Genomic DNA, 144,179 nt, shown 5'->3' on the forward strand with positions numbered 1-144,179 from the left:
CAGGCCCCAGCACCAGTGTTCTTTCACCTAAAATGTACCGTTGTCTCCACAATTGGCACAACCCTGGCACCCAGGTAAGTCCCTTGTAACTGGTACCCCTGATACCAAGGGCCCTTATGCCAGGGAAGGTCTCTAAGGGCTGCAGCATGTCTTATGCCACCCTAGGGACCCCTCACTCAGCACAGACACACTGCTTGCCAGCTTGTGTGTGCTGGTGGGGAGAAAATGACTGTCGACATGGCACTCCCCTCAGGGTGCCATGCCAACCTCACACTGCCTACGGCATAGGTAAGTCACCCCTCTAGCAGGCCTTACAGCCCTTAGGCAGGGTTCACTATACCACAGGTGAGGGCATAGGTGCATGAGCACTATGCCCCTACAGTGTCTAAGCAAAACCTTAGATATTGTAAGTGCAGGGTAGCCATAAGAGTATATGGTCTGGGAGTCTGTCAAAAACGAACTCCACAGCTCCATAATGGCTACACTGAATACTGGGAAGTTTGGTATCAAACTTCTCAGGATAATAAACCCACACTGATGCCAGTGTTGGATTTATTAAAAAATGCACACAGAGGGCATCTTAGAGATACCCCCTGTATTTTACCCAATTGTTCAGTGCAGGACTGACTGGTCTGTGCCAGCCTGCTGCTGACAGACGAGTTTCTGACCCCATGTGGTGAGGGCCTTTGTGCTCTCTGAGGACAGAAACAAAAGCCTGCTCTGGGTGGAGGTGCTTCACACCTCCCCCTGCAGGAACTGTAACACCTAACAGTGAGGCTCAAAGGCTCAGGCTTCGTGTTACAATGCCCCAGGGCACTCCAGCTAGTGAAGATGCCCGCCCCCTGGACACAGCCCCCACTTTTGGCGGCAAGTCCAGGAGAGATAATGAGAAAAACAAGGAGGAGTCACTGGCCAGTCAGGACAGCCCCTAAGGTGTCCTGAGCTGAGGTGACTCTGACTTTTAGAAATCCTCCATCTTGCAGATGGAGGATTCCCCCAATAGGAATAGGGATGTGCCCCCCTCTCCTCAGGGAGGAGGCACAAAGAGGGTGTAGCCACTCTCAAGGACAGTAGCCATTGGCTACTGCCCTCCCAGACCTAAACACACCCCTAAATTCAGTATTTAGGGGCTCCCCAGAACCTAGGAAATCAGATTCCTGCAACCTAAGAAGAAGAGGACTGCTAAGCTGAAAAACCCTGCAGAGAAGACGGAGACACCAACTGCTTTGGCCCCAGCTCTACCGGCCTGTCTCCCCCCCTTCTAAAGACACTGCTCCAGCGACGCTTTCCCCAGGGACCAGCGACCTCTGAATCCTCAGAGGACTGCCCTGCTCTAGAAGGACCAAGAACTCCCGAGGACAGCGGCCCTGTTCACCAAAGACTGCAACTTTGAAACAAAGCAGCAACTTTGAAACAACTTGCGTTTCCCGCCGGAAGCGTGAGACTTGCTACTCTGCACCCGACGCCCCCGGCTCGACTTGTGGAGAACAATTACTTCAGGGAGGACTCCCTGGCGACTGCGAGACCGTGAGTAGCCAGAGTTGCCCCCCCTGAGCCCCCACAGCGACGCCTGCAGAGGGAATCCCAAGGCTCCCCCTGACCGCGACTGCCTGCTCCTCAGATCCCAATGCCTGGTAAAGACTCTCCACCCGCAGCCCCCAGGACCTGAAGGATCCGAACTCCAATGCAGGAGTGACCCCCAGGAGGCCCTCTCCCTTGCCAAGGTGGTGGCTACCCCGAGGAGCCCCCCCCTTGCCTGCCTGCATCGCTGAAGAGACCCCTTGGTCTCCCATTGAAACCTATTGGAAACCCAACGCGTGTTTGCATACTGCACCCGGCCGCCCCCGTGCTGCTGAGGGTGTACTTTCTGTGCTGACTTGTGTCCCCCCCCGGTGCCCTACAAAACGCCCCTGGTCTGCCCTCCGAAGACGCGGGTACTTGCCTGCTGGCAGACTGGAACCGGGGCACCCCCTTCTCCATTGAAGCCTATTCGATTTGGGCACCACTTTGACCTCTGCACCTGACCGGCCCTGAGCTGCTGGTGTGGTAACTTTGGGGTTGCTCTGAACCCCCAACGGTGGGCTACCTTGGACCGGAACTTGAACCCCGTAGGTGGTTTACTTACCTGCAAAAACTAACTAACTCTTACTCCCCCCAGGAACTGTTGAAAATTGCACTGTGTCTAGTTTTAAAATAGCTATATGTGATTTATGTGAAGACTGTATATGCTATTTTGATTATTCAAAGTTCCTAAAGTACCTACCTGCAATACCTTTCATTTAAAGTATTACATGTAAAATTTGAACCTGTGGTTCTTAAAATAAACTAAGAAAAGATATTTTTCTATACAAAAACCTGTTGGCCTGGAATTTTCTCTGAGTGTGTGTTCCTCATTTATTGCCTGTGTGTGTACAACAAATGCTTAACACTACTCCTTTGATAAGCCTACTGCTCGACCACACTACCACAAAATAGAGCATTAGTATTATCTCTTTTTGCCACTATCTTACCTCTAAGGGGAACCCTTGGACTCTGTGCATACTATTCCTTACTTTGAAAGAGTGCATACAGAGCCAACTTCCTACAGGGCTCCATATCAACTTGGAGCTTTGGGCGATCTGCCTAGCATTGAAAGCATTTCTTCCTGTTGTGAAAGGGAAGGTAGTGCAGGTGTTCACGGACAACACTACTGCGATGTGGTACTGCAACAAGCAGGGGGGTGCGGGGTCATGGACCCCTTGTTAAGAGGGTCTGCGTCTCTGGACATGGCTGGAACAGCAGGGCATAACTCTGGTGGTTCAACACCTGGCAGGTTCTCTGAACACCAGGGCGGGCGAACTCAGCCGGCGAGGCTTAGCGGATCACAAATGGTATCTCCATCCGGAGGTGGCGCAAGGACTCTTTCAGCAGTGGGGAAAGCCTTGGTTAGATCTGTTCGCCTCTGCAGAGAACGCGCAATGTCAGTAGTTTTGCGCATTGGAGTTTCCAAGGGGGCTATCGCTAGGTGACGCATTTTGTCGCAAGTGGAGTTCAGGCCTCCTGTACCCCTTTCCACCCATACTGCTTCTGCCCAGAGTTCTCAAGAAAATCAAGAACGACCAGGCCCAAGTAATCCTAGTGGCTCCGGATTGGGCACGAAGAGTCTGGTATCCAGAGCTTCTCAAAATGAGCATCAATCCTCCAATCAGGTTGCCTCTTGGAGAGGATCTTCTGTCGCAGCAGCAGGGGAAGGTTCTCCACCCGAACCTGTGAACTTTGCGGCTTCATGCATGGAGGTTGAGCGGCAACAGTTTATGGTTTATGACCTCCCTCCTGAAGTGATGTCATTCTGTCAGCCAGGCGTCATTCTGGCAGCCAGGCGTCCCTCTACTAAGTCGATTTACGCCTGCCGGTGGAAATGTTTCGTATCATATTGTACAGAGGTCTATTGATCCTCTTTCTTCTTCTCTGTCTAATGTACTTTTGTTCATTCTATCACTTGCCCAACAGGGTACTCTTAAGGGCTATCTTTCTGCCTTATCGGCTTTTCTTTGCCTGCCCGATCAACCATCTCTGTTTAAGTCTCCCATTGTACTGAGATTCTTAAAAGGGCTTGTACATATGTTTCCACCTACGCCTTTTGTTATGCCCCAGTGGGACCTTAATCTAGTCCTTACTTTTCTAATATGTGCTCCTTTTGAGCCTTTACATAACTGTCCTCTCCGGCTGCTCACTATCAAAACAGCTTTCTTAGTGGCGATCACATCTGACAGGAGAGTGAGTGAGATGCAGGCTTTATTATCGAAACCGCGGTATCTCACTATACATCCTAATAAAGTAGTCCTGAGAACTCGTGCCTCTTTCCTCCTCAAGGTAGGGACCCCTTTCCATCTGGGTCAAAATATCACCCTGCCCACCTTCTTTGTTCCACCGCATCCCTCTAAAGAAGAGGAGTATCTCCATCGGCTGGACCCAAAAAGACTGTTATCGTTCTACCCTGACCGCACAAAAGAGTTCCGGGTAGACGGACAATTCTTTGTGGGGTTCATTGGTGCAAAGAAGGGTCGGGCAGTCTAGAAACTATCCATTTCGCGCTGGGTCGTTCTCTGTATAAACATTTGCTGCGCTTTGGCTAAGAAGCAGCCTCCAGAGGGCTTGAGGGCTCAGTCTACCAGAGGGAAAGCTGCTACCACTGCATTGGCTTGAGGCGTGCCAGTACTTGATGTTTGCCAAACGGCAACGTGGGCTTCTTTGCACATGTTTGCAAGCCACTACTGCCTGTATGGTCAGGTGAGAAGAGAGGGGCATTTTGCCCGCTCTGTCCTACAGGACTTCTTGGTGTGAAGTATATTCTCACAACCCACCACCAGGGTTATAGCTTGGGTATCTATTCTAAGGTAAGGAATCTGCAGCTAGAATTCTCTATCAGATGAACAAGTTACTTACTTTCTGTAACAAATTATCTGGTAGAGACTCTATCTAGCTGCAGATTCCTTACACCCATCCAGGCCTCCCTGCTCTGCGGATATATACATTATGTGTTTCATGATTTTTCCTTTCTCAAGGGCATGTTTTGTACTGAAGCAATCAAGAAAGAAAAGTAAATAATTGTTGGTTCTTCCATGACTCTGGGCTTCTAGCGTGGGAAGTTGTGGAAAAGAATTGACGTACGCGCGCTGGGACGGTGCCTATATAGAAGACCGTGATGTCACAGACGGCGCCAATGACACTGACGATGCCACACGTAGCCAGACGACGCACGCGGATCCACCTGACGGCGTGCGCAGGGTACTGCTCAGCAGAAAAATTCCAGATTCAAAGCTGACGCCAGAGAATTCTAAGGTAAGGAATCTGCAGATAGATAGAGTCTCTACCAGATAATTTGTTACGGAAGGTAAGTAACTTGTTTATTTGTGCTACATTTTCTGACCACAGGTTCATTCCAAGTGACAGTGGGCGTGGCAGCTGGTGTATCTCAGCCAGCGTTCAGCCATATCCTGTCCAAATTTCTGGATTCCTTCGTGCAACACCTGCAGAATTAAGTCCAGTTTCCCCAAAGGGCTGATCTCACCTCCATCAAATTTGGATTTTATGCTTTTGTAAATGTTCCCCATGTGATAGGTGCTATGCATGGTACCCACATAGCCCTCATACCCCCAAGAGTAAATGAACAGGTGTTCAAAAATCATAAAAGCTTTCACTCCATGAATGTCTAATTGGTGTGTACTGCTGATCAGTCCATTACTCATGTCAATGCAAGGTTCCCAGGATCAGTCCATGACTCCTTTGTCCTGAGAAACAGCAGTGTGCCACACATGATGGGACAACTACAGGGGGGCAGAGCTTGGCTCATAGGTGAGTGTGTATGACACTGGATCAGTGACATAGCTGACAGGTAGGCTGTATGCTAGTAGATTTTGTGTGTTTTAACCCTTGTTCACCCACTTTTGAAGGCAATTCTGGCTACCTAAACATGCATTGGCTCCTGACACCTGTGAGGAATCCCAGGACAGATGCAGAAATCCATTAAAATGAGGCACATGGTCGCACTAGGAGGGTTATTGAGAGAACAATAGGACTCCTGAAGGCATGATTTGCTGCCTCCATCTCTCTGGAGGGTCCCTGTGCTATGTCCCTGGCAAGGTGTGTCAGATAGTGGTGGACTGCTGCAAGCTGCACAACTTGGCTCTGAGGACAGCTATTCCACTACTGGATGAGGTAGATGCTGTCCAACCACCCCTGCCACCTCTGAGGATAGATGAGAGTGATGGGGAAGAGGAGGGGAAAGACATCAACTCCAGGACCCAGCTAATCAGGCTATACTTCCAGCGACTCTCAGGTAGTGTTCTATGTTACCATTGGGTTTACTGCATTGTTTCAGGGTGACTTATGTGCAAAGTTCTGTGGTGTTCCTTACCAGTGATGTGTAGACTTAATGTGTGAAGAAGGAGATGCTTGTTACAGCATAGGAACAGTGTGACATACTTCGAACATTGCAGTCTGTTAGACTCCTTCATGCAATAAAACAGCATTATGATGGAAACTGGCTACGATATTCATATTTACATTTGTTTGCTCATATTAATGAAGGACAGATATTTTAAGTGCCCAGGTGTATTTATTTAAATAAAAAACATCCAAGAGTGATGGGACAGTGTAAGGGAGTGGGCACATGGCAAACAATATACTCAGGTACATTTCCACAGCTCTTGGTTCCACAGGGGCATAGTCCATGGGCCATTGGAAGATGGTGAAATGGCAGTGGCATGTCAACGGGGTAGCTCAGTGGCACACAAGGGAGACCTTTCAAGGATTGTACAACAAAACAACGACTTCAAAAACAACTACTGCCTTAACAATGAGGTCGGAACACTGACCTCGTTGCTACTACTAATGATTTTACCACGAATGCCTTAACAACGATATTTCGTTGTAAAGGCATTCCTGATAAAATCATTAGCAATAGGCACCATTCACCATTCACCCTACATCCCTCACCCCACCCCCCCAACCCCACCCCAAAACCTAAAACCCCCTGACCCCCCACCCACTCCCCAAAACCAAAAACACCCCACCCCCAACCCCACCCTAAAACCTAAAACCCCCTGACCCGCCACCCACTCCCCAAAACCAAAAACACCCCACCCCCCCAACCCCACCCCAAAACCTAAAACCCCCTGACCCCCCACCCACTCCCCAAAACCTAAAACCCCCTGACCCCCCACCCACTCCCCAAAACCAAAAACGCCCCATCCCCCAACCCCACCCTAAAACCTAAAACCCCCTGACCCCCACCCACTCCCCAAAATCAAAAACGCCCCACCCCCCCAACCCCACCCCAAAACCTAAAACCCCCTGACCCCCCACCCACTCCCCAAAACCAAAAACGCCCCACCCCCCCAACCCACCCTAAAACCTAAAACCCAAAACCCCCTGACCCCCACCTACTCCCCAAAACTAAAAACACCCCAACCCCACCCTAAAACCTAAAACCCCCTGACCCCCCACCCACTCCCCAAAACCAAAAACGCCCCACCCCCCAACCCCACCCTAAAACCTAAAACCCCCTGACCCCCCACCCACACCCCAAAACCAAAAACGCCCCACCCCCCCAACCCCACCCCAAAACCTAAAACCCCCTGACCCCCCACCCCCTCCCCAAAACCTAAACCCACCACTTACCTTCGCAAACTCCCTTCTTTGTACCTTAACCACGCATGTTCGTTGTTCAGAACATACGTAGTTAAGGCACAAAAAAACGGAGTTGTGGTTAAAAAAAGCGTTGTTGCGCTTTCGTTAACCACGACTTTCGGAAAAAAAAAGTCGTAAAAAAGGATGTTTCCCCCTTTCAAGGCAGAGTTAGTTCCTGGCGGTGGGCTTGGCTTGTGTTTCAGAGGGATGTCTGGGTCTGAGGGCACATTTACGAGGGGGAAGCTGGGCTGCAGGGGAAGAGGTGCTGGTGTCCTGTGAGTCCTCTGGCAGTGCCCCCAGTCCATTAGCAGTTGCAGATCTGGATGGCAGGGCATTGTCCTGGCTAGTGGAAGGGGCCTGCAGGTGGATGGAGGACTCAGGCTGGCTGTTGTACTGGCGCTGCAGCACCCCTGCAATGGAGGCCATGGTAGCATAGAGCTGTTTCCATTGCTGCATGGCCTTATGATGGTGTGCTACCTGCAGCCTCTAATTCTCCTCCAGGGTGGCCGGGATCTGGCCCATCCTGTCCTGGGAATGGTGGTATGCTCACAGGCCCTCAGCAATGGCCTCCTGGGCAGCAGTATCCCTCCTTCGGCCACCCCCCTGACCCACTGCTCCCATCCCAATGGCCCTAGCCCCCTGTACCTATGTCCCCTGCACAGGTCTGGCAGTCCCACTTGCACTGGGCGCTTCATCATCCTGCCTGGTGGTGGGTGGAGCCTCGGGACTCTGTACTTGTGAGCAGCCAGTCCGTGACCTGGAGACACTGGTGTGGGGCGTTGGACCAGAGCTGATGGTGGTGGCTGAGTGGTAGGGGTGTCAGTGGTGTCCTGGTTGGGGCTACTGGAGGGAGACTGTCAAGGGCTATGGGATGGGTCAGGGATCTCCTCTGTGTCCAGACATCCCTCTGCACTCTCCTGAGTGGGGAGACGTCTCCGTCCGGGTGGCATGGGTGGTGGTGCCTGTGTCTGTGAGAACAGAGATGTGGTGTCCTGCACTTTCTTGTCCCCTGCAGCATTCCTTAGGAGTTATTGGTGGTTCCATTCCCATGTGTTCGCATGCAGGGTCCCTTGGTGTTCTTTTGATGCATTTGTTGCGGGGGAAGTGGTGCATTCTGGGTGTTGTGGTGCTCCTTTCATTTCTTGCATGGGTTGGTGACTGTGCACGGGGGCTGGATAGTGATTTGTATGTGGGTTATGGGCATGCAGGGGACATGGGTAGGAGTGTGTGGGTGTTGTGGGCTGGGTAGGGGATGGGTGCATGGTGGTAGTGAGAGGGATGGGGTGATACATGCATTGCAGGTGTAGTTGACTTACCTGAGTCCAGTCCTCCAGGGAGTCCAGTGAGGCCCTCTGGGAGCAGGATAGGCATGACCCTCTCCTCCCAGTCAGTGTATTCAGGGGGAGGAGGTGAGGGACCACCGCCAGCCTTCTGTACGGCGATATTGTGTCGTGTTGCCATGGAACGCACCTTCCTCCAGAGGTCGCTCCATCTCTTCCTGATGTCATCACCTGCGCGTGGATGGATTCCTACCTTTTTGACCTTGTTGACAATCCTCTGCCATAGCTCCATCTTCTTGACCAAGGCCATCTGCTGCACCTATGTCCCAAATTAGCTGCGGCTCGGCCCTGGGTATTTCGGCCACCATGGTCCTCAGCTTCCTGTCGATGAAGCGGGGGTGCTTAAAGGGTGCCATGGTGTGTGTTGTGGGTGGTGTGTTGTCTGTGTGATTTGTGTGGTGGTTGTTTGTATGTGTGTTGTGGTGTGGTTTTCTGTGGTGCTGTTGGTGTTGCAAAGGATTGTGGGTTGTATATGAGTATGTTTTATAGTGGTGTGGATGTGTGTTAACTGTGTGGTTTCCAAATTTGCCAATGTGTGCGTCTGTTGTTGGCAGTTCCCATTTCTGAGCGCAGCGGTCATTACCGCTAACAGCCGTTCGACATCCACGATCCGCCACGCTGATTTGTGCATCAGTATTTGGTGGGCGGAGGGTTTGTAGGGATGGCGGTGGTGGGGTGCCTTTCCGCCGTTGTTGGCCCTGATGGTGAGTGGAGGTTGTCAATTTTTGGGCGGACTGTATTTTTGACATTTGTCATTTGGCGGTGTGCAGTCCACTGGCGGTCTTTTGTTCACCATCAGCACGGCGGTGATTACCGCCAAGTTCATATGAGGGCCCATGTTTCCATAAAAAAAAGCATTGTTTGATTTGCCTATATCTGTGGCAATGTTTGATGAATCTTCACAAAATTTTCCAAAAAAAGTGTGCCAGTGATTCTTGTTGCGCAGGTAAAGTTTTGGGTGATCTGTCAAGCGGGGGCCAATAAAAAGATGGTGGGGTCCAAAAAAGTTCCTTTTCCATGATAATTCCCAAAGGATCTTTAGACATGATTACAACCCGAACCACTAGACGAAATTACACCAAATTTGGCAGAAAGCTAGCTTTCAGTATGCAGATTGTGCTTTAGCTTATTTGGTGTAAATCAGTTCAGTAGTTTTGGAAATATTAAAGGGAAAACATGTATATTTCTGGCAACGATGACTTCGCAAAAAAAGACACTTTGTGCAGGAAAATCCACAGCTCTGATTGGCTGCCAACACTTCAAACTAGGAAGTTTTGGCAGTCATGTTGGGACTCAGATTCAGCTGAGTCCCCCCAAAAAGTTTTTTTTAAAAATGGGGCCAGGGTAGAGTCACCCTGACCCCTTAGCTCTGGTGCTGGGCTAAAAAGAATTTAGTTTTTCATTTTTGCTGCGATTTGCGATGGATCTGGGGAAAATGTAAAAAAAAGAATTAAGCATACGATCTTGCACATCTTTATACTGTAGCCCCTGGCTGGGCCAAGTCCCTGGTGCATCACTAATTTAATGCGGGGGACCCACAGACCACCACCTCCCCGGAGCATAACAAATATTTTGTGGGGCTGCGTGCCCCCTTTGGAGCGCTGGGGACCCCCACTAGGTAGTGGTGCATGCAAGACCCCTCCCACCTCCTTCCCATGCGGCCCCGGTACCCCTACCTCCTCGGGGTATAACAGAAATAAGAAGCGGGTGCGCATGACCACTACATACCCAGTCAGACACACACAACCACTAACAGACTCACTGACACCTTCATTCACCCAGTCACAGACCTGCGCAGACACTGATGCACGCACTCACACACCCAGATAGAGACTCTCATAGCCACTCTCATCCCCAGATACACTCTCTAACATCTATTCTCACATCCAGAGACATGGGCTGTGGCCAACTCCCGCCACGCATGGCCAAGGGCCGTGCGCAGTACAGGGTTGGGTGGTTAGGATTATTGGCCACAGGGTGTGGCTGCAGACCAGGCCTTGTGGGCAACCCCTGCCGCGCACGGGCAAAGGCTGTGCACTGCGCAAGGTTGGAGGGGGTTTGTAGGAAGTTGGCTCTGTATATACTATCTCAAAGTGAGTGATAGTGTGCACAGAGTCCAAGGGTTCCCCTTAGAGGTTGATAGTGGCAAAATTAGATAATTCTAAATCTCTGTTTTGTGGTAGTGTGGTCGAGCAGTAGGCTTATCAGAGGGTAGTGTTAAACATTTGTTGTACACACACAGGCAATAAATGAGGAACACACACTCAAAGACTTAACTCCAGGCCAATAGTTTTTATATAGAAAAATATATTTTCTTAATTGATTTTAGAACGACAAGATTCAAGATTTGAAGTAAATACATGAAATGCAAGGTACTCCACACAGGTAAGTAAGGAACTTTGAATTAGAGCAGTAACAAACACAGTTCTAGTTAAAATGGCAATAAGCTATTTTAAAAGTGCAAAAAGGACACAGTGCAAAAATCAACAATTCCTGGGGGAGGTAAGTAAGGTTAAGTTTCTGAGGTAAGTAAAGCACTTACAAGTTCAGTTTCCTGGGTATAGGCAGCCCACTGTTGGGGGGTTCAAGGCAACCCCAAAGTCACTGCACCAGCAACACAGGGCCGGTCAGGTGCAGAGGTCAAAGGAGGGCCCAAAACACATAGGCACCTATGGAGAACAGGGGTGCTCCGGGTCCAGTCTGCCAACAGGTAAATACCTGCGTGTTCAGAGGGCAGACCAGGGGGGTTGTGTAGAGCACTGGGGGGGACACAAGTAGGCACACAAAACACACCCTCAGCGGCACAGGGGGGTCTGGGTGCAGTGTGCTTAGCAGGCGTCAGGTTTTCAATAGTAGCCAATGGAGGGACCCGGGGGGGTCACTCTAGCAGTGCAGGCAGGGCTCAGGGGGGCTTCTCGGGCCAGCCATCGACTAGGCTAGGCAGAGGGTCGCCTGATGGTCATCTTGCACTGGAGTTCCGTTCCTTTTTGTCCTGGGGGCTGCGGGTGCAGTGCTTGGTCCAGGCGCTGGGTTCTTTGTTCCAGGCAGTCGCGGTCAGGGGGAGCCTCTGGATCCTCTCTTCCTGCGTCGCTGTGGGGGTGCAGCGGGGTCGTCTCAGGTTACTCACGAGGTCGCAGTCGCCTGGGAGTCCTTTCTGCAGTGTTGGTTCTCTGGAGCTCGAGCCGGGGGCGTCGGGTGCAGAGTGTGAAGTCTCACGCTTCCAGCGGGAAGAGTGAGTTCTTTGGAAGTTGCTAAAAAGTTGCAAAGTTGTTGCTGTTTTTGAACAGTGCTTCTGTTCTCGGGAGTTTCGTGGTCCTTCGGTTCAGGGCAGTCCTCAGACTTCAGAGGTCGCTGGTCCCTGTCAGATGCGTCGCTGTGCAGGTTCTTTGAGTCTGGAGACAGGCCGGTAGGGCTGGGGCCAAGTCAGTTGTCATCTCCATCGTCTCTGCAGGGCTTTCAGGTGAGCAGTCCTTCTTCTTTGTGTAGGTTGCAGGAATCTGATTTCCTGGGTTCTAGTTCACCCCTAAATACTAAATCTAGGGTCTTGTTTAGGTCAGAAGGGCAGTAGCCAATGGCTACTGTCCTGGATGGTGGCTACACCCTCTTTGTGCCTCCTTCCTGAGGGGATGGGGGCACATTCCTAATCCTATTGGGGGAATCCTCCAATCTCAAGATGGAGGATTTCTAAAGGCAGTGGTCACCTCAGTTCAGGACACCTTAGGTGCTGTCCTGATTGGTGGGTGACTCCTCCTTGTTTTTCTCATTACCTCCTCCAGCCTTGCTGCCAAAAGTGGGGGCAGTGGCCAGAGGGGCGAGCATCTCCACTAGCTGTGATGCCCAGGGGTGCTGTAACAAAAGGCATGAGCCTTTGAGGCTCACCGCCAGGTGTTACGGTTCCTGCAGGGGGAGGTGAGAAGCACCTCCACCCAGTACAGGCTTTGTTCCTGGCCACAGAGTGACAAAGGCACTCTCCCCATGTGGCCAGAAACTCATCAGGTTGTGGCAGGCTGGCAGAAACTGGTCAGCCTACCACTAGGAGTTGGACTGGTATTCAGGGGGCATCTCTAAGATGCCCTTTGGGTGCAATTTACAATAAATTCCACACTGGCATCAGTGTGCATTTATTGTGCTGAGAAGTTTGATACCAAACTTCCCAGATTTCAGTGTAGCCATTATGGAACTGTGGAGTTCTTGTTTGACAAACTCCGAGACCATATACTCTTTATGGCTACCCTGCACTTACAATGTCTAAGGTTTTGCTTAGACACTGTAGGGGCATAGTGCTCATGCACATATGCCCTCACCTGTTGTGTAGTGCACCCTGCCTTAGGGCTGTAAGGCCTGCTAGAGGGGTGACTTACCTATGCCACAGGCAGTGTGAGGTGGACATGGCACTCTTAGGGGAGTGCCATGTCGACTTAGTCATTTTCTCCTTACCAGCACACACAAGCTGTGAGGCAGTGTGCATATACTGAGTGAGGGGTCTCCAGGGTGGCATAAGACATGCTGCAGCCCTTAGAGACCTTCCCTGCCATCAGGGCCCTTGGTACCAGGGGTACCATTTACAAGGGACTTATCTGGGTGCCAAGGCTGTGCCAATTGTGGGAACAAAGATACAGTTTAGGGAAAGAACACTGGTGCTGGGGCCTGGTTAGCAGAGTCCCAGCACACTTTCAGTCATAACTGGCATCAACAAAAGGCAAAGAGTCAGGGGGTAACCAGCCAAGGAGGTATTTTCTTACAGGGTTGGCATCAGGCCCTATGGCCAACCGCCGCCAGGCACGTTGGTTTTGATTAACATATAGTAATGTTTTTTTTCAGTGAATATATTTATATGTATATATAGATGAACATAAGTAAATACATAAAGTAACAGAGGCTCACCTTATTGAAATAGATGGTGTAGTGGTATCATTTCAGTTGATGTAGGTTCAGTTGGTGGTTCATAATAAAGCATTTGCAAATGTTGATATTGCAGCATCAAATTCGCTCATTGAAGCAGGGGCTTGGTATAAAGCTAGAGATACATTAGTCTCTGGAATGGGGCTAAGGAGTTCAACGTGGCTGTACACTTCTTGGGGTAGTTTCTCTAGAGTAGGGAGAGAATGTATTAATCTACTCTTAAGGAGCATTGGTGTTGATAGGGGTCTGCTGAACAAAATCAGCCACAAAATTATTTTTAGTACAATGAATCAACTCCTTCCTGTTCTTTTTTGCAGTGGTAGTGGGGGTAAGATTACTGCCTCAGTGCCTTTCACCCCAAGAACTATAAACAGGTGGTCGTTAAGACAGCCCATAGATTCGGGTGGCAGGGATTCCTTCCCGAATTAGCTCTCCCATTTTGTGGAGCCACATGTCAACAGCATACTTAACTTTTTGGTGGCAAAGTCAGAATTCTTCACGTTTCAAAATTTAGTTCTAGTTTCTCAAATAGGCTGCAGCAGATCTAAGCGGGACACTGCATCAGATGTTTTCAACTCTGCCACCTTTCCAGACACATCACGAGCAGACATATACAGTGGTATTCCCAAGAATAATGTTTTTATTGTGTGATCAACCAGTCCTCCCTTTGCCAAATTATTTAATGGTCTCTGAACTCTTGGTGATCAAGGCTTATTAAGCGTACTGATGGTGCGTTTTACAACCTTGTTTAATTCCAGACGTAAGGGGTATGATTAGAGCAGATATAGCATCCATAAACACCATAGTGGTGTATGCTAGGCAGTTGTATGAATAAAAGATATGAACTGCTCTGTTTGCCACTAGGCACTGCAAATCTTTTTTGACAGGTCGAGCAGAAGCAGTCTTTTGTGGCAATGTGGCCAAGCAAAAAATAATCCAGAGCACGAATTGACCGCAATCAATGTATATTTATATTGATTAACTTAAGAGTGGCCCGATAGGGTTGGGGAAAATTACACCAAAGGGTATATCAAAGATAGTAAGGGGAGTCTCTGCTGGTCTTACAACTGTTGAATGTAGTAAAGGGAGTCTGTGCTTAAATGTTTTATTTGTTGGCAAATATTCCATTGCTTTATATCAGTTTTGTAAGCTTTGGTAAGTATGGCCACTGGTATTGTTGCTATAGTATTGACTGTATAGCCCTAAAGCTATACCTTCATGAGCTGCCCTATTGAAGCGTAATCTATCTCAGTCATTAGGATATCTCTGACTTCTACCGCAGGTACAAAAACAAAGGACCTTTGGGGGTCATTATGAGTTTGGTGGATGGAAAAGGCCTCTCTTACTGCCAGTGCGGCTCCCTTCCCGCGGGCCCCATTAAGAGTTTCCCACTGGGTCAGCGTGCGGAAATCCCCTTTCAAATTTGCTTGTATCAATATCAGTATGCCTACGTCAGTCTTAGTTTGGAATCAGGTTATAGCTGTTTTTGCAGCCAAAGCTGCTGCACAGTTCCCCTTCACGTGATTTCTTTTTTAATGGGCCATGGTATTCTGAAACAAAGGAAGGATGTCCTGTAGAATAGATACGTTCCTACTTTTTATTTATTTCCCTTTTGAATTTCTGCGTCTGTGCGCCAGTGCACTAAATTTACATTGTATTCTTCCTTACAGAACACCAAATATGACAAAGCAAGTGTTGGAACTGACTGATCAGCTTTCTGGAAGGCAACTAACACAGCATATATTTCTGATAACTGTGCAGTACAATCACCTAAAGGTTTAGTGTGTGTGCTTAGTGTCTTGAAGTCACCTTCCACAAGCTATCCCTCCCGGGGCAGCAGAAGCCTCCGAGTATTTTTGAGTAGAGTCAACCACAGGTTGTGTAGAGCTGTCCATGTAGAACAGCCCCTTATATTCATGTATTGGTAAAGCGTTCGGAGTTTGTGGAATGTTTAGTGTGTATTGCAAACATTCTTTAGTGCAAGGTGTAGGGCAGAAGTCTTCAAACTTTTTGATGCCAGGACCCGCTCTTAAAACCTTTTAGGCAAAAGGACCCCACTCCTGGCAAAAAGTTCTAGAACCTGGTACTCCTCATCGTCGACAATGATAAACATCACCAATTCCCACTGCAAATCATTTTTACGTTGAGGTAATAATATGAAACAGTGTTTAGCAAACCAAAGGTCAGTGAGGGTTGGGACGTGGTCAAGGGTGTGGCTAAAAACAAAGGTCCTCATTTATGAGGAATTGGCATGGGCCAGCGCTGCAAGTCTTCTTGCCACACTGCCCTATCCAAAAATAAAAGGGCAAGAATGCACTGTATTTCTGAAATACAGTGCATTCCTGTCCGTACCCCCTGCACTGGCGCACAAATTGCGGCTTTGCGCCAACGTAGGCAGGATTGTTTTTGTGCAGAAAGGGGCACCTTCCTGTACAAAAACATCCTGAGAGGTGTTTTCCTCTTTCCATGTGTGGAGCAGAGTTCAACACACATGGAAAGAGGAAAAAAGTAGGAGAAAGGAAGACATTTCTCCTCATTATGTCTGTGTAAGGTTTTGGCACTGCTCCAGTTTACGTTGTTTTGTAAAACCAGGACAGCGTCAAAATCCACGGGTGTTGCATAGGAACGCCCATGGAACGCCTCCTTGACACAGAGTAAGACAACGCAGCGGCTTGCGCTGCTTTGACTTACTCAATATCTATGAGGCCATGCAACTTGGGGCGGCTGTGTGTCGCCTCATAGGAATGACTGAGAGGCTTGTTCTGACGGAGCACCAATAAAAGTGATGTTCTGGTGGCGCAAGCCTCTCATAAATATGTTCCAAAATATTCAGGAAGGTTTTTTTTTAGGTCTTTCACCGTCAGGTACCTACATATAAAATAACAAGCAGCTTAAAAGAAAAATAAATAAAAGAAAGTGGTTACTCGGGAAATGCACTGTAGTGCATTATGAAACCTCTATTAGTTAATGCACTGCAAAGGTCTATGTGTAACCAGAGAGCCACAGAATTAAATCTTGGTTGGTGCAGTGGTGAATAGTGACTTGTGCAATTTTAGTGCCACAAGTGTGACAGAAAGAACTGTGAAAATGTAAGTCATTATTTTATATTTGCATTACACACTGTATAAGATAGGCTACTACAAAATGCACAAAAAAGGTTTAAGATGAAATGGTGTTTCCAAAATGTAGATTTAAGTAATACCAGACCATCTGTAATACATTTTTTAATAGCTGTCCCGTCAACACCCCCTCAGGGGTATTAAGCACCATGCATATACAATTACAATTAAAAGCACACACTTCAAAGCCCAGTTGTTAACTCTTTGCACTATCACTCAAGACAAACAAATCTTTGTCATCATAAAGCTTTGAGTGATTGAATCATTTTGTATATTTTACCATTTGCAGATCAACTCGTAGCTCACATTTGCATTTCATTCAAGAAGCAGACGCCCTGTCAGAAAGGATTCTTTAGCTATCTGCGCAGCTTCATGTCACAGCACAGGGGACTCAATCAATAAAAGTTCAGCTGAAGCATTTTACAATCGACTGGGGGAATGCGCGACCCCCTTTCCAGGACTCCACGGCCCCCCTGGGGGTCACGACCCACAGATTGAAGACCTCTGGTGTAGGGTGATATTCAAATTTTATAGGATTTAAAGCAGCTGCCCACTGCACCCAGCAAACATTTAGACCACGCACACTAGGGATACTGGCTTTTTTGCTACTTCAAATATAGGTATGGGGGAAACTCTAATGATTTGGTTTTTTACCTGTACTAAAGGATGCCTCTTCAATGTCGTTGCTAGTACTGCAGCAACAGTTTTCTTAGTAGGACTAATGCATTCGTCACCAGCGGAAATAAAATTGTGATCTGTATGCTATGTGAGTTGTCATTCTCTCATTGTTTACCACACATGTTGAACCTGAAGTGCTAGGAACAACCCTAATTACTAGGTTTATCTTGTTGTCCTGGGTCTGTAAATATTTAGGACCTGATGTAGATTTTGACAGTATTACCATCAGTCCACCATGGTGGCGGACACAAGTACACTGTCAAGAAGACAGTGTTCCGACCACTGTATTTAGATGTATTGCGGTTGAGCTGCCGACCACCACGACGATGTGCTCTTCCAAGCCATCAGGCTGGTGGGTTCCTGACGACCATATTCAGATGTTACAGTCCCACAGGCGGTGTACTAGCGGCGCAATGCTGATGGAGGGAGGCCATCACTGAACACAGTGGACATTGCACAATGGCAGTGGCTATGGAAGAGAGGTAAGTCTTACACACACACCATACCATAGCCATATGTGCCCCCTGTACTAAACACTACACACCACATACACACTATTATCCAGTGCCGTAACAACACATACATGCCGAAAACACACATTGCTTTACATTCATGACAAAACATATACAAACTGTTGACACCACACCCACACATGACACAACCACAACAACCAACACAACTACAAACTCATCTACTCAAACACACGCACACAAAGCGCAGCTACATGCATCACAATAACGACCACACACAGTGACGCCCAGCTGAATGTTACACAGAGAAACACAACATACAACCAAACATACACAACATATACAAACTACTGACACTACACCCACACATGACACAACAACAACCAACACAACTACAAACTCATCTACACAAACACACGCATCATAACGACTACACACAGTGACACTCACCTGAATGTTACACAGAGTAACACAACATACAACCAAACATACACAACATACTCAGACCCATAGGCAAGTGAAACACAACCTGACACAACCACTTCACCCTTTCCAGCTCCCTCTACCTCAACCAGCCAGTCGCACACAAACATACACGTACTGACTCACATAGACAACTGGAAGCAGAACATCACAGATACAGGTCCCCATGCCATGTGCACCTATGAACATAACTGACAAGTGTGAATGTTACATCATTGTATGGCCAGCTTTTCTTTGGCAGTCAATACTGACACCAAAATGACATCTGTCTGCGATATGTACCTTGTACCAGTGTGTCCCTGTCCATGTCCAACACAGTTGTGTCCCCGACATATGCATGTCACAGTCATTTTAAAAAATGACATGTATATGGCTGTGGTCTCAAGCTCATGTGCAGTGACCACACCACATAGACTGGCAGTGCGGATTCCTTACCTTCGAGTCCAACAATGGAGGGATCGTGTTTTTTCTGTGGTCCAGTGACATCAGCGACGGAAGGTCTTGTCCAGTCACAAACGGAGGTGGAATTGGGAAAAAAGTAGGTTTTTACCTCGTGTCTCCCCCTATCCACAAACTGAGTGGGGAGGTAGCATCGCCACAGTTGGCTTGGCGGGAAGGTACATCCAAATCTGCTCTGCAGGAAGGGTGGCTGGAGTCCTGCCGCCAGCCGCTTTCTCTTATGGCATCAAAATTGAGTGGGCGGCCCCCGCATAGTAGGCGGACCGGTTTTCCATTGAAACATCAACAGAGGGACCATTACAGCCAAGACCTAAATCAGACCCTTAGGGCCTGATTATGACCCTGGCGGACGGCGGAGGCCGTCCGCCAAGGTACCGCCGCTGAATGACCGCACCGCGGTCAAAAGACCGCGGCGGCCATTTAGACATTTCCTCTGGGCCGGCGGGCGCTCTCCAAAAGAGCGCCCGCCGGCCCAGAGGAAATGCCCCTGCAACGAGGACGCCGGCTCAGAATTGAGCCGGCGGAGTTGCAGGGGTGCGACGGGTGCAGTTGCACCCGTCGCGTATTTCAGTGTCTGCTTAGCAGACACTGAAATACTTTGCGGGGCCCCCAGGGGCCCCGCGGCACCCCCTACCGCCATCCTGTTCCTGGCGGGCGAACCGCCAGGAACAGGATGGCGGTAGGGGGTGTCAGAATCCCCCATGGCGGCGCAGCAAGCTGCGCCGCCATGGGGGATTCTAAGGGCAGCGGTAAACCGGCGGGAGACCGCCGGTTTGCCTCTTCTGACCGCGGCCGCGGCTGTATAATACATCAAGCTCTGCCAAAGTTAAGAAACCCTGTTAGGCCTGTCACTTGCTTAATGTGTTTGGAAGTTGTAAAGTAGGACACTTTTGCAAGTTCATTCGGGAGGACAGCCGGGGTAGGTTCAAGACGAGTGGACCTTTGCTTACCTTCAGCAACAGTCCTAGGCGTGTGCCTTCCCAAGGAGCCTTATTCCAGAGTTGGGGATGGGCGACCTGTTTGTTTAGTTTGACCGGACAGTATGCTTGAATGTAAGTTACTGTTCTCTAACATTTTTTCTAGAGAGACCTATCAGTGTCTTTGTTTACCTATTGTGCTTCAGGAGAAGTTACCCTTTTCTTTTTTTTGGTCCTGATGAAGCGTCATAGGATCCGTTTGGACCGCTGGACGCAAAACATGTTGACCTGTGTTTAGAGGTTATGTGATAATTTCCATTTCCTTACCTATTAGGAAAGTGATTGAGCATGATCTCTCAATTATCACTTTCATATTGTTTTTAATCTTGGTCTAATCCTTTCATTTACTGATTAATTAAAGGGTGATGCTCGCCGAGGTTTAGAACCAATTTTAGTTTTTCTTCTCCTGTTCAATTAGTGTCTGCTCGTAGGCATCACCCACTAGTACACTCTACCACGCAGTCACTAAAAGATCTCCAGCAAAGAGCCCCCTCGCTGGGAGCCCGTCAGACATTGCAGTGCTGGTCTGACGAGGGGCACCCCGATGATGAAGCATGACATCCAACAGGATGTGTGAGGGCTCTTGCTCCTAAACATGTAGGTTCCCTCTACCCTTTTTCTTGGAACAGTGTACCCATTGTTTTGTTAGTAATACTTTAGGGAGACTGTACACTGGACCATCAACCTCCCTGTCCCTCCTCTTTGATGTTGACACTTCTGCAAGTAGTCAGGTGCCAATCCTTTACTTTTAGAGGATAACTCATGTCTATGGAAAATCACATGAAGATATGTCATTTTAGACTTATTAAAATTAATTGTATGAGCATGTCAAGTCATCATCTGTAATATAGATGTCATCAATAATCAATCTTCTTGTAAGATCTCCAGAATTCTTGCTGCAAAAAGTTCGACACTAGGATTTTATTTTATTGAATATAGAATTACATATATCTAATGTCATTTTACATGTTTTCTAGAGTAAATTTTCCATTAATTCAGTACTATGAGCATTTTGTGCAGCATGTGTGTGTGTATGTGCCTTCAAATTTTTATGATCTAAAACTATTCTGTACAAACAGTCAGGTCATCATGGAATCACAAAGCACTATTGTACCCTGACATTATAGCTGATCTAGAAGAGGTTTTATATCTTGTTTAGCTTCTGGCTTCAAATGATATTTCAAAACCAAGAAGGTGATGGATACAATGCTTGAGTTCAGTTCAGCCACTTGCAATTGCTGGGCTGCATCCCAAGCCATAATTTGTTTGGCCTCCATGCAACCTCAGCCATATGGAAATCATTGTTGACCCTGCTCCTCAAGGTAACAGTCCTGCCCAAACTGGCCAGGTCAGCCTTAAACCGGAACACAAGGAACCTTGAACTGGCTTCGCCCTAGTTAGGGCTCTTCAGCCAGGTACAGCTTGGTTCCAATGGCACAGTAAGCCCAGGACCCACGTCTGGACACACTCTGCGCACTTAGGGCGGCAAATGCAAAAAACATGGTGATGGATGGAATGGTTGAATTAATTAATTCTAGCCACTGGCAGTCATTCGGCCCACACCCCAATACATTGCTTTTTGCCCACCACGCCACCTCAATTTGGACCCAGCCATATGCAAATCAATCTGCATCAAGCCCTGCCAAAGTTAAGAAACCCTGTTAGGCCTGTAACTTGTTTAAAGTGTTTAGAAGTTGCAAAGTCGGACAGTGGGCTTTTAGAGCATGTGCCAGGCTTGCCATTGCAGCCTGAATGCAGTTTTAAACTGCCAATTTGACATGACAACATAACCCACCCCCAAGCCTTAACCTCCCTTTTTATTGCATATATGGTATCCCTAGGTTAGGCCCAATGTAGCCATAGGGTACTGTGCATTGTAACTAAAAGCTTGGACGTGTATTTTTATGTCTTACATGTTCTGGTATTAAAAAACTCTCAAATTAATTTTTTACTACCGTAAGGCCTACCTCTTCCATAGGATAACATTAGGTTGCCTTATTACATTTAATAATTGCTAAATCTAACTTTTGATTGGAAAAGGAAAGCACTTCATGTTGGAGAAAATGTAATAAAAAATCCTCTTTAGGGGGCGTGGCCGAGGCGTCAAGATGGCGGACGCACTTTAGTAGTGCTCCTGACCCCTCCATCATCCGCCTCTAATTGACATACCATCCACCTCCATCGGATGACCCCCTTGGACCCTGTTGCCTCTCCGGCGCGGCGCCGCCGTTCCCCCTGTCGGGTCGGTGGGCTCTTCGGCCCGAATTTTGCAAGCCGCGAGACCGGAGCTGGTCGGGCTCCAAAATGGCGGAGGACAGCTGAGGCCACGTTCCTGGGCCTCCCGGGTAAGACGTGCGGCTGTGACTGCTCGCCGCGGATCAGTGGCGGAACCTGGAACTGGGGCCGGGGATCCGTGTGGCTGGAGGCGGCCTCCACGGCCCGCTGTGGGCCAGGCCCGAGGCGCCGTGGGTGACGGATCTTTCCTCCCCCCCCTTCTTCTTCCCGCCGCCCTCCTGATCTCCTGGGCGCGGGCCGGGCCTGGGATCACGGACGGCCAGCCCGGAGCTGGCCCTGGGGTGCTTCGTGGGACCGAGGTTCCCTTTGTCCCCCCCCTCTTCCGGGGACGTGGCATCGTGGAGAGGACGGCGAGTTTCTCCGTCCGGGGGCAGACGGTGAGTCCTTCGCTGGCCCGGCCGGCGGTGGGCGAGGTCGGGGGCCGCTTGTGAGATCGGCGCACACCCACCGGGTTCTAAGGTGGGGATCGGTGCGCGCGGCCTGCTGGCGTTCGGCCCCTGCCCATTGCCTGGAGCTACTCTGGGGCCGGGGTCTTCTGACGTGGGGCGAGCGGACAGAGATCGTGCCCCCCCCTCCTCCTCAACACGTGGCTAGAACTTGAGACTGACCCCCGAGGGATTCCTGGGAGCCGAGGACCCCCCTCCCTGGGGGGCGGCGGACAGGCCGGTGCCAGGAGCAAGGACAGCAGACAAGCCTGGGGTCGAAACCCCACGGAGTGCCAACCTTAGGTCCTGCCAATCCTTCACAGCAGGGCCCCACGGGATCACACTACGTCTCCAGACGCTGAGACCCTGACCCGGGATCGTGCCAGACCTGCCATGGGCAAAGACAAACAGGCGCGACAAACGGCAGCACAGACCCGCTTGGACCAATTCACCACGGGCGCTGCCGGGCCTCGATCGGATGACCGAACCCCGGGCGGGGGTAACAAACAGCAGGCAGCATCCGGGGAATTGGCAATGATACTCCAGGCAATTCAAGCTTCCCAGGCAGCCGTTGAATCTAAAATTGGGGAGGTTAGAGTGGATGTGGCCATAGTCAGACAAGACCTCCGCAACGCCACAGCCTGAATCACAGAGGCCGAGTCTAGGATCTCCACGGTAGAAGACGACGTATCCGCCCTCAGGGCCCAGGTCTCAGCGCTGACAGCTCGTACCTCAGAGTTGCACAGGAGAGCCGAAGACGCAGAGAACAGATCGAGACGCAACAACCTGCGCTTGGTAGGCCTTCCCGAAAACACAGCGGAGACATCTCTTGTCCAGTACCTGGAGGACTGGCTCCGCTCCTGGGTCCCCGCTGCCCGCCTCACACCATGGTTCGCTATCGAGCAAGCCCACAGGGCCTTACAGGCAAAACCCCCTCTGGGAACCTCACCCAGATCAGTGATACTACACCTCTTTAACTTCAAAGACAGAGATGCGATACTACAAGAGGCACGTGCAAAAGGAGACCTCCTTTGCAATGGAGTGGGGGTCCTTCTTTTTCCCGGACTACACGCGAGAAGTTCAACAACAACGCCGCTCATTCACTGAGGTGAAACAAAAACTTAAAGCCATGGATCTCCAATATCAACTTCTGTTTGCGGCGCGACTCCGTGTAGTCTACAAAAACCAAACCCAATTCTTTGACCACCCGACTACAGCCTGGACTTGGTTGACAGAAGAGATCCCCCTGGGCCTCTGCAAGGACAATGCCAGACCCCTTTAGGGTCCGTGACCGGATCGACCAGAGGGGCGGCGGCTTGACCGGCGCCGCCGCACGCGGTCTCGGCGGCACGGGGCGCCGACCGGATCCCCTGCACAATCACCTTCCGGAACCCACCGGGCAGAGCTGCGAAGCCCACGCGCAGACCGCAGCCCTGGGAGCTCCGAAGACGGCCCCGTTACGCTGGGTGGGGGATGGGCCCGGTCCGGGCCCCTGGAGGACACAGACTTATCACGCAGCCCAGTGCTGTGATGCCGCTGGTGCCATGGACCACTTGGGGAGAGGTCACTAAGGGACTAACAGGGTATATATGTCAAGACAATCACCAGTTCTAGAAGGGAGGTAATTATATAGGCGACAGATGCTTCTGGGGGGAAGTATGGGGTGGGATGGGAGTTGGGGGTAAGGGAGTTCAGGCCGAGTTCCAAGGGCCATTGGTACCGCGTTTAGATCACCAAAATGTTTAATTTTCAGGTCAAGCAGACAGAGCAGGAAATATAGGGATTCCACAGATCATGGGAAAACACACACCCCACAGAGTCAAAGACTAGATGACGGCTCCCCAATATCTCCGGGCCCATTAAGGAAAAGCCCGGGCGACTACGACAAACACCTTTTACGTACTCACCCCCCATGAGCCAAATACAGGTCATCTCATGGAACGTCAACGGTCTCCTTGATAAGATGAAACGCACTGCTGTATTCAGATACATACACAGACACAGGCCAGACGTACTCCTGTTACAGGAAACTCACCTTCTGGGAAGCAAATGTCCCTTCCTGCCTCGTAGGGGCTTTGATAGAGTCTACCACGCTGGGTTCACTCGTGGCTCAAGGGGAGTGGCTATACTACTTCATCGATCCTTCCCCATGACGAATATTCAGGTACAAAGAGATCAACACGGGTGATACATAGCCATTACAGGCAAAATTGAAGGGAATACGATTAATATGGTCAGCACCTATGTCCCCCCCCACATTAGTTCAGAAAACTTTAGACGACCTCTCCCAGCTACTTTTAAATCTGTCACCAGGGTTCACAATGATAGGTGGAGACTTTAACTCCACCCCAGACCCAACAATAGACGTGACAGGCCCAATCTCCGCACATAGACATGCAATGGCAACGGGACTCAGGGGTTGGTTTTCGGCGACAGGGCTCTGTGACGCCTGGCGAGTATGACACCCAAAACGGCGTCAATTTACCCACACATCAGCTGCTCATGGCTCACAATCCAGGATAGACCTGGCCCTTCTTCCAAGCACAGACTGCACAGCCCTCTCCCACATTGAAATATTGACAAGGGGAATCTCCAACCATGCTCCACTCCGATTCACTGTGGGTCACACCCAATCTCAGGTCCGCCCAATGTGGCGACTAAACGCATGGTATCTCCAGGACCAAGGTTATGTGGAACAGATGCGCAAGGAAATACAAGAATATTTTGAGCTGAACGAGGGGTCGGTGTCATCCACGGGTACTTTATGGGCGGCGACCAAGGCAGTACTGAGGGGTAGGGCCAAAAACCTGGTACGGATCCAGGAACGCACTCGAGCCCAACACATCGAAAAGTTAGAATTACGGGCCAAGGTCCTTGAAAATGAAATTGAAATAAGCCAGACCGACAAAACGACAAGACAACTATTCTTAATCCGAGAGGAAATAAAAGACCAAACCCTAGTGGCAGCCTAGTACTTATGGAGAGCTAGCACTGCAAAAATCTATGGCTGGGGGGACAAGACCAGTAAAATGCTACATTGGCTGGTGTCTCACCACCAGGCCTCCAGGATAGTCCCTGAAATTCGGGATGGGGAGGGTAACATTGTCGTAAACCATACAGAAATCGCAAATGCCTTCGCTACATACTACCAAACTCTTTATCAGGCGTTGGGACGGGTCAGTATGAGTGTAGCCAGACAGTTACTGGATGAAACCCCCCTCCCACGGTTGTCAGCACCAGAGGCAAAGGCCTTGGATGAGCCCGTTGACACAGAAGAAATCCAGGCAGCCATCTCGGCTTTGGGCACTGGGAAAACCCCAGGACCCGACGGACTCCCCTCAGAATATTACAAGGTCTTTAGAGAAGAATTAATACCACACCTGTTGAACCTCTTTACAGAAGTAGATAGCAGTGGTGTCTTCCCACAGAGAACTAGATACAGCTACCATTGTGGTGCTCCCCAAGACCCAACCCCCCTCAACACTTTGTGCTGATTACAGGCCGATCTCACTGATTAACACTGAGATTAAAGTCTTTGCAGCCATCCTTGCCACCCGTCTCAAAAACGTTCTGCCTCAACTAATAAACCCAGATCAATGTGGCTTCATGGCCACTCGCAGCACTCGGCATTGTATCCGTCGGCTGCACATAGCATTAGCTGAACGTGGCCGTTTGACCCGAGACCTTGCCCTTTTACTCATTGATTTCGAAAAGGCCTTTGACTCGGTCGACTGGGGATTTCTTCGTTTGGTACTCAGACGCTCTGGCCTCGGCCCTAGATTCTGCCACTTGGTTCAGGCATTATACATCAACCCCACTGCCCGGGTGCAAGTTAACGGTTCCCTGTCGTCGACCCTAGAGATTCACCGGGGCACACAACAAGGTTGTCCTCTGTCCCCCCTTCTATTCACCCTAGCCATTGAACCTCTGGCCCAGATGGTCAGATCCGACCCAATATATCGCGGCTGGCATTGGAACCACTCCCAGGAAGATAGAATAGCGCTTTATGCCGATGATGTCCTGCTATACATGGAAGAGCCTAGTGTGACAGGCCCGAGATGCCTCAAATTGCTAGATCGCTATGAGGTGGCATCGGGTCTGAAAATTAATCTCACGAGACTGCTTCGATTGGCAGGATCAGATACCACTGCGCAGACTAAGCTTTAAATATCTGGGTATCTGGGTGTCACTGCTGCCGGAACTGACCTGGGCAAAGAACTTGACTCCCTTATTGTCACGCATAAAAGCTGATCTTCAGAAATGGCAGACCCTACCGTTAAACGTAATGGGCCGAGTGGCTCTGTACAAGATGATGATTCTGCCGAGGCTCCTCTACACCTTTCAAAATTTCCCTTTACTCATCCCCCGCTCGTGGTTCAGAGCCCTTGAAAGAGCCACAGGGTTGTTCCTCTGGAAGGGTACCAGACACCGTGTAGCGACCCATCACTGCCGAAGAGGGGTTTATGATGGAGGCCTGGGTGCCTCCGACCCCTACCTTTATTACCTAGCCTCCCAACTAATAGTGATACACGACTGGTTTAACGGGGGATGGCGAGACCCAGCTTACCGGGTGGAATTGGAACTCCTGGGGTTCCCTCGCCTTCTAGACATAATGTATGGGAATCCCCTACCCCGAGGAATGGGAGAGGTTACCAAAGTGATTTTTCAGGCATGGCATGCTGCCCTGAGGTACACCCACTGGAACGCAACTGTTACCCACCAAACACCACTATGGCGAGGGAAATGGCTAAGCGCAACTGCAGCTCTGGAGGGATTTGGGGAGTGGGATCTGGTGGGCATCTCCCTGGTGGGAGACGTGTGGTCAGGGGACTCCATGAAATCTTTCCAAGACTTAAGGAGGGAGTTCCAGCTAGCCCAAACACAATTCTTCCGATATCTCCAGCTCAGACATGCTTTAAGAGCCCACATACTGACAATAGGCTCTCTACCAGACTTTAACCCGCTAGAAGCCAAACTACTCATGGGAAATTTAGGAGGGAAAGGTGTTTCCCAAATTTATAAAACGCTGATCAACAATGCTCCTGGGGACCTGAACCTCACTAGATCTAGATGGGAGATATGGCTGGGCGCTCTAGAAGACACAGAATGGAAAGAAGCCCTGATGACACCCAGGTCTTTAGCGGTTTCGGCCAAGCTCCGCACAGTGCAATTCTATTACTTGCATAGTGCATACTTATCTCCTGCTAGACTACACCGCGCAGGTCTTCGACCCTCGGCCCAATGCCCATGATGCTTGAGCGAACCTGCAGATTTTTTCCACTTGGTTTGGTCCTGTCGAGTTATTCTGCCCTACTGGGACTCGGTGCTCCGAGTGCTGGGGAAAGTCTTGGGTTATGAAATACAAAGATCTGCCAAACTGGTCCTACTGGGAGTGATGGAGGACATGAGAGGAACACGGGCCCATTGGGCTCTGGTGGCCACAGCCCTGTTGATAGCCAAGAGGGATATAGCGGCAGCCTGGATCTCCCCCGAGGGCCCAACGCTCCGAAAATGGAAGAAAGGGGTAGACTGGTGCGCGACCCAGGAGAAAGTGGTCTATGACTCTAGAGGGTGCCCTAGGAAATTTGAAAAGATATGGGGAAGATGGTTAGACTTACTGCCATAATAAAGGATGAGAGACTGGCCAGGATGGCTATATTGGAAATAAGGCAATGGCCCACCCCCACAGGTCTAGACTTTTACATCCCACATTGTATCTGTTTGGAATTCACTAATGTCCTTAATATTTACTGCAATGTCATATGGAATTGTAAGTGCTCTCTGCTTGACACATCATTGTCCTTTGTTCTTAACCTTCTTTTCATTTTCTTGTTGCTATTTTTTCCCAAAAACAATAAAATACGTTTATCAAAAAAAAAAAATCCTCTTTAATGGTAAAGTTGAATTTGAAGTATCAATTTTGCAAATGTCTCTTTTAGAAAATTGCCATTTTCCTGCCCTAAACTATTTGGTGTCTGCAGCCTATCCTGAGTCACATGACTGGGTGTAGTCGGCAACTAGATGTTTATTCCTCCCAGACAGACACACAATAGAGGGATCAGATGTGCCTAAATGGGCCATCAGCTGGCAGGATGGGGGCGGAACGGAGCACAGCCCCACATGAAACTGAATAGGCTGTGCTCTGCCTTCGCACAAAGGATTTGTCACCCCTGCATTGTTCATGCAACCAGCTTGCATCCACAGCAGGTGAGTCAAGAAGTTTCTAAAGAAGCTTTGTACTCCACAAGACTGCTCTGCTGCACCTGGACAGACTGGTTTGCAGCCTGGAGCCTGCCTTGAACCTTTAGAGGCCTGTCCTGATTCAACACTTAAATCAAGGACTACCAGAGTGACCGCAAGGGCTAGTTTGCTAACATCCTGTTCAGAGCCTCAAGGACAAGATAGTCTCCCTGTAGGAAAGTACCCTCTTTTTGCACGGTAACCCCCTCTTTTGCCTGCTATCAGTATGCTTTGACTGTTTTAACAGATCCTGCTAACCAGGACCCCAGTGATTGTGCTCTCTGCCTCTAAATTTGGTTGCCTAGAACTTTGAGCACCCCACAATTGGCATACTGGTGCCCCCACATAAGTCCCCAGTATATGGTACTTAGGTACCGAGGGCATTGGGGCACCATGGTTTCTCCAAGGGCTGCAGCATGTATTGTGCCACCCATGGGAGCCCATGCAAAATGTGTCTGCAGGCCTGCCATTGCAGCCTGTTAGAAAAGGTGCATGCACCCCTTCACTACAGGTCACTGCACCAGGTCACTGTAAGTCACCCCTATGTTAGGCCCTCCCAGCACAGAGGGCAAGGTGCAGGTACCTGTGTGTGAGGGCACCCCTACATGAGTAGAGGTGCCTCTACGAACTCCAGCTCCATTACACTGGACCTCGTAAGTCCAGGGAAGCTATTTTACTCATGTATTGGACACAGGTCACTTCTTATGTCCAGCTACATAATGGTAACTCCGAACCTGGGCATATTTGGTATCAAACATGTCAGAATCATACCCCATTACTGTTGCCGGTATTGGTTCTATGATTCTATGCACTCTGGGAGCTCCTTAGAGGACTCCCCTGCATTGCTCCTAACAGTCTTTTGGGGTTTTCCAGGCAACCCGTGTGGCTGCCACGCCTCAGACAGGTTTCTGCTCTCCTGCAACTTCAAAGAGTCCGATCTGCAAAATTGTTTCTCCGGCTCCTTCCAGCAACTGCAACATTTCCGCAGATGTGCATCCTTTGAGGGCAGTGAGTCTTCAGCCTGCACAAGAAGTGAGAAGCAATCTCCCTTGGAGTGAAGGAGTCACTTCCCTGCATCTGCAGGCACCAACTGCAACAAGGACTGGCTGCGTGGATCTTCTCTCTTCCGGAGCTGTGTGGATCCTGCATCACAGGTGGTGGTCTGAAGTGGTCCACTTGGTCCTCTCTGCCAGCTGTCCAACTTGGGAGACGGTAGGCCCGTGCCTCTCCTTGCAGGACAGTACCCCTGAGCACCACGACTCTTGCAGCTATCACGTCTTGTTTGTTCCTCCACCAAGGTATCTTTAGGCCGCGTGTAGCCCCGGCCCCCAGCACTTCTTCCTGCAAACCACAGTGTCCTGCCTGCTGCTCTAGGATGTAGGACTCTTCAAGTGTGCTTAATGGGCCTCACTGCGACCGCTGTTCCCGCTGCCAGTGAGTTGCCTGTGGGGGCTGCCTTCTCTTCTTGTGACTCTCCCGACTGCTGGGGGACTCCCCTCCCTGGGTCGAGTACCCTGGTCCTCATTGGTCCTCTTCAGCCTTGAACACTTCGTCTCCATCTCTTGCTTTTGCCAAGGCTTGTTGGTGGTTTTCCAGCAGCACTGACTGCATCTCGACCGCCGACGTGGGACACCACTTGCATCACTCCTGGGACTTCTATCCATTTCTGGTGCTGCACTGCTGGTCTTCTTCAGCCACCGTCGACCTAGTCCTGCATCCACAGAAGGGTGAGTAGTGGCTCCTGCTATCCCCGGACACTCCATCAGAAACTGGACTTGGTCCACTTCCTTTGTAGGTCCTCTTCTGTCAGGATCCACCCTTGGGTTCTTCCAGTCTTAGTTTGGGTCTTGCATAATCCTTTTCCAAAGGACTCCTGTTGGTTTTGCGGAAAACCAGGTACTTACCTCTGCTATCCTGGTCGCTGGGGGTCACTCTGGTATTCACCTCTTGGGGTTCCTAGTTTCTCTTGCTCCCTTCTACTGATTCCACTTCCTTGGGTGGGGGGCTGCCCTTCACATTACACTTTTTTAGTATATGGTTTTGCCCTTGCGTATTACTTTCTATGCTCTTTACTGATTGCTAATGTGTACATAATAATGTTTTTACTTACCTCCAGATAGGGGGCTGCTTATTCAGTATTCTAGTATTTGTGTTTCAATAATAAAGTACCTTTATTTTTGTAACACTGTGTGGTTCTTTCATGTGTGAGAGTGCTGTGTGACTATAGTGATATTGAATAAGCTTTGCATGTCTCCTAGATAAGTCTTAGCTGCTCATCCACAGCTACACTCACAGAGCCCTGGCTTCATAGACACTGCCTACATTTCACTAAAAGGGGATACATGGACCTGATATAAGGTGATAACATCATAGGTGCTCACTACACACCAGGCAAGCTTCCTACACTCCCTCCATCTTAAACCTGCACCTGGACATAGCCTGAGTGATCCCTAACCTCCCAAGTGGTGCCCTCCAGTCCAAGGCCCTTGGTGGTGGTGCAAAGGATGACAAGATACCCAAATTCCAAAACTTGGGACATTTTTAGATAACAACTGCTCTGAGAACTGAGAGAGGACCGGGACCAAACTGCTTGTCTATCCACCCAAGGTGCATCGCCAGTCTGCCTGACTTTGCAGCAGCTCCTGCTGCGTTCTTCTCTGCAGCAGCAATTCCAGTCCAGTGCTCCTTCGCCAATGGGATATCTAGCCTTGTGAATCTCTCATCTGCTACAGCCTCCTTTCTGATGGATACAAATAACTGTGGATTCCTCATCTTATAAATTCTCCCAATGTGCCAGCATTTGACAGAATTTATTTCCTAGCTGTCCATGTTGACAAGGACGTCATAATAGCACGGCCCCGCATGTGACTCCATCTGACGTCACTGGAGCTATAAGAAGTCCTCGCTGGCGTGCTGACGTTAGTTCCCTTTGTTCCACGCCTTTAACGCTAACGGTTTTGTTCCTCTCCGTTGTTTCTCAACTGTTTGGATGGATTCTTACAGTGCTACTATGTCTCCGCCGAGGAAATCCAGCCTTAAACCTACTAGTGAGTGCAAAGGTCACATGTTGGTGATGGATCCGCACGAGAACTGCCTTTGGTGTTTGAGCTCGGATCACGACGTGGCAGGTTGCTCGTCTTGTCAGAGCATGAATCCTGAAGCTCTGGAAGAAAGGGAGGCAAAGCTCTTTCAGCTAAAGTTAAGAAAGAGAAAAGAGGATGTCATAGATCCAGGACTCAGGACACTTCATCGTACAGATTATTGAGGTCCCACAAGAAGCGACATCGTCATAGATCGAGGCACAGTTTGGCCACAGATGACAGCCCTCGGTCGGTATCTCTGACTTCGAGATCACGGCACTGCATGGCTTGGGAAGTCAGTCCCACTTTATCTCCTCAGCCGAAATCACCTGAGGTGTCTCCTGCACCGTCTTTGGTAGATATTTCAGCATCGCCTGCGGGTCCTGTGGCTTAATTTTCCTCTTCATCCTCTCAAGGCCAGCAGTTCAGGGTTCGGGCTTCAGATCTTGCCCAACCTCCGCAAGGGGAACAGGAGTATCCTGCTTTTCCAGCTCCGGGAGTGGATCTGTCTGTGCTCCCAAATGTTATGTTTAGCATTTTTAATAAAGCAATGGTCTCCTCTGGTGTGCCTGCTGGCCGCACGGGTCCGTTGGACTTTACAGTGGGGATGCCGGTGCCGTACAAGCAGGCTCCGTTTATGCCTTTCCTACCAGCAAACCCTTTTGAATGTACTGGCTTGGTGCCGGCAATGACACCGCCTGTACCCAGATGTCGGCGCCGGTACCGGCGTCGGATGGACCTCGAGCGAGGTCAGCTCAGTCTACTCCGGCACGGAGCGTGGATTCAGCTCCTCCTCCTCCAGTTTCGCCTTCTCCATTAGGGGCGTCGTCAACATCAGTGAACTCGTTATCGATGCCACTTTTGGAGTCTAGGCTAAAATCTAGAAGGAAAGCCTTCAGACTGCTAGAAGAGCAGCAGTATCTGGAAGAACAGCAGCAGCTGGAAGAAGGGGATATACCCAACTCCCAACACCAGAAAGCATGATAGTGCAAGCTTCTTGTTCCTCAAAGTCAGCTCCAGGTTCGTTCCCTACAACTCCTGCAGATAGGGAATCGAAGCGTATGGAGCAGTCAGGAAAGAAGAAACTCTCCACAGGGAGCATGGCTTTAAAATAATTGAATGCAACCTGTGTACTGGGGAGATACATCTATGTGTTAATGGATACGGCAAAAGAGGCGGTCCCTAAATTTCCGCAAGATGTACAGGGCCATTCTGCTGAACTGTTACATGACGGTGAAGCGACAGCCAAACAAGTGATCCAGTTAGGCCTGGACACTGCGGACTTTGTTGCTAGAGCTGTGGGAACTTCGATTGCTAGTAGGAGACATGCTTGGCTCAGAGGTTCTGGCTTTTCCTCGGATGTGCAGGCTACATAGATGGACCTTCCTTTTGATGGTGCCAGGCTGTTTGGTGCAAAGGCGGACTTGCCCTTGAAAGATTCAAGGATAACAGAGCCACTGCAAAATCTTTGGGCCTTCAGTCATAATGTACGACCTACAGACCATTCCATAGATTCGGAGGGTTTGGACATGGTTCATCCCTTCGTAGGAGGCGCAGCTCCACATCCAGCAGCCTCCAACCCCCTCTACAGGTCCTACCGAGGCCGTGGAAGAATTAGAATGCAAGGTGCCACCCAGCAGTCTTCCTCCTCCTCTTCATCCTCTGTGGGAAAACAGACAGGGAAGAAGCCCTAGTTCTCGCCCCTTTCACCAGCATGTGCTGCCTGTAGGGGGGAAGGTTGTTACATTTTCTCTAGGAGTGGTAGTTAATAATATCAGACTCACGGGTGTTGATCATGGTGGGAAATAGTTATGCCCTTCCCTTTTGGGACCCATCCCCCGACATTCTTCCGAAGAGCATCTTCTGTTGCTTCAACAGGAGGTGCAAATTATACTATTAAAGAGTGCAGTAGAGTTGGTTCTGGAGCAGGAAAAGGGTTAGGGATGTTATTCAAGGTATTTCCTGACTCCCAGGGAGGATGGTCGTTTGAGGCTCATTCTAGACCTAAGGATTTTGAATTGGTTCCTCAAACAGGAGAAATTACAAATTGCGACCCTAGCACAGGTGCTTCTTGCACTGGACAAAGAAGACTGGAGGATTTCTATCGACTTTCAGGATGCATATTTTCACATTTCTATTCTGAAGTTGCACAGGAAGTATCTCCTTTTCATGGTAGGGTCACAGCACTACCAGTTTGAGATCCTTCCATTTGGTCTTACTTCTGCACCTTGGGCCTTCACAAAGGGGATGCCTGTGGTTGCAACGCACCCCAGATGGAAGGGAAAAGCAGTATTCCCTTACATGGATGATTGGCTGATCAAATCCAAGTCCACAGAGTTGGTGCTGCACCATTTGCAGGTGACAATCCAGTTGTTGTTCAACATGGGCTTTTTGGTAAATGTGCCCAAGTCTCACCTGGAGCCCTCTCAGCGCCTCCCGTTCATAGGGACAGTACTGGACACACCATTGAATCAGGCCTACCCTCCTCCCCAGAGGATTCAGGACATTCAGGTTATGATTCCAGTGTTTCAAAAGGGAGCGGCTGTTCCAGTCCTAGAGGTCCTATGCCTGCTCGTTCTGTTCACTTCCTGCATTCTGTTGGACACTCACGCACATTGAATATGAGGGCTCTCCAGTAGTCCCTACGCAAGCAGTGGTTTCAACACAGAAGAGGATCTTGAGGAGTCAATAACGATCTCCAGAGACACTGCAGTGGATCTGCAATGGTGGAGTGTAGACAGCAACCTGTGTCAAGGAAGACCGTTTTGTCTTTCGCCTCCAGTGACCACAGTCATAACGAATGCTTCCACTCTAGGGTCAGGAGCTCATCTGGGGGACCTGGAGATCAAAGGCCTTTGGTCTGCAGTGGAACAGATGTTTCACATCAATCTGTTGAGTTGTGAATGATACATCTGGCTCTCAAGGCCTTCCTACCTTCCAATCGTGGTCAGTCAGTACAAGTCTTGACAAACAACACCACTGTGATGTGGTACATCAACAAACAGGCATGAGTAGGGTCATACCTTCTCTGCTGAGAGGATCTGCGGCTCTGGTCTCAGGAATGTTGGATTAGCGTAGTAGCAAACCATTTGGCCAGAGTTCTAAACGTATGTGCGGACAGTCTCAGCCGGCACTGTCCGGACGATCACGAGTGGCGTCTCCATCCAAAGGTAATTCTTCACATCTTCCAGTCGAAGGGATCGCCTCAGATAGACCTGTTTGCCACTGTTCTGCAGCCTCTAGTATCCAATGCAGGGTGCATTGGAGGACACGTTTCAGCTGAGCTGGCGCAACCAACTGTTTTGCGTGTTTCCTCCCGTACCCTTGATTCTTTGAGTTCTGAGGAAGATTCCTCAAGACCGGGCCCAGGTCATATTAATAGCCCTGGATTGGCCAAGAAGAGTGTGGTATACAGACCTTCTTCAGCTGTCGCTGTGCCCTCCGCTCTGTCTCCCTCACAGGGCAGACCTACTCACGCAGTTGCAGGGTCAGGTTCTACACTCCCACATCCAGAGCCTTCACCTTCATGCCTGGAGCTTGAACGGGGCAGTCTGAGTTCCTTTTCTCTCCCTCCAGAAGTGGTGGATGTTATTTTTTCGGCCAGGCAACACTCCACCAAGGCTATCTACGCCGACAGATGGGCAACATTTGTTAATTGGTGTGGGGAGAGACACATTGATCCTTTAAGGGCCCATCTGTTGAATGTGTTATAGTTTGCTCTTTTATTAGCAGAACAAGGTTGCACAGTTGCGACAGTGAAAGGGTATTGATTGGCACTGTCTGCTTTTATTTGTTTACCTGATCAACCCTCTTTATTTAAGTAGGTTCCTTAAAGGTTTAACTAATACATTTCCTCCCACTCCATTCACAATGTCTCAGTGGGATTTGAATTTAGTTTTTTCTTTTTTGATGGGTTCACCATTTGAACCAATGCATATTTGCCAGTTGAGGCTCGTAACTTTTAAGAAAACTTTTCTGATAGCCATCACGTCAGCTAGGCGTGTTAGTGAGCTTCAGGTTCTTAGTGTAAAATCCCTTTATACTACCTTCCATGCTAGTAAGGTGGTTTCGAGAACAAGGGCGGCTTTCCTGCCTAAGGTAGCCACGCCATTCCATCTAGGACAATCTGTAACCCTTTTGGCCTTTTACCCTTCTCCCCATCTATCAAAGGAAGAGGAAAGGCTGCATAGCCTGGATCCGAAGAGGGTTCTGAGCTTCTACATAGAAAGGCGGAGGACTGATGATTAGATCTTCATTGGCTACGTGGGCAAAATGAAGAGCAAAGCCGTCCGCAAGAGGACTTTATCAAGGTGGGTCATTCTTTGCACAAAGATATGTTAATCGCTAGCAAAGAAGGTTCCTCCTGAGAGCATTAGGGCTCATTCCACCAGAGCTAAGTCTGCCACTTCGGCTTTTGCAAGAGGCGGACCTGTTGCTGACATGTGTAAAGCAGCAACTCCCTCCAACTTTCGCAAAACATTATTGTTTAGACTCGGAAGTGAGGACGGATGGTCATTTTGCCTGTTCTGTTTTGCTGGACATCTTGGTTGGACCACCCCCTTCCGAGTGTGGGACTGCTTTAGGATTCTGTTCATAAGGGGAGGATGAGTTGTATCCAACAGAAGAACAAGTTACTTAACTTCAGTAATGCTTTTTCAGGTGGATATGTAGCTACCTGTGGATTCCTCACAGTGCCACCCACTTCCCCGTTGCTTGTCTCGTCATACCAAGAATAGTATTGATGTTTATTAAATCGTATGTGTGTGTGTATGTATGTATAAATAAAATAAATAATTTGACAGCAGAGTTTACTTCTTTTTAAATTCTTCTTAGTTTTCTATTTACGGTTTTACCACTTTTCTAAATGTAAGTGCCCTACCTTCTATTTAGGAGCAGGGAAGGCCTGTCACGTTTAAGGATTATGGGGGTCATTCTGACCCCGGCGGTCAGAGACCGCCGGGGCCAGGGTCGGCGGGAGCACCGCCGACAGACCGGCGGTGCCCCGCAGGGCATTCTGACCGCGGCGGTTCGGCCGCGGTCAGACAAGGAAAACCGGCGGTCTCCCGCCGGTTTTCCGCTGCCCCTGTGAATCCTCCATGGCGGCGGAGCGCGCTCCGCCGCCATGGGGATTCTGACACCCCCTACCGCCATCCTGTTCCTGGCGGGTCTCCCGCCAGGAACAGGATGGCGGTAGGGGGTGCCGCAGGGGCCCCCGTAAGAGGGCCCCACTTTGTATTTCAGTGTCTGCTTTGCAGACACTGAAATACGCGACGGGTGCCACTGCACCCGTCGCACCTTCCCACTACGCCGGCTCAATTCTGAGCCGGCGTCATCGTGGGAAGGTTGATTTGCCCTGGGCTGGCGGGCAGCCTTTTGGCGGTCGCCCGCCAGCCCAGGGCAAATCCCAAAATACCCTCAGCGGTCTTTCGACCGCGGAGCGGTATTTTGGTGGGGGAAGTCTGACTTAGAATCACCCCCTATGTTTGTTATTGAATATTACTTATTGATTGTCTCTTACTGTTCTCATTGTATGAGGAATGGTGTTGTAATGTATCATTCATTGTATGTTACAGAGTTATAGAAGATTTAAGAGTGTTGCCTCTGCACGAGGTGCACGCATTTCACCTGCTTACAAAATAGGCGAAGTTCTACGATTCCAGGGAACGTTGTTTTTTGTATGAGGAAAGGTGTTGTAATGTATCATTCATTGTATGTTACACAGTTATAGAAAATGTAAGAGTGTTGCCTCTGCACGAGGTGCACGCATTTCACCTGTTTACAGAATAGGCGAAGTTCTACGATTCCTGGAGTAGTGGAAGGATTGCGTCATCTGAGTCCCGTGTTTCTGTATGCTTCCACTAATTCAATTCCTACAAAATAAAATTCCGCGCATACCTTCGGTCATACTTAAAACACCTATTGCAGCGTTTATTCTCTGTAGCGTGGTTTCTACCCTCAGACTGAGAATTGGAGAGAGCTGCGTATGTAGAAGTGGGAAAATAAATTCATGGTGGGTGTTACTCCTGATCTGTAGGTCCTGTCTGTTTTTTTCCGAACACAGATTATTGTTTTTTCTGTTCCATTGGATCGCCCCTCAAGGAACGGAGTGTTACTGTATGCCCTCTGTCATTATCAAATCCTTCTGGCAATCCTTTCAGTCATGGGCCTAAAACAAACACTGAATATTTCCTATTTTAAAATGAAAATATCCTAATTTGTGCTACGGTTTACCAACGGTTGTGCAAATGTCGATTGGACAACTGGAAGAGAGTCTACTACAAATAAAACTCACAGGGGGTTCTTTCATGAACAAAAATAGATCTGGATAGTATAATTTTTAATGAAATATTTTATTCTTTTGCATTACAATATTCTGAAATGTATAACTGAAACAGAGGGTTATTACTTTGAAATCCTTTTTTAGTGAGTCACGATGTTTTTTTATTGTCCAAATGTTCACATCATACTATGTTTTTCATGAACAAAAATAGATATGGATAATATAGTTTTTGAATGAAATATTATTTTACTATACAATATTATGAAATGTATAACTGAAGCAGAAGGTTTTTGCTTTGAAATCCTTTTTTCTCTGGGCCATGATGTCTGTTTCAAGTCCAGATGTTCACTGGAAGTCACCATAGGTTTTTTTCATGAAAAAAATAGATCTGGGTAGTATAATGTTTGAATGAAATACTTTACTATTTTACATTAGTGAAATTAATAACTGAAGGAGATGTTTATTGCATTGAGAACTTTTCTTTCGCTGGGTCATGGTGTCTGGTTCAAGTCCAAATGTTCACTGTAAAAGTAGTCCAACTTACTCGGTTCTATAAAAAATAAATGTGAGAAAGTAGTTAATATACACCACCAAAGCATGCATGCCTTATCGTTCAACAGATACATCAGAGATTATTCATGGGGCTATTTAATCTTGATCTCGTATTCAATGCGACATGTTTTCTTTACAATTTCAATTTGGATCTTGACTCACTATCAAACTATTCTTTTGTCCAATATGCAATGCGTTAAAACTTTGAAGAATATGTCTCTGATTATATTGTGTGAGGTTAAATGTGTATTGCTTATAAACACTAAGAGCGCTGCTTTGTGTATTTAAACAGTGGTAGGTAAGAGTTTTATGTCTGATTACACTGTAGGCAATTAAATGCTTTGTAGCTGTCAGTAATGAAGCGTTTTGTGGTTGTGAGGTTACGTTTCATTTAGATTCGATTTGTTTTTACTGTAAGGAGTGATATGTTTTTAACCTGCGTTACTGTCCTGGAAGGTGTCAGTTTGCTTTCTTAGTCTGCAGTGCTTCCTAATCATGCATGGACTGTGTAATGTAGTGAGAGTTTCATAACTGTACGTAGTAATCTTGTATTTCATAAGTCCTTTATTCTAGTTAATATTGTGTTACAATGGTAATGATGACTTCTCTGCTCCTGCCCCTATTTCCATTGAACTGTATGCATTAGAACATCCTCATCCATACGACCCTCTTTACACATTTTATGGTCGCCTAGAAAGACCTGCAGAGACAAGGCATGTTGAGACACCTAGCAGTGGTTTCAACACAAAGAGGATCTTGAGGAGTCAATTACGATCTGCAGAGACGCTGCAGTGGATCTACAATAGTGGGCTGTGGACTGCAGCCTTTCCCAAGGAAGGCCGTTTTGTCTACCATCTCCGGTGACCAAAGTCATAATGGATGCTTCCACCCTAGGGTGGGGAGCTCATCTGGGGGACCTGGAGATCAAAGGCAATTGGTCTCCAGTGGAAAAGATGTTTCACATCAGTCTGTTAGAATTGCGGGTGATACGTCTGGCTCCTATCCGTTTGTGGTCAGTCAGTTCAAGTCTTGATGGACAACTCTACCGTGTTGTGGTACATCAATAAGCAGGGAGGAGTAGAGTCATACCTTCTCTACAGAGAGGCTCTGCAACTCTGGTCCTAGGCACAGGACCATCGGAATTGCATAGTAGCAAACCATCTGGCCAGAGTTCTCAACGTACGTGCAGACAGTCTTAGTCGGCACCTCTCAACCGATCACGAGTGGCATCTCCACCCCGACGTTGTTCTTCAAGTCTTCCAGATGTGAGGAGTTCCTCAGATAGACCTATTTGCCACTCAAGAGAATGCACACTGCCCATCGTTCTGCAGCCTCGAGTATCCGGTGCAGAGGGTGTTGGGGGATGCATTTCAGATGTCTTGGTGTGACCAACTGCTTTACGCGTTTCCTCCCATACCCTTGATTCCACGAGTTCTGAGGAAGATTCGCCAAGATCGGGCTCAAGTCATTTTAATAGACCCGAATTGGCCAAGAAGGGTGTGGTACACACACCTTCTTGAACTCTCACTGGGCCTTACGCTCTGTCTTCCTCACAGGGCAGACCTCCTTTTGCAGTTGCAGGGGTGGGTTTTACACCTTCACCTCCAGAGCCTGCACCTACATACCTGGAGATTGAACGGGCAATCTGAGTTCCTTTTCTCTCTGTCCAGAAGTGGTGGATGTTATCTTATCAGCCAGGTGACACTCCACCAAGACTGTCCATGCCGGCAGATGGGCAAAATCTGTTACTTGGTGTGGAGAGAGACAAATTGATCCCTTAAAGGCCAATTTGTCTGATAATTTGCTTTTTGCCCTTTCCTTGGTACAGAAGGGTTGTGCAGTTGCGACAGTGAAAGGCTATTTGTCAGCACTATTGGCTTATCTTTGCCTTCCTGATCAGCCTTCCTTATTTAAGTCCCCGATAGTTCTTAGATTCCTTAAAGGCTTAACTAATAAGTTTCCTCCCACTTCGTTTGTAATGCCTCAGTGGGATTTGAATTTAGTTCTGACTTTTTTAATGGCTTCACCGTTTGAGCCTATCCATTGTTGTCCGTTTAGACTTAGTTTTAAAAACAGTTTACCTCACAGCTATCACGTCAGCTAGACGTGTGAGTGAGCTTCAGACTCTTAGTGTGAAACCACCTTTTACATTCTTTCATGCTGAGAAGGTGGTACTGAGAACGGGGGCGTCTTTCCTTCCTAAAGTAGTCACTCCCTTTCATATGGGACAATGTATAACACTCTTGTCCTTTTACCCTCCTCCCCACCCAACAAAGGAGGAGGAAAGACTGCACCATTTGGATCCAAGAAGGGCTCTGAGTTTCTACATTGAAAGGCCAAGAGACTTTAGAAATGATGATCAACTCTTCGTTGGATTTGTGGGCAAAATGAAGGGCAAAGCTGTCCTCAAGAGAACCCTTTCAAGGTGGGTCATTCTTTGCATAAACATTTGTTAAACCCTAGCAAAGTAGGTTCCTCCTGAAGGTATTAGTGTCCATTCCACCAGGGCTAAGTCTGCCAGTTCGGCTTTAGCTAGAGGTGTACCAGTTGTTGATATTTGTAAGGGAGCAACTTGGGCTTCCCTTCACACTTCCGCAAATAATTATTGCTTAGACTCGGAAGGTAGGAGCGATGGCCATTCTGCACTGTCAGTTTTGCAGGACTTCTTGATTGGACCAGTCGGGCATCCACTTCTGAGTGCGGGACTGCTTTGGGATTCTATTCATAAGGTGAGGAATCCACAGGTAGATGTATCCATCAGACGAACAAGTTACTTACCTTCGGTTACGCTTTTTCTGGTGGATACAGTAGCTACCTGTGGAATCCTCAAAGTCCCTCCTCCCTCCCTCCTCCCTCCCTGGTCATGCCAAGACTTTGTTTATTATAAAGTGTATATATTTTTGTTCTTATATAAACAGATAGTGTGATATATATATATATATATATATATATATATATATATATATATATATTATGTTGGATTGGCACATGTTGTGCTTGTGAGGTCGGTATTCACCTGTTCGCCTCGAAGGCATGTAAAAAATGGTGAAACTGACGTCAGCATGCCAGTGAGAACTTCTCATGGCTCCAATGACGTCAGATGGAGCCGTGTGCGGAGCCGTGCAGTTGTGACATCCTCATCGATGTGAGGAGCTAGGAAGAAAATTTCCATTGCATGCTGGCGCATTGGGAGAATTCATAGGGTGAGGAATCCACAGGTAGCTACTTTATCCACCAGAAAAAGCGTTACCGAAGGTAAGTAACTTGTTCTTCACTCCCTCTGTCCACCCTTTTGTGATGTGTACGGTGGCTCCATCATTGAACATGACCTGTGAAATATATGGCAGATCTGAGTATGCTTGAGGGCCACATACAGGCCAAATTAATTGGTCTTTTGATGTGGGTGCTTGTGGGCTCTAATCCACCATGCTGACTTGCTATAGAATGTCTCCACTGCTTGTAGAGATCACTCATAGAGGGACTGGGCTATTCTTAGCCAGGTCCAGCAGAGGTCCTGCACCCACTCCATCTTTGACAGAATTTGGATGACTTCCTTACAGCCTGGTACAGAAAGAATGACATACACTGGTACAAACTGAACTGTGGGGAGTTCTGACAAGTGAATATCCTTCTAGCAACTGGCTCTGGTTTACTTCAAATAGAAGCCAGGCCATGTCCTGCTCCATCATGACTAAAGACAAAACAAACCACATCTCTCTCCAAGCAAACTTAGATAAATTCACTAAGGGCAGACCTATGATCAGCAACAAAGTGAATATGATGCATCTACTGACATCTACTAAAAGCAATCCGGTCCTCTTGCACAGCACTCACTAAGACCTCCACAATGCTGTAGACAGTTACTGAAGATGAGGTATGAATTTGAGAACTGGAAGATACAGTGAAGCAGCTACACATGCCCTTTACCTGTTTTTCTAATGCATCAAAGGTCCCAGAAGAGCATTCTGGAGATGCCGAAGGAATGGTACTTTACTGTTTTGAACTCTTCCTGGTGTTTTACTGATAGAGAGTAATTTTGACAGGGTTATGCATTGGGAGTGGGAGCTTCTTTGACCACTACATTGCCACACATTGTAACCATGTCCGTGACGTGCACTTCACCTCACAAGAGCGTAGACATTCTTCTTTGGTGCCCATGGCTCATTTTCCAGACTAAATTCCTTTTTCATGGTAATGTTGGATGCCCATTTCACTTCTGATACTAAAATCTTACCCAGAGATATCGCAGATCCTGATCAATTACATCTTACTTAGGCAAGGGAACCTGGAGACTTAATGCTTGGTGGCTTACAAGTGAAACCATAATAGTGCATCTTGCTGAAGAAACAATCCTACATCCAGTAAAACTGGGGTTCCCTTGACTCCCAGGCCACATTACAGGAGGCTTTCAAACTGGTTATCTGCAACTGTACTATAACATACAAATCCCGAACTAAGGAAGAGTGGCAGGATCTTGAGCTTCAATTCATACTAACACTGCAAGTGTTCCAAATCGCTCTGAAGCAGCATCTAACAGAGGACTCTGAAAACATGTGATTTGCATCCCAGTTTTGAATATATAAACTTTGTGATAAAGTGTGAATACCCCTCGGGGCACATTAGTAAGACAAGTACTGACTCAGTGTGGTAGTGGCAAGAGAGATGGTTGTGTTCACCTCTTGTGCGTCTTTATAATGGTGATAGACAGCAGCTGCTGAGCAATATTGAACCTCTCCGAGCAGATGCTCCTATTATGGAGCTCACCACATTTGATACAGATAAACTGAACCATGAAATTGTGACAAACACAAATGCTAATTTCCAATTAAGCTCTTGGAAACCCCTGGGTTCAATTGTGTTCCGTACTTAATTCTTCAAATGTCACTCTTATAAATTGTCACTACACCTCATTAATATGTTTCTTGGGGCTTTAGAAACTGGAGAGTTGGCTTCGGGCCTTTGTGAAGCCCTCATAACCGTCCTGTTTAAACCTGGCCTGCATCACTACTCAGCTCTGAAATTAAAATACTGAAGCAGGTTCTAGCTGCCTGTATCAAATCCCCGTAGTCACCCCCTCTTTCAGGCGAACCCACTAGAACATTAGATGGATACAAAAGGCAGATGCTCTTTTGTCCTGTCCGGATTGGCCTCTGGTCCTCCTGATAGATTATGAAAAAGTATTCCATTCCATTCTATTAGTGACCAAAGACCATGGCTCCAAATCCTAGCCTATGCTTGTTTATTATACACTTATTCATCAGTCCAGGTTCAAGTATACGGCGTCCTGCCCATGACCTTCCCAGTTTGGAGGTGACCCTACTGTATGCCTTCTCTTTCTCCCATGCTGTTAGCTTTAGCATTTTAGTTCCAAGATTACTTTCTGAGGGTAGGACAAACTCCATAGGGCTTACACTAGGGGGGCCTAGATGGAGACTGGTTTCCTTTTATGCTCTCAACCTGTTTATTAAGCTGGGCAATCGCAAGGACTCAGATTCACAGCTCCTTAGATTCCTCAATAGCTTCAGACATATATCTGGCATTAAAATTAACCATCAAAGTCCATTCTGTACCCATGACGCGACCCTAAGGAGGTGACAGGTGACAGTAGCTCTAGAAGGTCTCCAATATTTGGGAGTTTGTTTCATCACTAATGTTAAGTGGATGGCAGTGTAGCAGCCTGCTTCTTTTGGGGACTTTGAAAGAGACCTGGGCCAAAGGGTAGTCTCTTATCTAAAAAAAAGGAATGACTATCACTAAGATAGTATCTCTGCCAAAACTACTTTACGCACTACTAAACTATTTCCGCCGTCTTTCTTTGCGAAGTGAAGACCCTTGTTTCTGAACTTTCTATGGGAGAATAAGGCCCAAGATATTATGGCATAATGCTACAAGAGCCAGTTTAATTGGGTTTTAAAAAACATGGACATCTTCTCCTACTATAGGGCCCCCCTTTATCGTTACCTACTGGCTCAGATGCCCACAGTCTGCATCACTGAAAGATGGGCAATGGGCAAATGCACCCACTTGTGCCATCTCTATAGAGGTTGCACCCCCTCAACCATATCACCTGCCACTAAACTGGTATTAATCATGTGGCTCAACTTCCTACGTGCCATCTTATGACACTAATTGGGAGAATTATCCTCTTCTTGACAAGAGAGTTTTAGTGGATGGACCGACAGTTGTCTAAGCTCAGAAATGTGAGATCCCAATTACACCTACATTTGTTTTTAGATCTCCAGGTGAAATTCAGTATTTATAGGTCCCAATTCTTCCATTGTGTCCAACTTCAGCATGCTGGCACCCACCTCCTCAAAGGCTTAGCCAAATAGGCAGACTTTGGGCCGATAGATGCCAAGTTCACATAGAACCCCCTCTTTCAGCACTGTATCAAACTCTGGTCATTAATTCATCTGCTGTTTTTCAGAACCTGTGTGATGCCTGGTAGGATGATGTTGGACATCTAATTAACAAAATTAGAGAGACATCTGTGCCCCAGGGAAGTGGCTGTCTCCTCATGTTATTGCCTCATTCAGTTTAAATACCTCGATGTGCCTTACATATAAAAATGGAATGGGGCACTTCTAACAAACTGTCTAGGTTTGTCCATCCATCCAGGCCTTTTGGTCTGGAGTATTTGTTTCACTCTTCAGGGCACTCCGTTGGTCCCCCAAGTTGGCCCTGCTTCACATACTTAAAGGTGAAGAAGCCAGCCAGTAGTAAACTTGGGATTGATACAAGCCTGAAGAGACATAGCCTAACTCTGGGCTGTGCTGACCTTCATGAACCCTAAACGGGCGGTTTTGTGGCTTGAACAAACACATGCTCCTCGAACATCTGATTTATAAGGCAAAGGGATGCCCTCAGAAGGACCATAAGATTTTAGTCACAGCAGGAACACAGTGCAACAGTCTACTCCTCCTTGTAGCTTCATGTTAAATGACAATACTTACCATGTGATTTCTATTTTATCAATGTATTTATTGACAAACTGTTCAATAGATGCTTCCCTCCTACCTCAAGTCTATTTGTTTTTACTCTATTTAGGATGTTATTTTGCAACATACCAAGTTATGAGTGATTTGTTCATTAACAGTCTTGATATCTCTATTGATATACAAATAAAAAGATTTATTAAAAAAAAAGAAAAAAAGCACTGTTGTATGGTTTTGAAAAGTAAGACACTTCTGTTGCAATAATTCTGATGGATGCATCTACCTGTGGATTCCTCACCTTTTGAATACTTCCATTGTGCCAGCAATCCATGGAAATTTATGTCACAGTGGAAGGGCTCAGTACGCAACTCCGTCAGACGTCATCGGAGCCATACGAAGTCCTCGCTGGTGTGCTGACGTCAGTTCCCTTTTTTCCATGCCTTCCGCTAACGGTTTTGCTACCTCTCCAGGTGGATACACTGTATCGTAGAGCTTCGTGGTCGAGTTTTTTGTTTGTGCAACAATGTCTTTGCCAAAGAACTCTGGTTTTAAGCCTTGCAAAGAGTGTGAGGGTCACATGTCGGTTACTAACCCTCACGAATACTGTCTCTGGTGCTCAGGTTCTGACCATGACGTCGGAGGATGCTCTTCATGCAAAAGCATGAACCGGAAGGTACTTAAGAAAATAGAGATGAAGCTGTTCTTAGTGAAAGCTAAAAAAGAGAATCAGGCTGTCAAAGATCCAGGCCTTGAGAAGAGTCATCATCCCACAGGTCTTCGAGCTCTTGGTCTTTGTCTCCAGCTTCAAAGTCTCTGCGCCGTGCGACATGGGAAGTGAGTCCCACTCTATCACTCCTCAACCGAAGTCGCCAGAGATGTCACCGTCGCCTTCTGTGGTGGAAATCTCTGCGTTTTCATAGAGTCCTGTGGCGCAGTTTTCTCCTGTAACTCCATCAGCTCTGGAGATGGAAGAACATGTGTCAGGTCAGGCCCAGCTCCCACAACAGGAGCAGGAGTATCTGACCTTTCTGGCCCTGGGGACCGACCCATCCAACTTCCTAATGCTATGTATAGCATTTTCAGTAGAGCATTGGTCCCCTCTTGTGCACCTGCAGGCTCAACGGGTCCTTTGGCCATTAACCTTGGATGTTTCCCAGTGCCATATAGGCAAACTCCCTTTATGCCTTTCCTGCCCATGACTCCCTGTCAATGGTCGGGGACAGCGAAGAGAAAGGTACCATCTCCTTCGGGGTTCTCAGAACCAGTGGCGTCGATACCGACGTCGGATTTCTCATCCGGCTGCAGGTCAATCTGCACCTGCCTGGAGCAAGCTGCTGGCGCCTGTCCTGGCTTCACCGCCACCGCAAAAGGCTTCCTTGAAGTTGGCGCATTCACTGTTGACTCTGCGGCTAGAATCCAGGTTAAGGTCAAGGAGGGAAGCCTTGAGGCTCTTGGAGGACCAGCAGTTCTTGGCAGAGCAGCAGGACCTGGAGGAAGGAGAGATTCTTTTGTCTTCCCACAGGTCTGAAAGTATGGAGGTTGTGAGTGGGTTGGACACTTCTCCTGAGTGGAAACTGTTTTCCCTGAGGGTATACCACCTGCGGAGGTTACCTCATATCATGGGGTAATCAGGAAGGCAGCAGAACTTCTGGACTTACCTCTGCCACCTACGGAACTAAAATCGTTCTGACTGAGGTGCTTCACTCTTCCTCTTCTACATTGGAACCTCTCCTGCCATTTAATGAAGCTTTGTCAGAGCCCGTAGTGGATCTGTGGCAGAAGCCTGTTTCTACTCCTGCAGTTTCCAAGTCTATTGCCAGGAGATATAGAGCTGCACCAGGTGACCCACAGTTTCTGAGTCCTCATCCAACACCTGAAAGCCTACTGGTGCAGGCTTCATGTTCATACAAAGCTGCACCTGTTTCCTTCCCCATGACTCCTGTAGACAAGGAGTCAAAACGCATGGAACAGTCATCTGGAAGTATGGTATTAAAATTGATGAATGCTACATAAATGTTGGCCAGGTATATACATACTTGGATGGATTCAGCCAAGGAGGTTATTCTCAAACTGCTGTGGATGTGCAGGGTCATTTTACAGAGCTGCTGCAGGACAGTCAGGCAGCAGCGAAACAGGTTATTCAATCGGGCCTGTATACTGCTGCCAGAGCCATGGGGACTTCAATTGCAAACAGAAGACGCATGAGGTTCGGGGTTCTCTCCTGATGTACAGTCTACTCTAATGGATCTTCCATTTGATGGAACCAGATTATTTGGAACCAAGGCAGCTTCTGCTTAGATAGGCTTCAGGAGAGTAAGGCTACTGCTAAGTCTCTAGGACTTCAATCTCCCTCCTTGACCTGCAGGCCTTTCCGTAGGTTTAAGGGATTTGGCCGCAGCTCCTTGTTTTGCAGGAGGCATCCATCCCAAAGTCAGCAGTCTGCTAGCCCCCTTTAAAAATCCTACAGAGGTGGTGGTAGACTTAGGTAGCGTGGTATCATCCATCAGCCTTCCTCCTCCTCCACTTCATCATCTGCTGGGAACTTTTCAGGGAAGCAACCCTAGCTCTCCCTCTTTTCAAGAACATGTGTTACCCGTAGGGGGGAGGTTAATTCATTTCCTCCAAAAGTGGGAGTCAATAACAGCAGACAGTTGGGTATTAGACACTGTAGGAAATGGATATGTCCTTCCATTTGGGAGTTTCACACTCCTTTGCCTCCCCTGCAAACTTGGTGTTTGGAAGAACATCTGCTGCTGCTTCCGCAGGAGGTAAAAATTTGCTTTTAAAGGGTGCTGTGGAGCTAGTTCCAGAGCAGAAAAGGGGTTAGGGCTGTTATTCAAGATATTTTTGATCCCCAAAAAGGATGGTCGTTTGTGCCTCATCCTGGACCTGAGGATTTTGAATTGGTTCCTCAAACAGGGGAAATTCAAAATGCTGACCCTAGCGCATGTGCTTCTTGCGCTGGACAAGGAAGACTGGATGGTTTCTATTGACTTGCAGAATGTGTATTTTCACACCCCGTTCTGCAGTCACACAGGAAGTATCTCCGCTTCACGGTAGGAACGCAACACTACCAGTTTGTGGTCCTTCCTTTTGGTCTTACTTCCGCACCTTGAGTCTTCACAAAGGTGCTGGCAGTGGCTGCAGCACATCTCAGAAGGTGGGGAATACCAGTATTTCCTTACCTAGGTCATTGGTTGCTGAGGTGGTGCAGCATCACTTGCAATTGGCAACGCATCTGTTGTTCAATCTGGGGTTTTCAATTAGTGTCCCCAAATCTCACCTGGAGCCCTCTCAGTGCATCCTGTTCATTGAGGCGGTACTGGACACCGCAGCAAATCATGCCTTTCCTTCTCCACAGTGGATTCAGGACATTCAGGCTGTGATTCTAATGTTTCAGAATGGAGTGCTCATTCTTATCCCAAAGGTCTTATGTCTGTTCTGTTCGCTTCCTGCATTCTGTTGGTCACTCATGCGTGCTGGCACATGAGGGCCCTCCAGTCTATAAGGATCTCCAGAAGACCGGGATGGGTCTTCGATGATGGTCTGAGGACAGCAACCTAACTCAAGGGAGGCCGTTTTCCCTACCACCTCTGGTGGCCACAGTGATAACGGATGCTCCCACTCTAGGGTGGGGAGCTCATCTGGGAGATCTGATCTCCAGAAGAACAGATGTTTCATATCAATCTGTTGGAGTTGCGGACAATATGTCTGACTCTTAAAGCCTTCCTTCCTTCCATTTGCGGTCAGTCAGTACAGGTCTTAACAGACAACACTACTGCAATGTGGTACATCAACAAACAGGGAGGAGTAGGGTTGCATCTTCTCTGCAGAAAGGCTCTACAACTCTGGTCCTGGGCTCAGGACCATCAGATAGATTTGTATAGTAGCAAACCATTTGGCTGCTTCTCTCAACGTGCATGCGGACAGCCTTAATCAGTACTTTTCAGCCGACCACGAGTGGTTACTTAATCCGGAGGTGGTTCTTCACATCTTCCACTTATGGGGACGCCTCAGATAGACCTGTTTGCCACTCGCAATAATGTGCACTGCCCATTGTTCTGCAGCCTCCAGTATCCGATGCAGGGAACACTGGGAGATGCATTTCAGTTGAGCTGGGACAACCGGCTGCTTTACGTGTTCCCCCCATACCCTTGATTCCTCGATTTCTAAGGAAGATTCACCAAGACCAGGCCCAAGTCATATTGATAGCTCCGGACTGGCCAAGAAAGGTGTGGTACACAGACCCTCTTCAACTCTCTATGTGCCCTCCACTCCATCTCCAGGGCAGACCACCTTTTTCCGTCGAGGTAGCAGGTTCTACATCCCTTACCTCAAGAACCTGCATCTACATTCCTGGAGAATGAACGGGCCAACCTGATTTCCTTTTCTCTTCCCCCTGAAGTGGTGGATGTTATTTTATTGGCCAGTCGACACTCCACCAAGACTGTCTATGCTAGTAGATGGGCCAAGTTTGTCAAATGGTGTGGGGGACAGGCAAGTGGATCTTTTAAAGGCCCACCTATCCAGTGTTTTGCAATTTGCCCTTTCCTTGGTGCAGCAAGGTTGTGCAGTTGCAACAGTAAAGAGCTATCTCTCTGCATTGTTGGCACATATTTGTTTACCTGACCAACCCTCTTTAAGTCCCCTATAGTTATAAGGTTTCTTAAGGGTTTGACTAATATGTTTCCTCCCTCTCCTTTCATAATGCCTCAGTGAGATTTAAATTTAGTTTTAACGTGCCTGATGGGTACACCGTTTGAACCGTTACATAGTTGCCCATTGAGGCTCCTAACGTTTAAAGCTGTTTTTGACATAGCAATCACGTCGGCTAGACATGTTAGTGAGCTGCAAGTTCTGAGTGTAAAACCCACGTTTACCACTTTCCATGCCAACAAGGTGGTTTTGAGAACCAGGGCAGCTTTCCTGTCAAAGATAGTGACTCCTTTCTAAATGGGGCAGTCCATCACCCCTCTGTCCTCTCCCTCTCCCTCTAAGGAGGAGAAAAGGCTGCATCGTATGGATCCAAAGAGAGTGTTGAGCTTCTACATGGACAGGACGAGCAAACTAAGGCCGGACAATCAGCTGTTTGTCGGTTTTGTGGCCAAAATGAAGTGCAAAGTCATCCAGAAAATAACTTTGTCAAGATGGGTCATTGTTTGCATTAAGATATGTTATGTGCTGGCAAAGAAAGATCCTCATGAGGGTATTAGGGCTCATTCGACCAGAGCTAAGGCTACTACTTTGGCTTTAGCTAGAGGTGTACCAGTTGTTGACATTTGTAAGGCAGCAACCTGGGCTTGCCTCTGCACGTTTGCAAAGCATTTCTTTTTGGACTCTGAGGTGAGGAGGGATGGCCATTTTGCCCGTTCAGTACTTCAGGGTTTGTTGGTACAGGCAGACAGACACCCACCTCCAAGTGTGGGACTGCTTTGGGGCTCTATTCAGAAGGTGAGGAATTCACAGGTAACAATCAGAAGAACAAGTTTTTTCTGGTGGATACAATATCTAACTGTGGATTCCTCAGCGACCCGCCCGCTTCCCCATTGACTCTCTGAATATACCAAGAAAAAATTAGTTGTGTATATTTGGTATATATTGAAGATTGTATATTCAGAATGTGTTTTTGTATATAAATGTACATAAATTCTTGAATTGAGTTTGGAAATGCTGTGTTTTTTGGTGTTCACCCATTCGCCTCAAAGGTACGGAAAAAAATGGGTGAAACTGATGTCAGCACGCCGGCAAGGACTTCTTATGGCTCAGATTACATGAGACGGAGTCGCGTGCGGAGCCGTTCCATCTTGACGTCCTCGTCGACATGGAGAGCTAGAAAGGAAACATTTCTGTTGATTGCTGGCGCAATCGGAGTATTCAAAAAGTGAGGAATCCACAGGTAGATACTGTATCCACAAGAAAAAGCACTACCAAAGGTAAGTAACTTGTTCTTCAAGGTCATAGAAGCAAAGAAGGAGAATTTATGTGACATTTACATTATTGTGCCTAGGTTTGGCAAGTCACAACTGAGTTCACCATTTAAAAATTACTATACTCCACTCTCTGCAGAGAAATTAATAGGATGAAGAAGAGTAAAAGACTGCTTGCTTGAAGGTATCTCCAACTTCCTGGTGAAGGATGCACCTTGGAGAGGGGTCTGTAACTTTGCCTTGAATCTTGGGTTTGGAAGCTACTTTGAGGGCTAAGAAATCTAGTCTCTTACTGCCCCCTTAAGAACAAAACAAGGTCCAGGTGCTGACCATCAGAACCTCTGTGGTATTAAAACCTCTTTATTGAGATTGGGAATGTATGGAGAGTCCTGAGGATGACCCTGATGTGTCCATCTGTCACAAACTAAGACCCTGAAGATGGAAATGTTACTTAAATGTAATATTAGTTCTCCAACTAGTGTTTTTTTTTTTTTCAGAGTCAAAAATCGGTTGACCTAAAATTGGATAAGTATATCAATGGAAGACAGTACAGCAGTTCCATACATATATGGAGTCTTATGTGGCAGTAATGAAGATGGTCAGCTACATGTTCATATCTCTATTTAGCTTCCATGGACCGCACAACATCTTAAACAGAGGTAATATCCTGAAACAACGCAAGGTTTTATCTATTATATCCATCATGATAAGTAAATATGTATGTATGGGGTATTTGGTTATAGCATATCTAGCCGAAAAGACAGTGGAGAGCTGTGCAGGGTGAAAGGTAAGTATACAGATAAACGAAGTTGCTGGTTACTTTATTGTTACTGTATTCAGTGGCATAATGAAACTTGAGGGAGCCCCCTGCAAAGCACATGGATGGGCCCCCTAACCTGGACCCAGTCAGGCGTTCTCATGTCAGGAGCCCGCCACCCATGCACAGCCGGCTGTGCTGACGGGGCCCCCTGGAGACGCTGGGGCTACTGCTACATCACTGACAATTGTGATTTAGAGTTCTCTAGAGAGGTGTGTCTTCAACTATTTCATAAATTGGAGCAGCTTTGAGTAGGTCTTTATGGATACAGGGATTTTACAGATCCTGTGTGCATAGATGAAAAAGGACTGCTGCCTTGTTTCTTTTCTTTTTACACTTTGTACACTCCAATCTGAAAGTGACCAGGCTGCAGGTGTGCAGAGAACCACCAGATGAAGTGACCTTGACCATAAGATCGGCAGGGGTGGTGTCATAATGGGTTAGTAAATGGTGCAGCTGATTTTGAAGATGGTGCTGGCCAGCTTGTTGATCTTTACTTTCGGTCCTAGATGAGATGTGCTGTCGCATGTAAGATGTCCTTAAGGAGTGCCAGTGTGAAGTCTGGGATGCCACTGAGCAGGGTGTTATCATCATCCAGATCCAAGAGTTTGAGGGCTTGAACAGCAGTATATGCGATGTGGGGGAACTGATTAAGTTCACTTGGGGTTCAACATTCGTAGCAAGCCAGGTAATAAATAGTCAGGCCACTTTTTTTGAATGGGAGATAAAGATATCACTCTAATATAAGAAACTGTATCAACCTATCAGTTCAAAGGGAAGTACAATAAAAATAGTCCATATTTGGTACAGACAGGATAGTTTAGAAGTAACCATGGGGACCAAGCCGCATCTTTAAACCTCAGGGAGAGCTGGAGATCCATAGTAAAACCAGATTGCAAAAATGGGCAAAAAAATTCAAATTCATGACACCATAAGAGTAAGCAATAGCTAGAATTGGGCCTCACAGGCTGCCATCTAAAGTTCTTCACAGGTATCAAAATCTGCTACTAATCAACTGTGGAAGCAGATTAAATTCTGGTGCACCTCAACCACTCCAGCAGCCACCTGTTCGATCTTTTGTTGGAAAACTGCAGGCTTAGCTGAAAAAATGGAAGATTACAACTCACTGTTATACCAGAACATGACATCTGCTGTTTCCAGGAAACACGGGCGACAAAAAATCATCTCAGATGGATTAACTTCTTATTTGAGCCTATCTCTAAATGCACGCAAAGGAGGCTGAGTGGTGGCTTAGCAATATGAATTAGTAGAGAATACAATAAAAGCATCTGGAGAATCATTGAAGGATCTGCTGCAACCTGTGGTGGTCTACACTATTAAAACAGATGGAAGCCAGAAAACTTTCCAAAGTTAGCCACTCAAATAAACAGCATTAATGAGCTACAGCTTGGGGATCTGATTAAGTGAAAATGTAACATCAATTCAATTCACACCTTTATTCAGATGTAAAAAAAACACCCATAAAAGTACAACCAAGACAGGTAAAGCCTGCATTCACAGGTATTCAACTGAAGTAAAAAAGATGGCAAGACATCAGTAGAAGTACGGTAAAAACATAACATTGTAATATTTAAATATAAAAGCATAGCTGCCATAGGAATAATAACCCAATGCCTCATAGGATATCAGTCAAACTGCAAAGTGCGTTCAGAATGAACCTCTAGCTTCACGAAATATCTACATAAAAATAACAGTCTATATCCACCAGTGGTTGAAAGAAATTTAGAGCTAGACTACACAGCTGTGAGTTGTGTTTCCTAATCAATGGGATCAAAAAATGTTTGGTGTATTTTATAGAACATGTTTACAGAACAAAAAGAAATGCAACAGTGTCTGAGAGGAAAAACCATGGCACAGGCAGCAGCAGGCAGAAACAGCTCTGAAGTGACCCAGTTGGAAGCAAAATAATGGTTTCTGCCCTGAATCAAAACTTTAGGGATCTTTTCCATTGTCTTTCTGTCAAAACTGGGTATTGCTTCTAGTCACAGGAAGGCTTCAGATACAAATAAGCTAAAATGGAAGCTTTCTCACATTCCGCAATGATGCTTTGCGAGCGTGCACATTCTAAAACAAGCATTTGCAATGCAATGGGTCTCGCGTTTGCTCATGTTAGAGCTGATCGCGTTGTAAACTCCTAACCCGACTTTTCACCTATCGGGCAAAAGTGCATTTATGTACATAACCCGAAAAAGTGAAATTAACTATGTAAAGCGCTCGACTTCTGCCAAGCGAGATAGCGCTGGTAATTAGAGAAAAAGAAGTCCACGAGCCCGATGGAAAACAGCGAGCCTCGCTTGTTTTCTGTACTTGGTCACTGCGCTCTAGGAGGGCTAGCCACCGGAAAAGGCATGACGTATGCGTACCTTCGACTAATGAAAGCAAGCAGATTTCATTAGGCAAGCCCACGAACCAATAAAAAACACTGACGTGACGTTGACAGGGCTCTGAGCCCTTTTCTAAACACTAAAGCGTCTCGCTGCGATACGCATGCGTGAGCGCGTGCAACGCAGGCTCGACCCTAAAAAGGCCTTTTAGAATCTTTTTGTCGGACCTGCGACTAGACCTAGGCTCATCAAAAAGGGAGGACTTCCCTAGCTCATTATGGGTTTTCTTTACATAGGGGATACTGAGACACTTATCGCATGCAAGACACTCTTTGATGATGAGCTAATTCAGGACTGCTTCCTTACTTTGCCATAGGGAAATCTGGAGAAGTGAGGGGCTCACTTTAATATGATCCACTATATAACTAAGTCCAAGTTCCTTGTGGCATATAAAATGTGAAGAGGTCGAGGGGACAGTCAAGACCCTTCTGCAGATTTTCCTCCAACTAAATAGCAGCACAATTTTCAGTACCCCAAGTCTCTGCTACAGGCACACACTGAGTTTTGTAAATGTGTAATAGCTGTAATAACGAGGCTACCCTTCCCCTCCACCCAGGGGCTGGGAATGTTAAAAAGGGTCCCCACCGCTCGGGACAGCTTCAATTGGTGGTAAATAAATTGGGTGCCCATGAATCAAATGTGATCCCGAAATAGTAAAACAATTAGTCATTTCTAAACGCTTGTTACTTGTTGGCACAGGGGCTCTACCAACCCTGGGAACATCTGCGCAAACATTGCATAAAGAAGGGCTTATTGTATTAATATAAAGTATCAGTAGAAGTGGTGCCAAAACACACCCCTGCCTTTCGCTGTGAGAAATTGGAAATTTGTAGGCGAATGCTCCGTTAATCCCATGTCTGATTATCGCGCTCTTGTTCTCGTGAAGAACTGCTAAAAAAAACACAAGGGCCACAACCACACCCATTGTTTGAAGGATTATCTAGAGCAAAAATCGAATTATACAAACAAAATCTGTGCATAGGTCCATAAATGCAAAATAGAGTGGATAGTGTTGACCAATCGTGTACCTGCCAATTATTACATTCAAATTTAGGCTCTGTTCTATGGGCCCCACACATTTCCTAAAACCCTACTGGCCTCTATTAACGATGAAATTCTGTGTAGCCCTATCACAGATGCTGTTGTAAATAACCAGCCCAAGAATTTTAACAGAGGTGTCAATAAGAGAACTTGTGCAATAGCATCTCAGATCTGAGCGATCACCTTTTTTTAAAGATCACAATAATGGCCGAAGAAGACCACGAACTAGGTTGAAGTAAATGAGGTTGGCTGTTAAAAACATTCATCAGCAAAGGCTCCCAAATATCTGGATTGCATTTAACCAAGTCTATTGGAACTCTGTCGGGGCCAGGTGCTTTCCCTTTAGGGCTCTGCTGAATAGCCTTGATAATCTCACAAAGAGGAAAGGACAGTTGCAGCTGAGATTTGTAAGAGAAAAAAAGTTCCTGAAACAGCTGTGTCAGGAATTTCAGAACAGTAGGTTTGAGAGCAGTGAGCCACCCACGCTGCATTAGAGCTATGACAACTAACTGAGGATTCAGAGCTACTTAGGGTTCTGGTGGTAGTTAGAGTAGCTCAAAAGGCGTTCAGATTTTTTGTTTAAACCTCATGGCCCAGATTTTTCCAGTTCAAGATGTTAATCTCAATTTGCCTGTTTTGATTGTTGTTTTATAAAACCTGCATAAAACAGTTACTTCAGTGGAGTTCCAGGGGATGGCATTGAGAGCTTTACACAACTGCCTATTGGCTACAGAGAAAGCATTATTGAGTCATCTAAGTCTGGTGTAGTGGTTCCTGAGGGTTTTTAACATAGCGTATTAAATGCAGTTACAGATATCGACAAAGGAGAGAACAGCTAACTATATCCTTCATCATCCATACAACTTAAGAAAGCCTGCCTATTTCTTTTATAGATTCAAGAAAGTGGGAGGCCTTCAGCTTTCCCAAGACGGGCATAAGCCCGTCTCAGAAAGGTTGTGGTCTATGGATCACAACCTCTAAATTCTTCACCTTTATTATTGGTAATAACAGAGCTGCTTCTAGGGAGCTGTGACCCCCAAAACTCCATGGTCCAAAAAGTTAACAAGCCACTAAAGATAAAAATACAATCAATAATTGATGCAGAGCATCTACCCATGAAGATTGGTAGAAAATGTTCACTGGTTCCCATTAGATCCATGACATTGCACAGATCATGTGATGCTGTGTAACCCCCAAGTCCTCTTCCAGGGGAACCTCATCAATAGTCATAAGTACTGAATAGTCCAGCCCGCCTGCAGGGACCTGGGAGCACATATTAAATATTACATATAAATATAATAATATATATATCTATATGCAGCATTTAATAAAGCACTAAAATGTCTAAAGCATTTTGAATTTGAATTTTAAATCAGTTGTTTATCAGCAACTTATTTCTGTCAACCACAGAAGAAAAAGCTCAGACCTGTTTCACAACCATTATTTAAAAGGAAAATGAAAGGGTATAAGAGGCATTTTAGCCAATAGGCACCACTGAAAACACAAGAGAGAAAACTGGCACCGTGCCTTGAAGACCCCCAAGACCCCATGTATCCCATCATGCCTCACAGGTGACAGGTCAGTTATTTTTTCCAGTTCCTACTGATAGGATCCTGGAGCACTGAACTCTCTTTTTTTTGACAATTTTGTCAGAAAACCTATTTGAAACCTTTCAGATACCATTTGTTTTTGAAAGATTTAAGTACCTATTGTACAAACAACTGTTTTCCTGGCAGAAAAATATATCTTTTTCTGCCAAACATGCCTTCACTCTTTGTGAAGTGCCCTTCCTGTGGTAAAAAAAAAAAAGGCTCAGACTGACACCCACTCTTGTGGTCATTATGACTTTGGCGGTCTTCCACAGGTGCCAGAAGATCACGAGTGCCCACCATATTACGGATACTGCTGGATTTCCGCCACACTTCGGGCGGAAATCCAGCAGTAGTCGTGGTGGCGGGCGGAGGCGCTAGGCGGTTCCATCATCGGCCCGCCCCACCAGAAGAACTCCGCCCGCCGTATTATGTGCAATAATATGGCGTGGTGGTGGCTTGCTGGTGGGGTGCTGCCGGAGCTGGAAGCACCTGTTCCCATACCCTGTCAGACAACCTCCTCCCCGGACTAGGTAAGTTGATCGTCCAACAAGGGAGGGGTGTGTTGTGTGTGTGAGTGTGTGTTGTCTGCGTGTGTGCATGAATGTGTGTATGCGTGGTTGTATGCGTCTGAATGTAGAAGCGAGTGTGTGTATGCATGTTAAGAGTGTATGCGTGTGTGTATGCGAGAATGAGTGTTGTGGTGAATGCGTGTTTGTCTGCATGAGTATGCGTGTTTGGGTGGGTATGCTTGGGTGAATGCATGTATGAGTGCTGAGGTGAATGTGAGTATGGATGCGTGTGAGTGAATGCGTGTATGTAAGTGTAGGTGAATGAATATATGCGTGGTGCGTGTGGGTGTCTGTGTGCATGTGCATGTATGCGGGGAGGGGGTGCTGTGTCTGGAGGGAGGGTGGGGGTCTGTGTCTAGAGAGGGGTGAGGGAGGGGGCGCTATGTGGAGGGGAGTCGGGGGAGCTGTGTCTGGAGGTGGGGTGGGGGTCCCGTGTGTGGAGGGGGCTGGGGAGGGTTAGTTCTTTTGGGGGGGGTAGTCGTCTACCGGTGACAGGGAAGAAATTCCCTGTCACCTGTAGCCTTTCCCCCAGAGTTTTTGTGGCATTGCTACCGCCTTGGAAACCCTAGTGGAAAGGCGGCTCCTAATAAAGCCGGCGGTCTTCTGTGAACCGCTGGGTTTGAGAGGCACATCTCCGGCCCAGCAGCTCCAACCGCCATGGCGGTATGAGTGGAGATGTGGCGGGTTGGCCTCTGCCAACCTGCCACACTCATAATGAGGCTGTCTTCACCGCCACCTTTGCCCCGGCAGTCAGGAGACTGTCTGTATTGTGTGTCAACCAGAGTCCCATTGACCGTACTGTCAAAAGCTTGATCACTATTACTCACTGGTGCAAACGAGCTCTCTGGGGGCTTCACCATTGCACAATGTCCCTAACTGGCGTTAAAATCACCTGCAAGAATCAGGTGTAGCTCCTGACCCAGGGTACGATACTTAGTATTGATAAAATCAGTAAATGCAAACAGTGTTGGAACTTAGTATTTGGTGAGTTTGAAAGGTAATTTTTATAATCGTTAATCAAATAAACACAGAAACCAAAATTTCCCTTAGCAGTCTCAGTTTGAAAATCATAGCTTGTCATTTCCATGACCTGCGCTTTAGCTTTCAGGGACAGATTGATCCATATAGACAAGCCCCCAGAAGCACACCCGTGCTTGGAAAGTGTAGCTAGAATGCTAAAGCATTTGTAACCATCATAGTCCACCAATTGGGTGTGCCATGTCTCTTGAAAAAATAAGATATAATAGTCCCTTGTAAACAGTTGCCAATCCGGCTGACTCATCTTAGAACGAAGGCCCACTATGTTCCAACCAAGTATTCCTAGATTGGTGGGATGTGAGGTAGATTCCGTTTTGGGTACCAAGCACTGGGGAGAGTAAACAGATTGCATGAATTCTGCTCCCTGGTTCACAGCCTCGGTATGTAGGACTAAATTGTTTAAGGCTAAATCGGACAGAATTGCAAATCTTTTCCTGTCATCCAAAGCCAAAAGTTGCCCTTGGATTGAAAGTATCATAGGGGGCTTGTAAAAAAACCCGAGGGGCAGGGTAACATCCTCGCTACAACTGAGTTCCAGACTTCCCTTCTAAGAAAACAGGTTCCTCACGTATAGAGAATTTTGAAAATTGACCACAATGTTGTACCCGGCTCTTTTTTTCTTTGAGGACTGCAACCATCCCACTCTACGGGCCGTCAGAATCTTGTTGCAACTAACCATATTGAATCCTCTATTCATACACAGCCATTGGATAACTTTATTCCGGGGTTGGCTCCAAGATTCATTCTGACTCTGCCTTACAGGCGGGACTACAGCCAGCACCACCACATAAGGGCTAGACGATGATGGCAAGTCTATGACCATTGTTAGCAGCTGCCCCTTCTCTGCCTACACCATTACCTACTGAGGTTTCATTATCGATACATGATATGTTACAATGTGCAGGCCTCTGCTCAGTCGAGAGTCTGTGCTCAGTTAGTGATTTTATTTGATATAACCCCAACCACCACTCCAGCATGCTATCAGTCAAATTAATTCTTCGATGCAATGTGGATTCCACAACCACCTTGCGCTTACCCATGGTGGATCAGGAATCTTTCTAAATAGCTTGAGAACACAGGACCTAAGGACCTCCTGATGTAAGCAATAGGGGTCCAGCTCAGCCTTGGTGAACTGCGGTAGAAGACAAAGTGCTAAAGGCGCTGAGGCTGTGGTGCTCCTCCTCCTGCCCCCTGCACTAGCAGCAGAGACTTGTGGGCCTTGGAGTCCTTAGCCCTGTGTTTTCGTGTCCCAGGAGAAGATAAAGCTCTATAAGTGCTGGGGCTGTAATGCTCCTCCCCCTGGCACCACCACCAGCAAAGAGATGTAAGAACAGCAGCTCCTAATACAGGCATTTGAAAATGTGTTCAAGAAAATGTCAAGTTACTTTTTTTTTTTTTTACAAATTGGCTGCCTAGAACAAAGAGGTGGAATAAAAACAAATTTGAATGGTATAGTAGAGAATACATGGAGAAAAGGGAGAGTTGACTAGAGCGCTGCGGTTATGGCATTGCAGAACTCTGGGTGATCTTGTTTTTATATCCTAAAAGTAAGAATACGAAACTCTTGTAGGACCCAAGAAAAGATGAGACACAGGTGATTTTGGAAGGCACTAAAATGCCTGTGCATGATAACCACCTCAGAAAATCTGGGAGATTCTAGCATGGGCTGCACTGGCAATCTACAGTGGCTTACTAATGAAGTAAGTGCAGAAGACAAGGTCACACATTTTAGAAACTCGTCCTGTGTACTAGAAATGTATGCTTGGCAGCCATGAGACCAATCATTTACACTCAAGCATGAAAACGCTCTGTGATAGCAGAAGGAATTGCACCAGCAGAGGTAAAAGCTGCCACCAGCAGTCAGAAACCTAATAAAACGCCTTGTCCAGATATTGTTTCAGGTGACCTATTCCCTGCAAATCCAAAATTGTAGATACCAACCTCACTGCTATGTACAACCACGTTATCAAGAGCAGCTATCCCCTTGATTCCTAGAGATTGTCAATTATTGTGTCAATATTCAAGAAAGACGTGCAACATGGCCTGGCAAACTATCAACGGATCTCCCTGCGGAACTAGGAAAATCTATGGTAGTCATGCTAAACCATACCAAATAGTGGACCAATAGTCATAGTATTAGCAGTTTGGGCAGCCTCCAAGCTGGATTCAGGAGACGAGTAGGCCCGATAGAGCAGGTATTTTGGGTATATTTGATAAGCACAAACTATGGCCAGGGCAAACATGTCCCCTTGTTTGCTACCTTTATTAATCTGAAAACGCATGGGATCCCATGAATTGTGCAGGGCTATGGCAAGGGCAACCTCAAGAAGGCGTGCCGGAGTATCTGCTTACTACTTTACATAATTTGCAAGAACAATCAAAAGCAAGATCAGGTATTGAAGCCACGGAGAGTCCAGAAATCTAGATCACAACTGGGGTTAGGCAGGGTTGTGTACTACCTCCCCCAACCCTCATCAGTCTGTAGACAAGCAATATATGTGGCTACAGTCCTAATCTCAAACTAGAAACAACGAACCTGGGTAGCGAAAACACTGTAATCCTTTTGTTTACATGCTATGCAGTGGTATTGGCACTAACTGAGACAACAAGATGTCATCAGAAGCTCAGCTTTTCTATCAAGATTATTCCCTGAGAAATAATTTTTCACTTTAACTATACAGGTCTCTGAATCGACAATAGGCTGCTCTGGATACCACAAGTAGAAACAATCTGATCCCACAGTGCGAAAATGCATGTGGGCAGTCATAACTTGTAAGAGCAAAATAGAAACTGACCCCATAAGTGATTTAATTCAGGTGTTTAAATGAAAGCAGTAGCTGCAGCGATATACGGAGATGAACTTTCGGTTTCCACATCAGTATTATGTATAGCACCCAGTCATGAGAGGAGTAACCTGCGTTTATTGTTTGATATTATAGTTTCCGTAGCCTATTTTGTTTACTTCCTATGACTGGTACCGAGGCCTTAAAGTACTGGTCACCTGCATGGTCTAGTCCGCGCTAACGAACACTCCTAACGAATAAATAAATAACTAATCCTGATGGGTAAATATCTTTTGTATGAAAATCTCCAGCGTGAAAGTGTATGCAATTTGTATAGAACTAACTCACCTCCGGGGGCAAAGATCTTCAGAAACCATAAAATCCAATATCTTCTGGCTTAAAGTGGCCTTCACGTCTGCTGGAAAGCTAAGAAATGAGTAATGTAAATTGATATTGGAACAATAAAGGAGTATTCATGCCATGTTAGCTTTGATGTTGCTCTAAGTAGATCGAATACATAATATACATTTCCATTATAATAACATAAATCCATGTCGGTCCTCCAAATGATTCAAAATAAATGTATATACTAATATGCTCTAATTTGCATTTCCAATCCCGTTTCACTTAGAACATATGGACAGATTGTTAATGCTGCATCTAGGATTAGCTAGTTTTCTTGTCCCTACCTCCTTCCCAGATCATAGTGCATGCTAGAACTGCAAGCAGAATCGAGAAAAAGCTTCTCCAAAACATGGCGTGTCCTTAAAGGTCTTGTAGACGTATCTAGTCTGAGCATTCTAATCTTGCACACCACCCCGGACAACTAGAAGTAGCTTCCTGATGATGCTTGCTCATCTTTTGTTTTTTCTGCACATGAGCAGGCCTAAAGGGAGTTTTTTTGGGGTGAAATCTAAATTGTTTTTACTTCTCTTCCCGGAGATGGCATTTTTGGAATTGATGTATTAACTTTGATTTAACTCAGGGGAAAAAATACTTAGATAAATGACCCCTTCCGCTCATGCTGCTGAGGCGCAGAAGTGCATTTGGTGCAGCAGTTTCCTCTCTGTGGCTACTTCTCACAAAACTTGCATGGGGCGCTAACATCTCTGTGCAAGAATTCAGTTATGGTGGCTGAGGATAAGACTTCTTTTGCTGTTGAAACTGTGTTCAGAACCTCAGGAGACCACCGGCTTTGTAACAAAGCACAGCAGATTATATTTTAGTAAGAGAGAACTTCGAAAGGTTGTAGTGCCCTTTTCACCATTGCCTGAAGATTGCATTGCCCAGTTCTTGGACCCTCAGTGTCTATTCAAGAGGTAATTCCAGCTGCAACACCATTTGAAAGTACCCTTTGGTTGGAAAGTATCTAGTAAGACATAGTCAAACTTATTGAAACCACATAAGGTCTATGAAGTACTGCAGAGGAGTGCTCCTGCATTGGAACACAACCCAAAAGGCCCAGAAAACTATGGGGTAGATGAGGCTCCCAAATACTCCATGAGGGCCAAAATCCCCACTCTTGAATTCCAACACTTGAGCACCTGTGTACTGTCTTCTGGTGCCATTATTCTGGGGAGCATGAAAAATACAAATCCATTTGCCACCACCCTTAGGTTGTACTATATATGTTTACAGTCTCTGGTACAGGGTACAAGGGTCTTCTAAAGATGCTCCTCCATGTGTTCATTGCACGTACCACAATAGTAGAGGGTAAATGAAGAGAAAAAGAAAAAAGTGCAACAGTTCAGCACCAGTACCATTGTGGTGTGTCCTGCTTTAGGGAATTTGAGGTTTATACCCAGGCTGAAAGTATTAAGACACTGAGTACACCTGTAGGTGACTTGGGAACAAGGATGGCGTTTTAATCTTCACACTTTTTATGTTCCATCTGGGAAAACTTCTCATCTAAATTGCTAGACACAATTGAAGCACCTTTTTCTGTTGCCGAAGCTGCCACAAGTAAGGGCAATACCTTCCCGTAGCCCATTTGTTGATTAACACCACTGATTATCACATGCAAGCAACAAGTGTCACTTCGTAGGGTGACTAACTGGACAGTTTAGTTACATAAAAAAAACTCCAGGCAGAGAGGTAATATCCAAGGTTAATAATTATAGAGGAGCCTTGCACTCAGAAACCCGGAATTGTAGTAGATGAGGACAAGATCCCACAGGAGCAGAATACCAGATGGACCAGAAGAGATCAAGATTCTGGGAAAGATCTCTGAAGAAATAAATTGGGGACAGAAATCGGTAAAAAGGCAAATAACCTGCCTACAAAAGAAATTCCAGAACGTTTGTGCAGCTCAGTACTGATGGTTGCAACTTCTCATATAGGGAGAAGCAGGAAGTGGCATACAGGAACTTAAATCGCCATAAAGATAGATATAGACATAATATAGATATAGACATAATAGCACATGTAACACAGGTAGTGGAAGAGATGTCGGTTTGGTCAAAACTAATATGTCACTGCCCTTTTTGGAAGAAGGAGAAACAGAAGAGACCAGGAAGGGTGCCATCTTGTCTAGAGCCTAAGAGCTATTATAAGAATTGGGAATTTACTCAGAGCGTGAGATTAGTGAAAAAACATTCCCCACAGGCTAGCATCAGAAATAATTCATTGAATGTGAAGGCCCGAATTTAAAGAAGACAGTACTCATCGGCATCCTACTATAGCAGGGCAGTGAGGAACCCAGAGCCTTCTCTCCGGAAAGATAGTGCAGGCAAGGAACTAACGCACAGCCCACAACCCAGATGAGGAAGACACGCACAGAGGATAAACTTCAGTCTGCCACAGACTCAGCAGTACACCTGGGTTCCCACAAACTTGTTCACCTTCCTTTTCAACAGATAACCTCAAAGGTTAAACAGAACTAACCTTCCATCATAATGAGTAGTGAAACTGACCAATAAATAGTGATGTTACTTCCTGTCCCTACAGGTTTCTGTTTCCTGTTCCCCCCATCCCAACTGCCCCTGCACCGCCTGCCTCCAAAAAATGGAACACAATTAGTTCTCTTCTGAGTCGCAGTGCAGTTGGATTCACTTCAGTGGTTCAATGCCTGCTGAAATTCTTGATTGTGGAACAGTGCTTTTTCTGAAGATAAGTTGATCACTTAGGGGGTCATTCTGACCCTGGCGGCCGGTGACCGCCAGGGTCACCGACCACGGGAGCACCGCCAACAGGCTGGCGGTGCTCCCAAGGGCATTCTGACCGCGGCGGTTCAGCCGCGGTCAGAAAGGGTAAACCGGCGGTCTTCCGCCGGTTTACCGCTGCCCCATTGAATCCTCCATGGCGGCGGAGCGCGCTCCGCCGCCATGGGGATTCAGACACCCCCTACCGCCATCCTGTTCATGGCGGGAAACCCGCCATGAACAGGATGGCGGTAGGGGGTGCCGCGGGGCCCCTGGGGGCCCCTGCAGTGCCCATGCCAATAGCATGGGCACTGCAGGGGCCCCTGTAAGAGGGCCCCACAAAGTATTTCAGTGTCTGCTTTGCAGACACTGAAATACGCGACGGGTGCAACTGCACCCGTCGCACCCCTGCAACTACGCCGGCTCAATTCTGAGCCGGCGTCCACGTTGGAGGGGCATTTCCGCTGGGCCGGCGGGCGCTCTTTTGGAGAGCGCCAGCCGGCCCAGCGGAAATGTTTGAATGGCCGCCGCGGTCTTTTGACCGCGGTGCGGTCATTTGTCGGCGGTACCTTGTCTGAATGACCCCCTTAGTCTTTTCGGCGTAATTCTTCTTTGGGACCGTACCTCTCTGTTCAGCTGATGTTTCCACAGCTTGATCACCTGAAGGTTTTTTAAGCCATTTTGCGTTTTCCTCTTCTCAGGTGGGTCATCTCTACCAACACCTGTTGCTTACATGTAATCTGTAGGAGTCCTGTTGCTACCGGATGGCATCGCCCCATCTTGGGGAAACTAAGACTTGACAGTTCCAGAGCAATTGACAAGTTGACACAATGACTAGAGCTATAGATAGCTCCGCCTGTATGCGAAGACTCCTGTGGCTCAGGTCTTAGGGCCAGATGTAGGAAGATTCCAAATTGCAAGTCGCAATTTGGAATGCAGAAAGGTGTCTCAGACACCTTCTGCAACTCGCAATGGGGTCGCAAAGACCCACCTCATTAATATTAATGAGGTGGGTCGCAATTTGCAACCCCATTGCGAGTAGGGGCACTCACGGGGATGGTGGCCTGCTGGAGACAGCAGACCACCATGTCCGTGACTACTTTTTAATAAAGCAGTTTATTATTTTTCAAAGTGAAACCCGTTTTCCTTAAAGGAAAACGAGCTGCACTTTGAAAAACAAACCGAAACCTTTAGTTTCGGTATTTTTCAGGGCAGGTAGTGGTCCATTGGACCACTGCCTGCTCTGAAAAACTATATTTTTTTCCAGACACAAAGGGGAAGGGGTCCCATGGGGACCCCTTCCCGTTTGCGCCTGGGTTAACATCCACTTCAAGTGGATGGTAACTGCGCTTTCATTTGCGACCGCTTTTGCGGTCGCAAATGAAAATGAATAGCATTACGAGTCGCAAATAGGAAGGGAACACCCCTCCGACTCGCAAAATGCATTTCTGCATTCCGGTGAGGCTTTTGCAACTCGCAAACGTCGTTTTTCGCCATTTGCTAGTCGCAAAACCCTTGCTACATCTGGCCCTTAGTTCCTTATGAGGCCATTTGGTTCAAGTTCATGAACTAGTAACGTACGTGGGAACACTTAAACAGGGCTAGCACAACTATGTCTCAGAGTTGCATTTTCTCAGGACAACAGTTGACTGCCATTCTACAAATCCATTCAAAAGCGTAGTTTCATGCAGACAGTCATACGGTTTTCAATGTTTATACCAGAAAATGTCGTTTTTTTCCTACTGAGAACAAATCTGCATGACTTCCTTTGGGTTTGTCTATTACTGTCATCAATAATTAAGTAGCAAACTCATTGGCCTTCTATTACACAAAACCAAAGAGTAATGAAAATAATATATAAATGTCATTTTTGGAGACTCATTTACACCCCATATCGACTCTCCTTTAGAGTGCCATAAATAATCTCCAAAGTATCAACATGAAATTCAGAAGTATCTGCTTCTTGGAGCTGTAAAAATAACTGGGTATGAACGTGGAGAAGGGCCAGGGGTTTTTGCCAGATGGTTTCTTGTCCCCAGAAAGACCAGAAGTCTTTACATGTATGACCTGTGAAAATGTCTCCTTTTGGCCATGTTTCACATGATAATTACAGTACAGATTCGGGATGTGTTGTGTCCACTCAGTGGCTGGGATCTTTGGAGCTCCAATATGCCTACTTTCTTACTCCCATCCACGACACAAAGAGGGTATTCAGTGTCTCCAGGTGTGCAATCTGGGTCAGCACGATCAGTTTAGCTGTTTTGTGTTCAGCCTTAAGTGAATTCCAATGATTTTACAAATGTGCTTTATGTGTTAGCCTTTCATCATCACCTGCAGGAGTTAACCTATACATTTAGCTAATCAAGGGATTGATTAAAGGTTAGTCTCTGGAGAAGAAGACAGCCAACAACTTCCTGTTTGTGTACAGCACCACAACATTCGTGCATTCTATAAAGCTCAAAATGTCTGTCAGACTACTGTTTATCTATTTTTCTCTGAGTATGGCCTAGACACTAGAGTGTGTAGAAGTGGTGAAGGAGATAGTTAATGACTCGTCATCAATACCCAAGACATATGCATGATTATTTCAGAGGATTGGCGGCCTCGCTGCCCTGCATTGGCTTTTGCAGTTGGTGCATTCTATGAAGGCTTGAAGCTCTCATTTTCAAATGTCCATTGGCGGAAAACTTGAAGCTCTCATTTTTGGACTGACAAGATGAACCACATAGATATAGTTCCTCTTGCTTATTTGAAAATGAAAGCTCCAGCTCTCCCTTCAGTAGACCAACTGTGAGAACTAGAATCGAAGACTGTCCTTATCTCTATCTTATTTGTCAACTCAATCATGAAGGTTTCAAGAATCCATCCTTCTCAAGGGACTTTCCTTTTCAGCAGCCAGCTAAATAATAATGATAGCCGCCAACTCCTCTCCTATTGATTGGTAGCACACTGTCAGAGCCAAAACGTTCAAAAATTGTAGTCAGCTCAGTATTGTAAGCTCCAAATACATGATATGAAATTAAAAGCCATGTTTTTCTTGCTTGGTTCATTCTTTCCCTTTTTACAAAGGAAGGTTGTTGGAACCCTACCAGACAGAACCACAAGATTACTCCACTTGAGCAAGAAGAATGGAACAAAATATTGCTTCCTTTATCAGCTAGCTGTCCAGCTGCGGACCTGGGTAATTTCCAAGAACATCTTTTTCATAGCTGTTCATCTATGTGCAAAAAACAACACAGAAGTGGACACTCAGTTCTGGCTGTACCGTTCTGTTCACATAATCATAAGATAATAGATGTATGTAATTCAACATTCATTCTTAAGCAAACTAAGGGGGTCATTCTGACCCTGGCGGTCCATGACCGCCATGGCGGAGGGCGGCGGAAGCACCGCCAACAGGCTGGCGGTGCTTCCTGGGCGATTCTGACCGCGGCGGTAAAGCCGCGGTCAGAAAAGGGGAGCCGGCGGTTTCCTGCCGGTTTCCCGCTGGCCCAGGGTATCCGCCAATGGGGATTCCGACCGCCTTCCCGCCAGCCTGTTTCTGGCGGTGTCCACCGCCAGAACCAGGATGGCGGGAACGGGTGCCATGGGGCCCCTGGGGGCCCCTGCACTGCCCATGCCGCTGGCATGGGCAGTGCAGGGGCCCCCTAACAGTGCCCTACAAAGATTTTCACTGTCTGCTTTGCAGACAGTGAAAATCGCGACGGGTGCCACTGCACCCGTCGCACCCTTGCAACTCCACCGGCTCCATTCCGAGCCGGCTTCATTGTTGTAGGGGCTTTCCCGCTGGGCTGGCCGGCGGTCTTCTGGCGGTCGCCCGCCGGCCCCGCGGGAAAGCCAGAATGGCCGCCGCGGTCTTTCGGCGGGAACCGCTTGGCGGGCGGCGACCGCCGCGGTCAGAATGACCACCTAAGTTTCTTCATATTGACCTTGTTGCTGTGAAGAACAGCTACAAATGATGTCAATTTGCATCTTGTCTGTAATAAAGCTAAAATTCCCTGGGATATGCTTTTCGGTAGTTTGGTGGTGCAAGTTAATTTATTCCTTTCTACCAACATCTCTGATTCACAGGACGCTTGTGAAAATCATGATTTATAACACCACAGAGATATTTCTCATAGCAAAATTCTAGCCAGGATTTAAGAATCTGATTGGATACCCGGACTTTTAGCAGGCTCCAAATTTCGTAGTTCAGAATGAATAAATAATTATCTATCCCACAACTATCTCAAAATACTATTATTAAAGTTTAGTGTGTGGTTTCAGAGACATTCTTGGATGAGCACCTGGATTGTAAGAAACAAAACCTTGTGTCAGGTGGCAGCCAGGAAAGACTTCAGTAGCTGCCAGTATAGGGTCAAATTCCTTCACTTTCATTAGGGGTTTGCATACAGTCGCGGCTCGCGGAGGGAAAAGGGATGGGGTGGTGCGTGGTTTGGACCCCGCAAAAAAATGATAAAAATCAAAATTACCTTAACTCGCTGCTGCACCGCCTCATCCGCTCTGCTCCGTCGCGGCAGGCAGGCACAGGCTCCCTGCTCAGAGCAGCGTTAGGATTGGCTGGGAGCACCCAGCCAGGACGCTCCCAGGCAGACTGTGTTGCTGGGCTGAAAAGAGCCTACTGCGCATGTGTGTTTGGCCTGCCCGAGACGGCCAGCCAAGCATACATGTGCAGAGTGGGGAGTGGTGTGCACTCCCCCTCTGTCCATGTCACGCCCGTGGCAACGCCCACTTTTATAGAAACAACATAATAAACTGTGTTTATTATGTTGTGTCTGTAAAAGTTTTCAGCTCCTGCTGGGGGGAGGGGCGACACTCCAAGCGGAGTAGTCGCCCCCGCTTGCATACTTTCTCAACATTTTAGTGGCTTCCTTTGATACTTTCTGCCGATTCTTGCAAAGTGTGTCTGGCTTCTATCCTCCTAATTTAAAAGGCTGTGTTTTTAAAAAAACGAGGCTAGTAGAAATCACCTACGTTTAAATGTGTCAGAATTCGTGCTGTCAATTTGATCGCAGCTAAGCCCTTTCTTCTTTAGTGCAAAAACCTTTAGAACTTGAGACATTTTTGGGCATTTTATCTTTTTAATGTGGAGTGGGCTTTCCTGGTTGCTGTGATGTCAGTAAGACGGTTAGCTGGGGTTGGATGTAAAGGCAGTAGTGAGAAAATGTGCCTTTTTGTTAGTATGACAGTTTTGACAACATTTCATCTTAACCAGAAATTATATCTTTAGGTTATTCAACTAAGATATCTTGTTGAGGAACTCTCCATAGCCTGGAAAGTGTGATCAATACTGCAAACCGAAATGTTCAAGGTCACTAGCACTATATGCTTCACCTGTCATGGCAGTGATACAGAAAGCATGTGTTAAAATTTAGAAGAATATTAGGATTTTCAGTTCCCATTTCTCTATTTGTGTAAATATCACACTTTACCTGTAAGGGAGTGTTTGGTCTTCGACATCTTGTACCTACAGGGAAGAAGTGCTCGTTCTGTATTGTGAGGCTTAAAAAGTTCAGAGACCACTGAGGCTTAAACAGTTGTATCCCTAAACTTAGTACAGATGCTGTAGAAGGTATGGAGTTAAGTAGGCCCCTAAATTGTGTTTTGTTGGAATGAGACAGGATCATTTTTAGGGTCGAGCCTGCGGTGCATGCGTTTCGCTTGCGGGACGCTTTAGTTGTTAGAAAAGGGCTCAGAGCCCCGTCCATGTCATGTCAGTGTCTTTCATTGGTTTGTGGGCTTGCCTGTTAAAATCTGCTTGCTTTCATGCATACGTCATGCCTTTTCCAGTGGTTCGCCCTCCTCGAGCGCAGCGACCAACTACTGAAAACATGTGCGGCTTGTTGTTTTCCGTCAGGTTTGTGGACTACTTTTATCTTTTTTCGCAGCACAATCTCGCTTGGCAGAAGTCAAGCGCATTCCATGACATCGACCCTGTTACATAGTTAATGGCACTTTTGCCAGTTACGTAGATAATTGCACTTTTGCTGATAGGTTTCACTACGAGTGAACTGTAGCAGCGCAATCACGCTCTTTTTTTCCATTTAATGTGGTGAGAAAAGTCCGGTTGGGAGTTTACAACTGCTAATAGCTCTAACTCGGAGAAATGCGAGACCCGTTGCATTGCAAATGCTTGTTCTAGATTGGCTTCCTGACATTAATAGACAGTACTATTGAAAAGGTGTTACCTAGGGAACCATTGTAAGTACCTTTGGTGGTAATCACTATGGGTAGTGTAAATCCTCGTCACTAGGCTTCAAACGAGCAGCAAGACAATTATTTATGTCTAAATTAGACAGGGCAAATATTTCTACAACTTATGATTCATATGGGATGCTCTGCAACAAAACAAAAGTTTAATTTTTGTGGTGAGACATACTGTATGTGCAGAGGTATTGTTCGGTGGAGTGTCTAGGGTAGTGTACAAAGTAAGCCAAATAAATGTGCGAGTAGAAAATTAGATAATGATTTCAAACAAAGTTCTGACCTGTCCACAAAAACGTACCTTTCTTTTTGCATATTTCTTAAGAGCCAAGCAAAGAATGGTTTGTTCTCCTGAGACTCTGTCTGAGCAGCTCCTTCCTTTGAGCTGATAGCAACAGCATTTTGTGGTCCGGCTTCTCTCTTGGAGGGTTCTTGCCTAGGGCTGAGGAGATACATTTGTTAAAAAGATGGTTTCAAGTTTACTCCTGCAATGGTAGTATGGGACAGGACAACAGGACGGTGAACATGGCTGTATCTGATGATGAGGTACCCTAAAGAATAGAAAGGCAGGAGCCTATATGCTTATTTTAAATACAATATAAACAACTAATCATTTGAAAGAAGACTGCATCCAAATGTATTCCCTTCCTCCATCTTAGAATGCTTGTAGAACTGTAGAAACCCGCATTATGGGTGCACTATATTCACAGCTTTCAGTCATACTGAATTGTTTCCTCGGGTTGCTAATATTTGTTGAATAGGCCCCTTCAGAAAAAAGTGGCATTAATTCACTAAATGTGTTCTATTGTCATTAAAATATAGCAGGATGATACAATTTATTTTGAAGAAATTTATGGTAAATTGAAATAGGCATGCATGGCTTTTAAACAAAGAATTATGGTGCTGGAATCCTCTTCATACTCTAGCAATCAACAGAAACGTTTTACAAAATGAGGTACTCGACCCAAACAGTGGAGGACCAGGAACTAAATGCTGCTTTGAAAAATGTTTTCACACCAACTTCTTAGTATTCAGGAGCGTAGGAGGGGGTGAATTATATACCGCTCCACAAGAAGATTGTCTATGTTCCCTCTCAGCTATTGTCTAGGCTCGATAACCAAAGATCCCTTTTCCCATCCATCCTTCTCTAAAACCAGACCCCTGGTACTTAGCCTACTAGCGATTGTCCTTGTGTTTCATATGTCCATTCCAGACCTGACCTAAATTACGTGTGCCATGAGAACATTCCAGATTTACAAGTAAACTGGCCTTCACAAGTATGCCAGAAGGACAGATGCCGAACTTTGGGCCTAATTACGAGTCTGGCGGTCATTAGACTGCCAGACTTGCGGTGGCGGTCTGGATCCTCTGCTGTGGCGGTCCAACCGCCACATTACAACCATGGCAATCCAACTGCCAGGGTACCGTCGTCACCTTAGGGATCGCTGAGCCTGACAGGCTGAAGGCAGGTACATGTTGCAATCAGCAAGGGCGGCGCTGCATACTGTGCTGCCCTGCTGATTACAACCTGGTTCTCCGCCAACCTTTTCATGGTGGTTTCACCGTCATGAAAAGGCTGGCGGAGAACAGGTGCCGGGGTCACCTGCACTGCCCATGCCTGTGGCATGTGCACTGCAGGGGATCCCCATCCCAGCACCCTCGTAATGCAGCATTGCCGCTGGCTCGATTATGACACTACGACAATGCTGCGGACACTTTCTCACTTGGCTGATGGGCAGAAGCCTTGTTTTTCCCCCATCAGCTCAGCGGGAAAGTCATAATGGGTCCAGCGGGGAGGTCACCACCACACTGTCAGGAATTTGGCAGATGGGCGGTCCCATCCGCCAAACTTGTAATCAGGGCCTTTGTGTCTTTTTATGGGCATCTCTGATTTTTTTTTTTGTTGCTTTACTTGAATTGATCACAGAATCGCTAAAAGCTGGGAGACCTGCAAAGGTTTTGAAAATAATTGGAAAGTTGAGTGCTTTTCTTATTTATTTGTGAGACACAATACTTACTGAAGTAGTGTTCATTTCTCATTGACTGCTTAACCTATAATATTTTTCTCTGTTCTAGAGTTTGAGCGGTCATTGATTGGTAGTTATTAAGGGCCTCACCGCCAAAGTGGTGGTCTGACCCAGACATTATGACTGTGGCGACAGCGCCACAGTCGAAGTGCCAGCGCCACGGTCGGAGTGCCGGCACCACCATGTTGCCACCAGTCGACAGCCTGCCGTTCACGGTGGTTGTAATCTTCCAGGGCAGCGCTGCTTGCAGTGCTGCCCTGGGGATTATGAGTCTCCTTTCCGCCAGCCTTTGCATGGCGGTAGCCCCGCCATGCAAAGGTTGACAGAAAGGGGGTGATGGGGGCCCCTGCACTGCCCATGCAGTTGGCATGGGCAGTGCAGGGGCCCTCATGGACAGCCCGTTGTACTTTCCACTGCCTGAATTATGGGCAGTGGAAAGCAAGACAGGTGCTGCTGCACCTGCCCAACTGCCACATTGGCACCGGCTCGATTACGAGCCTGTGTCAATATTAAGGCCCTTTTCCCCCCCTCCCCCACACCCACCCCCCCGCCGGCCCTGCGGTGAACTCCTAATAGGGCCGGCGGTGTTCAGTCCGCACAGGCGGCTTGATGGCGGTACAAGTTTGGCTGGCAGCCTCTGCTGCCTGCCAAACTCAAAATGGGGGCCTAAATGTCTAAACGTACTGTAGAAGTTATTCGGTGTCTGACGTATGACTGATTACTCCAGTATTGGAACTTTCATAGATTCACATGCTTGAATCATTCCCTGTCGTCGAGATGGAAGTCCCCGGTACCTTAGAAAAGACAATGTCCTCAAAGACATATCAGCAATAACATAGAACTCTACTTTTCAGTAATCTATCCAAGTCCTTATTTAAAAAAGGACCAAGCTTGAGCCTCAACCAATCAGATTACCCCACCCTTTAGAACCCTCCTGAGAGAAGCTCCAGTACTTAAGATTTTCTACCGCATGTTGTGCTAGGGAGTCTCCTCTGAGCTCTTCTCATTTTGTTCCTGTTAGAGAAGATTTTGCCACTACATCTGAATTTCTTCTTTATTATTGAGTGTTTCTTATTCACACTCAGGCTTTCTGGAGCCTTACTTTATCAGCACAATGTCTGACAGAGAGAGGAAAAGTCTCTTCAGAGCCTGGAGTACTTGTGGGAAGAAAAGGCTCCATTCTGAGGATCCTCATGGAGATTGTATATATTGCCTCTATCCTGAACATTCTGCTGCTGATTGTAATTGTACCTTTTCCTTAAAAACTTTTAAAGGATAGAGAGGGAAGACTGCTTATATGGCTCCAGAAGCTTAAATCAAGGAAGAACACTGTCTCAGACTCTGAGAGTGAGGAGTCTTCCTGGTCTTCTGAGAAATACAAAAAGAGGCAAAGATCGCCTCACTCTGAAAAAGCTTCAGGACAGCCCTCAGAAACTTTAAAAAACACCTCACAGAGGTCTGGGGAAGGCTGCAGTCTCTCATCTTCACCTCATGAAAGGAAATCTTACTCAAAGTCTAAGCATCGGCCTTCAACTTCAAAGGAGGTGTCTATACCCTTCTTCAGAGCCTTCTACACCTCCACCAAAGGTTCTTATCATGTTCAGAAAGCCTTCTTCAGCTCCTGATGACAGACCGTCAACGACAACTCTACCTTCGACGAAGTCATCATCGTCGTCAACGAGGACATATACGGCACCTGCATCGACGACGACGACATCAACGGTTACCATCCTCTCGACTGTGGCTTCCTGTTTGTCGACGACATCTACGGCAACGTTAACGAAATCTAGGCCGTCGACGTTGAAGCTAAAAATGTCATCGTCGAAAATGATTCCGTCGACGATGATTCAGCCGACGATACCGTCAACAACGAGGATTCCAATGACGACGCCATTGGCGGCGGCAATGTCGACAGGGACCGGAGGTGGACCTTTCAGTTGGTGACGACTTTGTCGACGACCTCGTCAACGACGCCGTCGACGAGGAGAAAAAAAAAGGCCTTGACTGGGAAAGGGGATATAACTCCAAGAGCCACATCCCCAAGTAAGGTCACATCTTTAATTCCAACTCATCTTTTAGAGGAGGATTCTGATGATGATGGACCGTTTGGGGCAGCCCACAGCCTTTCCCAGCTCCATGTTAAGTGTCAGGAGGATGAAGAAGAATATTATCAAAAGCATTATTCTCCTCAAAGAGACCAACCAATTATGCCAGAGGATATGGTCTGTATCCCGAGTGCCCTTGTCTCTGATTTGTTGCTTATGTTATCAGATTACAAGAAGAGGTTTCCGTCAGCATCACAGTCGGAGAACATACAAACGGCACCTCCTCCTTCGGTACCTGCTACTCCAGTGCCACAGCCTATGTTGTCTCCTAGATCGGCGAGGAGTACCCTGCAGAGGACCTTGATGCAGGTTACTGACTCCTCGGATGAGGAGAAGGAAGAAGGAGAGCTTCAGGATGCGCATTTGGATTGGGCCAAGTATATATTGCCGACCCCTTCATTTCCATTGCCTACCCCGGTGGGTTCTCCCCCAGGAGACATTAGGGGTTTCCATAATCTGCTTGAAAGCCTTTTCAAAAGAGTATACGCTCCATACCCATAGTAGGCTACATCTGGGAGGAAGGTCTAAAGGTAATGAAGAATTCAGCCACTGTGACAGCAGTCTTACCAAGGTTAGACAAAAAATATAAGGCTCCAGAAGACGCCCCAACTTGTCTCATTGGTCACCCGAAGCCAGACTCAGTCTTAACCCAGGCAGCGCAGAGGGGTTAAAAGAATCCATCAACACCAATTTCAGCACATACAGACAAGGAGGCAGAAGGCTGGACAACATTGGGAAGCGTTTCTCCTCTCTGTCAGGGCTTATAGTGAGAGCAGCGAACTCGTTGGCAATCTTGGGCAGATACGACAGGCAGCTATGGGCAGATATTGCTCCATATCTGGACCACCTTCCCGAAGATCTTAAGGTGGAAGCAAAGAAGATCCTCTTGGAGGGGTAGCGCACCTCGGCTGAGGTTATAAATTGCGCAATGGATATTGCGACCACTGCTTTCAACAATTAGCTGGTGGGGCGGTGCCGCGACGGCAGGGCTGGCTTAGAGCGACTTCTTTTCATCCGGAAGTTCAAAATAAAGTATTGGACCTCCTGTTTGATGGGGAGGCTCTTTTCGGCAAACAAGTGGATGAAGCCCTGCAAGCCATCAAAACTGATACAGACAATGCCAGGTTATTAGGAACCCTTCAATTCAAGAAGTTGCCTTTTCGAGTCTCCAGGGGTTGAGGAGTCCCATCATGTAGAGGGAGTTACCAAAGCTTTTGTTATCCCTCCTATACTACGCAGCAGTTCCGACTGCAATATTCTCAGAGGCAACCACCTCAGGTGTCCTAGTCCAGACCTCCACCCAGGGGTAGAGCGTATCAGAGCATGGAGGCTGTTCGTAGGCAATAACAGTTTTCAGGCTCTGGCTACACCCCCCACCACTAATTCAGAGGATAGGGGGAAGAATATCACACTTATTTCGGAAGTGGTAAGAAATAACGTCAGACCAGTGGGTATTAAAGATTGTTCAATTTGGCCACACTTTAGAGTTCATTCAACTCCCACCTTCACGCCCTCCACATACCTTCTTTCAAAAGCATCTGAAACAACTCCGGCTGGAGGTCGTGGCCATGCTAAATAAGGGAGCTATAGAGAGAGTTCCTTCTTTGGAAAAGGGTAGAGGTTTTACTCCCGTTTCTTTCTGGTACGCAAAAACTGGGAGTCATGGTGTCCCATTCTCGATCTCAGGGACTTAAATACCTCAAACGTCAAACCTTTCGCATGGTCACGTTGCAGGACATTCTTCTCCGCATGAATCACAGAGATTTTATGACGACCCTGGATCTAGAAGATGCTTACTTTCATACCCCGATTGTACCTGCCCACAGAAAATATCTGCATTTCACAGTAGCCGGCAGCCATTTCCAATTCAGAGTTCTTCCATTTGGCCTGAAGTCTGCCCCCAGAATCTTTACAAAGTGTCTAGCTCCGGTAGCGGCTTGGCTAAGAAAGAAAACATAAAAAAAAAAATCCTATTTAGACGAATGGCCAATAAAAGCGCGGTCGTATCAGGAAGCTCACGACTCAACAAGAGCTTGCATGGAATTATTCGAAGAACTGGGTCTCACTCTCATTTGGGACAAGTCAAGGATATTGCCAACAAGGGTAATGACCTTTTTAGGGGCGACAATAGACACGATCGGGGACAAGGCTTTCCCTTCGGTGGAGAGACACGCGAAGCTCATATCTCTAACAGAGTTCTAAGAAGAAAGACTCTTTCAGTACGCAGCTACAATTCACTTCTGAGGGTGATGTCTTCTTGCATTCAGCTAGTTCCCTTTTGTCGCAAGAGAATGCGCCCCCTGCGAGAGGAACTAGACCTTCAATGGATTCCGAAAGAGGGCTCATTCAACGACTCAATCACAGTAACTCGTCGGATGATCAAAGCCCTCCATTGGTGGGCGAATAAGCTAAATATCGCAGTAGGTCGTCCTTTTTTGCCATAATGACCTCTGTTGGTCATTACCGAGGACACCTCTCTGGAAGGATGGGGGGCGTAGTCTTAAGATCTACAGATCACCAGAAAGTGGAGCAACTCGTTCTGGAAATATCACATCCATTTCCTGGAGTTGAGAGCAGTTTTCCTGGCCCTTCCGGCTTTTCTACCCAGGATAAAACACTGCGGTTCTCATAAGAACAGACAATATGACAACAATGCATTATTTGAACAAGCAGGGGGGGGAACAAAATCACTTCTCCTATCTCGAGAATATCAGCCTATTTGGAACTGGTGTATTCAGAACGGAATTAGTTTATGAGTGGAACATCTGCCAGAAAGGCAGAACGAGACAACAGACATCCTCAGCAGACTAACGTCCTCCTGTCACGAATGGGAGCTGAACCAGGAGGTGCTCGACCAAGTTTTCAGGAGGTGGGGGAAGCCCAAACTAGATCTCTTTGCAACTCCGCAAAAACACCAAATGCTGCTTTTATGCAAGTTCGGTTCACCATACGGGCTCGTGGGGGAATGCATTTTCCATTGCATGGTACGGAATATTTGCCTACGCTTTTCCACCCATTCCCCTGATCACAAGAGTACTTACAAAGATCAAGAGATAACATTGCAGAGTGATTCTGATAGCTCCGTATTGGCCTCGCCAACATTGGTTCTCAGAGCTTCTCCTGCTCTCGGAGACAGACCACATTCCACTGAAGGTCTCACCACAACTCTTGACAAGGAACGAGGGTCAAGTTTTGCATCGGGACCCCAAATCACAAAAGTTATCAGCTTGGCTCCTGAACACAATGAGTTTGCCCTTTTAAACCTTCACCCCGAATGTCGGGAGATACCTTTGAAAGCCAGGGCGGATAGCACAAACAAGTCATACTCTTTGAAATGGAAAAGGTTTTGTTTGTGCTGTCAGAAGGAGCAGATTGATCCACTATTATCGCCACCAGGGCAAATATTGCCCTATCTCCTCCATCTAGCATCGACAGGGTTGGCTCATGCATCCATCAGGGTGCACTTGGCGGCCATATCTCGTTTCAGACGTTCACTGACATCGCTATCTCTCAGGTCTTCTACATTGGTAAAACAGTTTCTAAAAGGGCTTTTTCGAGTTTTTCCGCAGGTAAAACATCCTCCACCTTCTTGGCAGCGTAACATGATTCTATCTCAGCTTATGAGGCATCCATTTGAACCCATTCACAAAGCGTATTTGAAGCACTTATGTTGGAAAGTAGCTCTTCTGCTGGCCCTTACTTCTTCTAGACGTATCGGCAAAATCCAGGCTTTGGCCATTCAAGAACCTTTCCTTCAATTTAAGCATGATAGAGTGATACTTCGTACAAACCCAAAATTTGTTCCAAAAGTGCCATCAGATTTCCATATGAACGAGCCTTTGATATTGAAATATTTCTTTCCGAACCCGTCATCTCCATCGGAAAGAGCTCTTCATTCGTTGGACATCAAAAGGAATCTTACATTTTATTTGGAGAGAACCAAACATTTTCGCAAGACTACACAGTTATTTGTCGCTTATAGTGCTCCATGTAGAGGACAGGCCCTTTCCAACCAGACTATAGCCAGGCGGATAGTAGCTGCTATATAGTTTTGTCACCAAGCAGCTGATAAGCCTTTACATACTTCGGTAAGGGTACACTCCACGAGGTCTGTCTCAGCATCAATGGTACTGTTTGCAGGTGTGCCCCTACAAGACATTTGCAGAGCAGCCACCTGGAGAAGTACTCACACGTTTACAAGGCACTACTGTCTAGATGCCATGCCTAAAGGAGATGTAGCGGTTGGGCAGGCAGTCCTGCGACATCTGTTCCAGTAACAGTGAGCTAATTTTACCTCCCTCCATCCTTCTTTTCTGGTACGCACATTGCATGGTTTAATGGTTGTGCTTTGCATATACATGTAGTTATGATCAGGCATAAATAGGTATGCTCATAAGTTACAGTATATTTACAGGATACAATGCTATCATGTCTTTACAGTTAAGACAGCGGTCTGTCACTAATTCAACCAATATATTGTCAATGCAATGTGCTGTAAATACTGCTTTGTAGTCTGATTCAAGCATGTGAATTTTTTAAAGTTCAAATACTGGAGTAAGGAAATAAGTTACTTACCTGTAACTATAGTTCTCCATTATTGGAATCTTTCCTAGATTCACATGCGACCCATCCACCTCCCAGGGAAGCTCACCTTGGTTCTATTCTTCATCAACTTTTAAGATACACACTAGTTCTTAGAAAATCTGAGTTACTGGAGCTTCTCTCAGGAGGGTTCTAGAGGGTGGAGTAATCTGATTGGTTGAGGCTCAAGCTTGGTTCTTTTTTACTGAAAAATAGAGTTTGATGTTATTGCTGTTATGTCTTTGGGGACATTGTTTTTTCTAAGGTACCGGGGACTCCCATCTCAACAACGGGGAACGATTTAAGCATGTGAATCTATGAAAGATTCCAATACTGGAGAACTACAGTTACAGGTAAGTAACTTATTTCCTTTTTGGCCAGCCTTAATGGCATTTTAGAAGCACCAACATTTTACAAAATGTTCTCATTTTATTTTATACATGATTCTGGCTTGATTAGTGAATGGATAGTGTTTAGTGGAAGCTTTCCAACAAGGAATCCCCTCTTACATTAACTAGTTACAAAGACATCCAGTTGGTGACAATGCCTTCCACCTCAGGCTGCTCAGAGAAGATTGTCAAAAGGCCCTGTCACCCTTTATCAAGCTATGAAGCAACCCCATTCCTCCTGATGCCCTTGTTTATTTATTTGATATCACTAACTTAGCTTCATAATAGAATGAAATAATAAACACACCCGCTTTTCTTCTCCCTGCGAGACAGCAACCATTCCACAAAGTTCTTCTTGAGCATACTGTCCATCACCCGACTGTAGTCGCTTGCTAGGGTGCCTTCTGCATAGCGTCGTTCCAGGGAATGAGTACTCAGAGTATTCACTACCTCCCTGTGGAAAAAAAACAACAACAAAAGACATGGATGAGTGGGAAGCAGATCGATTCCACAGGCAAAAAGAGACTACCGGGCCTTAGTTGAACTAAATGCATCCTTTCTTCCTATGTTGATATGGGACCTTTCACCTGTTACAACTTTTTGATTATTTGTTGTGGTAGACAAAACAACACAGGACAGCAAGACCTGAGCAATCAAACATGATAACAGTTAAATTCTGCAGTACAGGCAAACAAAATATGCAAAGTATCAACCGAGTGATTGCAGGCATGGCTAGGATAGGCCTATAGATGATCAACAATCCTGAAATCTGGGTGCTCTCCGAGCCCCCCACATTATGGCAACCCAGCGTTGCCCATTAATGTCGCTGTAGCAGTTAGTTTTCGAAAGCCCTAAGGGATGTTTTTAATATGACCAAGAGAACAGTATCGGGGGTTAGCCGGAATTTATGGTGCCTCATGGCCGCCACCTCTGTGTTGTCCTCAGGATGTGGCTACTCCCTGACTTCTCCATGCCATATGGAGGAAATCTGTCCACCATGCACCATACCTTTTACACCTACTATCCTCTGTGTGATCATACTTGGCTATAATCGTCAGAGTTACTTATGGACTTTGCAGAAATTCTACCACTAGCGCAGTCTTCTCTAGTTTGTTGGCAAAAATAGTTACACATCACATCAGTAACATCTATACCCAAGTCCATAGATCACTGTGCCTGCTCCCGGGCGGGCTCCCCTTCTATCCGATACATGACTATGGTATACAATTGGGTGATGAGCTTAAATAGGCGGGGAGTGGACAGGAGGATGGACCACTCTAACGGTTCTTCTAAAAAGGTCATGTAGAGTCGACGAGCTGCATGATAAGTCGTGCCATATGTAGTGGTATCCTTCAGTGTGTTCTCACTTTCTCCCAAATATTCCTGCTAGGTTTTAATTTCATGCTGTATGAATAGGACACCCAGTGTAACAATATGTTTCTTACCAAGTTGTGTCATAATTGTGGAGGTGTGAGTGGGCCACGGTGTTTGATGGGGATGAGTGGGGAGGAGGTCACAGGGATTGCTGCATAGCAATCTGGACAATGCCCGTGCAGTGCACCTCACCATGTATATCTCTCACATAGGTCTAGAAAGCTAGGAGTAGGGGCCACTTGTATTGTGAGTGGGTGTATCTGCCCCTTTTTTCAGAGCGACATGTGGAGCATGTCTTATATTATGTATCAAATGATACATGAACTGCGCCAATCCCCTTGCTGAGTGAGAAGCGAGACACAAATGAATTGTCTTGGGCATTTCCTTTTAATATACGGGTGGGCAGAGAATACCCTATAGTTATGAAATAAGGAATGTGTTCCCCAGACTAAAGTAGTACTGAATAGGATTTGCCAGATTCCCATAAAAAAGCTAGAGCACAAAAAGGATATGGGGTCTAGTTATAATGTGGTTTACTAATAAGAACAATTGCAATGGCAGATAATTATATACAGATGTTATTAGAATATATATATATATATATATATATATATATATATATATATAGACACACACACACACACACACACACACACACACATAGTGGCAGTCACCACTAAGTAGTTATAGTTAGGACCTAGCTTCTATAGAAAGAGCGTTTTTTGTTTTGCTAATAACTTTGGTGTCGTTTGATGAATCTTCACAGAATTTTCCAAGAAAATACGACTTTCAATTCAGCTTCTGTCTGGAGGAGCCGAGAAAAAGGAGGGGGGTCCCAAAATGCGTTTTCCCCATTCATTTTTCCATAGGGATTTTGAACAGCAATAGCGCCCAAACCACTGGACGGATTACACCAAATTTAGCAGAAAGGTAGCTCTTGGTCTAGAAAGAGAGCTTTTTTGTTATTTGGTGTAAATCTGTTCAGTAGTTTTAGAGAAATTAAAGGAAATACAAATTTGCATATATAGGGATGCGAAGGATTCGCGACCCTTCCTGATCCCGTGCTGAGATCTGATTGGCTGTCAACACTTCAACAAGGAAGTCTTGGCAGCCACATTGCTACTTGGCTTCAGCCGAGTCCCACAAAAAAAGGTTAAAAAAAAAAAAAGGACCCAGAGTATGGACACCCTGACCTGTTTGCTCTGGTTCTGGGGTCCCAAAGGGTCCCCCAAAGGCCAAAGCATTTTTTTTTAAATGGTTTACCGCGATTCATGGCAGAACAGCGGATCTGACACAAAAAAATAATAATAAGCTCGGACTCCCGTGCTTCGTTATTGAGAAGCCCCTGTAACCGGACTGGGGAGGGGGGCCACATGGCCCCTCCTCTCCCCCCACCAAAAAAATTAAAATACATAATTAGGTTGTGCCCTGGGGGATGGGGTCCCCAGGGCCACTATCGGCTTATGGAGGCCCCAGGGCCCTCCCCTTAAAAATTAAATGTTTATGTCGGTCTCCGGACTGCCCTCATGCTGGTGGTGACAATCTGTAATGTGGTTTGTTTTAGACAATGGTCAGGTGAATTTTGTAATATATGTACCATGTTTCCTCAACAGATTTTATTAATATATGTGTGGGAGAACATATGTTTTTCATGAAGAAGGTGGCAACAATTTATGAAGACCACTGAAACGCGTTGACATATTTGATGTACTGAATCTGTTCAATATTCTGCTACAATAGATGGTGAATTTTATGTAAACATCATGTACCAAATATAATGATCAAACAGATCGGTACAATTGAAATAGACAATTGTTTGCTTTCTTATGTGTTTCTCCCCTTTTTATTCCTCATTTTCATATTTCTTTGTCTATTTTTTGTGCCAATTTGTGAGGTTTTTATTTTGGGTACTTTATAATATGTATAATGGTGATATGATCACTATATAATTGGTGATGTGCATAAATACTTTGCATTTTTGTGATTAAAGAAGGTTTTTGCTCACATGCCATCAAAAGTTTCATAATTTTCTATATTGTGGTGGTACTGGTCCTGTTGTTATTTGGAGTTGGAGTGAGACTGATCTGGTGACTTCAATAAGAGTGTAGAACAGATGTGTGAGACTTAGGCCCTCATTACGTCTGTGGCAGTCTCTTACAAAGACCACCCAACCCGCTGCACTCAACAGACTGCCAGTGCTGACAGTCTACTGAACGCCATATTTGAGGTTCTGTGGGGACTTCTGCCCATTTTTGGATGGAAGTCTGCTTCTGTCACCTGCCCGACGGAGTTGAAGAGGCGGATGCATCACCCATGTGGGTGTGTGTGCTGGCGACAGGAATGGGGATTCCTGTCTCCGGGTGCATTACGGCCAGGGTTTTTGTGACGGGGTGACAGCCACGGAAAGCCTGGTGGCAGTACTGTAATCCGGCCGGCAGGCAGAGGCCTGCCGACAAGCTGGAGGAGCTCACCACAGTGCACTGGCGGCCAGGCAGCATTGTGGGGGTATGTTAGAACATGCCCAGATAGCAGATAGGCCCCTTCTGCCACTGCAATGGGTAGACAAGGGGGGCTGTGTTGTGACACCTGTGAGAGAGACTATGATGGATTTCGACCGGTTGAAAATCTGCCCATAATCCAAACTGTACAACTTAATCAATAATGGGGCACAAATTCACATCAGAATCTCTCACCACCAGCAGGGCGTCATCTGCATATATTGACAACAAAGCGTAATGATATCCAAGTTAATCCCGCCCTGACTGTGGAGCTCCCAAATGACACAGGCCAAAGGCTCCACTGCGAGAGCACACCTGTTACACCCTTATCTGAAAACGATGTACATACACCCTTTAGGAACTGACCCGCAGGATAGCAAGGCAGAGCAGTCCATGGAGTTCAGCTTTTTGTCTTCGACATTAAGGTCTCTCCAAATACTCTAAATGTCAGTGTGCACTCTATAGTGCACCTCAGGCTAGTAAATGTTAAAATCATATCACGGTCTTGCAAATCCCACTCGTGCCCAAATATCTTGGAGGTTTTTACTATGTAACCTCTGGTGTATGGATCTGTTTGTGGTGCATTGCCATTGCAGACATCTATCTTTACCTGCATTTCCACGTGGCCATGACTTTTCCTGCTCACTCATCTGTTGGATAGCTGAGAGGTCATGATAGAGCAAAGAGTGGCTAACGTCTCGGTCTCCAGCTGCAACTGGCCTAATCACCACCACCCAAACTTCGCAGCACTGCATATTTGAAGTCTGGCAAATGGGAAACCGGCATTTTTAGGTGATATGTTCTTGTGAGTTTCAGGGAGAATCCATGGGGTTTGCAAAGTCCTTCAGAACAGGAGGACTGTCACACACAGGTGTCACCATGCCATAGTTGTGTGGTGCAAGATACTTAAAGCCACAACCCGCCTAACCTTCCCAGACAAGTATAGGAACCCAACAGTTCTTCCCAGACAAGGATAAAGACCAAGCATGTTTGAGCCAGGAGCACAGTAGAGGTGCAAGGGCTCACCACAGTCTTTTGCAACTCAGTTTCTCACCGGCGTGTCTCATAGTACAGACATTCTGAGGCAATACAGGTGTAGTCATTTTGTTTGTCAGTTATTTCTCTGTTAGGGAGCTGGACTGGTATCTCCATCTAGCAGCTTCTTTTCTGGAGTGGTACCTACAGTATTTCCTTCACCAAGGACATGTTTCTTTCCTCTGACAGTTCTTCATGACTTCTAACAGGATTCCTTGGGCTTCAGGTTGTGTTCTTTGAAGTGAGCGGGAAGGAGGCTGTGAAGGATGTCAGCCCTGGATCATAGAAGTCTTTCTTCAGCACCCTAGATAGTACTGCCTAGACAATGGTCAGTCAGAAATTCCTGAATCATTGACTTGAGGTTTCTGCCCTATGCCTGTACTTACATTTCAGACAGAGTTCGTAGATTCCACATGCCCAACTCTGGGACTCGTTTTAGGGATCATCAGTCATTTTGTGTATTCTTCCCCAACTGATCAAGCCACAGTCGTTCTTCAGTGCCAGCAGCAAAAAGGGTGGAGAGAGTGCATCTCTCATCTCAAAATAAAGTTACAACAGAGGGAATAGCCTCTAACCGCAGCTACTTCCTAGCATGTTGTGGGGGGTAACACTTCTGGAAAAGTTGGAGCGGAAAGTATGTACTGTCTATCCCTTCGCTTTATAGGGAGCATTGTTTCCTGTATTCACATCTTGGAGCCAGCAGGCTCACTGGACATACCCTATGAAATGCTTTGTAGAAGCCCTGCATTTCACTTTGCTCTCAGGTAGGCTGTCACCATCCTCCCTTGTGTACACCATCCACCCACTAGAGATCCAAAATGTATTCATGTGTGTCCACATAGCACACTCACATTGCTAAGCATACTATGTAAACATACATGCAACAGATGGAGCAAAGGAACAGGTTGCGGCAGACTGTTTAAAATGGGAGAGGCTGCTAGGCAACACTGTTCTCAAGTACCATGTAAAATGCTGTGTCTTGCAACTGTAACCAGTCACTGCCATGATTGTCAGGGCTCTCTGGCCCAGTGAGCTGATAGTAGACATGCTCAGAAAAGGAAGGGTGAACATGGTGTGCCCCTCCAAACTTCATTGCGCTTCTCTGGGTCACTATGTATTTCTCTGTGGTTCCTCAGATTGTGGCACGCACTAACTCAAAAATATCCAGTGAGTTGCTCTCTGTAAAATTCAGGACTGGGCTCCATGCTGTTAATGCCATTCAAGGGCATTTATGTCACAAAAATGACTATATAGGTCATCCTAAACTTGTATGATGAAGAATCCAGCATAAAGCAATATACACATTTTTTATGTGGGCTTGTTTGATATCTTATGGCGATGAGCTTACACCGAAGACAGATAGGATTCTGTCCATGTGGATAACCGATCTGATATTTGTAATAAGATTTCAAACTTCATAGTATTTTATTATAACTTAAAATTATAACCTTTTGTGTTTTTGTATTAAATAAATCACGTTTACAAGACCAAACTGTAAATATGGCAGACTGTGTGCAAACCTCATTTCTACCACAAGTGAGTTGAAATAAATAGCAAAACACATCTGGGTCCCCTAGTTCTAATTATCACCTTTTTATAAGTACATATACTCCAGAAAGGGCTCAAAGCCTGCTCTGGTGATTTGTAGCTATGTTAAAGATTCGCATAGGTTAATAAATCATAACCATGGGATAGGTTCTGAAATTCCTTTTCCACAGGTTGTGTGAAAATTGTGGGATTTCTTGACCCGTTGTTAGCTCTCTAAGACGAGCAGGGAAAATACTCCTTTTGGTCAATGCATCCTATACATTTTTCCTGTGCATTGTTTTTCTGTCAGAAACCCTTGAATAACTGGTCCTATAGAAATTGGATGTGAATTGAAGATGACATTTGAATTTCTTAAGTTGAAATTCTATCTTCCTTTCTCCAAGTGGTGCACTTGATTGCCCTGGGAGATCCTGTCTTCACCTCAATGTACATTTAGAGTTCTTTGTGACACACTGCAAATGTCACACCACGTTCCAATTCAATGTTGGTGTTCACAGTATTATAGTGATGTATTATGGTCTATGTAGATCCTTCCTTTCTCAAACCTTCCAAGACCACTTCCTAGAGGCGGAGGTGTATGTGCTATCATGGTTCCTGATACCCACAGATTGATGAACATTTACATAGATAGGCTCTCATTATCACTGCGGCGTCTTTTGCCAAGACTGCCGCTGCTGCGGATGCCGGAAGACTGTCAGTGCTGTGGTCTTCTGACCGCTGCAGTGTGACTGCCATCAAAGATGCGCACCGCTGACGGTCGGATAGCCGGTGGCATACATCATAGTGGTCGGCGGCACTTAGACGATTCCTTGCCGGCACCACCACGCCAGAAAAAGACCGTCTACAGAATTGCAACCAGTAATTCTGTGTGGTGGTCTTCTAATGGTGTGGCAGTGCTGCTGGTGGGAGTGCCGGATCCGGTCCCCTCACCGAGGGGCACCTCGTCGGACGAGGTAAGTGTCGCCCGTAAGGGGAGATGGATAAGGGGGTATGAATGGGTATGTGTATGCGTGTCATGAATGTGGGTGCGTGTGTGCCTGTGTGTAAATGTGGAGATGGTGGTGCATGTGTGTATGCATGTGGACGGGGGAGGGGTGGGGATGAGTGCATGGGTGAATGTGTAAGGAGTAAGGGGGAGTGTGAGTGAGTGCGTGCAGGTGCATGTATGTATGTATGGATGTGTATAAGGTGAGTGTATGTGTGTGATGTGTATGGTATGTATGCGTGTCTATGGAGGTGTTTGTTGTGAGTGCGTGTGTGAGTGGGGGTATGTGTGTGTGTGATTGTGTGGGTGCATGCATTCGTGTGTGCTGAGGTGTTTAGTGGGGTATCCCCGCAACAGGAATGCAGCTCCTGTCATCGGGATATCTTTCTGCCACCATTTTATGGCAATGAGACCGCCAGCAAAATTTTCCTGGTGGTGTCCCTAGTCAGAATAACCTCAGCGGTTATCTGACTCCTGCCGGGCCGCAGGTGGAAACCTCCAGCAGGCGGTGGGACGGGCGGGGAGGCTGCGATTTGGCAGTGGCCAAACCACCACAGTCCTATTATGGCACCTACCACCACAGAGTACCACCAGGGTCATAATGAGGGCCTTAGTCTTAACTTTCCTCTGTCTCGGCTCCAATCCATATTCCTTTCTTGAATTTCCAGTTTTCTTTTGTACACTACCTTGATTCTCTAGTCTTTCCATCGCCAGGTCCCGGGGATGTCTGCACTATGTTAATGTATCTCTGATTTTCAGCACCTGGCTAATTGCTTTCACCTGACTCTTTTCTTGCTCCCAAGCTCCTCCTTTAGCTGCCATCTATATCTTCCATTTGAACGTAGTGCTTATTGTTCCTGCATCCATTTCAGTGCTGTGAGTGTGTGATCCTTGCTGCTCTACTTCAAGGACTTAGTAGTGTGAGCTTCCTTATCCTTTTCTTTGATTTCTCTGATTTTATCTTGATACTATAACTCATCTATCCTTGTTGCTGCTCTCATAAATTGTATAACTTTGTCCCTTGCTTAAGGGCTCTTTGTTCTATTTTCATATACCCATCCAGGCTCCCACTGCCTGCCTTTCCTTGTTTATTGTATTTGTTTTGTTTCCTCAGATTGGTCTTTCTGCTTATTGCCAGTTTCTTGAAATCCAATCCTGCCTTTCCTGACCCCCATTACAATATTACTTGTAAGAAATTGGATTATTAATTGGGTTTGGTGAGTGCCTACCTCAAGGAACAATCACAACCCTATTAGGGCGAACTCTTAAAGTCATTTAATTAACCTGAGCTCAACCACTAGTAGCTATTGCACAGAACTGCATAGAGCAGACAAGCTTAATTTAGGGCAATGTGTAAAGTATTTATGCAGTACCAAAAAAGTAATAGTCAAAATGCAAAACAATAACAATCCCAAACTAGAAAAATAAAATAAAATGTCTTAAACAAAATGACAAAAATTCAATAAGGGAAGCTGAAGTTGTAAACTTTTAAAATGTTAAATAGAAATTGCGCCAAATAGCACCAATGATAGTAAATAATCACGGTAGACCAGGATCCAAGCGTTGGTTCAGGCTGACCATGATGGAGTGCGGGTCGGATACACCAGCCAGGTTCCTCCTAGTCAAATATTTACTTACTGACTTAGGGCCAGATGTAGCAAACGTTTTGCGACTCGCAAACGGCAAAATTTGCCGTTTGCGAGTCGCAAAACGCGTATCCCAATGCAGAAATGCATTTTGCGATTCGTTACCGACTTGCATATTCCATTTCAAATTCGCAAATAGGAAGGGGTGTTCCCTTCCTATTTACGAGTCGCATTTGGATTCAATACCATTTGCGTCCGCATTTGCGGTCGCAAATTGCATCGCAGTTACCATCCACTTCAAGTGGATGGTAACCCAATCGCAAATTGGAAGGGGTCCCCATGGGACCCCTTCCAGTTTGTGACTGGAGCCCAAAATATTTTTTCAGGGCAGGGAGTGGTCCAAGGGACCACTCCCTGCCCTGAAAAAAAAACCGAAACTAAAGGTTTCGGTTTTTTTTGAAGTGCAGCTCGTTTTCCCTTAGGGAAAACGGGCTACACTTCAAAAAAAAAAAAACTGCTTTATTTAAAAGCAGGTCGCTAACATGGAGGTCTGCTGACGTCAGCAGGCCTCCATGTTAGCGAGTGCCTATACTCGCAATGGGGCCGCAATTTGCGACCCACCTCATGAATATTCATGAGGTGGGTCATTGCGACCCCATTGCGAGTTGCAGTCGGTGTCTGAGACACCGTACTGCATAGCAATTTGCGACTTGCAAATTGCGAGTCGCAGGGACTCGCAATTTGCAAGTCGCAAATTGCTTTTTTCCTACATCTGGCCCATAGTTCTTTAAATCCCAATCCATCACAGGAGTACACTTCTAAGGCCCCCCAGGGCCTCAGAGGAGACACTTAGAGACTCACAGGGTGTCAAGCTGAGACCAACGGTAGGATCCAGCAAGGTCCTTTTACCACTGGTCAGGTAAGGTGTTGCAGGAAAGGTCTTTTACAGCATGATGTATTTCTGTAACTTGAATAGAAGGTCATCCTTTGATCCCTGAAATCCACTTCTTTTCCTGGGTACAAGAGGGAGCAGGGCCAGTCCTTCAGGGCTCCTCTCAATACACAGACAGCGAGGTCAGTCTTTTTTTGTCTTTCCTCAGGTCCAGAAAGTCTTCTGCAATGGGTGCCTCGAGGTGCCACATTCATGCCTGACACTACTGTGAGGAAATGACCCATGGGCACACCTTAACAAATGGGGTAATAGTTCCTGGGTCCAACCCTACCCACCCTGGAGGTTTCCAAGATGGCGGAAGCCTTCAGCCACACTAAACTTGGGCTCTAGGGGTTTGGGTTGTGGTTGGGGAGTGTACTGTGATAATCCTAGTATCCTCCCACAAATAACACTAACATCCAGTGTGGGGCAGCCACTGCACCCACAATAAACCCAGTGACAGATGTTTGGTAGGACAAAGTCAGGCTTCTTCAGCAACCAGATATAGGGTACACAAGAATTGTCTTGGCATCCCCTTCTTCACCCTTCATGAGTGTCCACGTGTTACATGTAAACCCAGCTGACCTGCTAAGCAGGATTTGACGCTCCAGCAGTTTTTGAAACAAGTGACTCATTTTCTACATAGAACAGTTAGGCCTCCCTAATGAAATATAGCTTTTGGGTTCCAGGACATGTTAACATTAAATTTCTACGTGCCCTACTTTCAAATACCATGCACCCTGCCTTTTGAGCTACACAGCCTATGTAAAGATGATTTATTAAATTTTAAAAAGGAGGTTTATTTTGTCAGGTCAAATTACAGTTTTTACATTGCTATAGTCAGTTACACTGATAGGCCTGGAGCCATGTTTTATACTGTCACTGTAGTGGATGGCATAATAGGCCCTTCAGTCCAGTTGTAACATTTAACTGACAGCCATGGGCACACTTTGTCCCATATACGTGGGATTTTCAGGTACTTTATTTTTCTCCAGTTCCTGCTTTCTGTGAATCCAGTCGGTCTTTTCTTAGCCCTCTCTGTGACCTCTGCTTCTCTTGCTCCATTCTCTTTGCCTCTCTTGTGTTTGTGTTCACATTGTCGTTGTTATTACTAGGGTGTGTCAGTGAGTTCTGATTATTAGTACCTTCTGCACAAGAATTCAGTTAGCACGCTTCTTCCATATGATCAGTTGGGTATCTTTCATGACTATGATAATAAGTTCTCTTTACATTTGAACTCCCACAGAGCATACACAATAATGCAGACTATTAGTTTTAGTTACTATTAGGTTTCATAGTTACCTGTTCTTATGTGTTGTACTTTCCTGTTACCTTTCAAGTTGTTTATTAGATGATGGGTTTTGTTTTTCTAGTTTAGTCTGCTTCGTGCATTATCTAGATTCTGCCCAGTATTAAAATTCCAGTCCAAACCGACATGCTCCAGTCTTTAGCTACTGTCCTGCCTTTCTTCAAGGAAAGGGAATTTGGGAGAGCTATAGCATATAGCATATACAATGCCCTGTTTGTGCTAAAGCTCACCCCAACTTCCTTGTCACTACAAAGAGTTCGCCCTTCCTTTAGTTATTTAAGTCCTTGTCTCAGCGGAGTTTCTGACTGCTTCATATTTTGGGAACAAAGGTCTTTTCATGCAACATACTATAGCCCACATTAATTTCCTTAATGTTTGGAAGACTATCTGATTGGTGCAACAAGCATTTTAAATCCAAACATTGACAGTAATGAAGTACAACAAAAGACATAGCTGTATAAATATCGGAGACTCCATTAAGTATTGGCAATAATATCTAAATATTCTGGTTTCAGTTTTTATTTGAATTTAGTTTAATTAAGGAAAATTTGAAATTCTTTTCCATCATAGTATTATCTTTCATTTATGTATAATATTAGCATACACTTTTCTTTACGAGGAATTCTGTATCTCATCTCAATAAATACATAGTTTAAAATGTTAATTTAGTATTCCTTCGTAGGAAACAGTCTACTTGAGTCAATATTGGGCCAAAATAAAATGAAATAAACATTAAAAATAAGGTTTTAAAATATAAAATTCATAAGATTATAAAGCTTTAATTTTACCAATCAAAAATGGCGTGCATTGTAATCAATTATAATGATCTCAAACACAGACCTTTGGTCTAAATCGTCTTCATTTTTGTCTGACGTAATTTTGTTGAGCAGTTTTTTTGCATCATTTGACATTTTTAATGATTGCCTTTACTTTTGAAAATATTTTTTGTGGCGTTTAGATGTATTATAAATTCTCATGTGGCATTTTCTCCTTCCTATCTTTTCAGTCTTTTTTTACCAGGATTATCATTACTGGGTTAGTCTGTCAAGGGTATTTTGTTCTTCTGCAACTGTTTCCTGTGAGGGTTGTCTAGGATAGCTACAATTTATGAGTAGTTCCCTATTTTTAAGTAGAAAGCTGCTCATTTTTTGGAGATCATCGACAACACCAGCTACACTCTAACTCTCCCCTAAAAAGACTGAACATGAAACCTTATTGGAGGCAGGAGACACTACAAACTTGTCAGACATAGGTGATCTTGCTTGTGGCATGACATGCGTCATCTTCCCTTCACCTATGGATAGCCTGTGCTACAGCATGGCAGTACTATTCAGCTGCTGGGGTGAAGGGCATTAGCAAGAATATATCAGGATACCTTTAGAGGCATCACATTGGTCCTCACTAACATTCGTATTTAGGGCTTATTAGATATAGCTGGTGCATTTTGTAATATTACCCTTTTCTCACACTGCAAACATTGGTCTGTGACTCTGGAGTTCGTCTGACCTTTAAAGTGTCTCAGCTGAGCACCAGGCGGCAAAAATGTGGGTGGTGTGGGGAGCAGACTCCTCTGTAAAAGCTTAATCAGCCTACCACAGCTTTAGACCTTTAATAGAATTTAATTCATTTTATGTACATTTGTCATGGCAGTGAACATAAATGTGGCCTAAGGGCACATATTTATAGCAACTATACCAATAAACACACATACACAAATTTATTACTACTGTACTGTACGCAGGTCAAAATCCAGTTTGTTACATTAGAAAATCACTATTTGCTTGCAGACATATGTTTGTATACATATGCCACTGGTCTATATGAGTGTCACTTACACTCTGTTTCTGATGGATACATCTACCTGTAGATTTTGCAACTTTTGAATATTCCCATGCTGGATCCAGAAAATTTCCAGTAGCTTCCTGTGCTGTTATGGGCTGTTTCGCTCAGTCTCAGCATTTAGTACTACCTCGGACATGACATCCCTGGAGCCATATAGTGTCCCCTGGTGCCCTGATGTGAGTTCCCCATTTTTCCTTGCCCTTCATTGTGGATCTAGAGAAGTTTTCTTTTGAATTATTTCCACAAATGTTAGGTTTTTGCAGTGCTAGGCAGGATTCATTAAACCCTGCCAAGTTCAGATGTCCATTATGGACCCTCACAAAACCGGCTTGTGGTTTTCGGAGTCGAAGCATGATTTGAAGTTGACCTATGCGTCCTCATGGATTCAAAAGCCTCAAAGGAGAGGAAATCATTATGTTATTGGTGTGTGATGAATGCCGAGCTCCACATTCTTCACACTCCAGAATGTGTTCAGAATCTAGGTCCTGTTGTTCCTTGAAATTAGTAAGGGAGAAAAGTTGGAAGCTTAAGAAGCAGTGCAGGCAATATGATTCTACGTAGTTCCCGTTCCAGGGTTAGGTCTCCACTCCTCTCCCCTCCTCAAGGGACAAAGCCTTCCTCAGAGTTGGTCTGGGCCATCACTTTGGCAAGGTCAACTTTGGTGCTGACCTACTATGTGGAGAAGTGTGGCACAATGGTTAGAGCGGCAGACCCTGATGCAGAGATCTGGCCGAGGACCAGGGTTCAATTCCCACCTCAGGGGGTCTTGGGCTCAATTCCCTTGGACCAGATAATTCTCGCCTCGGTGCCTAATCTAATTAATGGGTCCCACTCTGTAACTCTGGGCAATAGCTTGCTTAATCTCCACAACGGCCCTCACAGCGCTTGGATGCCTGGCTTCACCCTGGGGTTGTCCAGGAGTGAGTGCCTCATAGGGAAAAGCCAGGAGGGGTTCCACAGCGGTATGCGTACAGCGCCTTGAGACCCTAACGAGTGAGTAGTGTGCTATACAAGTTTACAGTTTACAAAGCTTACCCTCCCTCTGGTGTGCCTGGAGTTTCTAGTGCTGACCAAGGGCAGGTCATGGCATTCACGCTGGCCATAATGGGAACATTGCCTTGGCACACCGGTTCCCCTCTGACATAGGGTCTCTGATTCTGATACCACCAGGAGGTCCTTACCAGGACCCAGTCAACCGCTGTTGTCCTCCTCGCAGCCCTTCACCAAACCCCACTGGACATGTAGACTCACTAAAATACTCAGCCAGTAGCCCCACTGACGACGCTGTCTCAGGCAGCAGAGCCCTTGCCAAAACCAGGGCATTTCTCATGTTCTTGAGGAGGCAGGCACAGAGATTGACCTAGGAGGGACAATACTGGGTAGGGTCCCAGGCAAGGCCCTTTCCTGGGAATTAATATTGGTAGCTCATAGATAATTTATTTGGCACAGATTTTAACAATATACAAATGTCGATTATCATCGATCGTCATGTTGATGACAGCAGAGAGGTGGCCAATTTGATGCCGCCCACCAGTGCAGATGCAGCAGACTACTTGATCCTCTAGAATGCAGGCAGCTTTAGTACCTCTCTGGAAGTAGAGCTTGAGTACCTTTGGGGCCATCCTCTGTGGCATCTCCTATTGTAATCCTTACAAAAGCTGTGGAGGCCCTAGAACTGTCTCTGTTTCTTTCAAGGGAGCACTTAAGTGAGTTTAATGGAGTTAGACCATTTAAGGACTGGTGGGTCCTACAGATCAAAGAAAAAGGTTAAGCCTATCTTTTCCTCCTTGTCTGTCTAGCGCACTCACATTCTCCAGAAAGACGTCATGGTCCTGTCATAAAAAGGGGCAATAGAACTACTCCCAAAATAAGTGACAGGGCAAGGAAGTTACTCCTGTTGCTTCTTGTGCCCAAGAAGGACAGTGCGCTGTGTCCCATTCTATACATGAGGGTCTTGGGTACATATCTACGAAAGGAAAAATTCAAGATTTTTACCCCAGTACACATTTCTTTTCTTGATGAAACTAAGAGACTGGATAGTCTCCTTCAACTTGCAAGATTCCTAATTCATCTTCCGATTCTTCAGTCACACAGGAGGTAACTGTGCTCCGTGGTAGGGTCCACCCGCTGCCAATGCAAAGTACCCCATTCAGATTAACAGTTGGCACCTTGAGTCTTCACATAAGTGAATGTGGTGGCCATTGCGCATGAGCACAGGATGTGGATTTTTGTGTTCCCATATCTTGATAATTGGCTACTAAAGGGAGACTCGCTACAGCTGGTTTCGGGCCATCTGAATAGCATGGCAGCCCTGCTGTCCAACTTGGAGTTTTCCATCAACCTACCAAGTTGTACCTAGAGCCGTCACAGCACCTTCTGTTCATTGAGGCCCATCACAAAATGACACTGCTGAGGCTTTCCTTGTCTTCAGAGGATTTGGAACATTCTGGATATGATTGCAATGTTTGAGAAAGGAGCTCTGATATTAACCTAGATTGTCCTTTGCCTGCTTAGTCTGCTAGCTACTTGTATCTTCCCAGTCACTCACACGGACTGACACATGCAGGCTGTCCATTGGTGTCTTCATCTGCAATTGTTCCAACATTCAGAAGATCTAATAAACTATATCAAAGTCACCTAGGAAACAGTGATAAATCTTCAGTGGTGGTCAGTGAAGGAAACTTCAGCTGTGGGAAACCCTTCCATCCGTCACTAGCAGTGGCCATGATGGTGACGGATGCCACCACTTTGGGGTGACGCATTCATCTGGAGTGTCTGGCACTCAGAGGACTTTGGTCTGCAGCAGAGTAGAATTGTCAAATCAGTCTGCTAGAACTCTGCAGGCGATACTCTTGGTGCCAAAGGCCTTCCATTCATAGTTGGCTGGTCCATATGATATATGTAACCAAACAGGACAGTTTGGGCTTTCGCCTTTTGTGCCGCAATACTCTGAAACTGTGGGGATGGGGTCCAGCTGATAGCATCTTGTTGGTTGCCACACATCTGACAGGTTCATTTGAGGGCTGATGTTCTGATCTGGCATCATCTTGTCGACGACTTATGGCATCTGCAGCAAGAGGTTGCACAGTCCATATCTGTCCTCAGGGGACCCCTTCTGTGTACCTTTTCTCCTCTTGCAGGAATGCACATTGCCTGCTTGCTGTTTTGTGCCCACCAGTTTCTGCTACAATAAGCTTAGGGATGTGCTTTCCCTGATTTAGGATTTCCACCTACATTATGTTTCCCTCTCTTACTTTAGGTTCTGACGAAGCTGTGTCAGGAGAATGCATAGATGATTCTGATCACCCCAGATTGGACACAGAAGGTTTGGTATGCTAACTTGTTATACCTGTCTCCTCTAGAGCCTCCACTTTAATTCGTGGAGATTGAGCAGGGCCACCTGAATTTCTGCCATTTTCCACCAGAGATCGTGGGTGTCAACCGGTCAGCACACTGCCCCTCTAGAAAGATGATGTCTCACTGGATTGTCAAACTGTATTGTCTCTTAATGCTCAAGGAAGAGCAATACCCTTCTGAAGGCTCATCTTTCAGATGTGTTGCATATTGTGCTTTAGTTAGCTCTTTCCACAGCAGAGTTGTGCACAGGGCTTGTGGCTTTTTCAGCCTTTGTCTTCCAGACCAAACTTCTCTTTTTAAGTTACCAATTGTTATAACTTTTCTTCAGTGGCTATCTTACACGTTCCTCCCTTCTCCATTCACTATACCGCAGTGAGGCATTAACTTGGTTCTAACATTTCTGATGGGAGCTGGCTTTGCCTCCATGCATGGTAGCTAGTTGAGGCTTCTGACAATGAAAACGGTGTTCTTCGTAGCCATAACATCATCTCAATAGTGCTTGAACTGCAAGCTCTGTGTCTGACCTCAATTCTTTCCAGATCAGCTGGTTAAGAGAACAAAAGCGTTCTTTCTCACCAAGATCATGAACCTATTCCATGCTAATTAGTCTAACACCTTACATTTGTTTTACTCTCTGCCACATCTCACCAAGTGGGAGGAGGGACTGCATCATTTGGATCCTTATAGGGTGGTCTGCTCCTTCATAGTGTGGTCTGCTCCTACAAAGACAGGACCCGGGTGATCTGGTCTAATGATCAGTCTTCATAAACTATGTGGGTACCAATGTCGTAAGGTTACTTTAGCTATTACACGGGCACGTTATTTTAGCTTAGGCCTTCAGCTTGTGCCCTTTCACTCCGATACATGACATTTTTATTATTCTTACTATTTTAGAAAAGCCTTCATTTTAGTGGAGATGTTAGGCTGTCCGGAAAAGGACGTTGATCTTTGAAATGTGATCTTTGGAGTGAAGTGTGGGCCATTTGCCGAAATACCATATCAGAGATGAAAGCAAACATACATGTGACAGAGTAGACTGTGCTTAGAGAGAGCAGGAATGCAGGGCATGGAAAGGAAGAGGGTTACTGCAAAGAAAAGGATAGACAACAGTCAGATTTTTTAATTCAGGGTATGTTTTTCATGCCAGGTTTTAGGAATATGTAGGATGCTTTTTGGGATAGCATGCAGTCTGAGAATGCAAAATTGTAAAAGGTACAAAGAAAGTAAATTGGTTTACCATTCCAAGATGGCCAAGTCGTTGTTCTAAATGTGGCAGTAATGCTGGAACTTTAAAACGATACATTATATGCGGTACCATTGCAAGATGGCCACCAGCTGTGATATTTCATTTTATTCGTTATTCCAGACACGTGCCCGCCATGTTTAAGTGGCAGCATTTATTCACTTTTATTCTTTTCATTTATCTTGCGTAAGCTGTTGAGTCTGTGTTTAATTGTGGTTGTGTAAGTGGGTGAATGTAAGAAAAAGATGTTAAGTGGATGAAAGGATGAATGGATAAAAAGATATGTGGCAGAGTACGTGTGTGATGACTTTTTGTGTGTGCCTAAACACATAAGTGGCTGAAGAGATAATTTAATTTATAACCCAAATCTATTGATTGGTATTACTGATGCTTGCTACATCATTAACAAGTTGACTTCCACATTGTTATGGAAAGCAAAAAAGACACTGACTGGGACTTTTTGTGGGTGAAGAAGTTTGAGAATTCTTACTCTTTGATTTCAAGAACAGTTAAATGATATATAATTTAGCCTGGTGGTATCTTCAAGCAAATACTTAGGGAATCAAATGCATAGGAGCTTTCAAGGTAAGTACAATCCTGATAACTGATAAATAACCTTTCAAATGTCTTATGTGTTGAAAATACTGCAAATTAATAATGCTGACAAAAATCAAAAAAATAAATAATGATCTTTTATTTCCCCAGTTTGGACCTTACCTCTGGTTGCTCCGTTCTGTTTCAGACATTGCGAGGCTCAGGCAGGCAAAGATTAGAAGCAGAACCTTAAGGGACATCATTTTTCTTTTTTTCTGATGTACAGTTTGCGTCACAAGGATAAGCTGTAGACCTGCATGAAACAGAAGTAGCACGTGTAGGACATTACAAAGGCAGCAGGTACAGTATAACATGTCCCTGCCGTATTAGCTGTTTTTAGAGTAGCTGTTTGCAGTGTTACAAGATAAGTTGGTGCTGTCACCAAAGAGTACGAGCCATATAAGCCTCAAGAGGTAATTTCCAATAGACAGAGCTGTAAATGTTCTGTCTTGTTCTTTATTTGTTAATGGTTTATTATTTTGCGGTCAGTGTAGCCCACCACAAGAGTAAAGTGTGGTACTGTACATAATTAACAATAAAAACATATAAATAGGAATCACTAACTAGAAAAGTAATGCAATAATACTGGTGAATCTATACCACATTAATCAGACACCTTCACATTGCTCAGATATCACTCTGTTGTCTGTCTAAATAAAAACAATTTATGATTAGTTTGGCAGTGTCAAACTCCAGCAAACAGTGCCTGATTAGACCCTGTCCCCCCACCCCGTGAAGAAAGCCAACACTGATTCACTTGGCAGTCCAAATCCCCTTGACCAGTGGGTGACTGTGTCCTGTGAGTGTGAAAACCCACATCAATGCTCCTAACAGATGAAATACATGATGTGGTGTCAGGACCAAATGTGATTTAGAACCTGAGCACTTCATTACGAGTCTAGCGGACCTAGGACCGCCAGACTCACGGTGGAGGTGGGACCGCCGCCATATAACATGCATGCACGGCACAGTACTCCATTATCCCTGTATTGTCCCATTCACTGGCACACATACACCTATCACATGCACAGTGCAGCTCTGCACACCAAACTGATGCAGGCCAAGGGTGAGTTAGGTACACAGCAACAGAACTTTAAATGATTGAGCCTGTAGGCCTCACTATGGTGACACAGGTTAAAAGGACCTGTTCACTCCTACTGATCACTACATGCTATGCTGCCACCACCACACTCGAGCTGCTTAACGCCTGTCAAAGGCAGTAGTCTTTCACCATTATGAGGGTTATCGCTTTGAGCGCACCTCCTGGTCCAACAAGACCGTAATCCATCTTTGAGTATGACAACAAAAATCAGCATTAGGGATAGAGTCCGGTACAGTTGGGGCACTCAGGGTAGGGATGCACATTCATTACCACGCGGAGGACTTTTTCTGTCCCAACATGTGGCATCTAGTCTTCCCTGGCACCAATACAGACCAACAGGCTCTGAAAGTCAGCCAGAGCTGATACTTATAGACACAATTGGGTATTACTGCATACCGACTGATAAAGATGCCTTGATCGTATTTCATATCCACTGGAGCCTCCATGAAAGATTAAACAACATGGCACCAACATGACACCAAAAGAGGGTCTGATTTGTGTTTCCTGCATGAATGAACAACATCTTTCCGGAATAAGAAGCATTCAGCAAACAACAGATCAGGAGGGTGCAAATATAAATGTCATGCTATAAGAAATTTAAAAAACATTTACATATTTTCAGACACGTCAGTACGATTGTTGTGAATCTTGTTTGAAGCATGGACATTGATTTTGTTTTTCGGAGTCATAGAATAGGAAGGAAGATGGATAGCACCTAGATAATTATTGATAATGGTGAAATAGTATACGTATGTTAAAGAAGGCAGATAATTAATCGTATCAAAATGGAGCATTAGCAATTTTTATGAACGTCTTCTAAGCATTGTATAAGGAGATAAACTTGGTTACAGTCACTGGGCAAAGTGTTTTGTCCCATAATTTCTCACCCAGCTTGTAGGGCTTCAATGTAGGTAGGAAGAATGTAAACAACAATTATGGGAGATTCTATTATATTTATATCATTGCACAATGTTCTGAAAATAACAAGCCAAAATTAAGGTTTAGCTGATGCAGACTGGCAATGAATGGCATCTCACTAGAAGATATTTTGATAATTGATCGGGATTCATCTTCCTGAATTATCACATCTGCGTTTGGGATTTGGGATGCAAGTTCCCAAAACAGAGAAAATGAAGACAGCTTGTAGAAGGAACTAGAAAAGAAACTATACATCCACTCTAATCTGCTGCACATGATGATCTTACTTTTCATGGCTCACTAATTGGCTATGACGTGCCCCAGGCTAATGAATAAGGCTTTAACATTGGAATATCTTTTCCTGGAGCTCAATGTAATGTATATTAAACCTGCCCAGTATGTTTTTTAAAATGTAGAAAGCGGAGTGATGGATCATCTGGTTGTCACACCGTGAGTAATTCATGTTTGAAAAGGGATCGACTTTACATAAGTGGAAGTACTGTGTTCAAAAGTGCATAGTGCCACTGCAGGCAATGTATATTTCACATTGGGAGGGATTAGAAGTTAGCTAACATATTTCTATTAGTTTTCTGCTATGGCCTTTAGAGTTTTGGGCCCCGCACCAAAATGCACAGAAAAAAGCAAGCTTTGGCAAAGTATATAAGGTTGCCTGTGCAAGATTTATTTGCTGTGCCAGAGTTTTTAGCTATGTTGTACACGGCTCTAAGTAAAAACAAAGTGCAGTGGTGCGGCCAGCGTTGACTCCATTGCAGCTCTTTCTTTTCACAGTAGCTTTGCTGCTATTCAACATGATTAAACAACATTGACAGTGCTAGTTGATCTTGCATAGGGGAGAGCTGTTGGCTTTGCCTGTGTTTGTTTATTTTGGTGCCCATGCCTATTTACTGTTACAGTCCAACCCTGGTGATGACAGTTTTGTACTTTTATCAACATATTCGAACTTGACTTGCATGTGTATGTATCACTCCTTATAAAACGCAAAACGAGCAATGATCATTGCTTTGAGACTGACATATTAATATAGACAATAAAAACGCCAAATATGGTTTCATTTGAACACATCGAGATTTTATGAGTAAAGTAATTGTAACTTTGCATAAACATATGAACGCACTCCTCCAGCCGTCCAGGCGATTGCTTCTTGTCAGCAAGGTGATGGAGTGCCCAAACTTACCTTGTGCGGATATAACGGATTTTTGAACTTTGAGCATCCTTAGATGGGAACATGGTTTCGTTGGAGGTGCACAAGTGAATGCAAGGAAACCAGTTGTAGCCTTTGACATTTCACATGAAGTGAGACGCGTCATGCAAGCATGGGCACCATAAACGGAAATGTTAGAGGCTAATTTGTACTTGAACTGGCTGACTAGATCAAAGTACATTTCATGAAACAGAAAAATAGGGCATAGTGCACCATGTTTGAGGTAGAAAGGCCCAAAGTTCACGTCGCTCCTATTACCATTTCCATAGCTACAAAAAATAATCGGAATTCAGTTAAAGCGCGTTTGCATCTAACCACTTTTCCATTATGACTCCTATTAAATTGCAGTTAGGTGATACAGAAAGGTCAATTATTTTGTATGTACACACAAGCCAATGCCACCTCCACCATTTTGCTTGGTTAACGGGGCTAAAGTAGCTGCTGTTTATTATTGTGGACACCAATTTAGTGACGAGCACTAATTAATGCAAGTCTGGGATAGAATTTGGGAGGCAGTGCCTAACGCACCCAGCATGCACGAGGAGTGCAGTGAGGTTGTGGAAGGACGATTAGCAGAAGATAGCTTCTTAGGTCGCGCTTCCGAAGGATAAGTAACAATCCGTGAGTGCTATTACAAAGCCAGTCCCATTCAGCCTTTTGCAGACTTGGAGTCTCATCCCCTCAAGTCAAGTGGGTACTGCATTCTGTTCACACACACTTTTTGATTTGCCCTTGTTTGGTCGGTGGTTTGAGAATGGGTATTGCAGAGGCCTTGAACTGCCACTAAGATGTTCGCATCATGATAACTTCTGCGAGATCGTACGACCCAGTTTAGTACCAGCTTCTCTAGTTTGCAACAGTTGTCGATTCTGAGAGCTCTTAATTTCCCTGTCCCTTGGATCACTAACCTGCTAACATTAGATATGGACTAAGGGACAGATATGCTAAAATACAAATTGTGACCAGTGTCTTTTTATAAGAACCGATACACAAAATACAGAATTGTACTGGGTCCCAAAATTACTTGCCTAATAAATATGAATTAAGCCAATCGCAATTTGCGACCCTCTGAGAAATGCGAACGTCACAGAGATTGCTGTCTGTAAGGTCAGAAGACTATCACCCCTGTTATTGCTTGCCAGAAAAGGAAGCTATTTTTGGAAAGCAGCCCATTTTCCTTAAAGGGAAAAAAATAAAAAGTTAACATTTTTGAAAAACTTAAGTGAATTGGCAGTGAGCCCCCTACTCGTCTGCCTACTCCCAGTGAAGCTTAAACCTCAATTTGCAAAGGGAAAGGGCTACAAAGGGAACCCATGTACTGTAGAGAATGAGTTACTGCTCTAACGTGAGAGTTGGATAAAGGTTTACAAACGGAATTCCAGTCACAAACCATTGATACATTTGAATCTGAAACAATTTGGTTGGGACACCCACAAAGTGCCCATTCCAAATTGCGATTAAATATGCATTTATAAATCCACTTTGGGAGTTGGTAAAACTATACCAACTCCTCAAATGGTTTCAGTGCATTCCAAATAGCTTATTAGCGTTCTGGACCTCTAAAAATTTGAGTACACCTGGCCCTCAATTGTGTGTTAATGACTGGTCTGGGAAACCCTATATTTACTGCTGCAGATGTAGACACAACAGAAATGTACTACCAGTAATAATGATGTACATTAGGAAACTAAGGACAAAGTGCTGAAACATATATAATTATTCACTTGGGCAGTCTGTTATCGAGCTTATACTAGGAGGTCTTGTGCTGTTAGAATTGAGCTTGGTTAGAAACTCATAACAGCATATAATTTGAATGGTAAAATAACCACGTTTTTGCATTCAGCACCTTAGCAGAACAGGCAAAAAAATTACATCTTTTGGAAATAGACAAAATCAGATGGTGTTGCCCATCTCAAGAGTTCTCATTGTATTAGTGGCCTAATTTAGAGTTCGATGGATGGGTTACTGTGTCAAAAAAGTGAAGGATTGTATGGCCGTTTTAATCACCTTTATGGCTGAGTACTAGTCGGCAAATTCTAAATCATGCACCCTTGGTCTTGACAGGTCGAAATCTGAATTGGCCTGAACGAGAGTCAAGCCAACGAAATGTAGGTTTTACACAGATATTATTACAGCAGATACATTACCCCCCACTGGGCTATTTTACAGGCTGTAGCCCCCTCATTCTCTCCAGGAGTGACATGATTATCTGGAAAATTAACTAACCAATATTTTCTGGAAAAAAATCACCAAGTCATTGTTGCTTAAACATACCTTTGGTATTTTGTTATGTAGATTTGTGAAAGATCACTCAAAAACGCCCTTTTTCATGCACAGTATGAGATTGTAATAGCAGTGCTGATATGGCCTTACCTTGCAGACTTGATCAGGTAAGTCCGATAAACTCAGGTAGGCTCCTGGAGACTCTTGTACTTAGGGGATGTTGTCTTATACTCTTCTGGTCTTTCCTTATCAGCTGGACGCGATGCAAATTACCATCTCCAAACCGTTCACAATATTTATTAGCAGCTTCATTAGCCCTATTAACCCACCAGGCTGGGCGAGGCGTTTCCGTCTGTGTACATGAAAGGTAATTTACCTTTCTGTATCACACAATTACGACCTGATAAGAGTCATAAGTAAATTGTGTTTAGATGTAAACGATCTGTCACTGAGTAGAATTCAGATTAATTTCTGTAGTTAAGTGGATGTTATCACAGTTGTCCTGGACATTTGGCCTTTTGATTTTAAGCAAGGTGCGGTATCCCATATGGCTATATTTTTCTGCTAATTGAAAAGCAGCTTCATTTAGTGAGCCACTTCCAGAATACATTAGTCCCTTCTATATTGGATTATGATGTCAAATGTTCCTGTACACTAGTTTTCCAGCTCACACTCCATTCCCCTATGTACTTACCTCCTGACTCTCATTATCATTAGTGTGTGTGAAATTTGCATAATTTTCTCATGCATCATTACATGAAATTTCATGAAAATTACACAAAATTATGCAAAAATAATAAGCAAGATTTCTGCTGTATTTTTTTGCTTTGAAAGCAAGAATGCAATTTCTGCTAATAAAAGTGCTAAATAACACATAACAAGCATAATAGCTGCTTCCATTCTGTTCATTCACCTAGGACTTTTCCTCACACTGTGGCCTAATTAGATGACCTGCCGTAATGGTGTCATTACGGGCATTTCACATATTAAGCGTAATGTGAACTACGCGTAGGTATGGAAATCACGCAAGATTATGCCAGCGTGACGTAAATTTTGGCTGGGCATACTCATCATTCATTTATAACATCTTCTAACTGCAACAGAATTATTTCAGAGAATATTCTTAAACTCTTTAGTCTTTTTTCTCTGTATATTCATGTCATTCTTTTGGTTAGCATGTTGTAGACCAAATATCAAACACCTTTACCCTCAGGTGCCTGAAACCTTAATGAATGTGTACTCTCTAATCTCTTAAATGATTTGTTTCTGGTGAATCTTTGATTCTGCCACACCAATTTTTGCCTTTGGTGATAGCCATTCTGTGCTCTTTAACACCTCTCTACTTTCCTGGTACACCATTGACCCTCACCTGTCATTGCTTACACTTTCGGTGAGTATGTAATACCAAACTTCATGCCTTTCACTCTATGAATATACATTGTGTAGCATTGATCATTCTGTTATGTATTTAAGACGGTCGCATTGGTGATATGTTTGTAGATGGATCTGGTCTACTCCAATATTAAGAGGATGTTTGAAAAATAATTGTATTGTTTGGTTCCCCCATAAAGGGTTCTGCAGGGGATCTGCCTGTTGTCCTAAAGGCCAGTCTGTAGACTTAGAGGCCAGAATTTATAATGTCACTCTTTTTTGTGAGCTGAAACATACATATCCTCTTATAAATCAATTCATTCGAGCTGTATATTATTATGAGTGGCTATAATCTTTTCAGTGAGGGAATTCCATAAATTGACTGCTTGTATTGAGAAATGGGGCTTTATCTCATAGAGTGAGCATTGAACATGTTTATTTAAGATGGAATAGTACAAAACAACAGCAAGACACATCACCTCCACAATAAAATACAACACAACAAATATACCTACATTTCCTTGTCACACACTACCACTTCTTAAAAATCTGCCTTTATAGTCAAGTGGTAATGGTTGTTTGCACCAAGAACTACCTTAACTATTTATTTATGAAATGTTTTTATATAGTGCACGCCAAGTGCCCAATATAAAATGAGTACCAGAGAGTTTTGCAAAGTGCGGCAAACAATAGGATGAGTACTTAAGTATAAACACAGAAGAACACAGAAGTCCTTAATATGTGAAGACATCAGAACAGTAATCTTATCACAATCTCGCACGCATTAAGAGATGTACCTTCTTGATTATATTAAGAAGGCATAGGCACCATTAGTGCAGCCAGCTGATTACCCTCATGACATGTCTTAATCTTAGAGGAAAGGGAGGGAGAAGGCCCTTCATCCTTTTTCATAGTCCATGGAGTGAACCTAGTCTGACATCTTGTTCATTCTCTGGATCTGGTGTGGTGTGCGGTGAGGTTACTTTACAAGTTGTTAGATCCATAAGCTCATTTGGCAGTCCTTTGGTTAGGTAGGAACTTAGAGTCTGAATTTCCAGTGGGGACTTGAGTTCCAAATCCTGAGGACACATCTTGTTTCTTCTCGAAGTCTGGGACTTCGGATAGTAATGAGTTTGTGCTTCTCAACTGGCAGGCGCTGATGTAGGTGGATATAGTTTTGCAACTCGCAATTTGCGAGTCGCAAAACCATATGCAGAATGGTGTCCATGACACCATCTGCGAATCGCAAGGGGGTCGTAAAGACCCACCTCATTAATATTAATGAGGTGCGACCCCCTTGCGATTCCCTGCACTCACAGGGATGGTGGCCTGCTGGACACAGCAGATGACCATGTCTGTGACTGCTTTTTTAATAAAGCAGTTTTTTTTTGTATTGCAGCCCGTTTTCCTTAAAGGAAAGCGAGTTGCAATACAAACGAAAAAATGAAACCATTTGGTTTCATTTTTTCAGAGTAGGCAGTGGTCCATTGGACCACTGCCTACTCTGAAAAAATATTTTTGGCGACATTCACAAAGGAGAAGGGGTCCCATGTGGACCCCTTCCCTTTTGCGAATGAGTTAGCACCCACTTCACATGGGTGCCAACTGCGAATTGCTTTGCGACCGCGTTCGCGGTCACAAAGCAACTCTGCATCGCGGTGCAAATCGCAAATAGGAAGGGAACACCCCTTCCTATTTGCGAGTCGCATTCCCATTTTGCGAGTCGGTACTGACTCGCAAAATGGGAATGTGCATCGCGATGCCCATTTTGCATGGCGCAAACTGCGAATTTCGCAGTTTGCGCTTTGCAAAACGGTTCCTACATCTGGGCCTTCATTTTTTTTGCTAGGTAATGAGATTGGCCATAATGGAAATACCAGTGTACTAATCAGACAGTTTTAAACATGGGTCTTCTTCAGTAGTCACCCAGTTTAGGGAGGACAGGATCAGGGCAATGAGGTCAGATCAATGTGCGCCCGAGGCCAAGCGTGCAGAGACGTGTAATGAGTCTTTCAATGATTTGGGGATCCTGGCTAATATATGCAGATCCCATAGTCCAATCTGGAAAGGACCAACGCCTTTCCACTGTGTTTGTAGGAGGGTTTGATGCCCTGCATGAGTTTAGTTTTCATTTGGCTGATCTGGATATTGCCTTGATGTAGTCTAGGAAATTACATTTTCTGTCCGAAGTGAAGCTTATAGACTTGGCTGTTTGACTCTGTCTTTTGGGGTTTGTGCTTAAGGTGATGATAAGTCATCCACACTTGTATTTTGTCAGGCAATGTAAACAGTCAAGAGATTCATGCTATAGAAGAAACCCTCTAGTATAGTTGAGTGTCATATGCAGATTGATGATAGTGTATGACGCAGTTCCTAGGGAGGTCACTCAGTGGTTTTGCATGGGTGTTGAACAGCACCAGAGCTAGAACAAATCCTTGAGGCATTCCCTGGGATATTTTAACAGATTTTGAGAATGCTTATAATACTTTAATCACTTCTGAGTGGTTCTCCAGGTATGATTTAAACCACTTTAGGACTTTTCTTGGGGAGACCTATACACTCATTCTTAGTGTGCACAAGGATATTGTGATGGACAGTATTGAATGCCACCGAGATAAGCAGACATGAATCTCTGTTGTCCATGATTCTCTGCATACCATCGGTTGTTTGTAGAAGGACAGTCTAAGTGGTCCGACCTTCTTGAACCTCTGACTGAAACTCATCAAGCAAATTGTTGTCCTTTACTAATTAATTAAGTTGTGTATTGATGCAGATCTCAAAAATCTGGCGGGGAATTAGAGACCCAAGACCGGGCAGTAGTTGTTGAGGTTGTCAGGGTCTTCAAATGTTTTTTTCAGTTGGGAAGAGGCTTGCCTTATTTGTAGGCAGTCAAGGAACAAACCTTTCTGACGGTTGAGGTTAATAATGTTAGACCAGTGAGGCATAAAGGCATTTTGCATTTCTTTGGCTAGATTAGCAGATAGTCTAATCAGGAGGCTAGAGGGGTTTATCTTGATGATGGTATTTCTAAGTTCAGGCTCTAAAGTTGGACCAGATTTCAATGGCATTCTTGGTCAGAGTGGAGCTCTTGGTGACGTTTTGCACAGGAAGGGAAGCTTCAATATTGATTTTGGTAACAAATAAGTGAGCACATCTTTCACATTCTTTTCAGTCCGGGTGGTGTTAGGGTGGTACTAGGCTTTGATGCTGGTTTGAATTTTTCAAAATTATTTTTTTGGTCTATTTTTTTGATGACTTTTAACTAAGGTTTTAAGTACTGAGCTTTTTCTTCAAATACCTGTATTTTGTAGCATCACCTTGTGTTACAAAGGAGTTAAAGGTTATCCCTGAAAGGATTTTGGTGACATTACCTTTTGAGTAGTCTGTGGTGTCTTCTATATTAATTGAGTTCCTTCATATTCTGAAGGACACCACATCATCCACGATCGCAGTTGCTGAATTATTGAAATACTTCATTTCTATCTTTACATCCTGCTTTTCAAAGGGGTAGGGAAGACTAGTTGTTAGCCACACTTCCAGGTCTCCGTGGTTGATGTGTTTAGTATCTCTTATCTAGACATTTGCTTGTTTGGGTTGGTCAAATGCCCTGGATGTGGAGAAAATGAGGTTGAAGGAGAGTTGGAGGTGATCAGACCAGTCAACTGCAACTGGGTATATAAGTTGGATAAGGACTTTCTCTGCCATAATCTACCTTACAAGTCAAAAATGTTTTTTTTAATATATATTTTTATTAATTTTATTTGTCATTTTCAATCATAACATATAACAAACACAATGCAGTGCAGTATCATCCACCAGAACAGTATCACACATGATCAACAGTTTATCATTGCAAGACTTATATAGAAACAGTTATTTCTATAAGCATTAGTTGGGCATTAAACTGTGAAAAGCTCAGAAGGGACTAAGGCACTTAGTCGGGCATTAAACTGTGTAAAGCTCAGAAGGGACGAAGGCACTCATTACAACCCTGGCAGTCGGTGTTAAAGTGGCGGTAATACTGCCAACAGGCCGGCGGTAAAAAAAATGGGATGACGACCATGGTGGAAACCGCCAACACAGACAGCCACTTTAACACTCTGACCACCACGGCGGTAGCAACAAACACCGCAGCGGTAACCACCAACAGACAGGCGGAAGACAATGTACCGCCCAAACTATTACAAGGCACCAATTCGCCAGCTTTTCCGGGGCGGTACCAACACCATCAAAAGCACGGTGGAAACTGAACAACGAAGGGGAACCACTCACCTCTCGACATTCCACGAAGAACCAGGATGCCATAGAGCCCGAATTGCAGATCATACCCATGTTGCTGTATCTATTAATACACCACGAAGTGGAAAGAAGGCGGTGACGACAACGGTGAGTACTGCACCTATCACATAGGGGAGGGGAGGAGGGAAAAGAGAGCAACACACACACACGACACGCAGCACCCCCACCTACAACAACATACACACCCACATATCCAATAACATCACAGATACACCCGTCACCCCCTGGAAAAATGCATGGACCAAACGAAATGAGTTTAACTAGTATAATATTGGAACAATCAGATAGATCAGCAAATAATCAGTATACACAAATATCTACAGCAAGTACACAAGTCCGTACATTGTCCCATGAAATGTCCGTGGACCAGTGGACCCAAAAAGCATGGGCGAAGCCCACACATGACACCTGCCTCAAAACGGAAAGAACACTGCAGGGGCATCAGGTCGGAAAAAATAACAGGCACCTCAGGGGTAAGGGGAGGGGGGCACCTCAGCCGGATGATAGTATGACGCCACTGCTCCTCGAGGGGGCTCCATGCCCACTGCCTGGTCCTGGGGAGTGCAAAGCCACAGTCTCACAAGTCTCTCAAGTGGGTTCACTGCCCACTGCTTGGTCCTGGGGAGTACAAAGCCACAGTCTCTCAAGTGGGTTCACTGCCCACTGCTTGGTCCTCGGGAGTGCAAAGCCACAGTCTCTCAAATGGATGCCTTTCTCCACTGGTTCTGGAAGGGGCTTTGTGCCCAGAGTTCTTCATCCTGCCAAGGACTGATTGAGTGGATGCCTTTCACCACTGGTTCTGGAGGGGGCTTTGTGCCCAGAGTGCTTCATCCTGCCAAAGACTGGGTGAGTGGATGCCTTTCTCCACTGTTTCTGGAGGGGGTTTTGTGCCCAGTGATGCTGCACCTGGGGTGTGGCAGTTCACTTTGTCTCACCAGGGTGTCTTAGCCACGCGATGTACTTGGAACAGGTAGCATGGTACTCCTTGGAGGCATAGCCACACGCCATCATGCGGCGACTTAGGCTGCCAATTGCTGGTTCGTGTCAGTGCTGGAGGTGGTGTCTCAAGTGGCGTGTCCAGGACGTCACCTGCAGACTTTGATGGCTGCACACTGGGGATGGGGATGACGTCCGTCAGAGTAACATCGGCTGTGCACGTGGTGGTGCTGATGGTGGTGCAGGTGGCGGTTTCTGCGGCAGAGATGCTGCCAGTGCTGGCCTTGTGCAAGTGACTGTTGTGGTGGATGGAGACACCATACCATCTCCGGCAGCCTCGGATGGCTGATCCTTGGGGAGGATGCTGCAGACTTACGTTGTGCAGGTGATGGTAGGAGCGGCGGTGATGACTGTGGTGCTTGTGGCTGCCATCCCTGATGATATGGTTGTCACCAGCCCCTCACCAGGAGACATCGTGCCCAGAGGTGACGTGCCCTTTGGCTTGTGGCTCTTCCCCGTCTTGACAGTCACTGCAGGTACCTTGGCACTGTCCACTCGGTGTTTGTGCAAGGCCTTGCTGGGTGGGTGGTGTGACTGTCCCCTGCTGGAAGCCGGCCCCTTTTTGACCTTTGCAGGTGGTGGAATAGGGTGGGCCTTCTTTTCTGTCGGTGGCACACTGGCAGCACTGACGGGTGCCCCCTTTGGCCGTACTGGAGTTGCAGGGACCACAGCGGATGCAGATTTGGTGGCTGAGGTGCTGGGTTGGGATCTAGACATCCTGGCCCTAGGGGAAAGACAGAGGGGGAGGTGTAGGGAAGAGGTTCAAGTTAGCTAGGGAATGTTTTTTTGACACACTGGGACGGGAAGATGGAGGGGGTGTGGGAGTAGAGGAAGAGGTAGTGGTTGTAGGAGGTGTACATCTGCTGAGTTTGGGTGAAGGTGCATCGGTTAGAGGCTGTTGGGAGGTGGATGTCTGTTGAGTGTGTGTGTGCCTGCGTTTGTGTACTTCGGGAGGAGGGCTTACAGACACACTGGGACAGGACACAGGAAACGTGTGAATGGTAGTGTGGGTGGTGATTGCACGTGAGCGGTGTGTAGTGATGAGCGTGCTGGTGATGGAGGCAGTGGCTGATGATGTAGTGCATGCAGGTGGGGGGAGACGAGACTGGGAGGGAGGTGGAGGACGTGGAGGAGGGGGACACAGTGGTGGAAGTGGATGTTGGTATATGTGCATGGGTATGGTGCTTGTGTGAGTGCCTGTGGGATGTGTGGTGCTTATGTTTGCCTGAGCCACTTTTGTGTGTTGATGTGTGTGCATGCTGGTCTGATGGTGTGCTTGGAATAGGCTGAGGTAGAGGGGATTGGGTCTGGGTAGTGGAAGTTGGAGGGGGGAGGCTGGACACAGGGACAATGGCTGCCATCAGTGCTGAGGCCAGAGCCTGAAATGCTCTCTGTTGGGCCGCCAAGCCAGAATGAATGCCCTCCAGGTATGAATTTGTTTGCTGCAAATGCCTCTCGACACCCTGGATGGCATTCAGAATGGTTGACTGCCCAACAGTGAGGGATCTCAGGAGGTCAATAGCCTCCTCACTGAGGGCAGCAGGGCTGACTGGGGCAGGGCCTGAGGTGCTTGGGCCGAAGGAGATGCCCACCCTCCTGGGTGAGTGGGCACGGGAAACACGCTGAGGGGCTGCTGGGAGGGCGGTGCTGGTAGTGGGGGTGGCGGCTGTACCTGTTGTTGGGGTGGGCACAGAGGTGTCTGCCACCGCCAGGGAGCTTCCATCAGAGGAGGAGTCGCTGTCACTGGTCTCCCCTCCTGTCCCCGTCGTGGAGCTCCCCTCGCCCTCCGTCCCACTGGTGCCTTCACCCTCCATGGATTTATCCTCCAGGGCCATGTGGGATGCAGCTCCCTCCATCGCCGGTGCCTCTGCTCCTCCGCCAGATGATGCTAATGCACACAAGGACACGGTGACAAAATAAGAAGGGGGGGGGAGACAGAAAACACACATGGTCAATGCCAGCAACACCACTACCGTTGGCGGACACAACACATAGGTAGCAGCCCTCTGCACTAGGCCATGCACTAGCAGTTAGTAGAATATTCACCAAGCCATGGGGTACAATGCCTAACACCATTTGCTGCACACCTGGAACCTACAGGAGCCTGCCCAGTTGTAGATGCCCACTAAAAATATTGGGGTTGGAGTGCCTCTGAGCCTGCCCAACAAGGGACCTACCCTACCAAGTTCACCCTGGCCTAGGGGAACCCACAGCCCACATCCCCCACCCAGACACTTCGTAAAGTGCACAGAGTCAGCCTAATGACACTGTACTCACCCCCTTGTGGCTGCTCTGATGGCCTCAAGTGCCCATCCAACTCCGGATATGCCACCGCCAGGATCCGGAACATCAGGGGGGTCATGGTGCGACGGGCACCCCTTCCACACTGGGAGGCCAGCCCCAGCTGGGCCTCCGCCGTCTTCTTGCTCCAGCGGCGCAGGTCCTCCCATCAGTGGGTGCTTCATCTATAATAGACCCCCAGGGTCCGCACTTCCTTGGCAATGGCACGCCAAATACCCTTCTTCTAGTGGGCGCTAACCTAGAGAAAAGGTACAGGAGGAAAGGAAATTACTCACCCTTCCGGACCGTCAGACTCATTGCCCACCAGTTCCCACCCATGCCCTGACGCACATACACTCACCATCCTCACATGCAGGCCTCAGACCCCCCCCCCCCACATGTATCTTCCATCCACACCTCTCCACACAGGCATTGCCCACGCATCATGCTCACAGTGTACTCACCTGTTTGTCTGGAGGACCGTAGAGTTGCGTGTACTGGGGGAGGACCCCATCTACCAGTTTGTCCAACTCCTCCACAGTGAAGGTAAGGGGCCCTTTCCCCAGGCACTGTAGCCATTGCCATTTCCAGACTCAGGTCACAGCAGCACTTGCAGTGTAGGTCCTCTCCTGTTGAAGGTCAGGTATCAAGTGAGTGAACATATAGAAAATGGCGGTCACGTTCGCAGCGGTGTGTACCATCACCGCCGGCGTACATCGTCATTGGCTCCTCGAACCCATAGGGCCCAATGATAACCAATGCTGAATTGCGCGAACACTGAACAATGCCAGCGCAGTTACCTCATTGTCCCTTGTCACTCCACACAAGGCAGGCAGCCGCCATTTCAGGGTGGCATATGGCATGGCACCTAACTGCGTCACAGCACAATTTGACAGATATACGGACAAACTATGCCACACACGGATTTACTCACATTACTGCAAACACACTTGTGCAACCTATGTGGTACATGACCCTCTGCTCACCATTCTCCTCCATAGGACACATCTGCTGAGGCAAATGATGAGATGGTGTCATCCTCTGGTGTACTGACCCCTGGTGGACCTGTCGACTATGGAAGACAGACACATCATCATCACCTACAGACTTGATCGTGCCACAATCCAAGAACTGTGTGCCCAATTGGAGCCAGACCTGATGTCAGCTATCCGCCATCCCACAGAAATTCCCCATCTAGTGCAGGTCCTGTCAGTGCTCCATTTCCTGGCAAGTGGCTCCTTTCAAACTACAGTGGCCATGGCATCTGGGATGTCTCAGCCAATGTTTTCTAATGTGTTGACCAGAGTGTTGTCTGCCCTGCTGAAACACATGCGCAGCTACATCGTGTTTCCCCAGGTGGAGGATTTGCCCACAGTGAAAGCTGACTTTTATGCCCTGGGACATATCCCCAACATCATTGGTGCCATTGATGGTACACATGTGGCATTTGTCCCCCCCGCAGAAATGAACAAGTGTACAGAAATCGAAAAGGCTACCATTCGATGAATGTGCAGATGGTGTGTTTGGCGGACTAGTACATCTCTCATGTGAATGCCAAGTATCCTGGCTCTGTGCATGACGCCTACATTTTGAGGAATAGCAGTATCTCTTATGTAATGGGCCAACTCCAGAGGCACCGTGTGTGGCTAATAGGTGTGCCCAAGGTCCCCACACAGTATGAGTAGGTTTCTGGGTATGAGGTAGTCCCTATGGGTTAGTGTGTGTCTAACAGTTATCCCTTGACATTTACAGGTGACTCTGGTTACCTCAATCTCTCATGGCTACTCACCCCAGTGAAGAATACCAGGACAAGGGCAGAGGAACGCTACCATAAGGCACATGGGCGAACTAGGTGGATTATTGAGAGGACGTTCGGCCTCCTGAAGGCCAGATTCCGGTGCCTCCATCTAACAGGTGGCTCCCAATACTACTCACCAAAGAAGGTGTGCCAGATAATCGTGGCATGCTGCATGTTGCACAACCTGACATTGCGACGCCAGGTTCCCTTTCTGCAGGAGGATGGGCCTGATGATGGACTTGTGTCAGCGGTGGAGCCTGTGGACATTGAGGAAGAGGAGGCAGAGGAAGAAGATATTGACAACTGAACGAACATCACCATGCAGTACTTCCAGTGACACACAGGTAACTGTAACTGCTCCTCACATTTCTGAATACTGTAGGACAGTGTATAAGTCAGTCTCTTCACCTCTGTCTATGGACACTGACAGTTCACTTTGGCTTTACATTTTTCAGATCTGGGTATCTCATTCTGCCTTCTGCTATATGTACTGCTGCCCAGCAACTGTCATACATTGGTATGAGCAAATAAACATTTACATTGATATTTGTTGGTGATGTTATAATAACACATTTGTGAAAGATCAGACTGACTCCAGATTGGTTTGTGATTCATGGGTGTTTATTTAGGGGCTGTGTATAGGGGTATGTGGAAGCGGCTGGTATGATGGTGGAGGAAGGTCCATAGTATAGTCCAGTCTCTTGGTATCACAGATGCATTGTCCAATGGGGCATAGGTAGGGAGTTATGGCAGTTCAAGGTGGAAAGGGTGACATAGTGGGACAGAAGGGTGACAATCAGGAGGGTCCTATTTCCTGGCGGGGGGGTCTTGGCAATGTTCTCTGTCTTCTGCCTGGATTGCAGGGACCGTTTGCGGGGTGGTTCTCCTTCTGCAGGGGGTGGGGTGCTGGTGGGCTGTTGTTTCTGTGGCGGGGCCGCCTGTCCACTAGCGCCGGCGGAGGTGGAGGGCTGTTCCTTGATTTGGCTAGTGTCAGTGGCCCTTTGTTGTGCCACTGCCTCCCTCATGGTCTTGCCTTTGTCAGTTAGCACCCCTGCTATGGTGACCTGGATGGTGTAGATGTTGGTGAGGTACTGCCTGACCCCATGTAGTGTCCCTCCTGCAGCCTCTGGGTCTCCTGAAACTTGGCCAGTACCGTGCCCATGGTCTCCTGGGAATGGTGGTATGTTCCCATGATGTTTGATAGTGCCTCCTGGAGAGTGAGTTCCCTGGGCCTGTCCTCCCCCTGTCGCACAGCAGTCCTCCCAGCTTCCTGTTGTCCTGTGCCTCTGTCCCCTGAACCGTGTGCCCACTGCCACTGACCCCAGGTCCCTGATGGTCCTGTGTTAGTGGGGTTGCCTGGGGTCCCTGTAGTGGTGGACACACTGCTGATTGACGTGTCCTGGGGACAGTGGCATGGGCCCGCTGGCTGGGTGCTGTGGTGGTGTTTCCTGAGGGGGTAAGTTCTGTGGTGGCTTGGGACTGTGGCAGGGGAACCGACTGTCCAGAGGTCCCTGATGGGCCAGGCTGGTCATCTAGATCCAGGCATGCTGAGATGCTGTCGTCGCTGTGGGCCTCTTCTGGGGACTGGATATGGCTGGCACCTCCTGTCCGGTGACTTTGGGTAGGGGTCCTGTTGGGGTGTAAATGCATTGTTACTTTATCTGTATGTGCCATCTTGTGCAATGGGTGTGTTTTCCTCTATTACTGTGCTTGCACTATTGCCTTGGCCCTTGTGTGAGTGGTGATTGTGTGCCCTGGGTGAGTCTCTCTATTGGACATGCTTTGGTGATGGGTGTCCATGCATGTCTGTGATGGCTGTCCATGCATTGTTGTTGCATGCAGGGCTTGGTTGTGGGAGTGGTGGGGCATGATGGCGGGGTGTGTGGGAGATGGTGGAGTCATGGGAGTGAGGGTGAGGATGAGGGTAGGAGTATGTGATGGCATGCAGGTAGGGTGGGGGGTATATAATAGTAAAGATATGACTTACCAGAGTCCGGCCCTCCTGCTACTCCTGCAAAGCCCCCAGGATGCATTATTGCCAAGACTTGCTCCTCCCATGTTGTTAGTTGTGGGGGAGGAGGTGGAGGACCACCGCCAGTCCTCTGTACGGCTACCTGGTGTCTTGATACCACGGAACGCACCTATCCCTGTAGGTCGTTCCACCTCTTCCTGATGTCATCCCTTGTTCTTGGATGCTGTCCTACTGCGTTGACCCTGTCGACAATTCTCCGCCATAGATCCATCTTCCTTGCAATGGATGTCTGCTGCACCTGTGATCCGAATAGCTGTGGCTCTACCCGGATGATTTCCCCCACCATGACCCTGAGCTCCTCCTGAGAAAACCTGGGGTGTCTTTGAGGTGCCATGATGTGGTGTGAGTGATGTGTGAGGTGATGGTTGATGTGATGTTTGGGGTGATGTGTTGGGGTGTGTGGTGTGATGTGCATGGATGGTGTATGAGTGATGGTGTTGTGTGCCTCAGGATGCTGGTGTGGTCTTTGCTTTTCTCTCTGCTTCTTCAAAAATGTTCGGTGTAGGGGGTTGTGGGTAATGTGGGTGTGTGGGTGTGGTGTGTGTATGTGTGTCAGGTGTGTGTATTTTAAATTGTCCAATGTGGTGTAGTTTTGTAAGTGTGTGTGTATTTTGAGCGCAGCTGTGTGTACCGCCAATGGATTACCGCAGTTGAAAGACCACTGCGTTGATTCGTGGGTCGTGATACTGTGGGCATATTCCTGTTGGCGTGACGGTGTGGGTTTTGCTATTGCCAGTTTATCACTGACCTTTGGTGTGGCGGATTTGTGTGGGTGTCTGTATAGTGACGGAATTCTCAGTGTGGGTCATAATACCTATTGCAGATTTCCGCCGCAGACGGTATGTTGACGGCCGTCGGCACGGCGGTCAGTGGGATTTACTGCCAGGGTTGTAATGAGGCCCTCAGTGTAGACAGTAAACTGTGTTATAAGGGTATCAGCAGGAATCAGTTTCAGTCAAGGTCTGATGTCTGGGTGCTGTCATATGATTGCCGCCAAAGGTTCAACAACCAGAGCAGGTAGCAATGCAGTGAGGGAACAGCTGTCCATATCCCTCGTCCCACTGGACTTTTGCTGTATGCTGTTTATCACTTGCGTCAATCTAAGTTTGCATGTGGGGCCCCAGACCAATCACATCTACAGTAGAGTTCAGGAGAGAAACACTCAGTTGACCCTGTCTAATGCTTTTCCAGCATCAAACGGCAGGATCACCAGGGGAATCCTCCTCATGTAGGCATTTTTCACTAGAAGGAGCACTCGTCTGATGCTATCTGCAGCTTGACGCCGTGGACTGAAACCTGATTAATTGGTGGTCAGTTATAAAAAAGTAGGTGGAACATGAACCTATTTGCAAGCACTTTTATGAAAATGTTTACGTCCTAAGAATGACTTTTGACTCATATGACTCAACTCATATGACTCACGTTGATTGTCAGGTTTGCTTGGTTTATAGATTAGAGAGATAATTGCAGCCGCCATTGATGCCAAAACTTTTCGCGATTAGAGGACTGAATTGAAAAGATTTTCCAGCTGAGGTGTCAGATCTGATTGAAACTGTATATTAAATCTATTTGTCAGACCATCAGGTCCTGGTAATTTATGGAGATGGAGTTCGTGGATAGCCCTAGTAACATCTTTAACTGATATGGAAAGTTTCAAGCTTTCCCTAAACACCTTATTCATCGTGGACATATTCCTTGCATTTATGTTAGCCTCAACCTCCATCCAGTCAACCGGTTCTTTCAGGTAAAGATTTAATAATGTCTGAAATGCTATAGGTTTGAATAGCACTGTTTATGCCTAAAAGTGGGGGCATATGTCTCGATGCTGACTCTGGTCGTAAACGTTTGGCCAGGAGTGAGCCAGTTTTATTTGCATGCTCATAAAATCGCTGCTAGAGTGAGAGAAATACTTTTAAGGATTTCCTCTTGGACAATAAACCAGTTTGTCCCCCAAAAAGCTGTAATGTTTCGTAGGACCTTTAGAGATTATGAGGCTCTTAATTTGTTTTCTAAGGTCGTTTGTTCTTTTTTAAGGGATTCTCTATACAGTTTGCTATTCTGACGTTGGACTGTCGTTTCTGCAACACAGCTTTCCCAGAATTCTGCCTTAAAAGTGTCCGAGAGCGTGTTCTGGGATACCTCGTCTGTATTCTTTTCGTGAAAATATTGGGCTAGTGTCTTTCTATGCCTGTCAGACTATATGATCTTCAAGTAAGAATTTGACAGATTTCCTGCCTACCTCTTATCAGAGACAATTCCCATTTCCTTGTCAGCACGGTGAAGTCCGAGATCGCTATGACACCATGAGAGATAGCAACAGTTGTGTCAACTATCGCATGTGTACCCCAGAATAGATTAATTTGAGAGTGAAAGCTATGTACATTGGAAAACAACGTGTATTCTTGCTTCATGCGGTGTTTGGCTCACTACAAGTCCACCAGTCTGAGGTCTTTCGTGTTTACTCGCAAACCTTTAGACAGCACTCTTTGTATGTACCTGTATCTATCCAGGGTAGTGTTGGGAACAAAGTTATAATCACCAACCTAAATAAGAATATCTGGCCCCCCTTCTCTAATTCTTTCCAGCATTTGAAGTAAGACGTTTTCCTAACCTTGGTTAGGCTTATAAATGTGTTTAGAATTGTGAGTTGGAGCCCTTGGTGTTTCCCTTCTAAATACACCTACAGTCCACCCTGCCACACATTACTTTAATATTCTCAAAGTTAAAATCTTTGTGAATACCTATCACTCCTCCACCCCATTCTCTTGTCTTGGTCGCAGCATAAAATTGGATGGTTATAACTTGCTTCTCATCAAATGGGACCCACTTGATTTCATGTGTGTTTGTTGGAGACAGAACACATTTGAGAGACTCATTCGGATATTTCTCCAGATTATATGACCCTTAGTTATTTAATTCAGTCCTGTAATCTTTCATGATATATTGACATACAGGTTGTATACTGTTGTGTAGTGACTCAACAGTAGAAGTTGAAGTATTCTTTGTTCTAGCCTCTTGGGAGCCCTAACCCTCCCATAACTCCCTGATTCCCTTCCCCTCTTTCCATTTCCCTCCCACAACCCCTTAAAACTCGTTCATGGGGAAAGGATAAGATACATCCCAAAGATTGTGCTGAGACCTGTACTCGCCCCTGCCAAGACTCTCCAGCCTGCCTCTTCAGTAGTCACACAAATGAGGTAAACACTATTAGGCAAACAGTTTTCACCCTGTCATTCAGAATGAGTTTGTAGAGTACTTCCTTTGGGAAGTGATAGTTTCCCATCACAGTCCATTACTTCACAAGTCAAAATTTGCAACTGCCGAAGAGAAAGTGTTAAGCAAGGGACAAATCTTCAAATTAAGTCATCCCCACAAACGGTACAGTTTAAATTCAATGAGACTGCGGCATGGATCTCTATTTACGGATTGATTATCTTGGTGGTCCAGCCTTTTCCCATTTCCCCTTTGATTTGCTGCTTGGATTTCCCTCTTCCTTAGGGGAGGATAGAGGTTGTTCTTGGTACGAGCCCAAGATTTCCTGAAGTGCCTCAGCAGTTCAAATCGTATAAGATTTTGAGTCCAGTTGGAACCAGAGAGCAAAAGGGAATGGTCATCTGTAACATATGTGCGTTTTGCATAGTTCCGCTGTTACTAATTCTAGCAGTTGTTGTTTGCTCAGTATTGTTTCTGACATGTCTTGTTAAATTTCATTCAATTGAGTCTTTAATGCTCTTATTGGCAAGTTTCCTAGCATACCCCATGATCTTGTCTTTCAGTTGAGAGGATCGAAGCTTAGATATTACATCTCTTGGGTAGGCCTCCCCTATGCTTCTCGGATACTCACCCTGTATGCACAACCTATGGGTATAATGAAATGTTTTGTCTTCCTTCAGAACGTAGCACAAGAGAGTCTCACAGTCATTAACAATATTGTCGCCCTTCCGCTCTCTCTCTCAGATCCTGACATTATCCCTCCCTCCTTGATGAATTTTTAAGGTCTTTGCATTTCTCCCAGTGAAATTTGGGGTCCTCCTCCAGTTTTTGCTTGTGTGTCCTGCATTTTTTCAAAAATTTGGTTCATGGCTGCAATGTCGTCTTTGTTAATCACCACTCTGCCTCCCAGTTCTTGAATTTCTATTGCTACATTAGAAAGTACAATTTCCAAGCCAACTTTTAAAGTTTGATTTTGTGTAGTGTCCATATTTACTATTTTATCATGCAGGTTGCCTAGGCACAGTGCAGGTCCTCCTTTGTGATGACCTCTCCATCTCAACCTGTGTATCTTGCCCCAGGCTTCATTATGGTCTTTTTTGGTTTTGATCTGTTCAGGTATGAGCTGCCAGAGTTGTTTGTTTGACCCTTTGTATAAGGTACATATCTCACTCCACAGGTGCTGACCTCCCAACCCTCCTGTGATATAATAGCAATGCTTGTCCGGGGCAAATGGCCAAACCTAACTATTAGGCACATAGTACTACATAGAGTTCCTCAGTATCTGTGGCTTAGAGTCATTTGATGGAGTCTGATCTCGGTATTTAGTTAGATAAAGGCTCCTCGACCAGCTTGTGTTGACCAGTCAGGCCTCTTGTGCTATAGTGGCAAAGCAATACTAGTGGGAAAATAGGCCCGATTACTCCCAAATCACTGGAATGCCACGCAGTGAAGTACCACATACAATTCTATGTCAGGACCAGAGGCTTCGGATTATACTTTCTCTCTCTTTACTGTATAACTCACAGGAGCCAATGAAAACATTTAAAACAGAAAACTACGTTTCCCAAGATTCCCAGTAGTCCATCACACTGTCCAATCATATATAACCCTTGTATATAAATGTCACCGTCCACTAAGTCCTTCCTCTTTCTTTGTTGCTCACAGCACTAGATAAGTGGCATTGTTCAACTGTTGATATTTAAGTATTGCTATTGTTTTTTTTTTTTGTCCAGCTCTTGTGGAGTGGGAGTGGGATGTGAACCCAGTAAGCTGTTGTGTCCGATTGGGCTTCTGATCACGCGTGATCTATTTTTGTGGTGGTCCCGCGTGACTGGTAATCTAGCGACAATTCCGTACCCTCCGGGCTTGTCAGGGCACAGTGCGTGCATTCGCCCGCTCCAGTGGTGGTTGGAAGGTAGAGGACTCAGGGGGTCATTACGACCTCGGCGGTAAAATGCGTTTACCGCCGGTCAGAAGCCCACCATAACACCGCCGCGGGCGCGGGAAACCGCCACGGTCATTCTGACCCGCAACAGGGAAACCGCCAAAAACCCGACATCCACAAAAGTCCGCCACACCAACGGGCAGCGAAAAACTGGCGATGACAAAACCTCCACTGTCACGCCAACAGAAATACGCCCATTCCATTCCGACCCACGAATCCACGCGGCGGTCTTTCAACCGCGGTATTCCATTGGCGGTACACACCGCAGCGGTCAAAATACACACACAGCTCCAAAACACTGCCACATTGGACATTTTGAAATACACACACCTGATACACATACAAACACCACTCCCACACACCCAACACAATATAAAACACACACCCACATCACCCACAAACCCCTACGACCACCATTTATTGACTAAGGCCAGAGAGAGACACCACCAGCTAGTACAGAGCATTCACAGGCACATAACACCATCACTCACACAACATCCACGCACAAAACACCACACACCACCACACTCATCACCACAAACACCACCCCACACCTCATCCATACCACCCCATGGCACCCCAAAGACACCCCAGGTTCTCAGATGCTGAACTCAGGGTCATGGTGGAGGAAATAGTTCGGGTAGAGCCCCAGCTCTTCGGGACACAGGTGCAGAACACCACCATTGCCAGGAAGATGGAGCTATGGCAAAGAATAGTGGACAGGGTCAACGCTGTGGGACAGCATCCACGAAATCGGGACGACATCAGGAAGCGGTGGAACGACCTACGGGGGAAGGTGCGTTCCATGGTATCCAGACACAACATCACGGTGCAGAAGACTGGCGGTGGACCCCCACCTCAACCCCCAGAATTTACAACATGGGAGGAACAGGTCTTGGCGATCCTGCATCCTGAGGGCCTCGCAGGAGTAGGCGGAGGAATGGACTCTGGTAAGTCTAATCTCAACTACTTCATCCCTCCCCACCCACCGGCATGCCAAATCATACCCCCCCCACCCCCATCACACATCCTCCTTGCTAATGTCTCACCATCACAACCCACCCATCCCAACACCAAGCCCTGCATGCGACCACAAACCATGGACACCCATCACCTAAGCATGCCCACTGCACATACCCATCCCCCCCCAAACCACTGTCACAACAGCCCCCACAAGGAAATGCCAGCACTGGGGTACACGGGCACCCACCCATTGCACGCTATGGCACACACAGAAGCAATAACCATACTCTTATACCCCTGCAGGACCCGAACGCCACAACACCGCCCAGGAGGGTCCAGAAATGTCCATTCCACCCCCAGAAGAGGCCCACAGTGATGACAGCAGCTCTGTCTCCCTGGACCCAGATGACCAACCCGGCCCATCGGGGACCTCGGGACAGTCGGTTCCCCTCAGACAGCCACAGGCCACAGCAGACCTACCCCCCTCTGGGAACACCAGCACAGCACCCACCCAGCGGGCCCATCCCATGTCTCCAGGACACGTCAAGCAGCGGTGTGTCCACCACTACAGGGCACCCAGGTTAACCCACCACCCCAACAACAACAGGGACCTGGGGGCAGTGGTAGTGGGCACACGGTCCAGGGGACAGAGGCCCAGGGAAACAGGGGAACTGGGAGGGCTACTGTGCGACAGGGGGGGGACAGGCCCAGGGAACCCACTCTCCACGAGGCCCTATCCTCCATCATGGGAGCATACCACCACTCCCAGGAGACGATGGCGACGGTCCTGGCCAGGTTCCAGGAGATCCAGATACTGCAGGAGGAACAGTTTATGGGGTTCAGGGAAGAACTCAGAAACATCAGTTCCGCAATGGGCACCATCGTTGTGGCTCTCAATCAGATTGTCAGCACATTGCGGGACCATGTGGCACCACAAAGGGCCCCTGTCACTAGCATGGACCAAGAACAGGCTACCACCTCCGCCGGCGCTAGTGGACAGGAGGCCCCGACACAAGAACAGGCCACCAGAACCCCACCCCCTGCAGAAGGAGAACCACCCCGCAAGCGGGGCCTGAGATCTAGGAAGAAGACAGAGTAAGATGCCAAGACCCCCGCCAGGAAAGGATACCCCCTGATTGTCATCCCACTGTCCCACATTGTCACCCTGTCCAACCTTAAACTGCCCCTGCTCCACCTTCCACAGGCATATGGACAATGCACCTGTGAGACTGAAAATCTGGACTCTGCCATGGACATTCCTCCACCATCACCCATCACCGAATTGCAACCCTTACCCAAAATTGAGCACTTTAATAAACACACTTATTGCACAAAAATTTTCTGGAGTCTGCCTGTATGTTTGAACAAATGTATTACACAGAACTGTGCCAAAATGTCCAGTTACATTGTGATGACAACATACCACTGTCACACAGCTGTAGTCCATGGGGAAACAAAGCAGAGGTCACGGAGTGGGGCCCAAATCTCTGAAATTGGAAGGGAAAGTCACAACTCAGTTAACATACACTGGGGGGAAACTCAGACAGTAGAGAGGCAGGAGACTTTAAGTAAATGTAAAATGCCGGTGTTGATTCTTACCTGTATGTCATTGAAAATACTGCTGTATTACTGTGTCCCTGTTGTCTGTGTCGTCCTCTTCGTCTTCCTCCTCTTCACTCTCCGCAGGCTCCACAGCTGCCACAACACCACCATCTGGACCATCCTCCTGCAGGAAAGGCACCTGGCGTCGCAAAGCCAGGTTGTGAAGCATACAGCAGGCCACGATGATATGGCACACCTTCTTTGGTGAGTACATTAGGGATCCACCTGTCATATGGAGGCACCTAAACCTGGCCTTCAGGAGGCCGAAGGTCCGCTCGATCACCCTCCTAGTACGCCCATGGGCCTCATTGTACTGTTCCTCTGCCCTTGTCCTGGGATTCCTCACTGGGGTCAGTAGCCATGACAGGTTGGGGTAACCAGAGTCACCAATTAGCCACACACGGTGCCTCTGAAGTAGTTCCATCACATAAGGGATGCTGCTATTTCGCATGATGTATGCGTCATGCACTGACCCAGGGAACTTGGCATTTACATGGGAGATGTACTGGTCAGCCAAACAGACCACCTGGTCATTCATGGAATGATAACTTTTTCTGTTCCTGTACACCTGTTCACTCGTGCTGGGGGGGACCAAAGCAACATGTGTCCCATCAATTGCACCAATGATGTTGGGAATATGTCTAAGCGCATAGAATTCACCCTTCACTGTAGCCAAATTGCCCACCTCAGGGAAAACAATGTAGCTCCGCATGTATTTCAGCAGGGCAGACAACACTCAGGACAACACCTTGGAAAACATAGGCTGAGACATCCCTGATGAAATGGCCACTGTTGTTTGAAATGACCCACTTGCCAAAAAATTGAGTACTGACAGAACCTGCACTAGAGGGGGGATCCCTGTGGGTTGGCGGATGGGTGACATCAGGTCTGGCTCCAGCTGGGCACACAGTTCCTGTATAGTGGCTCTGTCAAGCCTGTATGTCAGTATGACATGTCTTTCTTCCATTGTCGACAGGTCCACCAGCGGTCTGTACACGGGAAGATTCCTCCATCTCCTCGCAAGTCCCAGCGGACGGTGCCTAGGAAGGACAACATGGAGCACAGAGTCAATCAACCCACAGGTACGTTCCCACAGCTTGCACAGTACACGATTCACAATGCATTGAATGGCTTGTATGAGTGTTGATGCAAGGCATAGGTATGTGTGACGCAGTAGAAATTAAGATATGGGGGCCCTTGAAATGGTGGCTGCCTGACCTGTGAAGTGCGACAGTGGGATGTGAGGTCAATGCGCTGGCGTGGCACACCGTGGCGGTAGGCGGTAGAAGACCGCGGCACAAAGCCGCATTGGTTAACATTGAACCCTATGGGTTTCAGGAGCCAATGACGATGTGCGCCGGCGGTCGCGGTACGCACCGCCACGGTACGCACCGCTGCGGGCGTGACCGCCATTTTCTATCTGCTTAATCACTCGATACCTGATCATCCACAGGAGAGGACCTATACTGCAAGTGCTGCTGTGACCTCGGTCAGGAAGAGACAATGGCTGCTGCGACTGGGGAAAGGGCCCCTGCCTTCACTTCTGAAGAATTGGAGAAACTCGTGGATGGGGTCCTCCCCCAGTATGCGCTACTCTACGGTCCTCCAGACCAACAGGTAAGTACACTGGGACCATGCTTTGAGGCCAATGCCTGGGTTGAGTGGGGTGAATGAAAGATGGTGGGGAGGGGACCGAATGAGGCATGCATCAAACGACAGATGAAAGCATGTGCCACATGCCAAGGGTGGGGATGAGGGGCCACTCACATCGAGCATGCAGAAGGTGATGATTTTACATTTTCTCCCCCTGTACATGTCACATAGGTCAGCGCCCATCAGAAAATCGACATTTGGCGTGCCATCGCCAAGGACGTCCGGACCCTGGGGGTCCACAACAGACGGGGCACCCACTGCCGGAAGAGGTGGGAGGACATCTGCCGCGGGAGCAGGAAGACCGCGGAGGCTCTGCTGGGGATGGCCTCCCAACGTAGGAGGAGTGCCAGTCGTACTTTGTCCCCCCTGATGTCCCGGATCCTGGCGGTGGCCTACCCCGATTTGGATGGGCGCGTGAGGACATCACAGCAGACACAAGGGGGTGAGTACAAGCACATTCTGCTGATTTTGCGCACATTGGAGGTGTCTGGGTGGGGGAGGAGGGCTGTGGGTATCCCTAGGCCAGGGTGATTTCTGTAGGCTAGGCCCCTCCGTTAGGCATGGCCCTGTGCCCCCGCCCCCCACCTCTGTAGGTTGCCTAGTACAGCTATTCATGGCCCTGTGTCACCTATGTGTGGAGTTGTCGTCCATAGGCTTGTAGGCCATGTCCCACGGATTGAGTGGTGTACCCCAAGTGCGCGGCGTAGTGCAGGGGGCTTCTGTGTCTGTCCTCTCCGCCAACGGTGTCGCCAATGCATGCACTCAACATGTCTTTGTTTCTCCACCCCCCCCCCTTTTTTGGTGGTCTTCCTGTTCATGTGTGCATTAGCATCATCAGGCGGAGGAGAAGTGGCATCGGAGCACGAGGGAGCTGCATCTCACATGGCCATGGAGGGCCATGCAACTGACTCGGAGTTCACCAGTGAGACGGAGGGCGAGGGGAGCTCCACAGCGGGGACACGTGGTGACACCAGCGACACAGACACGTCCTCGGAAGGGAGCTCCCTTGTGGTGGCAGCAACATCCGTGCCCACCGCAACAACAGGTACAGCCGCCACCCAGCGCACCAGCTCCGCCCTCCCAGCAGCCCCTCAGCTTTCGCCCGTGCCCGCTCACCCAGGAAGGTGGGCATCTCCTTCGCCCCAGGCACCTCAGGCCCTGCCCCAGTTACCCCTGCTGCCCTCAGTGAGGAGGTCATTGACCTCCTGAGGACGCTCATTGTTGGGCAGTCTACCCTTTTGAATGCCATCCAGGGTGTAGAAAGGGAGGTGCACCGGAGTAATGCATACCTGGAGGGCATTCATTCGGGTCGGGCTGCCCATCAGCGATCGTTCAACGCTCTGGCCTCAGCACTGACGGCAGCCATTGTCCCTGTCTCCTGCCTCCCTCCTCCAACTTCCTCAACCCAGTCCCACTCCCCTGTACCTCTGCCTATCCCAGACACACCTACAGACCAGCCTGCACACACCTCAACACCCAAGGGAAGCTCATCCAGACATAAGCACCACACATCACACAAGCATTCACCCAAGCAACATCCACATGCAGACATGCCAACAGCCACTGCCTCCTCTGTGTCCCCCTCCTCCTCGTCTCCCTCCTCCCTCCCTGTGACGTCTCCACTCACACTTGCATGCACAACATCTTCAGCCACTACGTCCATCACCAGCACACCCACCAGAACACTCCGCACACGTGCAGTCACCACCCCCACTACCATTTACACGTCCCCTGTGTCCTCTCCCAGTGTGTCTGTCACCCCCTCTTCCAAACCACACAAACGCAGGCAGCCACCCACCCAACAGCCATCCACCTCACGACAGCCTCCAGCACAAGCACCTGCACCCAAAGACACCAGACTTCACTCTCCTACAACCACATCCTCTTCCTCCACTCCCATTCCCACTACAACTACCCGTCCCTGTCTTTCTAAATTGATTTTTCTTTCCAACCTTGACCTCTTTCCAACAACTGACACACCCCCTCCATCTCATAATACTCCAATCAGCACCTCAGCCACCACAAAACCTGGACCTACAAAGACAATAGTCCAAGGATTTTGGAGTCCACCACCTTCAAGGCCAGCTACTTCGGCTAGGAGTAAAGAGCCGGCCAGCCCACCCCCTGAAAAAAAAGCCAAGAAAGCCAGTGCCCGGCGCGAGAGGCCAAAGACAGCAGGCTCCAAAAGCACTACCCTGGCACCGTCAGGAAGTGGGGTGCCACCTGGCACACCACCAAAGGGAGGAATGGGCCACAGACGAGCAGGGAAGGGGGGCAGAGGCAGCACGCCCGACAAGTCTGGCAGCAGGCGAGCTGCCCAGGAGGGCCCCACCAGCCCCATTCCAGGTGTGCAGGAGGACACCCACGGGCCCGGGACGGCAGCACAGGAGGGCCCCGCAAGCGAGAAGACAGATGTGCAGGAAGGACCCGGCAGCCACATGTCAGGTGGCGAGTGAAATCCATGTCATGGCCGGATCTGGTGACCTGGACACACATGTCAAGCACCGCTGAACAGGGCCCTTCAAGTCAAGAACCGCTGAACAGGGCCCTTCAAGTCAAGAACCTTCAAGTCAAGAACCGCTGAACAGGGCCCTTCAAGTCAAGAACCGCTGAACAGGGCCCTTCAAGTCAAGAACCGCTGAACAGGGCACCGCCGTCTCAAGAACCGCTGAACAGGGCCCTTCAAGTCAAGAACCGCTGAACAGGGCACCGCCGTCTCAAGAACCGCTGAACAGGGCACCGCCGTCTCAAGAGCCGCTGAACAGGGCACCGCTGTCTCCAGGTCCGCTGAACAGGGCCCTTCAAGTCAAGAACCGCAGAACAAGGCCCTTCAAGTCAAGAACCGCTGAACAGGGCACTGCCATCTCAAGAACCGCTGAACAGGGCACCGCCGTCTCAAGAACCGCTGAACAGGGCACCGCCGTCTCAAGAACCGCTGAACAGGGCCCTTCAAGTCAAGAACCGCTGAATAGGGCCCTTCATCTCAAGCACCGTTCCGCTGGGCCCTTCAACTCAAGCACCGCTCCGCTGGGCACCGCCGTCTCTGCACCGCTCCGCTGGGCCCTTCAACTCAAGCACCGCTCCGCTGGGCCCTTCATCTCAAGCACCGCTCCGCTGGGCCCTTAAACTCAAGCACCGCTCCGCTGGGCACCGCCGTCTCTGCACCGCTCCGCTGGGCACCGCCGTCTCTGCACCGCTCCGCTGGGCCCTTCAACTCAAGCACCGCTCTGCTGGGCACCGCCGTTTCTGCACCGCTCCGCTGGGCCCTTCAACTCAAGCACCGCTCCGCTGGGCCCTTCATCTCAAGCACCGCTCCGCTGGGGTCTTCAACTCAAGCACCGCTCCGCTGGGCCCTTCAACTCAAGCACCGCTCCGCTGGGCACCGCCGTCTCTGCACCGTTCCGCTGGGCACCGCCGTCTCTGCACCGCTCCGCTGGGCCCTTCAACTCAAGCACCGCTCTGCTGGGCACCGCCGTCTCTGCACCGCTCCGCTGGGCCCTTCAACTCAAGCACCGCTCCGCTGGGCCCTTCATCTCAAGCACCGCTCCGCTGGGCTCTTCAACTCAAGCACCGCTCCGCTGGGCCCTTCAACTCAAGCACCGCTCCGCTGGGCACCGCCGTCTCTGCACCGCTCCGCTGGGCCCTTCAACTCAAGCACCGCTCCGCTGGGCCCTTAAACTCAAGCACCGCTCCGCTGGGCACCGCCGTCTCTGCACCGCTCCGCTGGGCACCGCCGTCTCTGCACCGCTCCGCTGGGCCCTTCAACTCAAGCACCGCTCTGCTGGGCACCGCCGTCTCTGCACCGCTCCGCTGGGCCCTTCAACTCAAGCACCGCTCCGCTGGGCCCTTCATCTCAAGCACCGCTCCGCTGGGCTCTTCAACTCAAGCACCGCTCCGCTGGGCCCTTCAACTCAAGCACCGCTCCGCTGGGCACCGCCGTCTCTGCACCGTTCCGCTGGGCACCACCGTCTCTGCACCGCTCCGCTGGGCCCTTCAACTCAAGCAGCGCTCTGCTGGGCCCTTCATCTCAAGCACCGCTCCGCCGGGCCCTTCAACTCAAGCACCGCTCCGCTGGGCACCGCCGTCTCTGCACCGCTCCGCTGGGCACCGCCGTCTCTGCACCGCTCCGCTGGGCCCTTCAACTCAAGCACCGCTCCGCTGGGCACCGTCGTCTCTGCACCGCTCCGCTGGGCACCGCCGTCTCTGCACCGCTCCGCTGGGCCCTTCAACTCAAGCACCGCTCCGCTGGGCCCTTCATCTCAAGCACCGCTCCGCTGGGCCCTTCAACTCAAGCACCGCTCCGCTGGGCACCGCCGTCTCAAGCACCGCTGGCCCATTGGCAGAAGGGGCAGGCCCGCATCTGTGTTGGGCAGGGCTGCACGAAGCACTCTGGGCACCATGCCTCCTCCAGAACCAGTGGAGACTGTTATCCACTTGAGAGACTGTGGCTTTGCACTCCCCAGGATGGAACAGTGGGCAATCCACCCACTGTAGAGACTTGTGAGACTGTGGCTTTGCACTCCCCAGGATGGCAGAGTGGGCAACCCACCCACTGTAGAGACTTGTGAGACTGTGGCTTTGCACTCCCCAGGATGGCAGAGTGGGCAATCCACTCACTGTAGAGACTTGTGAGACTGTGGCTTTGCACTCCCCAGGGTGGCAGAGTGGGCAATCCACCCACTGTAGAGACTTGTGAGACTGTGGCTTTGCACTCCCCAGGATGGCAGAGTGGGCAATCCACCCACTGTAGAGACTTGTGAGACTGTGGCTTTGCACTCCCCAGGATTGAACAGTGGCCATGAAGGCCCCTCGGGGATCTGGCGTCGTGGACTCATCTGGCTGAGGTGCCCCCCTTCCCTTCCCCCTGAGGTGCCTGTAGTTTTGCTATCTGATGCCCCTGCAGTGTTCTCTCCTTTGGAGTCGGGTATCCTGTGTGGGCTTTGCCCATGTGTTTAGGCCCATTAGCCCACGAACAATGGCTGATACCCAATTTGGACAGGACAATTTACATATGTATATATAGTTATAGATGTTTGATATATTTTTTTACTTAGCCGTACAATATACTTCAAATTTCATGATCATTTTATTTTGTCTTTGCATTCTTCCGGGGGGTTTGGGGGTGTCACTCTGAGTTGTTGCTCTGCATTGATGTGTATGTAGTTGTGGATGAGGGTGAGGGTGGGTGTGTGGCGTATGTGTGTCCCCGTAATTTTTTGCCTCCCCCCTCCCCTGTGTCGTAGGTGCGGTACTCACCGTTGTCTTCTGCGCCGGCGTTCGTGCTCCTGGTAGAGGAGCAGGAAGACAATAGCTGGTAGGATGTGTAGTTCGGGTTCCATGCTGTCCAGATTCCTCGTGGAGTGTGTAGAGGTGAGCGTTTTCCGTTCGTAATGGCTGTTTCCGCCGTGTTTTTATCGGCGGGGCTACCGCCCCGGAAAAGGTGGCGGATTGGTGGGTTGTGATAGGGTGGGCGGTACATTGTCTCCCGCCTGTCTGTTGGCGGTGACCGCCGCGCTGTTTGTTTGTCCCGCCGTGGCGGTCGGAGTGTTAAAGTGGCGGTCTCTGTTGGCGGTTTCCGCCAGGGTCAGAATTCCATTTTTTTATTACCGCCTGCCTGTTGGCGGGTTGGCCGCCGCTTTAACACCGACCGCCAGGGTTGGAATGACTCCCTCAGTCTTCTTTCTATTTTCAGTCGCGCACGCGCTTTGACGTCACATCCCGATTCCGACTTGTCTCAGAGTGCAGCGCATACTGAAAGACACATAGGCGGTCATTCTGACTTTGGCTGGCGGCGGTTGCCGCCAGCCAAACGGGAACCGCCACTTGGCCGCTCCGCGGTCAAAAGACCGCGGAGGCCATTCTGGCTTTCCCGCTGGGCCGGCGGGCGCCCGCCAAAGGAGCGCCCGCCGGCCCAGCGGGAAAGGCCCTGCAACATTGAAGCCGGCTCCGAATGGAGACGGCGGTGTTGCAGGGGTGCGACGGGTGCAGTTGCACCCGTCGCGATTTTCACTGTCTGCTAAGCAGACAGTGAAAATCTTTCTGGGGCCCTGTTAGGGGGCCCCTGTACTGCCCATGCCAGTGGCATGGGCAGTGCAGTGGCCCCCAGGGGCCCCACGACACCCGTTCCCGCCATCCTGTTCCTGGCGGTAAAAACCGCCAGAAACAGGATGGCGGGAAGGGGGTCGGAATCTCCATGGCGGCGCTGCAAGCAGCGCCGCTATGGAGATTCAGCCCAGCCAGGGGTAATCCGGCGGGAAAACGCCGGATCCCCTTTTCTGACCGCGGCTTTACCGCCGCGGTCAGAATGGGCACTGAAGCACCGCCAGCCTGTTGGCGGTGCTTCCGTGTCCCTCCGACCGCCAGGGTTGGAATGAGGGCCAGAGGGCCTGATTACAACTTTGGAGGACGGTGTTAATCCGTCCCAAATGTGACGGATATACCACCTACCGTATTACGAGTCCATTATATCCTATGGAACTCGTAATACGGTGGGCAGGATATCCGTCACATTTGGGACGGATTAACACCGTCCTCCAAAGTTGTAATCATGCCCATAGTTTCTGTCCCCGAACGCCCGACGGAGCGTAAAAACATTGTAGGGCTTTGCCCTAGGGGTTGTAGGTGCTCCCTCCACCGTTTTATGACTTAGAGAGCTGCAAGTTATTTTTGTACTATTACATCATTTTACCTGCTTTGTGGTCCCCCCATTGAGCTCCTCTTCTCTTACTATTAGTATGGCTTACTACGCCAAAGAAGAGGATTTTTATCAGGAGAATCCTGATGTCAGTGAAGAATATGGAATGGAGGAAAGACTTGTAGAAGCCCTGGGCACCCATGTGCCCAGTAAACCAGGCTTTAATAAGGGATTTAAAGCCTTTTACCCATACTTTATTCTGATATGGCCATCATGAATTACTGGGAAGACGCCCTATGGTGAAGATGCCCAGGGATGATCTGGCACCTGATGTGGGCTTTGCCCAAAGAGCCTCTGTGGGTCCAACATCATCGGCCGACATTTTTACGCAGATGGCTGCGTCGGTGATTAAAAACCACAAATGCGATCCTTTTCCTTCCTTGGAACCTGCTGGATCTCTGCCTAGAATGTACTCAAACACTTTGGATGCTGAAGAATCGGATTCTTCTCACTCCTCTGAACCTGAACACACAGATGACCCTAAACACGCAGGCAAACGCAAGCGCAAATCCTGCAACATTGAGGAAGAGAACCATACCCAGAAGATGTTATCCATTGACCCAGAGGCCATAATTCATCTGTGAACTACCAAATGGATTCCCTGTGCTGAAGTAGCTCCCTATGTGCAGGATAGAATTCATCAAAGTTTTGATCGTGACGTGCATAGTACCCTGCGATCGGAATGCCCTCACCCGTCCCTACTAGGAAAAGTCGCAGATACCCATGAATTGGATCCGAATCTGGCAACCTTTATCAGAAAGTTCACAAAAGACCCAAAGAAAGGTTTAGATAGAGCCTGGAAAGGATCCCAACGACAAGTTTTTGGACATCTCTGGTCCCATTACAAAAATCCTCGAACTTGTTGTGCAGGCCAAGGAATCAAATACTGCACTAGACCCAGACACCATATTGCTATGGTCTCAGAGTGCTATATGCCTTCCTGGCAATGCGAACTGCGCTATTTCCACTGAGAGGATACTGTTCTTCCTCATGAGGATTGACCCGAAATTAGCGGAACTAGCCCCCAATGAGTTGGGCTCTTTAGCAAATAGAATGCTGTTCAGAGACAAATTTGTTAAGGACTTAGAAAGCACAGTCATCTACAAAAAAGATGTTTGGCGTGGGCTTTTTGCCAGGGCCGGGCGATTTAGATGCCAAGCGACAGGCCGTGGCTTCCACCAGGCGTCAGGAGGATTTGGGCAAAGAGGAAGAGGTTCTTCTTATACCTCATCGCGTTTTTACCCCTCCAGAGCACGCAGAAGTTATGGCCGTGGTTCCCGAGGCATTAATGGTGGCGGTTCTTCCGCTTCAGGCAACACCACAACAGGTGAGAGTTATTCCCTTTTCAGAAGTAATCCTGGGGGGCAGAATAAAAAGTTGTGCAAAATGCTTGGAGAAGCTCTCTCCAGATCCTTGGATTTGGCAAACCGTTCAAGGGTCCAAACTAGAGTTCTATGTAACCCCCACCCGGCAATTGAAGGTACCATAGGTTGTCCATTTTTCCCAAGAAGAGAGTTCTTTCATAGATGTAGAGGTATCCGAATTGCTTCACAAACACGCCATAGCCCAGAAGATTCAACACCCTCTGGGTTTTATCAGTCCCATTTTTTATTGCAAAAGAAAGGCGGAGGTTCTCGCCTAGTTCACAATCTGAGAGAATTCAATTCATGGATAGTCTATTGTCATTTCAAGATGGAAGGTATCCATCTTCTAAGAGACTTATTGCAAGAGAGGGATTATATGGTGAGATTCTATCTCTAGGACGCCTACTTTACCATTCTGGTTTTCAAACCGCATTGAAGGTTTCTCCAATTCTTCTGGAGAGACCAATGTTACGAGTTTATCAATCATAGCATTTGTAAAGCGCACTACTCACCCGTGAAGGTCTCAGGGTGCTGGGGATGGGGGGGTGCTGCTACTGCTCGAACAGCCAGGTCTTGAGGTGTCTCCTGAAGGCTAGCAGGTCCTGTGTCTGTTGCAGGTGGATAGAAAGGGTGTTCCACGTCTTGGCAGCGAGGTGGGAGAACGATCCGCCACTGGCGGTCGTTCTATGGATGCGTGGAACGGTGGCGAGGACAAGGTCAGCAGAGCAAAGCTGGCGGGTCGGGGTGTAGAAGGTGAGTTGTCTGTTGAGGTATTCTGGTTCGGCGTTGTGCAGTGCTTTGTGAGCGCGGGTGAGGAACTTGAACGTGATTCTCTTGTTGACGGGGAGCCAGTGCAGGTTTCTCAGGTGAGCTGTGATGTGGCTGTGGCGGGGGATGTCCAGGATGAGGCGTGCGGAGGCGTTCTGTATGCGTTGCAGTCTTTTCTGGAGCTTGGCTGTGGTTTCTGAGTAGAGGGCGTTGCCGTAGTCCAATCTGCTGCTTATGAGGGCTTGGGTGACCGTCCTTCTAGTTCTGGTGGGGATCCATTTGTAGATCTTCCGAAGCATGCAGGGGGTGTTGAAGCAGGAGGAAGAGATGGCGTTGACTTGCTGGGTCATTGATAGCGATAAGTCCAGGATGGGGTCGTGGGTTCCCAGTGTGGCAGGCCACCAGGAGTCGTCCCAGGTGGAGGGGGTGGAGCCGAGGATGAGGACCTCAGTCTTGTCAGAGTTCAGTTTCAGCCAGCAGTTCTTCATCCATTTGGCAATGGCCATCATTCCTTCGTGGAGGTTGGTTTTGGTCGTCCTTGATGAGGGAAAGGATCAGCTGAGTGTTATCGGCGTATGAGACAATGTTGAGGTTGTGTGATCGGACGATGTTTGCGAAGCGGTGTCATATAAACATTAAAGAGGGTCGGGCTGAGGGATGACCCTTGGGTGCGCCGCAGAGGATTTTGGTGGCTTTAGAGTGGAATGGAGGGAGGCAGACTCTCTGGGTTCTGCTGGTGAGGAAGGAGGTGATCCAGTCCAGGGCTGTCGTGAATCTCTGCGTCATTGAGTCGTGTGCGTAGGGTGTGGTGGCAGACGGTGTCGAAGGCAGACGAGAGGTCCAGGAGGATGAGGGCTGCGGTTTTGCCATTGTCAAGTAGTGTCCTGAAGTCGGTGGCGGTGATGAGGGCAGTTTCGGTGCTGTGGTTGCTGTGCAATCCAGATTGGGACGAGTCCAGAGTGTTGTTCTCCTCGAGGAAGTGGGTCAGTTGTCTGTTGATAATCTTCTCGATTACTTTTGCCGGGAAGGGGAGCAGGGAGATGGGCTGGAAGTTCTTGAGGTCCTTTGAGTCCGCGTTGGGTTTCTTGAAGAGGGCGTTGATCTTGGTGTGTTTCCAGGTCTCTGGGAAGGTGGCAGTCTCGAAGGAGCTGTTGATGATCTTCCGGAGTTGGGGTGCGATGACGGAGCTCGCTTTGTGGAAGATGTGGTGAGGGCAGGGGTCGGATGGTGAGCTGGAGTGGATGGTGTTCATGATTTTGATGGTGTCGACGTCATTGACGTGGGTCTAGGAAAGCAGGAGGTTGGTGTGGCTGAGGGGCGGTGAGTCTGTGGTGTCGGTGGTTGACGGGGGAGTCTGGGTATTGAAGCTGTCATGGATGTCTGCGATCTTGCAATAGAAGAAGGTGGCTAGGGAGTCGCAGAGGTCTTGCGATGACTGGGTGTCGTTGGCGTTGGAAGGGTTCCTTCTCAATGTTGAAGAGCTCCTTATAGCTGTGGCCATTGTTGTGGATGCGTTCTTTGAAGGAGGTTCTTTTGGCAGTTCGGATGAGTTGGTGGTGTCTACAGATGGTGTTCTTGAGGGCTGTGTGGTTGTCCGGTGTTTGTTCTTGGCACCACTTCTTCTCAAGTCTTTGGCATGTTTGCTTGGATTCTTGGAGGTCGGCGGTGAACCAGATGGCCTTTCTGTCGGTGCGTCTGTTTGAAGGTTTCTTGATCGGGGCGAGAGTGTTGGTACATTTGTCGATCCATTGCCTGAGGTTGCGGGCGGCTGAGTCGGTGGTGTCGATTGGTGGGTTCCGGGAGAGGGTGGTGATCAGCTGGTCTTCGGTGACCTTGTTACAGCTGTGGTGGGTTATCTGCTGCGGGTGGTGGTGCGTTGTGGGTTTCTCGAAGGTGAAGTGGATGCAGCAGTGGTCGGTCCAGTGGAGTTCGGTGGTGTGGCTGAAGGAAACATGTTTGCTGGCGGAGAAGATGGGGTCAAGCGTGTGTCCTGTGGAGTGGGTGGGTGTCATGACAAGCTGCTTGAATCCGAGGTTGTCGAGTATGTTGGTGGAGTTGTTGTTGTTGGTGTTCTCAAGATGGATGTTCAGGTCCCCAAGGAGTATGTAGTCTGTGGATGCGAGGGCGTGCGTGGTGATGACGTCGGTGATCGAGTCGCTGAACTGCTGTCAGGGCCCCGGGGGTCTGTAGACGAAGGTCCCTCTGAGGGTGGTGTTTGGATCTGCGTGGATCTGGAAGTGTAGGTGTTTAGCGGCGCTTAGGGTGTCTTCTTTGCTGGTCGTGAATCTGAGGGCATTCCAGTGGACAATGGCAATGCCGCCTCATTGTCTGTTGGTGCTGTCCCTACTGGTGATCTTGTAGCCGTCCGTGATGGCTGTGGCGATGTCGGGCAGGGAGGAGAGCTTCATCCAGGTCTCGGTCAGGAAGGTGACGTCTGGGGAGGCTGAGTCGAGTAGGTTCCAGAGTTCGATGGGGTGTTTGGAGACAAAGCGGGTGTTGAGTAGGGTGCTTCTGAGATGGTTGGGTCCTGCCCTGGTGGGCGGGTCGCTGGCATGGAAGCTGGTGAAGGTGCAGTGCTGGCAGGAGAAGGGTCTGTGTGTGAGCTTTGGGGTGGCCTGTTGGCAGGTGGATGAGCGGCCGGCATTGAGTGTGTGCAGGGTGATGGCATTGTAGCGGCGTCGTGTGTCGCAGGGGTTCCTGTGCTGGGCGCGGTCCAGGCGCAGACTGGCTTGCCTTAGGTAGGGGGGAGAGGACAGCTGGGAGGCGGGGCAGAAAACGGAGCAAAAAAAGGGGGTGGGGCAGCAGGGATACAGCGCGAGAGAAAGGAGAGGGCAGGTCCATAGGGGCAGCAGCGGTACATATAGAACAAGCAACAAGTTTAGGTCAGCAATATCAGCGGGACACCCTCATATTGACGGTAAATCAGTGGGAGAACACCTCTTAGTTTGTAATGAAGCCCTGATGGAGTCATTGGGAAACTCCCGGACGAAACACGTGTTGGCTATCAATTTGGATGCAGCTGCTAAAATTTAAATAATAAGCTATATCATCCTTTGAAGAATATGATTGAACCTTGATTTGAGAAAATCTTGACTGGCTATCAATTTGGATGCGGCTGCTAAAATTTAAATAATAAGCTATATCATCTTTTGAAGAATATGATTGAACTTTGATTAGAGAAATCTGGACTTGGACTTTGGATCATTGCAAACTTGGAACAACAGATCAATTAATTATACTATTTGGATTTGGACAGTGATACTGTAATTGGGGATTATGTTGGAAATAATCCTATTAATTTTCAGAAATATATGACAAAACATTGCCTATGTATACTGACTCATGAGTACTATTATTTTTCATGTTATAATGAGTGCCTCTTGTATTTTATATCTATATTAGTTTGTAAACTACTACGGGGTATCAGATTGGTTAATCCTACAAAACCAAAATATTCTGTTCTTTAGGATGTTGATGTGGTATTGAGATTTCTGAAGGCTTGACTGTGCAACGAAGACCTTTCACGTAAACAGTTAGCAGCAAAACTTACTATCCTACTTTGCCTCTTCTCTTGTTGAAGGGTTTCAGATGTAAAAGCTTTGGACTTGGCAGGTAGAGTATTTACTCCTTCTGGATTATTTTTTACCATTTCAAGAAGAACAAAGACAGATTCTAAATGTATTTCTCATCCTGCTTTTCCCCATCATCAAAAATTGTCTGTGGTTAAATGTTTGAAAGTGTATGAGGAGTCTACTCGGGAGGTTCGTCGAGACCTCCAGGGTCAACTTCTTGTCTCACTGCAAAAACATTTTGGTCCAGTGTCCTCAGCTACCTTAGCCAGGTGGGTTAAATGGTTGATGAATGAAGCTTGGATTGATACCTCCATTTTTGGAGCACATTCTGTCAGGGGAGCTATGGCTTGTAAGTCTTTTGTAACAGGTTCTCGTTTAGAGGACATTATGGCAGCGACAGATTGGTCAAACGATTCTTCTTTAAAAGTTTTTTACCATAAGCCTATTGTAATTGTGCTTTAGTCATTGTAGATCAGCTTTGAACTAACATAATCTGAAGCCTCCGGTCCAGACATAGAATAAAAAAAAATTCTAGTTATTGCGTAAAGAATTTTCAATTCTATTAAAGACACGGAGGTGAGAATTATCCCACCCATTCTAGATTACATAAAAGTCATTTAATAAAATATCGTATGTTATTGTCTAATGTAATGTAATGTTGAAGTCAAGCTTTGTCATATTGTTAATTCCTACCCGTCGTTCTAGTGCCGAAAACCTTTAGTACTGGTTTTAATTTGTCCTTTATTCTAGATGTGGATTAGAATGCGTGAGATACGAGGAGTAGATCTTGTATGCCTTATCTTAGACGTCTTGGTTCAGCGGTTGTTCGTTGAGGACACAGTGTTTGATTGCAACCAGCGCAAAGAAAGAGGAAGGACTTCATGGATGGTGGCATTTATATACGAGGGTTATATATGATTGGACAGTGTGATGGACTACTGGGAATCTTGGGAAACGTAGTTTTCAGTGTTAAATGTTTTCATTGGCTGCTGTGAGTTATACAGTAGAGAGAAGGAAGGCATAATCCTCACCTCCGTGTATTTAATAGAATTGAAAATTCTTGACGCGATAGCTAGAACATTTTTTATTCCTTCCCTTATTGTAGCCAAATTTCATTTGGTGGTGTCAGGTCTCGGCGTCCGATTGGATCTGAAGTAACAAAGTCTGTTAGTATGTCCCAGGTTCACAGCACCACTTTTCCAAGAAAAGGCTCAGCGCGTTCACTTAACTTTTAGAGCTTGGCCCTACAAATGGCACTCCAGGAGAAGCTAGCTGAAATGCGCTCTTCAGGACTTTCTGTGCGAGCTCTCCCATTGCCATAGGGTGCTGTGCCTAATTGACGACGGGCTCCTTTTGAGTCTTCCGGAGGGCTGCAGGTCCTGAGATGACCGGCGCTACTGTACAGTGCGCCTCCACTTAGATTCCTCCTTTAGCTGTTTCTCCAGCCCGGCAGAGTCGCCACATTTTTTCAGTTTACTGCTGAGCACCCACCAACTCACGAAATACGCTAAGTACGTTGTTCACTCTGAATACAAATCAGTCCTTTTCTCCAGCCTTTTGGATTCTGAGTGAGTGCCAGCCTGAACGTAGGGCTGTTCTCTAGCTAGTGGACCTATTAGTCAGAATTAAATGTGCCAATATGAGAAGAGTTCTTTAGTTTGTCCGTGCTGCTGACATGTTAAATCAACCATGTCTGAGCTCAGTGGCCGGACATTATGCTGTTTTGTTTTTAAAGATGCAGATTTTCCATCTAATTCCGATTCTCCTAACCTTATTTATACCTGTTCATCTTTGGAATTGAGACTAATTAATCTGTAATTTTAATACCTAATTATGATATTGTGAGTACTATTAAACATCACAATATCTTTAGAGAATCCCTCTAGGAGCCATATTAGCAAGATTCTAGCTCCACCTACTAATACTGCGGTCAAGAGTGCGGATGAGTCATCTATTTGACTTGTCAGCACCAGGTCATGGGTGAAACACTCCATTGAAGTCAACGAGTTGCCTAATCTTTCCAGCTTTGATATACTGGATATCACTGAAACCAAGTTAAAAGAAGGACTAGAGACAAATAGTGATAACTTCCGACCTCATTTGTTATTTTCTCTAAGAGCGTTTTATACAGGTATAAAAAAGGGGCAGGTTAAACAGACGATCAAGGCATTTAACATATTCAGCCACTCAGTATTCATGATCTGAGCCTATTTACTTTTCCCATTTAAGTTTTGCCTACCTACACGTTGGGGTATTGTTATTTTACTTCCTCTCGTTTTCTTGGTTGTTCCTGATTTTTTGTGTAGTTAATTGCTTCTTTTTGCTCAAAGCATAGTTTAGATATTTTAGGAGTTAAAAATGAGCATTTGGAACATCCTAGGGAGGCACTATTATTAACACGTCTTCCTTATTGTTAGGACCAGTTCCACAGCATGTCAGCTCACCCACACATGAAGCCTGTAACTCCTTAGTTCTCCAGTATTGGATCTTTCATAGATTCACATGCTTGAATCATCCCCGTCGTCGAGTTGGGAGCCTCACGGTAAACTTAAATATATAAAGCAGTAAGTCACTAAAAGTAAAACCAGTAGGCCCTAGTAGGCCTCATAGGGTATTTTACAGTCTATCCACTTTGTTTTGTGAAAAGACCCAAACTTCAGTATCAACCAATCAGGATTCAGCCCCTCCCAAACACTCCCAACAGAGGCTGAATTCCCTCAGATTTTCTACCACACGTCGTGTGAAGGGAGTCTCCCTGAGCTCTGCTCAGTTTTTTCCTTATTTCTGACTGCAGATTGTTTTTTCTCTCAGGAAACTAGCCACAGCTCCACTATGTCTGAAAAGACAAAGAAGGGTCTGTTCAGAGACTGTGACAATTGTGGGAAGAAAATACTGCATGTTGATGACCCCCACAAGAAGTGTATCTACTGCCTCCATCCAGACCACAAGGTGAGAGACTGCAAAATCTGTCGCACCTTTAGTCAAAAAACCCTTAAAGACCGTGAGGGTAGACTTCTCTTATGGCTGCAAAAACAAAAAGCCATGGAACATCCTTCCTCAGATGACAGCGAACCGTCATCACATACTTCTCGCCCTCATAAAAGAACAGGTGAGAGAAGTAGAGAGTCTGATGAACCACCTAGGAAGGTGCCCAAAAAGACAAAACAAGTCTCTACTGAAGCGAAAAAGGATGTTTCCCACTCAGAGACATTTAAACATGTGCCGAAAAAGGTTCATTCAGAACCTACGACGCCTTTGCACCGGAAAAGCACCTCAAAAAAGCCATCTCTGTCTCTGTCACCACAGAAAGAGCCAGAAAAACTATTTTCGGTGAAAAAACAACCGTCAACGACCACCCCATCGACGACGGTGTCGACAACAACAGCGACTACAGTATCGTCGACGTTTACAACACCGGTCGCACCGATGATTATGACGTCGTCGCCGTTATCATCGACGACGATAATTACGGCAAAATGTTTTAAGAAAGCTTCGTCGGCAACCACATCGTCGACAGCGGAGGCCTCCTGGGTTCACCAATCTACCAGGGCACTCCCATCTACGAAGCACCTCTCAATGAGGTTTAAAAAGGCACTGCCGACGACGGCACCAATAGAACATACGTCGGCGAAACGGCCGTCGTCTTTAAAGGGCCCGTCGACGAAGGGGCCATCGACGAAGGATCTGTCGACTAAAGACCCGTTGGCAAAGGCACCGTCAATGTCTGATCCGTCGACGAGAGATCCGTCGACGAGGGAACCGTCGACGAGGGAACCGTCGACGATTATATTGTCAACACAACTAACAGTGTACAAGCCATCCACCTACCTGGATACTTCGCCACACCATTCCTCATACCATCAGGACGACTCTACCAGATTCTTACCCCTTTCACTTATTGATATGGGTGACAAGGCATCCAATATTCTGCCAATGCATACCTCGCCAAGTAAAGTGTTGCCATATCCGCCACAACATCTTCTTGAGGATGAGGACGATGATGCATACTCTCAGAACGATGGAATGTTTGGGGCAGCTAGTAGCCCGTCCCAACTCAATGTCAAATGGCAAGAATTTGATGAAGAGGAGGATCAGCATTACCAGCCTAGTTACGCCTCAACATCTTATCCACAGGCAGAACAACCATCGCCCCTCGCTATGCCTAGCACACTGGTAGCAGATCTACAGTACATGTTGAAGGACTACTATAAAAGATTTCCACCATCAACTCAGTCCACGCCACCTAGACCTGAGAGCTACCAGACACCTCGTCAGACTCACACCTCTAATTTTTCAGAAACGCCGCAGGCTAGTATACTGATAACTAGCCAAACTCAAGAAGCTTGCCCCTCGTCAGACGATGAAAGGGAAGAGGGTGAGTTAAGAGATTCCGCGGCTAGTGAATGGGATGATTATCTCGTCCCCACACCATCTCCACCGCCAGCAGGTCCAGTAGATTCTCCTCCAGAGGACATAGGAGGTTTCCATAATTTAATAGAGAGGGCGGCAAAACGTTTTGGACTTGCAATTGTTTCTCATGAAACCGAATGTTTTTTATACGACTTTAAAGAACCTTCAAAGAGATCTGTAAGAGCCATACCCATTGTAGATTTCTTATGGCAGGAGGGTTTGAAGGCAATGAAAAACCCAGCAACAGTGCCTTCTCAAATGCCAAGACTAGAGAAGAAGTACAAGGCCCCAGATGATTCTCCGGCCTGTCTAGTCTCACAGCCGAGACCTGACTCTGTTATATCACAGGCGGCTCAGCGGCGTTCCAAAAACCCCTCCACACCTATTGCGTCTCCCCCAGACAAGGAAGGAAGGAGATTAGACAATATCGGCAAAAAATTCTCCTCTGTTGCTGCAGTCACAGTTAAGGCGGCTAACTCCCTCGCCATTCTGGGAAGATACGATCGCCAGATGTGGGCAGACATGTCTGCCTTTTTAGATTTACTGCCAGAAGACGTCAAGGTGGAAGCAAAAAAGGTCTTGCAAGAGGGAGAAAGGGTCTCCGCTGAGATTATAGACAGCGCAATAGACATTTCTCTCACTGGCTTTAGACAATTAGCTGGCGCAGCAGTCCTGCGCAGACAAGGATGGCTTAAAGCTACTTCATTCAGACCAGAAGTTCAGAGTCGTGTTCTTGACATGCCTTTCGATGGAGAGAATCTCTTTGGTAAACATGTCGATGACATGTTGCAGGCCATCAAGACAGATACCGATACGGCAAAATCCCTTGGTACCCTGCAATATAAAAAACAACCCTTTCGTGGAGCAAGGGGTAGAGGTAATTACTCCTTTCGAGGTGGATACCAACAATACAGATCACAATATCAGTCTTCCTCCACAGGATCACGACATCAGTACCACCAGCAACAGCAGCATTATAGATTACCACCGGCTGCGGCTTACAAACATCCAGCTAGAGGAAGAGGAGCTGCCCAAAGAAGAGATACAGGCAGAAAACAATGACCCGCCAATCATCTCAGCGCTTCCTCTCCAACCAACATCAAGGGTCGGAGGTCGCATCACTTCCTATTTCCCCATGTGGAAGACTATAACATCGGACAGATGGGTACTCGATGTAGTGGCCAGAGGTCATACTCTGGAATTCACACAAACACCACCAATTATTCCTCCATCGGGCCCACCACCTCCGAGGTTGAACCAACTCCTCAGGGAAGTAAGAGTAATGTTGAGAAAAGGAGCAGTAGAACCAGTCCCTTTATCTCAAAAGAACACAGGATTCTATCACAGGACCGGAGGCGAGGATTATGCAGATCTTTCTTCACTTTTTATTAAACAGCAAGTTCAAAGTCAAACAAAACATGAACAAAAA

At 47.1% G+C, this 144,179-nt stretch overlaps 1 protein-coding gene across 2 annotated transcripts; it reads right to left on the minus strand.

Annotated features, from left to right (window-relative positions):
* Nucleotides 1–37,986: 37,986 nt before the first annotated feature.
* GIP (gastric inhibitory polypeptide) lies at nucleotides 37,987–103,997 on the minus strand. 2 transcript variants are annotated; one of them, XM_069242362.1, is made up of 6 exons: nucleotides 103,941–103,997; nucleotides 98,449–98,578; nucleotides 80,331–80,477; nucleotides 71,223–71,363; nucleotides 61,926–62,003; nucleotides 37,987–38,468 (listed from the first exon to the last, which is right to left on the minus strand). In XM_069242362.1, exons 2-6 carry the CDS (start codon nucleotides 98,526–98,528, stop codon nucleotides 38,459–38,461), a joined length of 456 nt encoding a protein of 151 aa, XP_069098463.1. In that variant the 5' UTR covers nucleotides 98,529–98,578; nucleotides 103,941–103,997; the 3' UTR covers nucleotides 37,987–38,458. The 2 variants fall into 2 exon arrangements, with proteins under 2 accessions (XP_069098463.1, XP_069098464.1); XM_069242363.1 differs by lacking the exon at nucleotides 61,926–62,003.
* Nucleotides 103,998–144,179: the final 40,182 nt, after the last annotated feature.

This window comes from Pleurodeles waltl, chromosome 6 (assembly GCF_031143425.1).
Source record: "Pleurodeles waltl isolate 20211129_DDA chromosome 6, aPleWal1.hap1.20221129, whole genome shotgun sequence".
NCBI classification, from domain to species: Eukaryota; Metazoa; Chordata; class Amphibia; order Caudata; family Salamandridae; genus Pleurodeles; species Pleurodeles waltl.

Coding starts and splice junctions, on each gene's coding strand:
- GIP (XM_069242362.1), bottom strand. CDS start 98,528: ATGATGTCCCTTAAGGTTCTGCTTCTAATCTTTGCCTGCCTGAGCCTC. Junction 80,478..98,448: donor ACAGAACGGAGCAACCAGAG/GTAAGGTCCAAA, acceptor TTTTTTCCACAG/GGAGGTAGTGAATACTCTGA. Junction 62,004..71,222: donor AGAAATATGCAAAAAGAAAG/GTACGTTTTTGT, acceptor CTCATTTCTTAG/CTTTCCAGCAGACGTGAAGG.